Source organism: Thamnophis sirtalis, unplaced genomic scaffold, assembly GCF_051295495.1.
Source record: "Thamnophis sirtalis isolate CommonGarterSnake01/CBP01778 unplaced genomic scaffold, rThaSir2_p1.2 scaffold_4, whole genome shotgun sequence".
Classification (NCBI taxonomy): Eukaryota; Metazoa; Chordata; class Lepidosauria; order Squamata; family Natricidae; genus Thamnophis; species Thamnophis sirtalis.
Window position 1 is genome coordinate 30,750,902 of NW_028261384.1, and position 135,515 is coordinate 30,886,416.

Sequence of the window (135,515 nt, forward strand, 5' to 3'; positions counted from 1 at the left end):
GTATAGGAAAAGGTGAAGGCAAGTTAAGAGGACTATCAGCAACAAGGTTGATGGACTTGATAAAAAAAGATAGGGATCACTGTTGAAAGGTTTTATTTTTATTTTTGTACCCCTTCCCCTTCTGATTGTTGGCCACCCTGAGTCTTCCGGGAATAGGGCGGCATACAAACCAAATAAAACCTTAAACCTTAAGATCTGTAAGGCCAAAACAAATACCTTTCTTAACATATTAGCATTATGAACTTACTCTTGTTGTTCTTCATTTTGTTCAGGAACATGCTGGACAACATCATAAATTGTAACAGTATTCTGACTCTGCCCAACATCAGAGTCAGCAGCACCACGCCGTCTTGGTGGCTGAAAGAAGCAGATTACAATTTTATTTAAATAAATAAGCAAGATCACAGTAGAAGCCCATTTATCCATCCATCCATCATCCAATTTCTAGTCGCCCAACTCAATCAAGTGATTTTGGGTAGCTCACAATAAAATGATAAAACAATTTAAAACTGTAAAAACATCCACAAAATAAAGGAAGTACAGCCAATGTGGAAAGTGGTAAAAGTGATGGATCAGGACAGAGGAGACTATTTCTTGCACTACGTGAATCTCAATTAGATGTTGTAGGTCCGTCGCTTTTCCAGCCTAAAATACCTAATAAGTTTTTTTGCTATGAAGATAAATTGGGAGGCATAGAAACTACAGGTAATCCTCACTTAACAATGGCAATTGGAACTGGAATTTCCATCGCTAAAAACTGCAGTTACATATGTCATACAACTAACCCACTAGTTAGATGATAGTTTCAGCAGACCCTAGATACCAAAGTTAAGCAAGGACCTCACACTACCACAGTTTCCAACTTCTTGCTGGTTCCATATTGACTCTGTTTGTGGGAAACTGATAGGGAAGCTTGTGACCAGCTGGAACTATCACAGTCAGAAATCTGGGTAGATTGCTGAGCATTTGGATTGCAATCACATAATATGAGAATGCTCCAACAGTTGGAACTCTTGAGGACCAGTCATAAATAGTACTCTTTCAGCACCATCACAAGTTTGAGATGTATTTAACTCCTGTGATCTTGTAGGGGGAAAAACTGAATATGCAAGTGGAAAATAAGCTTTCAAAACATGAATTTATAGGAATTCTAGTTTGGGGAAATCTACATTATTTTATAATCCTATTTTACAAACACTGATTCTTCAAATATGTCTTATTTCATTATATAAAAACTTACCCATGGAGTTCCTCTAGAACTTGTATATTCAATAAATTCATATACTCCAAAATCATCTCCTGCACTTTGATGTCCTAAAATATATATGTGTTTAAATAAAAACATGAATTGTGATGAATTATACTATATTATACTCCAGGCTGAAAATTGAAATATCATCAATGAAATGTTAAGAAAAAGTTGATTGCTGCAACATTTGAGTAAGGGAATGGAAGTAACAGACCATCATGGATATTCATGATGTTTCAAGTAAAAGATTATAAGAAAACAGAAATTCAGAAAAGAAGTTTATACTTTCCCCACAGAGTATATATATATATAAGTGAATAAAATTCATCCTTATTTGTCCTTAAACACCAATTTTGTTCTAAAGTAAATGAAGTACATAGAAACTTCATAATTTCAGATTTCAAAAGAAAAAGTAATGAATGACCATCAGAAATCCCCCCCCATATCTGTAAGAAATGGTGCATGTGTGTTTGTGTCCATGTCCCTGCACTTACTTTCCTTGGTATCCTCCAAATTGCCTGACTTCTCTATTTGAATTTTTGCATATTAATGTAAAAAATGGGAATCAAGCTTGCTGCAAAATAAAACACTAGTCTCCAGCATATTCTTAATTCCAAGCGTATCTCTGGTCCAAAAAGTTTTTTTTTAAAATAAAAAAAATTATGAACAGCTATAACCCAGACCTTTGTTCCAAAGTATATTCATCTGTTCTCCTCTCAAAAGGATAAAGATAAGAAAATTGTTGTCACTAAGCTGGCATCCCTTGTGCTTATATTGTAAAGTGGGCCATAGCCCATTCTATCCATCTGCCTGTCTATCTGTCTGCCTGTTTATATATCTATCTTTCTAGTTTATGATGGATATGTCTCCATTTTATGCTTGCCTGTCACAGATTGTCCTTTTCGGTAACGTGCTTTAATCCTGGGGGCTTTTCTAAAAAAAATGGAAATATTTTAAATTTCATGTAGTATCAATACCATATAGGAGAAGACTTAAAAAAAATAAGTTTATGTAGAGTTCATATAAAAACAATAATTTAGTTTTCTACCTCCTCAATCTCCGCTGCAATGCTGCAAAAAAAGGAAGAAAATTAAAATTGTTTTTAAAAAGTACAATTTATAGAAACTTTAAAGACCATATGACTTAATTTAACATACCTTTATGTGGCTGAAATCGTTTCCATAATAAAAAAATACAGATTGCTACTGTCAAAAATACTGAAATTCCAGTTATTACTGCCAGAGGGGATAAATGTTTCCCTTTCTGAGCTGGCTGATCCAGTCCTATAACAGAAATAGATAGAAATTAATCTTTGATTGTTAATTGCATATAGTATAAAATTCATATAAAATTTCTTTAATTTTTTAAAATCAGACATTATATACAAAATTGCTTAAGTTTGATTTAGGTGACACTCCCCCGCCCCCGGAACATCTAAAGTTAGTATCTCTTGTTGATCAGACAAACCATAATTTTAATAAATCCCTTATTTAAGATTATGTATAGATTAAAGATGCTTCTAATGGCATCTCCTCCCAATCTTGTACATTCAGATATTGCTGGATCACATGTTCTATCATTCTTAATAAAAATAGCTAATGCCAACCATTGATGGCAGTTGTTCTTCAACAAGAGGAATTCAAAGCGGCTTCTGGTTTGGGCAGTGTCTGTGGGGAGTTGTTGTCACTTAACGCTGCCATGACACTATGAATTTGACACCCCTGCTCTACAGGTAAGTCCTTGCTGAGTGAATATAATTGGGACCAGCAATTCAGTTGTTAAACAAAATGGTTGCTATAGTAAGTGAAATGGAGACTGTGTTTATAATTTTAGTTCAGCTTTCTTTTGCACTGAAGACCCTGCAAAGATCATGACAGAATTGGTTGTAAAGTTACTTTTTCAATATCATAAGTTGTGGTTGATTACTATTTGAGACAGTTGCTAAACAATGACTATGTGTTCAGTATAATTTACAGATATGGTTGCAACTCTTGGACAAAATGTTTGATTGCAAACAATTATGTCATCACCAGAGCTTTCAGGAAAAATGTAATGTGCAAGAAGAACAATATTTGGCCAGTAGCTTGCCCCTTCTATCATCAACTTCTATTTATTTTTATCCCTGTTTTATGATGTTTTGCTACCATAGGTTATACTAAGACATTGTGGTATTAGCTAAGTGGCAATTGATTGGCTAGAGCAGTGTTTCTCAACCTTGGTGACTTTAAGACCTGTGGACTTCAACTCCCAGAATCCCCCAGACGCAGGACTTAAAGTCACCAAGGTTGAGAAACACTGGGCTAGAGCATTGTCAAACTTGCATTGTCATGGAGTTGTTACACAATGTATTGTGACTTTTTCCTCCTTTGTTAAACGAGGCATGGGCATGGTGAGTGCGTGACACATCTGGCCTGCAGGCCACAAGTTTGGCAGCCCTGGGTTATAGGGAACATCAAATAGCTATCAGGGTCCCCCATTTGTTCTTAACATCCTGATGTAAGTGACTGCACAGCTAGTTTCAAGCAGTTTCAGAATATTCTCTAAACCAGGGGTGTCAAACTCACGTCGTCACAGCAGCATCATTGTGACTTTCCCCACCCCTTCAATAAACGGAGTGTGGCTGTGGCCAGTGGCCGTTTGACAGGCCTGCTCTATGGGATTGGGAAGAAGAAACAGTAAGGAGTACTGTCTCACCAAAGGCTCAATATTCATAGAGATTAGTTAATAGAAATACCCTAGGTCTCTCACCAAAGATTGCCGAAATTCTTTCAAAGCACAAATACATATGGTGTCATTTGAATTGCTAAACTTTCAGTCAAGGTTGTTCAACTGATTGAACACATTTTATGGAACACATTAGTTGTACAGTGGTGGGCTTCCATTTTTTTTTACTACCGGTTTGCTCAGGCCGCACGCTTGCACATGATGCTTCTGCAGATGCGCAGAAGCATCAGGGCGGATCCTTCCGCCGCCGCTACTACCGATTTGCCCGGTGCAACCCACCTCTGCATTGGTTGCATGTAAAGCTGGTGATTTACCTAAACAAATGTTGATTTGTATTTTAGTACTCAAGTTTATGTATACTATTTTTTCTTACACCATTTTCTATTTTATTTTCTTATATTTTAAGTTTTTTCATTTTATCTTATTTTATTCTATTTTGTTGCAACCCATGCCCATTGTTGTTTGATAATGGCTAACTGACTAATCAATAAAGGTAAACTTGATATTTGAGTACTGGACAGGAACAGCAAGAGATGATAGAAATGTAGTAAGTTTCTTTCTGCAGCCATCTCTAATCCAGGGAACCTAAGAATTGCCTTACATTAATATTGCCTTAAATGACTACTTACCTCTGGGATTCAAAAAAGGATATATTCTGCTCCACCCGTTCGCTGAGGTGACAAAGAACATGTATATAAAAATTTCTAATTTCTTTTTCTTGAACAGGAAAATCACTTTATTTACCCAGTTTAGATATTTGAAATTATTACTTTCAAAAAGTTTCTTGCCCTCATTTTTGCAGATAAAAGTATTAAAGGGTGATATGTTATATCATCCCATAACAGCATTTGCTGTACTTACAGGTGGCCATTAGGGGATGCTCACACTTCATCCCTACTTCTAATAGCTTGGAGAACATTAAAAAAAAATCTCTTTAAAAATCTATAGGAATGAAAAACAAATACTGGAACATTATTAAATAATTAGATGTAGCCTAAATAGGTAGCCAGTTTGACGATGAAGAAAATAATGTAAGATGGAGAAAGCATTACACATGAAAAATGGTAAAAGACCTCCATAAGAATTAATACATAAGTTTGATCACTCAGTTTACTTCGCACATAATCTGATTGTTAGGTTTATTCCTGACAACATAACTAGGTTTGTTCCTTAAGCCATCCTGGCCAGCTCCATACAGCATCATAAAACCAAATCCGAACTAAAAGCTACATCCAGAATGCATAGTGCCTTGACACAGTTTATTGCTGACGTGTCCTCTTGCAGGATGTCTCTTTTTAGACTTGAGAGGCAAACAGAAAAATAGGAACAAAAATAGAACAGCAGGAAAAGGAGCTAGAGAAAAAACATGGTTCCTGCATCAAAAAGGAAATTGAAATTCTTGTTGCTATTTTTTCTGAATTAAACTCAAATGTCTGCAAGTCTACAAACTAGATTTTGATAAATGAGACAAATAGACAAAATCCTGAAGCATTTATGACCAAAGAATATACAAAATTAATCTTGCTATAGAAGAAACAATAGCTTTTTTATTTGTTTCAACTACCATTCTTTCATTTCCCCCAAATAACTATAGTTTTTCTTAGCAGCAAAATCGTCAGACATTTCTACCAATAGTTGTCAAGATTTTTGCAGCCCAGATACCATTCCCTTAGCAATGTTAAAGGCATGAGACATGAAATTATGTATTTCTACTGCTGCCTTTTTTGAAGGAATAAAATAAAAACAAAAATCCATAGTAGTTAATTCCCTTCTTAAGACAAACTAAATGTTTCAATTATTGTAAACTAATTGCAAATTCTTCATTGATCATTGGAGATAATTGGCAATAAACAAGAAGGATTTTAAACTTTAGAATATCCCCATAACAATTTTAATTCAAGTGTGGAGATCAAAATAGAATCCACCAGAGGTTACATCATGTACTTGAGTTCCAGCAACAATAGTTTGCTGGACCCAAAAGCATTTTTAAATGTCTAATTTATTACAGATGTATCTCCAACAACTACTGTAAAACTAATCTACATTCTATGCAAAATTCAGAGACCATATTTATTAGTAGAAAACATAATGTTATCCATTAGATACAATTACTGTATCCATACAAAACTGGATACAGTTTAACACATCACTATGGATGAGTCAATGAAATTGCATTATACTTGATTCAGTTCTGTTGCTGATTCACACAGTACATTAAGTTATAATTAACTATAATTTACTGATTACATAAAATTGCCTTTATTTATTTACTGTGGCTTATATCCTTCAAAGATACCAAGGAAATATTTATAGTTCTGCAATCTCTTCTATTTTATTCGTGCAAGAGTACTGCAGCTGGGTTTTGGCTATATTTTGTGCAAACTGCCAATTGTGGTTGTTGTTTAGTGGAATACATCAATGCATTCAGCTCATTAATAAGTCAAATTTATGTAAAGCATGGTTTTAGCATGATATATGAATTGAATATGTTCGTTAAATTAAGATGCCTTAAAATAATCCAGTGGGTTTCATGGTTGAAAGGAAATTCCAAATCAGATTTTCTAATCCAGTATTCTATTCCTACATTATGCATCCTAACCGTTGCCACACATGGTTTATTAAATAAACCATGGCTGTTTGCATGAACCTAGCAGATTTAGTTTAAGATCTGTATAACATTTTTAAAAAAAAAAAATACTAAAAAATTGCTTAAAGTGACTGCTGTAACTCCTCAGAAATCATATTCTGCTGTCTCGCTGATAGATCTGGTTTTTCCTGGAAAATATATCTAGTAAAACAACATGGTGAAAGTGCATTCATAATAGAGCAACTTATTTCTGTATATATCCAAGAGTTAATTTATGGTGCCTATTATGTATATATTTTCTTCATGTTGAACATTTTGCCTGGTCCCAGAATAAATTGTATTTGTTTCCTAAAATGCCTATCTTTAGTTAAATATATTTAATCCCCTAATTTAGTACATGTAAATATGAAACTGATAAGATGTAGCCATGATTTCAGAAATTTGTTTATTTTACTGATAAGGCATCTGTGTGCTAGAGATAAAGTCCAGGACCTCTAGTTTTGGTTCTGCTAATCAAGTTTAGAAACTTCTCACAATTCTACAGAAGCTTCCAAAGTGAATATGCAATTTGTCCGGAAATATTATTTTCATACATTGAAGAGGGTTGAGAGGAAAAATATTTAATATAGGTGCCAGATTAGCAAACACAGTTAATCTGTTTGAATAAGAAAAATAATTTATCACTACAGGTCGTCACTAGACAAGTGTTTTAATTCATGTCTCTAGACACATTTTTATATAATACTTCCTGCCATGCTTTATAGCAGGCAGGAAAAAATGTATTGATCCCTTACCCTTTATAAATAGGTGTCAGTCTGGAGGGAGAAAAGCTTTAGAAAGAGAAGTGATGTTCAGTTCACTTTTTATCTGAACTGAGATGGAGCAAGTAGTCAGAGATAGTTGTTTTCAAAGGGATAAGATACTCATCATACTGAACCCCAAACCTCACTCAGCACTCTCATGTAGATATTGAAAAGGAAGGGAGAGAGAGTGCGCTATGAAGTGACGCCCCTCCTTAAGCAACACCAACTGGAAATTCCTGACTGATGTTACTGACTTTTTCTTTTTTAATAGAGAGGAAGAATGCAATAAAGAGTCAACTAGATTTGACTGGCTTGTTACTAACTGGTAAAGAAGCTTTGGTTTGCGAAGTGGAAATAGAAAAACTAAATAGAAGACATAAGTAATCATATTAAATTGGAGCTTTTGATTAGAAGAAATACTAAACTGAATTTAGTTCAATAAATGTCAAAATTGGATGTTTTAAATTCAGAGCATTTAAAAGTAGGAATGCACATTAAAAAGAAGCTAATGGGAAAATGATCTCATATGAGTAGAAATCCCTGAAAGTGAGGGCACACATTGGAGAACAGATTCCAAATATAAACTATTTTTAAAAATTCTATCAGTGTGAAGGAATTTGACAGTGAAATTGGAGAGAGGATCAGCTTTCCTTCACTGATTTTGTTCAAGGCTAGATAATCTTGTGCTGAAGGATTATCTTTTAATAAGAGTACTTGCATCGGGCAAGGGTTTGGAGTTAACAGACCAAACAGGGTCTTTCAATTTTATGAATCTTTGAGGAGGAAAGGAAACAGAACAACAAGACATAACATTTAAACATGGCTCAAGGTCTCCCAGCTAACTTTGTGCCTAGGGCTGGACTAGAACTCAGAGTCTCCCAACTTCTAGTTCAATGCCTTAAGTACCACAGGTTACCTTTGATTTACATCCATTCCTTTAACAAACATTCAAAGTTACAACAATGCTGAAAAAAGTGACTTACGACTGGTCCTCATACTTATGATCACTGCATGTCCTTGCAGCCATCTAATCAAAATTTGGTCATTTGGCCACAAGCACATATTTACAATGGTTGCAGTGTTCTGATCACCATTTGTGACCTTTCCAGAAAACGTCAGACAAGAAAAGTCAATAGAAGCCAAATTCATATAATGACCATGGCTAAAAGATCGTTAAACTTGCGTGTGATTTAGTTAACAACTGTACTGCTGAGCAATGGAAGTTCCAATCCCAATTGTGGTCATATGTAAAGGACTATCTCAACAGGTTTTCTCTCAAGCCCAATACCAGTATTGCTTCTCCTATATCAATTCCAATTTTTCTCTTTCTCTCTTTTTGCAATACCAAATCAGACCTATAACTGATTCATATATACACTGAGAGAATTTTTGAAGATTAATATACAATAGATCCCACAGGCTTTTGAGACTGATGCACAAACAAAGTCATAGAGCTTGGCTTTTGTATATGATACAGCAAAATTATTGCATAAACAAAGATGGAAAGAACTTGTAAACACCTCCAGTGGAGCAATGGTTGATGAACATGGAGAAATTAATTGAGACTTATTTGATTAGAGAAAAAACAGTATCTACATTTATTACTGACTGGAAGCCCCTAATGGATTTGCATAAAACAGAAACGTAAACATTTGATTTTTGATTTTGGTGATTAGACAGAAAAGATTATAAAAAGAGCTGTAATGAGAAAGGGATAATCGTATACTTGTATTGAACTTTACTGCTGTGAAGAAGATTGAAAGTCATTTCTTTATATCTCTTTTCTATTTTTCTTTGACCTTTTCTTTCTTTCTTGCACTTTTAGCTTTTTCTTTGATTTCTTTTTCCTTTTTTCCTTTATGCTAGTTTGCATTAGTTTTTTAATCTTTGTGTTTAATAACTTTTAATAAATTACTTTAAAAAGACATAGATATTTTCTGCATAGATGCACAAATTTCTATTGAAGTATCTTTGATACTACAAGATGCCAGTTATTTATGACTAACATGTTTCTGGCATCTCAGGTTTCACAATGCAAAATAAATAAATATTTTTATAAGTTTGCTAATATTGACAGCAGAAAAATCAATAATGCAGTTAGTCATAATTTGTAAACATCTAAAGGTCATCAGTTAGAAGAATCACATTGTTACTATTTCAGTTTTCTAGGTAAAACTTTGAGCAAAATAGATTATCTTTACTTAAAATAAAACAGTATTTTCTAAGGTAAAAGGGGATTCCAAACTGAAATATTTAGGGTCAGTTTTTTTGTTTTTTGTTTTGCTTTTCCTAAAATCCATTTTTGTCACATTTCCCCTTTACGCTGAAAAGAAAAAGAAAGGAATAAATCACTATTGCTAGAAATTTGAACTGTCATGCAAAAGATGTTTGACATTAAATTAGTGATATGTGGCTCAATTTTCCTCAAGTTACATAATCCTTGCTTTTTAAAAATAAAGTGGATGTCAACAAAAACAAACAATGTCAGCTGTTCATAGTGATTAATAGTCAGCTTCTCTTATTACAAATAAATGACAATATTTGTAGCTCAGGGTTGAATTGAGGGGTCCTTGATGTTTTCTGAACTTGGTTGCTTTCTTGCAAGAAAGAAGGAGAGCACCAAGAACCACCCAAGGCTTGCTTTCCAGTTAAATCCATTTTTTTCCTGAATTTTTCATACCATAGAAACTGGTTCCTCTATCTCCTAATCACATAGCAAAACAATATTCCATGTGTAATAACTTACAATATGCTTTCTTTTCTGACAAGTCAGTCTGCCTAATGGTAAAGACTCTTGTTTAAAAATGCTAAATGTTCTACCAATGCCAAACTTATCTTTGGTCATTTTCTTTTTAATCTGTAATACCAATTTCTCTGTCTGTCTGTCTGTCTCTCTGAATACACTTGTTCAACCTAATATTGGTTTCACTATACAGTTCTAACCCGTTATTCTTTTAACATGTTTGAAATTTTTCCCCCATGTACTATTACACTAAATCCCTCCATACAATAGAGCCGGTGTGGCGCAGTGGTTAAATGCAGCATTGCAGGCTACTTCAGCTGACTGCAGTTCTGCAGTTCGGCTGTTCAAATCTCACCGGCTCAGGGTTGACTCAGCCTTCCATCCTTCCGAGGTGGGTAAAATGAGGACCCGGATTATTGTTGGAGGCAATATGCTGACTCTGTAAACCGCTTAGAGAGGGCTGAAAGCCCTATGAAGTGGTATATAAGTCTAACTGCTATTGCTATTGTTACAATAGGCAGTTGCTATTTACAGATGGCACAGAGCTTTGTGGTGCAGGACACAAATGAGCTTGGGAAATGTGCTGTAAGGTTTCATACTAACTAACAGAATCACTTCAGAACTGAAGTTTTACTATCAAAAGAACTAAAGATAGACTAAAGGTTGATCTTGCAATGATATGAGATCAGATGAACCTAAGAACCCTCCTCTTAAAAAATAGTTAACAAGATATGTTTATGCCACAGTAAGGGGGATAAGATGATGAACCTCTATCATAATTCTACCAAAATTTACTGATGTATTAACTGAAGAGACTGAGAGAAGGAGAAGGAAGAAAGGCTGCGTGTTCTGTCTATTTAAACATGGGGTAGGTGGGAGGAAGACAATACAATCTACAGAATTGGATGGGAACTTTAGAGATTTTTACAATTGGTCACAAAATTGCAATCATTTTAATAAATAATAATTAGAATCAATTGTATCAATTATATTTCATAAATATGATTTAAAATGAAACCAAATGTTTCTTCAGAAGGGACCTACTCTATTTCTTTCTTTTAGATGCCATTGCCTTCTTTCATTAGATGAGACTAGACAAAGGGTAGGGAAGTTCTCACCATTTAGAAATTACCATTTTTAATTATTGGCAATACTGACACGGACACTGACACTATAGGGATCAAAAAATGGAAGTTTTGAACCACTCAATATGATAATATATCATAAAGCAATATCCAACTAATTTATCATTGTTGATCCATTTTAAACTTCAGAAATACAAATGGATAAATTCTAAATCTTAATATGCTGGCACAAACAACATCAAACAACTACATTATACAGTGTGATGTTAAAAGGGAATATGCAACCCTACTACAACACATAAAAATAATATTGAGATGTGGGACATGAAAGAAATATGTTTCCTAACCTCTGCTTAGCTTCTGTTCCTAGGAGAATGTCTTAACACATCCAAGAGTAAGAAATGTCTTAAATGACAATAACTTTTACATATGCACTGAAGAAAAGAAAATTTGAACATTCCACATATGACAATATGTATTATGTGGAATCATGTAAGATCAGGATGTTTCTCTGAAAATGTATTACATCATTTCCCAAATTGGTATGCTCTACACCAGTGATGGTGAACCTTTTCAGCACCGAGTGCCCAAACTGGAACTTGCATGCATATATATGCATGCTGGAGTGCCGGAAACCCGAAGACCAGCTTGCCAGCACACACATGCTTGTTTTTTGGCTGTTTTGGGGGCGTTTTTGGCCCAAAAAACTGTCCAAAAAGAGCCAAAACCTGGCCTGAAAATGCCCCCCAAAATGGCCTGAAAACAACCCAGAAAACACCCTGTTTGGGGGGCACTTTCAGGCAGTTTTCCAGTGCTCTGGTGGCCGCGAAGACCAGCTGGCCGGCGTGCATGTGTATGCCACAAACCAGAAGAGCAGCTGGCGACAGCACGTGTGCCCAGAGAGAGGGCTCTGTGTGCCACCTCTGGCATGCGTGCCAATGGTTTGCCATTACGGCTCTATACTGTAAACCTATATCAATTGTATACCTATCATTCATTCATTCTTACCTTTTGGTATTACTATCACCAGGATGTGGGTTTCATCATAGGTTCCAGTCATGTTGTTGTAAGCAGTGCATATATATTCTGTTTTCTGTGTCACCTCCTCAGATGCAATTTCAAGAAGTCTTCCATATTGTAGTGGATACATGGAGTTGTTTGACTTCAGGATCCATGAATAAATGTTTGGTGGATTGGAATCTGCTGAGCAGTACAGCTGAACAGCATCACCTTTATCCAGCGTGAACACCTTTCCTACTTTCTGGCCTTCGGCAGTATTTATGGTAATCCCATAGGGTCCATCTTGATAAACATCAAGTGACACAGAGAGAAAGAAAACAAATTCAACAGATGGGACATGCATATATTCTGCTTAATCCATTGCACTAACTGCTTGCTAAGAATAACCTCAACCCATTCCCAGCCTCTTGCAAAGAAAACCTCTGCCTGTCTTTTGTTGTCCATTACAAAACTGGAACTCTTGGATGAAGAAATGCACATACTCAATTCAGAACACTATTGAAATACAGAAAGAAAAAAGGTGCATGCAGTATTTTGTCTTGCAATTAGCATGAATATTTTTGATACATCAAGCTTCTCAAGAGGTTTTAGCATTTATTTATTAAATAAGCCACCCATTTCACTTTCAAGGAATTTTGAGCAGCTTACCTTATAAAACAAAATATAGAAACACGAAACATTAATATTAACAAAAATTGAGTAAGGTAGGAACCACTATATCAAAGAGGTGAAGGTGGAATCTTCTTAGTCAACTAACCACTTGGCAGGTACTACTAGCATTATGGCATCTCTGCTTTGCTGGTCAAGAAATCTTTTGCTTGATTAATGACAGTTTCAACCATTAAACCTAGAATATTATGGTTGTTTTGATATGATTTTGCTTGTTGATAATATTGTGTCCACCTCTGGGTAAGGTTCCTAAAAAGCATCATTCACTGGATCACTGAGAGTCTTGAGGGAAAGTTAGAGTTGGGCACTTGGGATAGGAAAAGCCATGATTGGCCTAAACATGGTTTTTCAGTTGTTTGGATTTCACTTTGATACAAACTTTGCTCTATGTGCTTTCTCCATCTATATTGAGATCACAATTTCTAGAATTATCAGGATGTCTGTCTAACAAAGTATTTGAGGAGTACCGTAGTACAGATAGGGAAGGTGCCTGGCATGTAGGGAAGATGTCAAATGGGTAAGATATACAGATGGGTAAGTTTATAAATTAGAGTTTGGATTCACAAAACTACAAGCAAGTATAATTTAATATTTGTGAGAACCATTGCCTAAAACAAGCAAGTATATGTATGAGTTTACATACATTCAGGAAACCAGAGAAAGATTGACTAAAGTTGTATTATTTCCATTTTGTGGTAAACCAGAGTTTATTTTAACTAAGGTTTGCTTAGGAAGCTATAGACTGAATCCACACTACACACACACTACACTTTTTAAAAATCAAATGTACTAAAATACATTTAGATTTATACAATACACTAAGCCCAAATTCTACTTTACAAACTGCAAAATTTATTTTTATACACTGTGCTAATATAAAACTAAACAAACCATGTCATTGCTCAACAGAGAACAAGGGACATGCAGAACCAGCAAAATCAGGAAGCTACAAGACTTATAAATGCTGGTACAAATATGGAGGAAGTGCTATAAATACATATTGAAAATCATTAATTTGAGAATAGCATGCAGAAAATGATTTTGCCACAAGAACAGCTTGAAGGAAGAAGTGGAATAGGATTTGCTCTACCATGTTGTGTGCTGTTAAAAAAAAAATTCTTCCCCGTTTCTCCTTTTTGTCTTTTCCCAATTTTTGCTAAGGAGCATCAGGTACAGTGCAGTCATGGCTAATTTAAAAGCACTTTTGCTGTGAATTAGCTTTGATTGATAAGTTTGTAACAGAAATACAGTAACAAAACATAATTATACTCTCTCCTGATTGCTACTGCTGACCTTTCCACTTCTTTTTCTTAGGATTATCTTTGGCCAATTTGTATCTAACATCTGTCATGACAAAAGGATATTTATTCTCTTGTGAAATATTGTGACTTCATGGTTTCCGTCACTGCAGTTTCACATTGTGATAAGGGGTGTAATTATGCATCAATAAAACAAAGCATGATAAGATAGTATCTGTGGCTCACATAATGATGCCCATGTTCACAGGCAAGGATGTATTTGGAATGTGTTTATATTTCTAGATATGAGACTTGAAATAATATGTTGTGTTCCATTAAAGCATTCTATGTAGTATTTTGATATTAGTTATGTTATACTTATAATTTTGAGAAATTTATTCTTGAGTATGGGATCACTGCACTGTGAGTGGATTTAATGCACTTGAGAGAATTTATCATTTTTTTTTGTCTTAAGGAATCCAAAGGCTCTTAAAACCTCAAGTTCCATGGGCGGCTGCTCTGATTGGCACAAACTGGGATTTTGTGCTGATAGTGATCCAGTTATGCAAGCTGGGTGAGTTTAATCAAATGTAAATGCTCCCTGACAGTATTTGGTCAGGGATACTAGTTTAAAATAAAATTGTTATTAAATCCATTCACTTGCCACTACAGCAGGAGTGAAATCCAGCAGATTCTGACAGGTTCTGGAGAACTGGTAGTGGAAATTTTGAGTAGTTTGGAGAACCAGCAAGTACCACCGCTGGCTGTCCCTTGAATGGGAATGTGGGTTTTGCAGTATCCTTCCCCTGCCACGCCCACTAAGCCACGCCCACAGAATTGAATTTCACCACTGCACTACATGTATTGCCAGGTCAAAATAATTAGGTTGGACTTGTGACCAAAAATATTAGAGCCCTCTATCAGTTGTGGGTTCTGTTTAGAAACTGGATCCTTAATGTCTCCCTAAGGACGTCATTTTCTGGATCTGATCTTGGGGCAATATAGAATCATAATCATTCTGTCTATAAAATTAGCCAATAACTTGCTCAAACATGTACTTAATCTCCCCCCCCCCTTTTCTAAGTACCATGAAGAGCTTGTGGTGGTCAGTGGTGGGTTTCAATTTATTTTACTACCGGTTTGCATGTGTAGAAGTGTCCGGGTGGGTGGAGCCTCCTGCCACTGCCACTACCGGTTCACCCGATCCAGGGCGAACCGGCAAAAACCCACCTCTGGTGGTGCTGGTGATTAAATGCAACTGTATACAAAAAGTTTAGTGGAAGAAAAGATACAATTGAAAAGATAATCATTACTTGTTCTGCCCTGATGTATTTCAATATAAATTAGGTGTCTAGTAAACCTGTTTTACAATTTTTATTTTTATACAAATAAAAAATGGATTGTGGCAGGATTTTTACTAGTGACTTTCGTCTTCCGGAATCATCCATTATTTTTTATGCTGTGGCAACAGAAATACTACACGATGATAAGCCTTGTATCTCTGTGAATGTCCCTAAGAAGGTGTAAGTCACTAGAGGGTTAATGGTATGGGAATAGTCCTCCTGGGAAATTCTTTCCAAAATAATTTTTAGATGTTTCTAAATTAAAATCTATTTCTAATTAAAGGTCTCTAGTAAGCCACTACCTCTTTTTTGATATCATTCTGAGCAAAGCAGACCTTTTGCCTCAGTAAAACCTATTTACTAAATGACTTGTAAAACAATAAATCATCACTTCTTAGCAACTATTTACTTCTCAGTGGGAACATAAGCAATTGTATCTGTCACGAGGAAACTGTAATCCATCTTGTTTTTGAACAGATGGTATTTACCGTGAGTGACCTTTATTATTACCCTAATTCCCCAGGCAGCAATGGCATATGGTCTTTGTAACTTGTAGAGCCATTACTTGATTGTTATTGAGAAAATTGGCAGCCAATAGACAGAATTTTAAAATACCACTTACAAGCGTACTTTAAATTATGTAACTTGAAAGCAACATTTGAGGAAGTTGTGGATATATGGGCTTCTCTATTATTGGGGGGGGGGGGCTTACAAGTTCTTGAAGTTTCATGCAAACCCTCTTTTGTAAAAAGAAACAAAATTTTGTTAATATTTGTTTAAATATTAACAAGGAATCAATCCAGAGTATCCCATACCATAAAATTATTTGCTTAAGTTTCTCTTAGGGAATCCAGCCATATTATACCAAACAATATTATTATTACTGTTAGATATTGTTTTATCCTTTTAATGTTTACTAGTTTTAATGTTTGTCAATCAAATATTAGTCACCTCTAGACAAGAGGGGGGGGGATACAAATCAAACAAACATATATACCACTGCAATATTATATGCAAATTAGCATTGATGGCTTAATTAATCATATTTGAAAGAAAACCTAGCTTACGAGTTTACTCTTGTTCATTTTAAGGCAAATGATAATCTTAACTAACATTTAATAAGCCCGGCCAGTCCGTAAGTCTATTCAATGAATCATGGTTTAGGTAAACAATGGGTAAACATGATATAAAATCAGCTAACATGAATTAAATTATGTATTAATGTAACTTAGATTTATAATATTAGTTCTCAGCTGTAATGAGAAATACCTTCTATTTGTGTTATGATTAATGTTTATAGCAGTAGTGTAGTATTCTAGCCATCTCACTAGATGGGACAACTCAGTCAGCTTTTCAGGGAATTTCATTCATTCATTCATTCTCTGCCTTTGTTATATTTACAAACAATTCAAGGTGCTGACCACATCCAACACAACTTCCTCCTATTTTTGTATTGCTCTATAGCAACAACCTTTTGAAGTGAGTTAGTGAGACTGGCTGGCATAAGATCCCCCATCTGGCTTATATGGCTAAAGTGGGACGATCTCATGGTCTCCCACTTCTAGCCTGCTGCCTTAACCACTAGAACAAACTGGGCTCTCTTAATTTGCTATTGTTTTAAACTCTGTGTGTTGGGGTGGGGGTGGGAGTTGGAGGAGAATGAGCTGACTGAGCCTTCCCAGTCTGGTAAGAACACTAAGCATTCTGCAAGCTATTATGGTACTTTTTTTTGCTCAAAAACATCTAGGTTTTTTATTCATTATTTCCTTCATGAATTCACAGTAGAATGACAGATTTACAGTTATCTTAGAATAAGAGTGAATTCAGTGGAAAATCTATTGTTCAGACTTGAACAGTGGAGTTCACAGAGCCCTCTCGGAGCTAGTTGGTTGCCTGCAGACATTTCATTACCCAACTAGGTAACATCATCAGTTCAAGTAATTCAGGATTTCCTCCTTGGTAGTTCTGAATTATTCAAGACAATTGCTCAAAAACATCTAGTTTTGAGCCTTATGAGAAATTCCCTACAATGCTTCTAATATTACTCACTCTGAAACCACTTAGGACAATGAAATGGCAGCTTTTAGCTGGCTGCCATTGTTATTACTAGAGTCTGAAGTTCTGTCACCAGCAGAAAAAGGGGTTGGCCACATTTTTATCAATTGTAAGGGCATTACAATTGATAAGGCTGCTATTGCTTTCCTCAAGCAGATTCTCACATAGTTCTGAATAGGTTGGATCAACAGATGGAAATCCCTAGAGATTAATTCCAACACTTTTGGAAAGGACCAGTTTGTAGACATGGTTATAAGGCTGAAAGGCAGAAAATGATCACTGATGAATGACAGTTTGAAACGTATAATTTAATGCAATGACCCTGACATGAGTCCACTTTACATAACTTGTCTGATAACTAGATAAGTGGCTGAAAAAAGAAGGAAAGCAGGAAAAAAAGGTCACAAAAGTCATTTCAAGTTGCAGGCAATCTCATGGTGAATTAGTGATAAGAATTTTAATCAATGAACAATATGTAGCTTATCTGGAAATTAATGAGCAGTAGGTCCGATCAGGTTTTTTAAAAACTTTCCTAATTTCCTCTACATGTTCTCTATTTGACTACATTCAATTTACTTTTTATCATGTTGCTTTAATGGAATATGCTTCTAACATCTTTAGAGTCAACAAAAATGTTGGAATCATTTGTTTGAGTCTTTCTTTCAAAAGAGGATCATGTGAACCGGTTGGCTTACAGCTTTGTAAAGGCATTTTTCTAAGCCTTTTTCCCTACTGGTCAAATCCCATCTGCCTCCAACATACTGCATGGAGCTAATGCATTGAACCAACCTGGGTTATTTTTATTATACATTTCTTAATGCTTGCTGCCTTATTTTGTGCTACTGTTTTATGTTGCATTTTATATTGCAATTTATACAAATATTTTTCTAGAATAAACCATCTTGAAATGATCTGAATAAGATGACATAAAGTTTCAAAATAATAATAGGACAATGAACAGTTGCCATAATGGCATCATTTTCAATTGTATATTGTTTCACAGATATCAGCTTAAGCAAACATATCCAGTGTCCTACATTGATTCTGCACATACATTAAAAATGTTAGTGATATGGACTTTAGGATTTAATGTTTTTGCTTGCCTAGCCTAGACCCCACTATGGATTTGGATTTTTTTTCTCTAATATCCCACCATGAAGCAAAACAGAAACCCTTCTGAAAAATTATATGTAACAACAGTGAGTGGCCTATGAGTGGGCCTTAACACAGGAAGCCAAAATACACGTTGGAAATGCCTATTTTCCCTCTTTCTTTTCCCAGCCTTCAAGGATGGCTTTTTCCTGTCATCAGGAATAGTCAAAGAAGTGTGAAAATTTGGATAAGAGACATTTTATAACTTTTTCAGCTCATCATCAGATACTTAATTTGAAAAAAAATGCTTATAGTAATCTTCAATATAATTTATAACATTTATTGTAATTTTTTTCTGGAAAGGCTTTAGGAGTCTGACAGCTTTGTAGAATAAGATTTCCAAGAACAGATTTTGGATTTACCTGTCCATTTCAGGAGTGCTCTGCCATGGATACTGGGGACAGAGACTATGGTTTGATTCCATATACAATCATGGAATTCAAAGTAGAATTCAGAGTGTTCAAAGTGGTCCATCTTCCAAGCATTGGCCAATTTTAAACATTGGATATGTAGAGGTTTAACTAGGTTAGCTTTGGGATTCTGACCTCTCAATACCCGGTACCAACATAAATAAAAATTAAAAAGCTGTAAAGTCCCCCCCCCCACTCCTGAAAAAAAAAACTTGCATAACATAAGTAGGTAGGTAGATAGATATGACACATTTCATCTACTTACAATATATTGTTGGCATGAACACATCACTCTTCATGGCACTGATAGGGTTGGTTACTAAGCAGCTGTAGTTCCCAATAGCTTCTTTGAAAACAGGGGAAATGGAAAGTGTATCTTTGTTTATAGTCATGGAGCCATTGCTGCTATCATCAATTGGATTTTCATTTTTCATCCACTGGTAAACCACCCTGGTGCCTTTTTCCACCATACATTTCAAAGTGATGTTTCCTTTTTTTTCTACAACTCCAAGTGAGGGTTCCATGTATATGACAGGCTTGGTGAGAGGCACTGCAATGGAAACGATACTGGAAGTTATGATCAAGTCATTTCTGTTATTTACATGCAGCAATCTACAGTAGATAATTTTGGATGTCTACATTTTTGCTAGTAGAAGAGGGTGAGGACTGTCACTGGCTCATTTGGGACCTCTACAAGAGGTGGGCCTTCAACCCAAAAACTTTCTTAGAAGAACAAATTGTCTGTTTAATCCCAAATTGGGATCCTCCATAAAGAGGATCAGCATTGTTAAGTATTCAATCAATTTGGGATGCTTCATATGACTCAATTCACATATATGCTATCTAGAGCTTCCACGTTGAACATTTCCTTTACCTAATGTATATTATGTTGAGAATTCTGGAAATTTTAGTTTCAACATAGCAGGTGGTGTCAGTTTGGAGAGGATTGCTCTAGAGTAAAAAATTCTTTGCCAATTCTTCATCTTTTTGTATAAGTAAACTTTTAGAACATATTTATGAATAATTGCCATTGGATTTTAATTTGCTCATTCATTAGAATGTAAATATTTTGAAACAGGATGGTAAACAGCATGGTAAACAGTGCTTTACCATCCTGTCTAAGCAGTTTACAGAGCCAGCATATTGCCCCCAACAATCTGGTTCCTCACACTGGAAATATCCTGATGTGTGCAATGGACAACAGTATGTCATAAACTATGAATGTCACCTTATGTAATATATTTTCATTTTTAAGAATTTGCAGAATATATGCCAAGTGTGTGTCTTTCCTGCAATAACACTGGATTTTGATTATCACCCCATTAGATTTTTCTCTATTGCCAGGAAGTTCTCTAAGCAATATTACTTCACTACACTGAATGTTCAGCAGGACAGATTGTGGCTTTGGGGAAAGCCCAGAAAATGTCATAGATAAACAAGAAATGGGGAACCTATGACCTTTACATGTTGAACTCCAATTCCCAATAGTCACAGCCCATATGGTAAATATTGATAGACAGAAACATACCCCAGCATTTCAAATTACTTACCATCAACAGTAACCTGAATCTTTTCACTTGCTGATTTTGTCTCATTGCCATCGATATTGATTTTTACAATATAATTTCCTTCATCACTTCTGTGTAAAGAGTTTATCAGTAAAGATGCATTTGGAGGTAAAAGTGTAAATTTGTGCCTATATTGTATGTCTGGAACAACGGATTGATTGACTGAACTAAGCAGATATTTAGGGTCTGTTGGTGGTTTTTCAAACAGCCATATTATCTGGATGTCAGAAATGGCAACGTTGAAATTATAAACAACCTCAAGTCTGAGTGGCTGTCCTTCAATGCCATTGACTCTATATGAGGGAATTGTCATTTTTAATGCAGAAGAATTACCTGCAGCAAAAAGATTATATATATATATTACAAATCAAAATACACACAGTGCTTGCTTCAGTTCTATTGTAATATATCTTAATGGGTTTCAAAACTAACCATCACTTGTGTAAGTTCATACTATGACTATTTTACATTTTTGGTCCTCATCTATACCACTATATTTCTTTATACAATTACATTTTTATTCATATTGGGTTGGATATAAACATTACACACATCTCTCTGAACAGAATGGATGAAATAATAATAATTAACTTTTCAGGTTAACCATCAACAGCGAAGGAACAAACAGCCAAGAAATATTGCAGATGGGTATTCAAAAGAGCAGCTGTGAAGACCTTGGAAAAGGTATTCAAATGCCAAAATGTGTCTATACCTACAAAAACCAGTGTCATGCAAGCCATGAAAGACTCTCTATTTTTTGTGACATGACATAGAAGTGAAATAAGCGGCTAGGAATATTATTAACATATTTGAAATTAGTGTTTGGAAGACTCTTGAAAATACTGTGGATAGCCAAGAAACTAAATTGATGGATCATTACGTAAATCAACCCAAAGTTTTCATTTGATGTACAAAAGGCCAGGCTAAAATTGTTCTTCTTTGGACACATTATGCGAAGACCTAGGTTTTAAAAAACCTGTGCTGGTTACAACCATAGAATACATTCATTTTTCCTCTAATATTTTCTTATTAGTATTGGTTGACTAATCCAGAGTAAACAAATTTGCTTCCTGATAGATTTGAATGGCTAGGGAGAGCACATGGGGTTATAACATGGATTCAGAAGAGTGTGCAAGAGGTAACACGGTGGTTGGGGAGAGTGCACAGAGGTACACAAGGTGATGTTTGGGGATGCATGGTGTTGAGGCATGTGTGCAGAGCAATAGGTGCTATGTGGAACCAAGAAGGGTATATAGAATATGTGGGTGGGTGACATGGCTCAGTTTCAGAGGGGCTGGGGCGGTAGTGACCTTCCCTGCCAGCTTTCTAATTGCCAACACTCCCTGTAAGCTTGCCACAAGCAAAATGCCAGCAACCATGATCAAGTTTATGCTTTATGTCGACTGCCTCATTTACTTGTGGGAAACTGGCAGGGAGTATCGGAAATGACAATCATGTGACCATGGTTAACTATGGTGGTGTTGTAGTATGGTAGCAGTGAAGCAACCATAAATTTGCCAAATCCAAATCCCACATGGGTCAGGAATCACAAATTTTGGACATATTTTTTTAAGTTAGCCCATTTGAGGTACATTGAGTCAAAAAATCTTGCCCTATGACGCACCATTCTATTCAACTGAAAGCTATAATTAGTCACAAAAGTTTTAGTCATTCATTCATGTATGATGTATGTGTGTGTATAGGTGGGTATGTATATGTATATGTAAATATATAAATAAATATCAGTGGAAACTTAATAGCAATAGAATTTAGACTTATATACTGATTTACAAAGCTTTACAGCTCTCTCTAAGCTAGAGGTGGGTTCCTATTGGTTCGGTCCAGTTTGGCTGAACCGATAGTAATTTGGCTGCCTGTGTCGCTGGAACCGGCAGCGACCCATACCTACCATGGCCACGAGCCGGTTCTCCTATGGCACCACCATCTTGATTTTCGGTTCTGCACATGCGCAGAACAATTTTCATTGCAGAAATGTAATTTCCCTTTTTTAACATTTTGCACATGTGCAGACCTTTTTAAGTGCGAGTTTAGTGTGTGCAAAGCAAGTGCATGTGCACAATTTTTTTGCGCGCTGAATGGGCAGTAATGCCAGCAGCAACCCACCCTTGCTCTAAGCGGTTTACAGAATCAGCATATTGCCCCCAACAGTTTGGGTCCTCATTTTATTCAGCTCGGAAGGATGGAAGGCTGAGTCAACTTTGAGCCTGTGAGATTTGAACTGCCAAATTGCAGGCAGCCAGAAGTAAGCAGAAGTAGCCTGTAGTACTACACTCTAACTACTGCGTCACCACGGCTCACTAAAATGCATTATCCTTTTCCTGCCAACATTTAATTGTGCGAAGGGGGGGGGAGTACCTAGGCTCTTCCTTATAATGATAATCCCATATCTTTTGACCCAATCTAAGCAAAGGCAAGGAAAACCTCTTTTGTGCTGTTATAATACTCTTGAATGCATACTATAAACATTTAAACTTCTGTCATAGGATATATCACTAAAATCAAGCATTGTCCTGTACTCTGAATATTAGTCAGTAAAGGAGTGAATTAGATGTCAGATGTCTCATTTCTAAAGAAAGAAATAGGTCTTGCAATGTTTGTCAGAACATAGCGATTTCAAACAACATAATTATTTATATTTAGCAAAATCGCCTCTAAGAAAGTTATACATTGTAAGAAAGCCAGAGAAATAAAGCTTCAGCACAGAGGAAAGTTTGGCTTCAGAATGGGAATTGATAGTTCTGTTAAATATAATGCAACCCCATCCTAATCCTACAAGACTGTTGTGTGAATGCAACCATTATACATTTTTTGACTGACAACCACAACTGAGCCCAAAATTTCTATTGCTAAGTGAGACATTTGTTAAGTGAGTTTTTCCCCCTTTTACAACATTTTTTGCCAGAGACATTAAGTGTATCATTGAAGTTGTGAAGTTGGTAACTTCACAACTTCAATGTTCTTAAGTGAATCTGGCTTCCCTATTAATTTTGCTTCTCAGACGATCACAAAATGTAATCATATGACTCTGGGGCACTGAAACTGTCAGAAATATAAACAACTTGCCAAGCATCTGAATTTTGATCACTTGACTGTGGAGATACTGCAAAAGCTGTAACTGTGAAAAATGATCATAAGTCACTTTATTCAGTGCCACTGTAACTGTCACTAAATGAACTGTTGTAAGTCAAGGAGTACCTGTAGTTCAATTAACTACTAAAGTACAATAGTGCCAGAGGTGGGTTCCTACCAGTTCGCACCTATTCGGTAGACCGGTTCGTCAAATCTACCAAACCGGTTAGAAGAGGTTCCACCAGTGGACCCGGAAAGCAGGCTACACCAACAGAAGAGGTTCCAAATTTTTTTGAAACCCACCACTGAATAGTGTACACGCCTTAGGTCTACCTCTGAAAATCAAATAGAAGTTACAGCACAATTAGACCAGAATGCAGTGGCTCAGATGTTGGCAGAAGTTATCAAAAGTTCATCACATCTATGAATAGGCTTTGTTTCCTACCAGTTTCTATTTGCAATTCAACTCAGAATCAGAATAGAGCTGGAAGGGACCCTGGAGGTCTTCTAGTTCAGCCCCTTGCTCAAAGCAGGAGATCTTATACCATTTTAGACAAGTAACTGTCCAGTCTCTTTTAACTTTTAACCTTAACCGTTACATGACTTGGCTTCAAGGTATCTCTGGAAACTTCTCTATTCAAATTAAAAATTTCCAATGCAGAACTCATGGAAGAATCTAGCAGCAGTTCCCAACTTCCATGAAATAAGGAGAATGGAGGACTACATAGGTTGGTTTTCCATTACAGGACAAGTATTATGATGTGTGATAATTTGATCAGCACTTACTATGGTTCAGAAAAATTACTTATGACAAGGCGGCATTTGATTCTTAATATGTGGCCATCTTGTTACTTGATTCTGTGATTGTTTAAAGATTCCTATTTAATACTTTTGTGATTTTTATGATTTATTTTTATTGGGATAATTCAAACATATCAGTGATTTTTTGTTTATGGCAAATAAAAATGAAATAAAATATAATTAAATAAACCATGGCCTAGTATGACTTATGAACCCTGCCACTACAGATGCCCTTGACTTAGAACCATTTGTTTAGTGGCTGTTCAAATCTAGAGGCAGTAAAAAAGCGATTTACATTCAGTCCTCACACTTATGACCATCATATTTATTTAGTGATGCAATAGAATTTGCGTGTTTGTATTCACAATGATTGCAGGGCTCCTGGATGTGATCTTTGGAACCTCCTCAGCCAACTTAGGATAAGCAAAGTCAATGGGAGAAGCTGGATTCACTTAACAACTGTGTGGTTCACTTAATAACTGCACTGATTTACTTAACAACGGTGGCAAAAATGTCATTAAATTTGGGCACAATTCATGTAACAGCCCCCTTACTTAGAAATTCTGGCCCCAATTGAAGTCATAAGTTGATGACTACTTGTATTTTTCAGCTTTAGGAGCTCCATTTCACATTCAGATTTAGCTGAATTAAATAGACCCACCAAAAATGAAGCATTAAGATTTTGTCTTAAATGAAGGTGATGCTTTTTATCTGTCCCAAGTACAAGTAGTTTCTATGCACAACCACAACTGAGCCCCACATTTTTGCTGCCAAGTGAGGAAGTTGCTAAATTGGTTGCACCTCATTTTACCACTTTTGCTACAGCTGTAAAGCAAATTATTGCAGTTGTTAAGCAAATCATATGGTCATTAAGTAAATCTGGCTCCCCCCACACTATTGATTTTGCTTGTCCAAAGCTAGCTTGAAAGGTTACAAATGGTGATCACGTGACTCCAGGCAGTACAAGTGACATAAATATATGTCAGTTGCCAAGGGCCTGAATTTTGATTACCTGACCTTGGAGATACTGCAACAGTTCCAAGTGTGAAAACCAGCCATAAGTCGTCACTAAATAAATGGTTGTAAGCAGAAGACCACTTGTATTGTAACCAACTGAATTGGAAGTTCTATTTCAAGTTTATAAATCAAATACAATATTGGGGATATCTAATTTGCTAATTACCTAATACAGTATTGCCTGCTACCATATTTGCAGCAATAGTATAGTGCCAGGTGGCGAATCTATGGCACGCATGCCAGAAGCTGCATGCAGAACCATTCTGCACGGCTCTTGTGGCCTTGCTGGCGCCTCTTCTGTGTTCCTGTGCACACACGAATGGCGCACAACTGGCCTTCACACGTCCGGGGGAGCGCAAGACCTGGAAGAGTAGTGTTCTGGTGCACATTGGCACCCAAACTTCCAGGTTTCCGTTGCACACATGCATGACAATCAGCTGTTCATCGGGCAAGTGCCCACACCAGAAACCAGAAGTTTTGGTGTCTGTATGTGCATGTGTGCAAAAACGCTGCTCTTCCAGGTTTTGGTGCTCCCACACGTGCGAAGACCAGCAAGACTGCCCGGTGTAGGCAGGACCATTTCTAGCATGCAGTGACATAAAAGGTTAGCCATCACTGGTATAGTGTCACATTCAAGCCCTGTGTTTTCTAGCAGAACTATTGCTTTTCAGCATATGGTAATGCCAGGACTGAAATTAATTTATCGTAGGGATATTAATAAATGCACGGGAATTTTTATTCTAAAATCTAGCAAAATTATCTGCCTGTGTTCCATTTTTGCTTTGGTATCCAGCTTTTTAAAAAAATTAAAAACAAATTTAGGAATGGTTGATACACAGATAACAAACTTCAAATATAATTTACCAACATAAAATAAGCTTCTGAAGCAAATAATGCACTTTCTTAGCTTCTTCTGTCTGCTTGTGCTTTCTTTCTTTGTATTCAATATAAACAAATTAGATATTCCCAAAGTGACCTCCAACTTTTGCCTAGGCTGCATTTGGCTTTTACATTAGTCTTAAAGTATTAGTAAGCACAACACTACCCTTGTTGACTGGAAACACCCTTCAACGTTTTTACTGAAATAAAAAAGCTGACATAATATTTTGAGTTTCATACATAAACCGACGTTCCATGGGAAGGATTTTGATTTTATTTAAAGAACTTTTCAGTATCAAGTGATTGTGTCATTTTGAAATTAACCTAGTTTATTTTTTGTTGCTTTACTTAATTCTAGTAGCAAAATACAAACATTAATCTGTTTGGTTTATAACACTGGGATTTATGACAGCCATTTCTCCAAATCCATTTAATTGTGAAATTATTAGGCAAAGTGCACCCAGGCTTAACATAATGTATAAAACTCAGTGAATATTTCCAGAGAAGAGAATAATTATTTTGGAACCAACTCCTAATTTTAAACCCAGTTTGCATAGACATGAAAAAAAATTATCTAAAAGATATTACAAACCTGTTACTATAAGTAATGTGGAAATTTTTATATCTCCTTTATGTGTAATAAACGTGGGAATAATGCAGAAATAGGGAACCAGCAGCCTCCCAGACATTGCTGAACTACATACAGTTCCTAATATTCCTCACCTTTGAGCACATGGGCAATTGCTGCTGAGAGTAGCATTTTAGCAGTTTTGGGAGGGCCATAAATCCCCCTTTCCCCTGAAATATCAGAAAAATCTATCTTTTTCTTTCCAATGCTAAATAATATACTATTTATAGAAAATATCAATGAATTTAAGGAATATATTGAATTAGCACATGGCACCATATTTTTTTTAAAAAAATGCATTATCTTCAATGATACATGAGAACAATTGCTGTCCTTAACGTACAGTATGTACATTCAACCTTCCTAAAAGATAGAATATTACATAATATGTGAACTATAGAACAATCTTGTCTACCCTGAATAAAGTCTTAGAGTTTATTCACCAAGAACCCACACAGAGTTACATAATTGTAGTTTTCATTTACACAAACCCCATGGTGGTATTTTATTCTAAATATAGCATTAACACTACCAATTTTATATCCATAAAGCTTTTGAAGTTAAGATATTTATGAATTCTATAAAGACTTCTACTTGGATAAAGTTTTAGAAAAGGACAGAAAATAATGCAGAAATCTTACCTAAAAGTAGGCAGAGCACAAAGATTTGCAAGCCACAAACCATGGTGTTGAAAAGTAGCTTGTTTTGTGCTAAGGCCATCTTCTTTCAGTGCGTAGACTGAGCCTTGGCCAGCAGCTGTGGAGTTTATTTGTTAGGGAAATCAGGTGTGAGATACGAGTCACTGCCTTGTCTTGCTTCAGGTGATTTGACTATGTGTATAAATGACACAGGGAGTGGAACACCTGTTAGATTAGTATTCAACATCTTCATTGCCTATAGCCCTATCATAATTCCCCACTCTGATATGTTCACAGCAAATATAGAACACGATAAATTGGGCATACAGTATGAATCACTCAGCACTGATAAAAAATAAATGAGCTTAAAGACCATATGCAGGTTATATTCATCTGATGAGAGCAGACAGTCAAACAGCTCCATGAAGAAAAACCCAAACCTGTACAAGCCATGAGGATTGTAAATGATGATTTTTGGTAGTTTATGTCTTTTGGGTTAGAGGAAATTAGTCCTAGTACTTTTAAATAAATAAGTACAAAATTGCTTTAAAGAGTAGCAAAATTAATTGCAAGATTCAGCAGGATGCAAATATGATAAGGCAAATTTTAAAAAAATCTTTAAGTGTGTATTTATAACTAAGCAGAGCAGTATCAGAGAATTTTGAAATGGGCAAACCCCCTGAAAGAGAAAGGCTGATTACAAATTCCCACAGGAGTGCCTCAGTAATCCAGGCAACTGAAAATGGTGGCAAAGTAGAGATAACAATAAACTGTGGTTTCCATTCTTAGTGATTAGCTAGGCTATCTACCTAACCAGAATTTTAAAGGGGTGCCCATTGTTAACTTCAGTTTCCCAAACCCAAGTGAATCAACATAACTGAAAAAAAGATCAGGATGCAATAAACAGCAATATTATTCAGCCTGTGTGTTGCACTTAAATGCTAACCAAGATATTTATACTATTCCAAGACTTTCTGAACTATAAACTGGCTGAATAAGCACAACCTAGACTGAAATTCAGTTTCTGGTTCAGAATGTAATGAGAATAATATTAAGAGAGTTAATTTTCACTTGTGAAATTCAGATTAAATCTTGTTTTGCATTATTTAAACCATGTTTTGCTTCAGCATGGTTTGCTGAATTAGTCATAATAGTTGAGTTCACTCAACATATTAAGTCAAAACTAAATCTGTATTGTGGCTTAGTAATATAGGAAACCAATCATTTAGCTATGTCCATACTGCATGACTACCAATGTTAACTGGATTTTATTTAGCTCATTTTAATTTATCTAATTACTTAAGTGTAAAAATAACTCCATGAGCCCACTACATATAACATATCTTAACATAAGCTAAAATGAGTTTGTAGAATTGTGGTTTCAAGTGGATTACATAGCCCCTAACTAGTCCCTCCCTGGTATTAACTATACCAATATCTTAGTAACCAGTCCAGGACGTTTAGAAAAAAGTAAAGCCCTTTACATTTTCTAATACTTGCTTACAAATATTAATTGTATAGTTGTAAGATATAAGTAATACTTGCTCTGTTGTGTGTAGGTTCCCCTTTCTATTGTTCCAATAGTTGTCGTCCTTTTATAAGCTAAAGAAAATGGCTTTTCATAGATTCACACTAGAGTAAACCATGCCAATCGATAATGAAATAGCAAAAGCAAAAGTTAGGCAATGTTTTTATTAGGATGAGGTTCTACATAAGACTATGCAGTTTTGAGTTTATTCCTGAGACCATAAGGGTTTCAATGAGGAGAAAGTGTTTGATTCAATCCAGCATGATAGAATTGCTGCAAGTTTTTAAACTGACCAACTCTGGACAGTAGCAACTTTAGCTCTAGGGTCTAGAAGTAGTTTTACTCCCTTGGAAAGATCTAGAATACACCCCTGGGTGGTCTTTCTGATGGAAGAGCAAGGAACTTCTGCTTTCAGCCTATCAGCGAGCAACGCTAGCCGCTGCAGGTACAAGGCAGTGGATAGAGTCCACCATCCCTCCCCCCCCTCGTTACCTCACAATCTTCTTCCTAGCGCGGTTGCCGCGCTTATGGCAGGGTCCCTATTTATCTCACCATCAATTACTGCAATCTACCATATATGGGGTTGCCTTTGTGAAACGCCCTGAAATTGCTAATAGCAAAAAATGCGGGAGCCTCCACATTAAATTGAGTAACGTGGGATTGTCACATAACACCAACATTTATATGAGTTGTTTTTGTTACCACTTTGATTTTGGATACAATTAGATAAAGTAATTGAGCATTGATGCATCGTATTGTCTCGGCATTTACACAGCGATGTTTCGGTGTTTACAAACTCAGCTCGTCCTATCGATATTAATATCTTGGATCAGGCTAATTATTCCATTAGAAACAAAATACGTTTCTGGAAATAACCAAATTCCGCTACCCAAGCATCAGATGGTCCCTTTAAATTCATTTTATCGTTAAAAGGCATATTTCACCCTGAAATTCCGCTAGCTGAAAAGACAGGAAACACGCTGAGCGTTATGGGAGTTGTATTTTTCTCAGCTGCGTGTCGGCATCCAAAATCCGGAAGCTAAGCTTCCACTGTAAACTTCAAATCCCATGATTCAGAAGGAGGACAGGCGGATCATGTGATGCCCAAAATGGCTTCGCTGTGTTAACAGGCAGCTGCGTTCCTTGGTCGAAGGGAGTTTGCGAGACGAGTGGCTGGCCGGCCGGTAGAAATTGTGTCATCATGCAGAAAATCAAGTCTCTGATGACCCGACAGGTAGCGGGGTGGGAAGAACGGAAGGCTTACGTTTGATAAAGCGAGGTTAAGAAAGATGTAACTGAAACAATTTCTGCAAAAGAGAGCATAGTCAGTACGAGAGTCAGTGTGTGTGCTTCGCAAGGCCGGAATTCTTATAATTAAAAAATGGAATTTTGAACGAGAAGAAAAACCACGATAATATGTTATATTTTCTAAAAAAAAAAAAAGTCCAAATGCGTTTTGTAGTAGATAAGATACAGTTTCGCGTGCGTTGCTCTGAAAAAGGAGTTCAGTTAAATAGGACTTGCATATTTGTAAATACGCACAGGATTTAAGGTTATTATTTATTACTATTATTTGGGGAGGGAGGTCTGATGCCTGAATAAAGAAGTTATAAGAAGAACGTTTCCTGGGTTGTCAGTAATTTATTCATTCAGGAACGCAAGGACTCCAGATGCGTTGTAGGATTGAATTGTGGCTGTTCAGGCTGAGCTTGTTTTCCCAGTTTAAATTCTTTGTGTGGAAATGATTTCAAAATGTAATGATCAGTTAAACTTGGAACCTTTTCTCATACTATTTGATAACAAAAAGATCAGGACAATTGGTCAAAACTGGGCCAGATAATATTTCTTTGAGAGACAAATACAAGATGATGTGTTTTTTTGACAGAACAATCTAAAAAAAATGAGACTTAATATTCCAAAATTGTGACTATTGACCATAAATCTCATTTTCAGTGTTTTTTAAAGGAAATAATATTGGCCATTTCATTTCAAACTTTCTAATTCTTTTCTGTGAGTCAACAAGTATTTTCTTCTGATATAAGTCTTAAGATTGAACAAATAAAGTGTTTTCCAGAATGTTTAGATTACAACATCCATTAGTTCCAGTACATAGATTGTAGTGAAGGATTATCCTGAGAAAAAGTACATCCTTTTATTATACAGGTTCTTTTGTTGTACAGGTTCGTATGCTATTTGTAGCTGGAAAACCTTATTCGTGAGAATAGTTCGAATTTACCAAGGTTTGGTTTTCAAATATATATGCATCCTGAAGCACTAGTTGAAGCACTCATGTATTCATAAATAAGTTGCTTAATTATTGGGACTGCAGAAAGTGACATATTTGATTTTTTCCTGCTTAAGGGTCTTAAAAGTCCTCAGGATAGTATTCATGATTTGAGCCCCCTTGAGAACTTCAGAATTCCAAGCAAGGTAGGACTGAATACATATAATGTTAAAATTTATTTCAATTTCTGTTTTATATTTGTTTTCTGAGACATCTTATTTGTATTCCATAATTTGGGAAATATAACATAGTTGCAAGAATTATGTTGATCAAATAAATTCAAATGATACCTCAATGATTCATATAAGTTCTTCATTGTACTTACTTATTTATCATTTTTCTAAACTGCTCATCTCATCTAAGTGACACAAATGGGCACTGATAAATTGGAAATATTTTGCCTATTTATGTTGCTTGTCTAGTTAGGAGTAGTTTTGGATATGAAAGTTACGATTTTGTGGGTTCTAGAAAGGACATGATGGGGTTCATGCAGCCAATTTTCTATCACTACAGTTCCATGATTTAAAAAAAACAAAAAACCCTAATATATTTCTGAAAAAATATAATGGGCAGTGAGAATTACCTTGAGAGACAGAAGGAAGAATTGCAACTAAACAGTAAGGGTAATGTTAATACACATGGTTTGGTTTTTTATCTCAACTGCCTTGAACGATTGCAAAAAGTTTGAACATGATTTACACAAGGGTTATAATTATAAATTAAGAAACAATATTGCTCCAGAAGGAAAAAAAAACATTAACATTTATCACTAATTAAGGAACTAATGTGATTATCTCTTAAATTTCTTTGGGAAATCAAAGAGTATAAATAATGCACCCTGCAATAATTAACTTCTATGGAGGTTAACAATGTGTTACATTTAAAGTCTTGAGTGCTTTCTCAGTTTTTTTTTTGTGTCAGAATGTGGAGACATTTCTACTCCATCCAGATGCATCACTCTGTTACTCATTGGTTGTACTTGTGTAACATTTTTAGTTTTATCTTCCTTTGTAGATTTCCTTTGGGAAAGAAATAAGGGAAGAAATTGTAGGCAAAGATGGAGTTGCAAATAATGATACATGCATTTCTTGTAAGATGGTGTGAATAAGACATACTTCTATGCAAATTATTTCAAAAACTGGTCTTTTTGGTTTGGGTATTATGGATCCATTGAATCCATTCAGATAGTTAGACATTAAAATATGCAGGTATTTCAATATATCATGATTTCACTCCTGAAATATTCTATTCTAACCTCACTATATATACTTTGACTTAAGAGTTGGCCTTTTTGACTGTGCAGAAAGCAATCTGGCCTTGAAATAAATTCTTCTTTTTCACAGCTCCAATATTTCAGGCCAACTTTTGGTAATGAGATGATTCCGAGTCTAACTGTTTCAACTTCATTTTTTTGCCCACTTCTGCTACTATCTTAGATGTGGATGCATTGAAAATATTTGTTAATACAGTCTACTAATGATTTTGTTGTATGTTTTCCTTAATAACTAAGACTAAAAGGAATTGTCAGTGGGGAATCTATGTTGGTAAGAATTTTGGAGCCTGCTAATTAACTGTTTACAAATCTCAACAAAATTAGAAGTAATATTAAATCATAATGGTTTTGTTGAGTTGCTCCTACTATGTTGAGCAGGAACGTGCTAGTTAGAAAGCTAAATAATGAGTTATTGCCTTGTTTGTATGCTGAGATTCCCAGATAAAATTCAGTAGGCTTACAATGGTTTTTTTTTTTTAGTTCAGCATAAACAGATCAGGAGGCAACACAGCCTCATGATAAACGTACACCTTTAATTCCATGCTCATTGATTTCCACATGATTAATTCACTTTTATTCAAATCTATTCCCTCTTTTCCCTTTCTTTTAGTTTTACAAATATATTTTATTTCTATTTATTAAATTTGTATGCTGCTGGCCTCTCAGGATGCACACTTCCTGCACCCTGGTCATCAATAGAAAGCTCCCATTACTGTTGATCCTTACTGGCTAACATAGTTTGGTGTAAGGAGGTTTTCATATAAAACCTCCTTACAGCAATTCATTTGTTACACATCTGAGCTTGTTTGTTTATTCACTCAATTTCTACAGCTGCCCAACTCAACCAAGTGACTATGGGTGGTGATATAGTAGAAATACAGCCAACACCATTTTTATTCTAGTATATTCATATTACTATATGCAACCTAGAATTAACCATTTAAAACTATTCCAATAATGGATTATGAATATTATGAATATGTTGATCAAAAAAAGTATTGTTAAATAACATGATATGTCAGCTAGTTTAAAAGTGACAACTGTTAACAGGATGTAGTTTCTTTATCACTATTAAAATATTAAGCAGGTGTAATAATTCTAAAACAAGTTTAGTTTATCATTTGGACATTCGTTCTCTTAGAACTTTTCTTAATATATCAAAAGTTGTTGAAATTGAACTTTCTAAAAATATTCAACTGCAATACTATGGTTCTTTGGGTTTTAGAATCATAGCTAGTTACTAGTAAATCTGTAATTTCAAAGATATTCCTCAAGATGGCACTTTAATAAAACGTACGAGGATGGTGAAAACATGCAGAGGGCATTTGATGGAGAACTAATGTGTAATTCTAAAAGTACAATTCTGCTAAAATAAAGAATCGGTCAGTGCATGAGCTGGCTGGCATTTTTTCCCAGTGAACATGTTTTCTTTTCATCCTGTGTGTAGTGTAGTTGGATCAGAAGCAATTGCATGTGATTCCATTAAGCTGCTCTTTCAAAATTTTGGGGATTCTTTTTGCAAAATATGTTTTGAGTTGCTAAGAGAAGATATATTTATTCTTAAGGATTAGATTCCAATTCATGTTTTCAAGGTGGAATGTCCATTTAATTCTTTCCCACATAATATACACTGTACATTTCTATATGTTAGTATATAGCAAGGAAAGCTAAAGCCTATGCGAAATTGAATGCTAGCTTCCAGCTTTACAGTGATAATTCTGTCATTTTTTGTTTTTATTCCACCTACTGAGGTTTCATTATATAATTGCTGGTTTCAGTTTGTCTCTAATTAGTTTCTCTTTGGGTATGTTACAGCTTAGTTATGAAAGTTAGTTATCAAAGAACAGATACAGTAGCTTTTAGAACAATATGGGCAGAGTTTTATGCAAATGTAGTGTGATAATTATACCATACTTTTATTATAAAACATATTTAATATTCAAGTACAGTTAATTAAATACAAAAAGTAGAACTGTTACTCTATTTTCCAAAATGTTACACAGTTTTGTAAAATTTACGGGTGAAAAATGAAACATCTGTCCTGCAAATATATGCATTGTTGCAGATGTATATTGAAAATTGTGGATATACATGTAATTTGCATATAGTTGGAATTCACATAATGATTTTGGGGACTATTTAATCAAATGTGTACCATATCCTACTAGAGCTATATTGCAATTAAAATTATAAATAAAATTAAAATAAAATTATTATCAGCAAATAGCCTGAGCCTGTAAAGATGAAGTAAGGAAACCTAAGGCTCACAATGAAGAAAGTCTTGCCACAAAAGTAAAAAATAACAAAAAAAAAGCTTCTTCCAACTTGTTAAAAACAAGAAAAAGGTTAAGGAAACAATTGATCCATTGCTGGGAGAAAATGGCAAGTAGGTGACAAGCAACAGGGAGAAAGAAGAACTATTTAACTCGTTCTTTGCATCTGTCTTTACACAAAGAGATAAAACAGTCCAACCTATCAAAAACAGTACCACAAAAATCAGATTAGGAACACAAATTGAAATAGGGAAGAAAATGGTAAGTGAGCACCTGTCTACGCTAGACGAGTTCAAATCACCAGGACCGGATGGATTACACCCCAGGGTTCTGAAGGAACTGGCAGATGAGATCTCAGAACCACTGAACTATATCTTTCAGAGATCCTGGAGCACTGAGGAACTGCCGGAGGACTAGAAAAGAGCTGATATGGTTTCCATCTTCAAAAAAGGAAAAAAAATAGATCCAGGAAACTATAGACCTATGAGCCTGACCTCAATACCGAAAAAGATTCTGGAAAAGATAATCAAGCAACGAATTAGCGAACACCTAGAAGTAAACAAAGTAACAGCCAAAAGCCAACATGGGTTTGTCAAAAACAGATCATGCCAGACTAATCTTATTGCATTCTTTGACAAAGTGACAAAATTAGTGGACCAGAAGAATGCTGTCAATATAGTTTACTTGGACTTCAGTAAGGCATTTGATAAGGTAGACCATAACCTACTACTAGATAAAGTAGAAAAATGTGGGTCAGACAGCATCACCACCAGATGAATTCGTAACTGGCTGACCAACCGCACTCAACGTGTCCTCAATGGAATTGCATCTACATAAAGGGAAGTATGCAGTGGAGTACCCCAAGGCTCTGTTTTAGGCCCAGTACTCTTCAAAATCTTCATCAATGATTTGGACGAGGGAATAAATGGGGAACTCATCAAATCTGCAGATGACACCAAGCTGGCAGGAATAGCCAACACTCCAGAAGACAGGCTTAAGATATAGAAGGATCTTGACAAACTTGAACATTGGGCACTATCTAATAAAATGAAATTCAATGGTGAAAAGAGTAAGGTTCTACATTTAGGCAAGAAAAATGAAATGCACAGGTGCAGTAGAGGTGGTACCTTGCTCAATAGTAGTAACTGTGAGAGGAATCTTGGAGTTCTAGTGGACAACCATTTAAATATGAGCCAGCAGTGTGCAGCAGCTGCCAAAAAAGACAAGACAGTTCTAGGCTACATAAATAGAGAGATAGAATCAAGATCACGTGAAGTGTTAATACCACTTTATAATGCCTTGGTAAGGCCACACTTGGAATACTGCATTCAGTTTTGGTCGCCACAATGTAGAAAAGATGTGAAGACTCTAGAAAGAGTGCCAAGAAGAACAACAAAGATTGAATTGAATTGAATTGAATTTATTATATTTCTATGCCCTTTTCCCCGAGGGGACTCGGGGCGGCTCACAACTCAAGTCAGGGGGGGGGGTAAGGGATACAAATAGGGCAAAAAAGACATGGACAGACAATACCACAATTTAAAAGCAACTCAACAGACACACTATTCGAGCGGGGACAGGAACTCATCAGCCCCAGGCCTGTCAGAACAGCCAGGTCTTGAGGGCTTTGCGGAAAGCCTGGAGGGTGGTGAGGGTCCGAATTTCCATGGGGAGCTCGTTCCAGAGGGCCGGAGCAGCCACAGAGAAGGCCCTCTTCCGGGTGGTCGCCAATCGGCATTGGCCAGTAGATGGAATTCGGAGGAGGACTAATCTGTGGGATCTAATCAGTCTATTGGAGGTAATGGGCAGCAGGTGGTGATGATTAGGGGACTGGAGACTAAAACATATGAAGAACAATTGCTGGAACTGGGTATGTCTAGTTTAATGAAAAGCACTAGGGGAGACATGACAGCAGTGTTCCAATATCTCAGGGGTTGCCACAAAGAGGGAGTCAAACTCTTCTCCAAAGCACCTGAGAGTAGAACAAGAAGCAATGAGTGGGAACTAATCAAGGAGAGAAGCAACTTAAAACTGAGGAGAAATTTCCTCACAGAACAATTAATCAGTGGAACAGCTTGCCTCCAGAAGTTGTGAATGCCCCAACACTGGAAGTCTTTAAGAAGATGTTGGATAGCCATTTGTCTGAAACGGTGTAGGATTTCCTGCCTAGGCAGGGGGTTGGACTAGGAGACCTCCAAGGTCCCTTCCAACTCTGCTATCGTATTGTATTGTATTGTATTATAAAACATAAAATTTTATTGGGACTGATTTTTAACTGCAATTATTTCCAATTTTTACTGCAAAATTGAGATGAACAAGCTTGTCATTTTGATAAGATATAATGCCACCTTGATATAATTGGATATTGGATATATTTTATATTACTGTATTATTATTATTAACTATATTTTATAGATTGTATTCTACTTGGAGTCCAGCTGGATTGAACTGGTGTATAAACTTCTTAAATAAGTTTCAATGTTCAAGTCTACACATTATATTCTAATCATGATTTATTGAGTAAACTAATTTATTCAGAGACAAATCTCTCTTTGCAATATATATGTGTGTATGTATGTATGTATGTATGTATGTATGTATGTATGTATGTATGTATATGTATATGTATGTATATATATATATATATATATATATATATATATATATATATATATATATATATATATATATATATATATATATATATATATATATATATATATATATATATATATATATATATATGAAACACCTTCTCTGACTTGCCTTTTATATACTTTTTAAAAATAAATTAGTGATACATTATTTTCTGTCATATATTAAAGGAAGAACTTAGAGAACTCCGGGAGCAACCAACTGATCCTCAGGCCCAGCAGGAAATAATTAACAGCATTGAAGAAATCTATTTTTCCAATGATTCCTTTGATATTGTTAAGTATGAGTTAGAGGTAAGAACACTGAATTGGAATAAACAGTGGTTTTTTTTTAAATAATATACTTTGCTCTTCATTGCTATGTCACTGCCATTAAAAGAGAACACTTTTTTTCATTCAATTAATTTCTATAGCTGTGCAACTTAATTAAATGACTCTGAATTGCTTGCCATTCTAACATTATAAAACAATTTTAAAAAATACACAAAATAAATATAGCAACCATATTTTTTCTTAGTTTACTAAACTGAGTCAAAGTCACATTTTTCAAGAACTTTTCCCCTTAGGTTGATTTTGTGTGTATTTTTAAAATGAATTTTGATTTTGTTTATCTGTAGCAGCTGCCAACTGTTCTTAGTCTTCAGGAATTGGAAGAGTATAGAGACAAACTAAAACAGCAGCAAGCAGCTGTAAGTAGAAAGTTCTTTCTTCTTCCCTGCTCATTTTATTGATTTCCATAAATCTCATTACTTCTCAGAATAGTTATATGACTTTGAAAACAGGCTGAAGTACTTCAGTGAAGACAGTGAAGAAATTATAATTAAGATGATCACATTTCACTTTATGCTGTTTTTTATTTATTGCTTTATTGCCATGAACTATAACATTACCAACCTTTTGCTATTGGTCATGGTTAAGTTGGACTGATGGGATATTAAAGTTCAAAATACTTGAATGACAGCAGACTTCTTATTCTTCTTTATAACTCCATGGGGCAATATAGTTACAATTCAATCCCTGGCATATCCAGTTGAAAGCATTTGAGACATATCTGTTATTCAAGAAAATTGCCCACTGGTGCCTGGTCTCTAAACTCTATTTTGAGTTTTGAAAATGAGCTTTCAAACATTTCTAGTCAATAATTATTTTTGCTGCTCTGTGAAATCTAGTAGAAAATATCGTAGTTAAGTGCACACTAAGCCTGTTAACCACTGTTTAGATACACACACAGCTGTCTGAGGTAACATACCACCATAATACAAACCCAAACAAAAGAAAGAACATAATTTAACAGTGTATAAATCAGTGGTGAAATTCATTTTTTTTTACTACCGGTTCTGTGGGCGTGGCTTGGTGGGTGTGGCAGGGGAAGGATACTGCAAAATATCCATTCCTACCCTACCCTGGGGCCAGCCAGAGGTATTTGCTGAACTACTCAAAATTTCCATTACTGGTTCTCCAGAACCTGTTAGAACCTGCTGAATTTCACCCGGGGTATAAATCCAATCTGGCGATTGTGAAGAAGTTCATATAATTAGCAGAGATTCAAAGATACTTTATTTTCTTCGGAGTCTTTCACATTTTCTGCATGTCAAAGGGGGAAATGGAGAATGATCATTTAATTTGTTATCTTTTTCACCTTCTTACAAATAATAGTTTGTGGCTGCTACCCTTTGCATGTAGGAATTAGATGTTGTGAGTCTTGCTTTCTTTAGGAAATGTATTATAATCTGAATGATAATGACAAATAAAGAGAAATGAATGCTTCAAAGGAATCATGTAACATAATTATTTCCTTGTCCCTTCAAGAAAAACAGCTATAATTGAATAATAAATAAAAGATATTTTGTCTTGTTCATTTCTTGCGAAACGCAATTTTCATATACTGGAATTCAGAATGGGAAAAAGAATTTATTAAATAGGAAAGCAATTTTTTTAAAAAACTTAACCGGAGTAATACTGCATTCTGTAACCTTATATATTTTTTAAAATGCAGAGTTCTTTCATGCTTCTTTATAGATGAACCATTATAATTATGGCATACTGGAGCACCTTAATTTTTATTTAAGTATGTTCTTCAGTTTACAGTGGGGTGGAAGATTAATTTCATTAGTACTTTGGATTTTGGATGAAAATCTATAATTTTGATTTGGTTATTTTGCAAAGCATGGCAATCTCAAGGAGTGTTTATTACTTCTATCTCCATTTATTTAAACATGGAATAAAATTAAGTGGAATAAAATATTTAAGATGTATTATTCCAAATTGCTTAAGATCTTTTATGTGTATGATTCAGATACAGTTTGATACAAGTATATATTGTAACTAACTTTAAGTGTTTCATCTAAGGTATCCAAAAAAGTTGCAGACTTGATCCTTGAGAAACAGACTGCATATGTCAAGGTAAGGTAATATAAACAAAAACTTATATTTATAAAATTAAATATTTACTCTGAGCCTCGTGTGTTTACTGCAGAAAGAAAACTGAATTAGTGAAAAGTCAGGTTTGTGTATGTATAAGCTTTACAATTGATGGGGTTGATATATCAGAGGTCTGGTGTAGAATATAGTAAATATACATAGAGTTCTCTGATGCTGAAGTGCAAAAAGTGGAGTTGTTCTCCACTTTGCATGTAGTTGTTTGGGATATTCTTTACCACTCCAGCAGCATATCTTTGTCGTCTTTATGGGGAGTATCCTGCAGCTATGCTTCATGTTTATTTTCTAAGAAAATAAAGGTCATTCTGAAGGTTGGTACTTGGCTTTGTTGCATAGCATTTTCCACGTTTGGTTTTCTTTAATTAAGAAACTCTAAAATAAATTAAGATGGAATTGAGAGCCTGATTAGAACCAAGGAGATATATGAAGGCACTTTTGATTGTAGGTACCACATTATTTAACCCTTGTTTTTTTTTTTTTTACTTTAAGCCCTTTGGCTATTTCATAGCTTGCTATTTAAGCAATTCAGTAGTTTTCATTTGAAAGAAAAAACTCTAGATAAAGGATTGAAAGACTTGTTTGAGTGGACATTACTTCTTGTGAGCATCTTTATTTTCCAATGAGTTATTATTCCCATTGCTATTTTTATATCATATCTGAAGTTCTTTTGAAAGGCAAAAAAGTAGTTTGATTGCAGTTTGAAAAAAATGTTATAAGTGTTGCAAAATTGCATATTTCATGTTCAGCACTAGGGGTATATTTAATTGAATTCTTGAGCCAGACCAGAAGCAGTTAGTGATCAAAAACCTCGGTGACAAATGATGCTGATTGCTTGGGGACATGTTGTGCTTTGTATCATTTTATTCCATGTTCCTTTCTTTCTGTCCAGCTACACATAGCACAAACAGCATATTACTCTTATTTGAATATTTGCTGCATCCTTTAGATTCTTGTCATTGGGCAAGAATAGATTACCTGATTTACATGTATTTTCCCTAATGGCAAAACTGCATTTAAGAATTTTTTTCAAAGAAACAGCTATAATTCTTGCCAAAAGTACAATTTGGTGTCAGGATCTAATGCATTCCTAGTGTGAGTTATCTTTGTGCAAGTGATGAATTCATACATTGTCTTTATTAGATCATTATCATGGTTTACTTGAATGTTTAACTGTTCTTTACTTTTTATATAAAATGTTTGTATGAGAACATTGCATTTTGATCAATGGTTCTATTTCCCTGGAAAGCTAAATGGACTTTATTACATTTCTGTAGGAACTTGAACGAGTTACATCATTGCAAACAAGCCTTAAGTTAGCTGCTGTTATCTGTACAAATGGAAGACGGTATGATATACCTTTGAATTAAGTTTAATTACTTTAGAAAATAATGTAGTAAAAAAGCTTCACAATTGCTTTATTGTTTTGTTTTGTCTCATTTATATAAGTACAAAACATATAACGATATCCTGGGCTATAAGACATTGCTGCTTATATCTCTGGTAATCTGATTCATCATGCCCAATACTGCGTATGAATATGATTGTTGAATGAAAAGTAATGCCTCGTTCCTATGTGTTTAATTTTTATGGAGATAGTTTAATGAATGAAATAGGAAAATAATCCTTGAAATTATCTCTTTTATCAGTGGCATTCATTCTTATCTATAACCACCATAATTAGCAATGCATTTCTGCCATAATAGACTATTATTTTTTTCATACAAAACTTTATTCAAAAATGATTAAAATGCAAAACATTAATTAAAAAAAAACAGCATAAAAAATGCAACGAAGAGACATTTAAAAAGTGTCTTAAAGAAATGAATAGGGGTGTCAAACTCACGTCGTGGCGTTGTCATGAGATGTATGGGGACTTTTCCCCCCTTTGCTAAACTGGCCGTGGCCGTGGCCAGCACGTGACGCATCTCGTCTGCAGTGCGCGAGTTTGACAGCCCTGATACATATCTAACGTCCTCCCTAGTGAATGCTGATTAGTATAATACAGCAATTTTGGTTTCCCCCCTCCTTACGTAGCAGGCCAAAAGAATTTCAAACATCTACTCACCGCATTTTTCAGAGTATAAGACGCATCAAGGTTTTGAAGAGGCAAATTAAAAAAAAAGTTTTTGCACTCCGCAGACCTGTCAAAAACAGCCAGTTTTTCGTGAAAACAAAAAAAATGGGTATGAATAGCCTTTAGGAGGTTTATAGTGTTCCGTGTGTGTGTGTGTGTGGAGCCAGAAATGAGCAAAAAAATAGCTCATTTTTCATAAAAACGGGCCCGTTTTTTTCAAAAAAGGGCATGCATAGCCTTTAGGAGACATAGAGTGCTCCTGGGAGGTGGGGGTGGGGAATTGAGGAAAAACCAGCCATTTTTCACTCATTTCTGCTCTCCCCAGCCCCCACAAGCACTTTGCAAGGCTCCTAAAGGCTAGGCACAGCCAATTTGGTGAAGTGGGGTGGGTTTTGGGAGGCAAAAAATGCTGTATTCCTTATATAAGATGCATACAGATTTTCAGCCTCTTTGAGGGAAAAGAGTGTGTTTTATACTCCCAAAAATATGGTAGAAATTGTTAATAAACAAGATTTTTAAAAGCATCATGAAGGAACATTATATTTTGTCCCTTCATGCAAGTCCTGACAGTCCTTTCCACATTTTCATTTGAGTCAAACAGATGCCTGAGAAAGTCATTCTTCAATTTTGGGAAAAAGCAAACATTGTACCACTACATTGATATTTCTCTGTGGTAGATGGGGTAAGAAAGGGAAACCCAATTTCATAACTGCATTTTTAGTGACTTAGGAGGTGTGATGCTTAGCATTAACATTTAGCATCATTTTCTTCTGCTTAATCATTGTTTGAAAGTTCTGAGTATTGTATCATCATTCCCTGTTAATAGTGTCAGTTCAAGAAAAGGGGTCATGCATTTCTCACAAATCAGTTTTTTCCCAACTTACCATCATTGTATTTTTTGGACCGGTGATATATCCTGTTCATTTCAGCACAATTATCAACATTAAAAACTTGTGTTTAGTGTTGATTTTAATTGAAGCAACCCCTTTGGCAGTCAAAAAAGTCAACCATGGTGGGAAGTACTCACTTCTAACTTACATTTCATGAACAATAGCAACATAGCCTTTTCTCTCAGCTTTTCTATCAACTTAATGTTAAAGAATGGATGTTAAATAGATCCCTGATAATTAAACAATCACTTCTCTCACCTTCCATATACAGTAATTTTGTTCTTTGTTAGAAGTTATTTGCACAGCATGTGAAGCCATCTTGTTGATCGGCCTAGCATAACATCTGAATGCAGCTTGTAGGTACTGTGTTTCCCTGAAATTAAGACCTCCCTGGATAATAAGCCCAATCAGGCTTTTGAGCGTGTGCACTAAAATAAGCCCTCCCTGAAAATATTGCAACACAGCAGCAGCCATGAGGTGACCACACTCAACGGCTCTTGCACCTCAAAAATAATAAGACTTCCCTAAAAATAAGGCTAAGCGCTTATTTTGGAGGTAAAAAAAAAAGACCCTGTCTTATTTTCAGGGAAACAGGATAATTAAGAATTACTTGTCAAATGTAGGGAAATGTATTATTGTATTGATTCTTTCCCCCCCAAAGCTTTTGGATGGTATTTGACTGAGTTCTGCATTAACCTCAGATTGAATATTTGAAGATTAGTGCAATATGACTTTTGATAAAAGCTTTGATGTCAGTATTTTGTTGATTCTTTTTTTTGTGTTTTTGTTTAACTAAAACAATAAAAAAAATTCTCAAAAAAAATATTTTCTGTAGGCATCTGAATTCAGCCAAGGAGGGCTTTACTCAAGCCAGCTTGGGTCTTCTTGCAAATCAACGGAAACGCCAGTTGCTAGTTGGGCTGCTAAAATCTCTAAGAACAATAAAAACCCTGGTACGAACAGAACATATAATTGACAAATTAATATTTTATAATTTGTGCCACATATAATAATACCTTACTTCTTTCATTTTTAGCAACAGACCGATGTGCGTTTGAGTGAAATGTTGGAGGTAAGAAATAGATGTAATTGAGTTTGAAAAATGTTATTTGTTCTATATATTCCAAAGATATTAGAATAGCTTTCTTGGCCTTGTCCAAATTTGAGACTGTAGCTTTCAGAATTCACAGTCAGTATAAGACCATTGCTATACAACCTACTGAAAAGTTGTGTAGCTTCTTTTAGAAGGGAGATACAGTCTGAGTTATTACTCCATGTCTTGACACCACTTGGCTCTTGCTGCCAAGTTTCAGTGAGCACTGTTGGAGGACATGTTCTTACTAAAGCCAGGAGAGGCTTTTGCTCACAGACAGCAACGTACAATAGCATTTTCTTGTTATTGCAGTTAGCAGTCCATTTTTGTCAAAGCAATTTCTGATGCATAGTTGTGGGGTCCTTGATGGTCTCTGAGCTAAGTAACAGTGCTAGTAAAGGAGTAGGGTTTGCTCTCATTTTATAGTGGTTTGCTCTCATTTTATAGTGGTTTGCCTTGCCAATGTTGGTGGCAGTGGACTTAGTGGTTCCTTGATTGGGCTGTTGTTCAGTGTTAGCTTGCTTGTAGTTTCTTAATTGGGGTATTGTTTGTTTGATTGTTGGTCTAGTGTTAATCTTGGCATTAATCTCTGCTCAGCTGGATGTTGATTTCTGGTGAGGTCTTTTTGTTTCCTTTTCGGCTTTTTGATTTTTCATTTGAATGGTATGTGGATATTGTTTATAGCTATGCATCTGTTAATGATTGATTTATCTGAGTGCCAGGCTTTCAGGAATTTTCTAGCAATTTTTGGCTTGGCCTGGCTTAGGATGCTCGTAGTTTCCCAGTTGAAAGTATGGTTAAGTCTATCCATGTGTGGTGAAATTAAGAAGTTTTTAATATGTCTTCAGATTTTTCGTTGTTGTTCATGCTCTGCTAGTGTTCTGTTTGACCTACATAATGACTATTATAGTCTTTACACAGTATGTTGTGGATAATTCCTATTTCTTCTTCTTTCGGTTTACTTAGGATGTTCTGGAGGCCCTTATTCCATTGTTGTTTTGATGGGGAAATCACATTGCCCCTACAGAGACCTTCTTTTCATCTAAGTGAATTTATATCAATGCTTCTAAACCTCAGCAACTTTAAAGATGGCTAGATCTTAAGTCCTAGTATTGCTGGCTGAGGAATTCTGGTAGCTGAAGTCCACACCTTAAAATTGCTGACGTTGAGAAACATTGGTCTATATCAGGGTGTCAAACTGGCGACCCGCAGGGCGGATGCATCATGTGCAGGCCACGCTTACTCCAGCTCTGCAAATGGGAAAACGTCATGTGATGGTAATGTGACGTGGCAAGTTTGACACCCATGGTCTATATTATCTTACATTGGCCTGAAGACTGCAGCTTCATGATGACGGTGATGTTTCATGATTTGTACTGCTAAAAGTCTGAAAATATAACTGCCATGCCTTCTTTCATAGCCTCTGCCCAATTGCTTTTCAAAAATATATACTTGATTTCTTACAGGAGGAAGATTATCCAGGGGCTATACAATTGTGCCTGGAATGCCAGAAGGCAGCTAGCACTTTCAAACACTACAGTTGCATAAGGTAACACCAGAGACATTTTGTGTAGCTGATTCTTTTTTGGAATCAAATAGGGTGAACAAAGAGGCAAAGTGGCATTTTAGACAGTTGTTAGTTACTTTGAATTTAGTTGGATTTAATTCTAGAGATTAATTTTCTAATTAGAATAAAAAGAATGGTATATGTATATGTTTAATGCTTTTAAATTGTACTTTAATAAAGTTTCCAATATGCAAGTCGTGGCTGCTAACTATGACAGTGCACTTGAGTCTTAAGGGGCTTAGTTGTTATGCAACATAGTATTTCTGTTCCAACATTAACTGATTGTCTTGTACTGAAGGCTGTAAAGTCTCTGATGCATAAAGACTATATTTGCAATGCTAAACATACATCTGGAGACTGGGGCATACTTTAAGATTAATATGCATAGAGTTGGACTGCGTGGTAGAAATGCTTAGACTTACTTTGTATATGATGCTAGACCAAAATGTGATTTGTTTGTTTTTGGCATGACATATTATGTAAATTCAGTCTCTGAGTTGTTTGCTTGCTTATTTATAAAGTTTATAAAGTTTGTTTTTATAAACTTTATAAATATTTTTATTTGTAATTTTAATCATATTACGATAAAAATTAGTAAATAACAATTGCTAAGCAATCACATTTTGTATTCAATTTCAGTAGGAACTTGTCCTTTCACCAGTCCCAAGGAAAACATGATTTTTTTTTTAGTGTCACAAAATTCTAACAGGTTTAAGGTTGGTCATCTTTCAAGGAAGGGATGGTTCCATACAGCAGGTTCTGCTAATAAGGGACATGCTTCCTATGTCCATTAAGTGGTATTATTTCAAGGAAAGGTGATATCTTGTAATCTGGATGTTTTAAAAGATTTTAGAGTTTTAATATTTCAAATAGATGAAAAGTCATGTACTAACATTGGTCCACGATTTTTATAATTGTACATGTAAAGGATTACATAGAATTCTACAGATTGTACAATTTCATTCGACTGTATTTTATATATATTTTATTTTTTAAGGATACTTGAGAATCTTATATATCTATATTGTTAAGCCAATCTTATTTTTACTTTTTCTACTAAATCTTTCCACTTGCGATTCCTTGAATATTGAATATTGTGATAAAGATTGCTATTTCTAAATATTTATAAACTATGTAAAAAGGTATGTAGAATACAAGAAATATGTATTTTAGAAGGAATATTATATTTTACAGAAAAAATATTAAAAATAACATTCTGAATTTTTAAGAATATACTGATGTAGAATTGGATTTAAGAATGATTGCGTATAAAACTGACATTGATCTGTTCATTTATCACCTTTTTCTTTATATTGAAAAAAGAAAGTCAATTTATATGAATATATAGGCATTTTAATTAATCATGTCAAATACTTTAATACATTGTATTCCCAAAGAAATACTTATATACAAGTATTCCCCAAGTTACAAACGTTCACATAGCGAATGTTCAAAGTTACGGCATCCCCACCAAAAGTATTTACAACCAAGGCCCAAAGCACCACAGCAGTTGTTCGCCCTTGCGAACAACCACAGACACACTGCAATCTTTGGTGCCATGCCTGATAGGTTAATGCTGCGCATGTCCCTCTCCTACACAGCCTTGGGTCTGGAGCTTTTGTCCAGCCAGATTGAGACGTGCCGGGCAATGTTCCCTCTAAGCTGCATGGCTGCGCACGTAACAAGAAAAGACCACACAGAAGTTACAAACTGCCGGGCAGTGTTTTTTAATGTCTTAAAATATGACTGGAAATATCTCCCCACCCTCCCTTCTCTCTCTGCACCGAACTCTCTCCTCCATCTGATGATTGGTGAAATCAAGAAAGACTGCCCGGAGACAGATGACGCTGCAGAAGGGAGAATTTCCATTGGTCCTCTGAAGCTTTGTCGATTCCTGGGAAACGCAATTTGCTGGTTGTAGCTTGAGTTTCTTTACACATCCGGGGTTTCTCAGGCATTGCATCATCTGAAGCCCCATTCTGGGCTCGGCAATGTTTCTGCGATCCCTCCGCTTTGCGGAGAGAGGGAAGCAGCATGGAATTGGACTGCCTGAGCCAAAGGGGTCCACGCAAACTTGAGACTTGATTTTTGAGCAGTACCAATCCATTCCACTCTTTCCTTTCCCTTACTGTCCTCCTCCTATCTTCCTTTCCTTTTCCTTTTTTCCTTTCCTTTCTCTTTTCCTTTCTCCTTTCCTTTCCTTTTTCCTTTCCTTCTTTCCCATTTCCTTTCCTTTTTCCTTTCCTTTCTCCTTTCCTTTCCTTTCTCCTTTCCTTTCCTTTCTCCTTTCCTTTCCTTTCTCCTTTCCTTTTTCATTTCCTTTCCTTTCTCCTTTCCTTTCTCTTTTCCTTTCCTTTCTCTTTTCCTTTCCTTATTTCATTTTCCCTTTTTTTCTTTTCCCTTCCCTTTCCCTCCCTTTTTCATCCTTTCCTTCTTTCCCATTTTCTTTCCTTTTTCCTTTCCTTCTTTTCCATTTCCTTACCTTACCTTTCCTTTCCTTTCTTCTTTCCCATTTCCTTTCCTTTTTCCTTTCTTTCTTTTCCTTTTTCCTTTTTCCTTTCCTTTCTCTTTTCCTTTCTCTTTTCCTTTCTATTTTCCTTTCCTTTTCTTCTTCCCAATTTCCTTTCCTTTTCCTCCCCCTTCCTTCCTTCCTTCCTTCCTTCCTTCCTTCCTTCCTTCCTTCCTTCCTTCCTTCCTTCCTGGATGTCTGAGGGAGAGGGAGGGGACCCTTTTCCTCCCTGCCACCCTCCCCAACATCTGCTCTGATGGCAATTATGGCTAAAAAAATTCAGGTGCTCAGGCATGAAAATGTGCCACTCAAACACTAAACTTTTCTGCATACATTGAAAAAAAATTAGAGAGAACATTGATGCCGGGCCAACCTCTTCCTTTCCCTGCAGAGCCCCAGCCTCTCTCACAACTGGGTGCAGCCCTGCTCCACCTCTTGCTGGAGCGCCGAACCCACATGGATTTTACAAATTGTGCTGCTGCAGAACTGGAGAGTTTGACATGTCACCAGCTTGCTCCCCTTGCTTGCCAGAAGCAAATTGCAAGAGGGCTCCTAAACAAACCAGCTTTCCAGTTTCACCATGTTTCTCTGCCACTGTGGAGCTGGAGGGCTTGGCGCACCATCACCCTGCTCCCTTCGCTTGCCAGAAGCATTCCTTTTCCGAATTGCAACAAATTTGTGATGCTAAAACAAAAAAAAAGAAAGGTCAGCCTTTCCAGCTTCTCGCAAAAAAAAAAAAAAAAAAAAGGTAAGGTCCCATGAAGTTGGAAAGGCTGGTTTTACTTTTTCTTTAGCCCCATGAACTTGCCTCATGGAGTTGCTTGGTCTCTTCTGCTCTGCATTGGGAAAAGTGACAACTTCAGAGGATTCTTCTTTGGTTTCCTATGCTTTTCTTCCTTTTCCATTTCTCCAGAAAAAGAAGGGTGTCTTGAGCTGGGAGGAGACATTCAGTGGAGCTGGAAAGCACGTCTGTTTAGCAGCCCCTCTTGCAATTTGAAAAACGAGTGCTTTTAGCAAATGAGGGATGCCAAGCTCTGCAACTCCATGGTGGTGCAATTTGTGAAATCAGGATGGTTTCGGCGCTCCAGCAAGTGGCAGAGCAGGGCCACACCCACTTCTGAGAGAGGCTGGGGATGGCAGAGAATGGGAGAGGCTGGCCTGGCATTTCTCTGCCTGGCTGGACAAGGCCTCTGATACCGAAGTCTGCGCAGGAGGAGAGTGTGGGCAGTGCAGTGCGCTCAAGCATGGTGCCAAAGATAAGTTAGCAGTTGGTGATGGGGTGGAGCGGAAAAGTCCAAGCAGCTTGGGACCCCAATGGATGGGAAGAGGAGCATTGGATCTCTCAGTGGGTGAAGGGAGGCCTTTGGTGGCTGGATGCTTTGGTCCCTGCATTAGTCTTTCCATGGTTTCCCCACTCCTGAGATACCCCATGCACTCTTAATGACCTGTGTATTTGAGTAACTGGAGGCTTGTTCTTTTAATTGGCAATCTCCATTACATTCGTAACTCGAGGATTACCTGTATACAGCATATTTTCTTTAGCATACGAAATTTCTATCTGAACTCTCTTTTCCTCAATGGAATGGTGCTATTTTCTTTTGACTATTTTCCAGCAAATAGAGACTAAAATAAACTGGAGTCTTAACATGCCTTAGTTGTTTCAATAAATGAATGACACAAGTGAATAGTTTTGGCATAATTAATTACATCATTGCAAGAACAAATAATTATTCCGAGAACAATTGTAACATTTGTTCTGTGTTTGGTATTTGAGGTATGAACCACAGATTTCCATCAGTTAACTTTGATATGAATGAAGTGGCTTTCTGGCAGAGCTTATATAGATATTTCTTTTTTAAAGAAGCCCAAAAACAGTTAGCTCTAGAACGGAATATAAGCTCAATTTATAAAAAATAGACCGCTTGTCATCTGCTTTTTTCTTTGGTTGCTCCTATTTGTCTCCCCTTCATAAGAAATGGAGTTGAGAAAGTGTCCTCACTGATGTCAGACTCCGGAGGCTTCAGAGGCAGCACATAACAACCAGAAGGCCCTGCCCCCTCTCTGCCTCCGATGCAGAGCCCTTGTCTGAGCCTTCCCCAGACTCCAGGACTGACCCATGTTCCTCCCCAACCTCCTACATGGGCTCTACATGAGGTTGCCCTTGAAGTGCATCCAGCGACTGCAGTTAGTCCAGAATGCAGCCGCGCGAGTGATAGTGGGCGCACCGCGGTTCGCCCACATTACACCTATCCTCCGCGAGCTGCACTGGCTACCTGTCGATCTCCGGGTGCACTTCAGGGTACTGATGACCACCTTTAAAGCACTCCATGGTAGTGGATCTGGGTACTTGAGAGACCGCCTTCTGCCGATTACCTCCCTTCGACCGTTTAGATCGCACAGACTGGGCCTCCTCCGAATCCCATCTGCCAGTCAATGTCGACTGGCGACTACACGGAGGAGAGCCTTTTCTGTTGCAGCTCCGACCTTGTGGAACGATCTCCCCGTCGAGATTCGTACCCTCACCACCATCCAGACCTTCCGCACAGCCCTTAAGATCTGGCTCTCCCAGCAGGCCTGGGGATAGGTTCCCAATTTACCCGCCCGAGTGTTGACTGTGGAATGCAAGTTGTGTTTTATTATTTTATTTTGTCCACTTATTGTTTGTTTTCTGGTATTGCACCCCCTTCCCTGTGATTGTAAGCCGCCCTGAGTCCCCTCAGGGAGAAGGGCGGCCTATAAATCTTAATAAAATGTCAAAAAAAAAATGTCAAAATGTCCTCACTGTCTGACTCTGCTGCCAGCTCTACAGGCCACCAGTGGACCACAACATTTCTATGCTCCTCTACATCAAAAAGTTATTTAACTTTTGATGGATCTCAGTTCAGAAGGAGAAAGAATTCTTTGAATTCATTTTAACATCTATGTCTCTAGACAAATCCATGTAGTCTTTTTACCCGCAGGTATATGGGGGTCATTGTCTTTTCCAATTTATTTTTTCAACTTTCCAGTCTAGTCTGCAACCCTGGTTTCTGATGGTCTCTCATTTAAATAAGTGTAACTCTCCTTAGCCTTTCTGGAATGAGCTAATTTAGATTAGATGCTGTCACCTGCTATAGTAGATCCTTATCAATGCTACGAGATTCCTGAATTTTGAAAATTATTGAGTGGACTTCCCATTTTATTGTTTGGTTTATGCAAATTACATTGTTTCTACACCAAAGTATAAAATAATTATCTGGTTATCGGATGTTTTGGTGTAAAATGTATTGTGCATAATATTTTAGAAGAATGACCTTAAAAGGTTTCTGAAACGACACTAATATTCATCTTAATTTGAAAAAAAAATATAACTTCTGAAATTTGAAAACATTATAACTTCTAATGGTTGTCTTTTGTTTTGCAGTGAATTGAATTCAAAACTACAGGACACCTTGGAGCAAATTGAGGTGAGTTTAGATGAGTGTAAGTAGTTTTGCCCATTAAATGATAAAAGTATTTTCATCATGATAGATCAGACTGAAATCCTATCTATTCGAACATTCTGTTCCCACGGAATTTAATCAGATGCAGGATGCAAGTTCAATAGCTCTTTTCCTACTATTGTTCCTTATGCTGACTTTGAACTAAAGATAACCTGTAGTATAGGCATTTGAATTAATAGCTTTAAGATTCAGAAATTTGCTAAATTACAATTAAAAGCCTGCTAGCTTGGTAGTTGTCACCATATTTTAGCAAAGACTTTCATCATTTCATTATTGGTATGTACTGTCCGCCAGGATTTTACACACAGTTTAGATTCATTGTGTACAGTAATCCTACTTCTATTATAATTAGAGTTTTGAGAAAATGGAAGACGCCTCCATATCCAATTTCTCCACAACCTACATAATTAACATGCCTTTATCATAACCCATACTTGCATTTTAATTAAACACTAAAGCTGTAAATCTTACGAGGAAGTAATAATTTCCATAGATCATTTAGTTGATTTCTGTCTACTCAATATTCCAAAAATAAGATTCTCAAAACTTTTTTTTGAAGGCATTTTGTTTTATTGTGAACAAATGCATCAAATGTATTTGAATTGTAGGGTTTTTTTCCCCCATGCTATCTTTTACTAAATGCTAAATGATTGTTACTTTACAGGAGCAGTTAGATGTTGCACTTTCTAAAATATGCAAGAACTTTGACATAAACCATTATACTAAGGTGCAACAGGCATACAGGCTACTTGGAAAAACACAGGTTAGTATTCTCTTGTTCAAATTGCATCCTGATATGCAGTGGGTTAGCCTTTCTTAGGACGGTTTCACACTTGTGACCATGCAGCATACCCATGGTCATGTGATCAAAATTCAGGCACTTGGCAACCTGCATGTATGTCTGTTACAACATCCTACTATTGAATGATCACCATTTGTAAAATTCACAGCTGACTTCTGACAAGCAAAGTCAATGGGGAAGCCAGATTCTCTTAACAACTGCATGATTCATTTAATTGGAAGATAGCTCACTTAATAACTGTCTTGTTAAACCATAGAAATTTTGGACTCAATTGTTGCCATAAGTCAAGGACTATGAGAGGGGAGAGAGAAGAGAGAGAGAAAGAGAGAGAGAGAGAACATGACAGAGCACAGCTGAAGGAAAATTGAGTCTTGGAAATGAGAAGCCTTATTAGAATGTTCATTCATGGCACTCAAAATCAATTTTAAATCATGTGCATATTTCTTTTTAAAAGAACTAATTTTGCATTTACTGCTCCCTGGAGAAATAGTTTAGAATCATAAATAATTAAAGCATAGTCTCAGAATGTCAATGTGAGAAGAGCAAAATATATTTGTTCCCCTTATTTCAATAGGGTGTTCTTTCATGATTCATCTCTATTTTAGCTTTCAATTATACATTTCTCTGGAGGGGGAAAATACACTTTTGACTGGGAAACACTCAGTTCTTAATTTCTGATATTATTCATGAATGAAAAAAAGTATTTTGAGATCTAATTATATTGAGGTGGGAGCAAAATACGACTCTTATTCTGATTTTGGGAATATCATTATTAGTCACTTCTGGGAAGGAAAACCTAGGAAAAGAAACAAGGAAACCCTTGACCTTCAATTTTCATTTAAGTATAAAGAGATACAGATGATCAAATTTGCTATAATGGATTGGAAAGTGTGCTTTGAAGTCCATGTTGGAAGAGCCTCGGTGGTGCAGTGGTTAGAGTGCATACTGCAAGCTACTTCAGCCTGCTGGCTGCCTGTAATTTAGCAGTTCAGATCTCACCAGGCTCAAGGTTGACTCAGCCTTCCATCCTTCTGAGGTGGGTAAAATGAGGACCCAAATTGTTCGGGGCAATATGTTGACTCTGTAAACCCGCTTAGAGGGGGCTGTAAAGTTCTGTAAAGCAGTATATACCATATTTTTCAGAGTATAAGACACACCAAAATTTTGAAGAGGCAAATTAAAAAAAAAGTTTTTGCACTCTGCAGACCTCCCAAAAATGGCCTGTTTTTCTTGAAAACGGGCCCCCTTTTTAAAAAGGGCATAAATAGCCTATTTAGGAGGCTTGTAGAGTGCTCCTGGGGGTAGGGTGGGCCAAAAATGAGCAAAAAACAGCCAGTTTTTTGCAAAAAAAAGAGGCCCGTTTTTTGTCAAAAAAAGAGGGCATGCATAGCCTTTAGGAGGCTTATAGAGTGCTCCTGGGGGCTAGGGTAGGGGGCAAAATTGAGCAAAAAACGGCCCGTTTTTACGCACCCAGATTTTCAGCCTCTTTTTTGAGGGAAAAAGATGCATTTTATACTCTGAAAAATACGGTAAGTCCTATTGCTATTGCTATGGTGCTGTCTGAGCTTGTTTCTTTGTTTGCAGATGTTTCATTGTGCAATTTGGTAATATTGGTCTGAATGAGTTCTCAAGATTTGCTCCCTATTTATATACAGTATTTTACCCTACCAGTTTTGGTGGCAATATGGTTTCCTGCTTAGTGATTCCTTGATTAATGTATTGTTTCCTACCTGATTGTTTGACTACTTATGCTATTGTTACTTAGGTGGGTAATAAAACACCTGCAAACAAACCAAATTCAGAAAGTGCCAAGGATTTCATAGTTTAATTCTGAGCTATAGATATATAGATAAGTTCACTTTGTTGGAGTTGCAGAGTGTCCAAATAGAATTAGGCAACTGAATGATTATATGATGTCTTTAAATCCTCTTCATCTCTATCCAGACAGCCATGGACCAACTACATATGCACTTTACTCAAGCCATTCACAATACAGTATTCCAGGTTGTTCTAGGGTATGTTGAATTGTGTGCAGGAAACACCGACACCAAATTTCAGAAGCTTCAATACAAGGATCTTTGCACAGTATGTAGTTCTACAGTGGTTTTGAACATTTAATGTTTGTATATGCTGATATGCCTACCTATTTACAAAAACAACCTTTTAAAATTAAGTCCATATTTAATTTAGGATGAAATCATATGTTATAAATGTAAAGCAATCTTTTAAAATTAAGTCCATAATTAATTTGGGATAAAAGAGTGTCATAAAGATAAAGTAGGATAAGATGGATATGGAAAATTAAAAAGCATATTTATTTATAAATTTATAAACTCTGAACTAACGACTGAGCAGCTAGCAATATAGAAAACACAAAGTAGAGCAAAATGGAGTAAAATAGTGCAAAACAATGCAATGCCAATGCAATATAAAGTGATAAGGGCCATAGCAAAACATAAGAAACCATGTATTTATTTTACACTCTCAACTAATATCCTGGCCTCGCTGCCTGACAGAAAAATAAGAATGCTGGTAAAGTCAAGGCCATCAGAATTTCTTGGAGGAGGCAGTTTTACAGGGTAGAACTACTTAATGAAGTACTTGGATGGAGTTTTCCAAGAATTCCCTAGACAATAGGCTAGCCTGGGAAGCTGAAAAAAATAAATTCCCCAAAAAAGCATTGGGACGTTTAATACCCGAAAGTCTTTAAATTTTATAGAAGTGTTTGCATATGGATCTTAGGATTCTTCACTTAATTAAGCACAATCATCAGATTTAATGGGAAGTGACTATTTTAGGAATTGAATTAATTCAATTAATTAATTCTTAACAGCATTTATTTTTAAAACCTGGGGAAAATTGTATATATTGTACCTAGCTTGTTTGGAGATTTAAAACATATATTTTTCTTTAAAAGAAAACACTTATGTTCTTAATTTAAATGAACTAATTGACAAGGTAGGAAAAATTCAGATTTTAAGTGCTAGCGCCTGTTGACTTTTCAGACTAATAGTGCATTTAAAGCCTGCTAATTATTGCACTATCAACAATTCTTGAATGTTTTGGGGAAAATTTATATCACTTTGTAAGTACAAGAGTTACAAATATTTTATATTAAATGGAAAATGGTCTGTTTTTATTGAAAAAGAATAGGTTTTTTTTAAAAAAAAATGCAATCCATTTTAGAAGATTTTCAGGCATGTCCCAAAGCTACTTTTTCAAGAGGCAATGGAATTTTCAGATTTTTCTTTGAAGATGTTTCACTTCTCATCCAAGAAGCTTCTTCAGCTCTTCAAAAACGTCTTCAAAGAAAAACCAGAAAGTTTGCCTCTTGAAAAAGTACTTTTGGGACAATCCATTATAACTTGAAACTGATGAACAAGAGATAAATGTTCATGTTTTTTTTTTTTTAAAGTGAGGAGGTTGGGTATCCTCTTAAGAAGAAATTATTAACTTTCCATCTGTAGGAAACAGACATATGTATTATTAAATTACAGAAGTATATATGTAGCTTATCAGTTTTAATGTTTATTTATTTGTGTTGTCAGCATTACAGTTAAAATTAAGACATACTAAGTGACATAAAATTTAAAATACAAAATGCAAGATTAAAATGTACAAGTTAAACAGTCATTTTTAATTGTTTTGTGCTAATAGTTAACTTTTATGCCTATTTGGCATTATTTTTGAATTAAGAAAGCAAGATACTTTCATAGACCTGTTTTGTGTATTGCACAGCACATTACATCAGACAGTTACATTCCATGCCTTGCTGATTTGTGCAAAGCTCTATGGGAGGTCATGCTGAGTTATTATCGGACAATGGATTGGCATGAAAAATATGACCATGGGGAGTCTCCATCTTCTGGTAGGAAATGCCTCTTCTATTTTCAGTTTCCAAGCATAAAAATTGGAATGGAGCCCATCTGATCTGTTTGAATAACATAGTCAATGTGTGTCCATTGTTTCAGTGGGAAGCTGCGTGTCTTAGTTTAAGGAACATGTACCAAATGGTTGTTGTATTTTATATTCAGCATCTTTTGTGTTTAATTAGCATTTTCTTTTTCACATCTAAACATTTGTTTGCTAGAAGCCATTAACTTTTATTTGGTCATAGATTTAAGGGCTTAATTATATTTAGCATGCTTGCCTAGTGCAAAATATACACAACTTTGGTCCCAGAATCTCCTTCTACTCTGAAAGTAATGGTTTCACGAACTCAAAAATGTAATATAAATATTAGAACCTTCAGATCTACCCTCTTCTATAAAACTCATTGGAAGACTTTGAGCCAGTTCATTTTCTCTCAGAGCAGTTTACTTAAGTCTTTGCAGCGGTGAAGTTAAAGGGGGAGGTGCTATGTACATATAAATTCCTGGAAGAGAGACGAGATTAGCTATACTTAGTTTAATTAATTGTCCTGGTTGCACCCACTCCTTTTTTGTTTCTATTAAGCTATTCATTGGCTAAATGTGATCCTTAGCTTGAAAATGTGTTGTATCTCAGGTCTCACATATACTGTAAGGCTGAAGTCTAGAACACATTTATTATGGACTTATTTTTGTTGAACAGAGTAAAGTATTTTACTCTATGAGTGAGACGAGGACAAATGATTAAATGAGCATCATGCTCTTGTTATGCAGGCTCTGCTGCTTTGGTACATTTTGTCAGTTTGACAGAATCTTTGGTTTTGGGGACATCTCTATTACATACCTTATCAGATTAGATCTGTGTGATTGACTGATAATTTTTTTAGTGATGCAGTGAGGCATCAATGTGGCAGTGAGCATTGGGCTACATTCAGTAGCATATTAGAACAAATCTCTAGGCTCTTTAAAACAGAGCTATTTTATTGTTACATGTAATTGGACTCTTTATCATCAGGACTCATCAATCCCAGCCAGCAGATTAGTCAAAGACAATGTGAGATATTTTCTACTTGTATCTACTCATAGATTCTCTGTCCTATGTTATAAAACACAAGACTTTGTTTATAGCGTTTAATTTCTATTTGAAGATGTTGAAGATTCAAAAGAAATAAAATGAATCAACAATGCCTGAAATCTTTCCTTTTTTTGTAAAACTCAATTTTCTCCTCATTTCTGATGCCTGAAATTACTGTTAAATTATATTTTAGATGGAAATAACATCCTGGATACTGAGGAGACCAATTTTGACCGCAGCTACGTGAAAAAAAAATTGGAGCATGGCCTTTCACGAATATGGCAGGTTTGTTTGAAATTTGATCCATCAAAATAAGATCAATTTCTGTGCATGATTTTAAATGACATGCTTAAAAAGTGGAAAAAAAGATTATTTATTTATCTTAAAATTACAGATGTTCCCTGGGGAATGAGTATCAGTTGAAGGGCTTTGTTTTACGCTGTATCTTATTCAAGTTTTTGTATTAAGTGCAAGGTGATTAATTTTATTGATTTATCTTGTTTCATACTGGATTCTTTGTGAAAGAAGGAAGAGTGAGTCTTAGCACTGTCATACTGCAGCAACATTTTTATCTTATGCATCCACATTCTGCTTAATGCTGTTTTGAAATTTTAATTGTTGCAGTGCAGTGCTCCTGAGTTATGTGCCAGATTCAAGGAAATTGATGTGAATAACATCTCCAAAGACTATAATCATGAGTTTTCTTTCCAAATCTTGGGTTTTGAATCTTTAGTTTTTGCAGTCTTGAAATTCTAAGACTGAGGCCTTCTTTCTAGATCATGCTGATGACCCTAAATTTTGTTGACCATCATGCTGCTGTGAAAAAAAATCCCCAACTTCATTTTTTTAGTCTGATAACAGTTGCTAGCAAATTACAGCTCTTGAAACTTTCATCCTGCTATCATCAATTTAAAGGACATATCTTATAGCTTCTTCCATTGTTGAAGTACAAAAACCCATTCCTGTGAAATGCCAATCTTGACAGCAATTTCCCTTCAATGATTCATTTATTGTCTTTAAACAGTTCGTCAATCTTTCTCACATGAAACTAGTTGTTTGGTGTCATAGGTCATCTGCTTAATTCTTGATCCACAAATAGCTCTTCCTAGTTTACCATTTTTTTCTGTTGTTTGATTCAGCAATGCACACTACTTGTGTCAACACAGCCATCACCATGAACAATCAGTATCTGGTGGTGAATTCCATTTAGAGAAACTCCTTTGGTAGTAAAAAAATATAGTCACTGCATTGCTTAGAGTACACTTATAAGTATTCACTGCAGAATACTTAGCAACACAGCCTTTTCTCTTAGCAACTTTCCCCAACTAAAGTGGAGGAACAGATGCTAAAAAAACACACAAGATCTTCTACTGCATCTGTTCTATGATTTTTAGATGATTTATAACATTAAAGGCATTACTTTTTATTCAACCATCTGTTTTTTTTTTAATCTATCTGTGCTTGTACTAACAGTTGGTTGTAAATATGTATTTAGTATCTGAGGAATAGTCCTAAACTGCTATAATCAAGTTGAATTTCCACAGTGTTATCGATCCTACTTTTAAATTAAAAAAAAAAGAATTTCTGAATAAAATATAACAGTAATGTGAGATGTGAACAAGATCCGCACATGCAGAGTTCAAGCTAACTGTAGTATTAATAGCCACCCAGAGTAGGCTTAGCAGGAAGAGGGATAGCATATAAATTTAATAAATAAAACAAAAATATGTTCTGTCTATACACTTTTGAGATTGTACAGTGATTCCATGTTTGATCCCTCCCTGCCAGATTGGGTGCTTCTCAACAAACCAGCAAGGGACAGACAATAAACTGTGTTAACATTAATTTTAATTTTAAAACTGAGTTTAAATAAACAACTATCCTGCAACTCTTTGGGGGATCTTTGATGAATTTCAGCTGATGAGCAAACAATGAGCAAATAAGATTTTCCCTTTTTTATGCTTTGTGATTGTTTAATTATAAATAGTTAAAATAGCAAATTATTGTTTCTATAGTATTTCAGACTTTTTGTTTTAAATAGGATGTCCAATTGAAAGTGAAGATCTATTTGCTGGGCACCGATATGTCTAACTTCAAATATGATGACTTCATATTTGTACTGGATATTATTAGCAGGTAATTTGGATAGCATCTATTTTAAGGAAATGTTATCAAACAATTATGCAGAATAGGTTGACAAGGTTCTGTATATAATACTGTATAGGTATATAATTACTGTTAATTACTTAGCCCATTTGGCTATTAATAGGCCAATCTCCCGAAGCTCTTAGTTATATTGTAGTTTAACTTTCTCCATATTGGTGCTCTCCTACAATCCCTTAGCCTGCAAGGAGGATAAATTTATTCAGATAAATTTGATACACTACCTTAGGTAAGTTTCCTATATTTTCATGCAGTAAAAATGTAGAAAATGAGACCAAAGCACCTTTTATAAATTATGAACATTTCTGAAAAAAGTTAACTAATGAATAGGAACCAGCTTCCGTTCCCAGTTGCTCCATAGAAAAGTCTCTACATGCACTGTAGGTCTGCAAAAAATTTCCCTTTGGATATCTTATGTTGAAGACATACACAGGCATAGATGATTCTGCTAGTAATTTGGATCCAAGAGATATAAAGCTTTATATGTTGTAATGAATTGGCTTGGAAAACAATTGGTGATAGATTCAACTGTTTCCACTTTGAAGTGATGTGATATCTCCCAAAAACACAATTTACCATCTCTGCAGCCATCAATTCAATTAGTTATAATTTTTGTACTGCACTAATCAAGCATTGAAACTATTAGCAACTTTGTCATTTTTGTCCACTATTGATGAATGATCCAAGAAGATCATTGTGAGCCCAAATGTTCTGATTTTTAGGATTTATAAATGAGGTTCTTCCATATTTAGAGATAAATGTCTTATTCAAATCAGATTCAGGTTCTCACTAAATTAAGTTTTATCTATGCTGCTGTTGTAGGCAAGTTAATATTGCAATATTTTGCAATATGCCTTTAATTAGAAAACCTTTTGGCAAAGCCATTTCAAAACTTCTAGATTTGCAGAGATTAGAGACTCATAAAAGACAAGAGTTTTAAAAATATTTACAATTACATACTATAGTGAATGTTTAATGGGGGTATTATTTTTACTAGGCTGGTGCAGGTTGGAGAAGAATTTTGTGGCAGCAAGTCAGAAGTGTTGCAAGATTCCATTAGAAAACAAAGTGTTAATTATTTCAAGAATTATCACAGGTAAGTTTTACAATTTTTTCAGTTGTGGAAATTTAATACTTAATATAGTGGACAAATTATAAAGCACATACTCATGCATCCCACATTATGTGGTGTCCATATAATAATAAGAAGCAAAGTGAATGCTTAATTTTAAATGTGTAAATTAACATAAAATTTTCTCTAAAAAAGAAAGTCTTTTTTTCCATAATGAAGAGATATGAGAACTGACGTCTATTAATATAGGTCTTTATTTGTCTGGACCAGTATTGCCAAATCTGGCTAGTAGTAGCCAGGAATTATCTTGGGAATTCTGTCAGGAATTCTTGCCAAGCTTTTTCCCATCCTTATAGATGGCAGAAATTAAATCTCAGACTTTGAGTAGCAACTTCTGATTATTTGACTGCTAATTTAAATATATTCCTACATAATTTCAATATTGTACAGAATATAGCCTAATCCCTAATTCCATTTGTACATTAGGCTAAGTCAAAAATAAAAGAACCACAATGTAGACTGCTCTTGTTATTAAAAAAAAGTATCTTTCTAGCAATGAAGAGTGCTAAACTACTGGATAATTAATCCCACGTTTCACTCTAAAATTTGTGCACAGGCCTTCAGGTCAAGCTTAATAATGACTGTTGGACAAATCTCTGCAGTTTTCATGGCAAAATTTTTGGAAGTAGTTTGTCATGAAGAGACAGTGACTGTTCCAAAGTTACACAGTTGGCTTTGTGCCTAAGACAGCTTGAAATCATGATTTCCTTGTTTCTAATCTGATGCTTTTAACCAGAAAACCAAACTGACTTTCACTTTAAACTTTAAAAAATTCATTCACATTACTATTTCTGGTTGTTAGGCTGCTGGTTGATCTGAGTCTCTTGGCATATATCTATTCAGATTTTGTTCAGCAAAACTATTCAGTTTTTATAGTTTCTAAAGGGAAATGGTAAAAGAAAATTACATTATTTGCTGGATATTTTGAAAACTGTTTTAACTCTATGTTTTAGCTTGGTGAGCAATCTCAAGAAGAAATAACTCAGCAAATGTTTTTGTAAGCTACCTGGAGTCACTGAGAGTCACTTGGGTCACTATATAAATTTTCATAAATAAAAAAAGTCATTTAAGTTAATAAACAATCATATAATTATTCTTCATTATAGTGCTTTTCCAAACTTTTTACTGTTGCTAATTGTTTTTATGCTAAGAGTGATAACATACATTAGTTATATATCTGTAATTGTGCTTTAGCTGTCTTCTAGTCAGTGGAAAAATGTTGTATTTCTTTTTGGGAGTAAGGATCATAGTTTTTAGAAAATCTTAAATTTACTTGTTGGGAAAATACCATAAGGAAAGCCAACCAGAAGAGGTGAAAAGGCTAATCAAGTATTGCTCCCATTTTGTTTCCTGATAACTGTTATTCAAAGACTCTACTTCTAGTTGGGAAGTTAGAATAATAATGTTATGTGCATTATGAAGCTATTTATTTTTTAATCTAAATTACTATAGCTTAGTTTCATCGAATGATCCTAGTGAAAACAGAACCAACCAACCTCCATCCATCTTTCCCCTATCATGTATAACCAGCCGTCTCTGGTGAAGACTTTGCTTCTTCTTTGCTATTTTTTCTAAAATAAGCTATATGGCTTTCTCTGACACTAATTATTTATTTCAGAACTCGTCTTGAAGAACTGCGAATGTTCTTAGAGAATGAAACTTGGGAACTTTGTCCTGTTAAATCAAGTTTCAGCATATTGCAACTTCATGTAAGTCCAGACCATTTCAAACACAGGAAAGATGATAGCTGCTTTGATCAAGGCTGCTACATAGTGTTACTGAAATATTATATAACATACCGTATTTTTCGGAGTATAAGACACCTTTTTACTCCAAAAAAGAGGGTGAAAATCTGGGTGCATCTTATACTCCGAATGTAGCCACCGGGGCTGTATGATGAAGCGGACGCTGCAGAGATTGTGATGGCTGGAAAGGAGAGACATTTCGCTTTTGGGACTCCCACTCAGCTAGGCTCCTGGGAGGACTCAGGCAGCGGCAGCATTGGCAGCGGCTCCTCACATTGCTGGGGAGTGAAGTCATTGATATACTCTGCCCTCGCCCTCCTCCTCCTGCAAGTGAAAGGTGCCTCAGAGATTGTCTCCCCTGAGCTACCCGCCGAATCTCTGAGGTACCTTTCACTTGCAGGAAGAGGAGGAGGGTGAGGGCAGAGTATACCAAAGACTTTGAGTAACTGGGAAAGAAAGCCGAGCTTGGAACCTGCTAACTGCCACCCGAAAAGCACGCCTTTCTTTAATAGTTACTCAAAGGCTTTGGTTTAAGGAGATGCTGCTTTAAGCCGCCCTCCTCCTTCTACAAACGAAAGGTGCCTCAGAGATGGTAGATTTCTCAGAACGCTAGATTGGGAAGTTAAAAACTTGAAATGGGGTACAATTAAGTTTGATTTGGTCCGGAGAGATTGGGTGGGAGGGTGGGGGAAGGAAGGGAAGGGAAGAGGAACAATCTCTCTAGAAAGACTTATCAGAATGCTAGATGGGAAGTTAAAAACCTGGAATGAGGTACAATCAAGCTTGATTCAAAGGCTTTGGTTCCTGAGGTCGCTGAGTTGCCACCCAAAATGCTGGTACCACGATCTCTGCAGTGCCCGTTTTACCTGCCCTGTCTCAGGCTGTTGCAGGTGGCAGAGATTGCGGTAATAGCATTTTCGGGTGGCAGCACAGTGATCTCTGGAGCCAAAGCCTTTGAATCAAGCTTGATTGTATTCCATTTCAAGTTTTTAACTTTCCAATCTAGCGTTCTGATAAAAGCCTTTGTAGAGAGATTGTTCCTCTTCCCTTCCCTTCCTCCACTCCCCATCTCCCCAGTCTCTCAGGATCTGCTTATTGCTATTGCACCCAGCTACCGTATCTCTTTGCTGCCCGACAGATCGTGTGTGTGTGTGTGTGTCGGATCTGTCATGCAGCAAAGAGATACGGTAGCTGGGCACAATAGCAGCAGTAGCAATAAGCACTGCATAACAGATCCAGAGAGACTTGGGCGGGGGGGGGGAGGTGGAGCAAGGGAAGAGAACCAATCTTCTCTGCACGAACTTTTCTCTGGACCCTTGATCTCCATTTTCTCTCCGGAAAATTGCTATTTGCATCGTCAGGATTTTGGCTAATAGAAGAAGCGCGGGATGAAAAGGGAACTTCGGAATACAGGAGCGCCGTATTCCTGGAGCCTGGCAGCTGCCGCATTCCAAAGTTTCCTTTCCATCTTGCGCTGCCACGAGGAACCTTTAATCCAAATGGAATCTATCCCCACCCCTTCTCATCCAATGGGCCGTTCCCAGCCAAGCACAATAGCAGCCATTCAGCAGCCCCCACATGTCTTTCGCTCCTAGCTGAAGAGAAGAAGTGAGCCAACTGCCGCTCCTTGGGCCAAGAGGCTCACCATCACCGCCAGTCCGAGGCAAGGGGAAAAACAATAAAATGTGGAGAAAAGCTGTTTATTCCTGCCCTGCCATGGGAGGGGTAGAGAAAAGTGGATTTGAGATAGATAAAAGCCTTACTCTTTAAGAAGATCAAGCCCCACATGTCGCATTTTTGCCCTCCCTAGGAGCACTTTGCAGGCCTCCCAAACTCTCTGCATGGTCCATTTTCCACAAAAATGGAGGGTGCAGATGGTTTGGAATGCCTGTAGAGAGCTCCTGGGAGCTGGGGAGGGCAAAAACCTTTTAAAAATTTACCTCTTCAAAATCTTGGTGCGTCTTATACTCCGGTGCATCTTATACTCCAAAAAATACGGTATATCACCACTCATTAACTTTTCAGGCATCACTATAATGGTTTCTATGGATCTCTAAATTCTCACCAAAATAGTTAAGAGAAAGTTTGTGGAACTCACCAAGCCCAAATCATGTTTAGCATTAACAAACTAGTTGCATCTTCTGCTTAAGGGAAATATGGAATTGCCAGCTGTTCCTAGCTATTGATAGCTCTAACTTTCAACAGCTCTGAAAATACTGTCGGACTCCATGAATGAAGGAGAGCCCATGAGGCATCCCTTCTGGGAATACAGATCTTTTTCACTGTCAGCTTAGGGTTTACAGGCTGCATATTGATACATCCAAAAGCAGTTTTGGCAACTTTTCTGAGCTCTGTTTTGACAATCTTTTATATATTTAATTATTTTTATTATTTCAATAGCTAAGTGCATTTCAATTCTCATAGTTGTACACATGTTAAATTTCTATTTGCATAATTCAGCGCAATGCATTAATTAAACTCTGTTTAAAAAGCTTTTTAGTTCTAAGATGTATTATATATCCTGTGAAGGAATTTGACAGAGCTGTTAAAATTATACAGGCATTCAAATAACCATTAAATATGGAGTTTTTAAAAATGCAGGAATTGAAAGCATTACTATCTAAAAAGTTAATATTGCAGGATTTGTCCAGAAAGTGTTGTATCAACATGTAATAATGTTGATAAATATTTAGACTTCACAACCAGTGTATAAATAATCTTCTGTTGATGGTTATAGGAATTTAAATTCATGGGACAATCACGTTCCCCTACTGTGTCACCAAGCAAGCAGCCTGCATTAGAAACAGAAGGAGATTTAACTCTTTTTGAGCAATATCGTAATGGAGGAAACCCCTTTGAAATCCAAGCCAACAACAAGGATGATGAGACAGAAGATGTGTTGGCTTCTAATGGGGTAAGTAAAAAGAAATAATCCTGCAAATTGTAATGCATAGAATATCAAACATTGATATTCAAAAGAAGTATGACAAAATAATTAGGAATCAAAGGGTGATTTGAAGTTTGTTTGGACATTCTCATTGCATTGTATAGCTTATATATTAAACTAAAAATACAAAGACTTTGGATGTGATTTATCTTGATCTAATATTTTTACATCTCAAAAACTTGGCATTTTAATTGGGGTTTTGGAGACTTTCTATGTCTATTGTAATTGGTTAGGCATATGGGCAATTGATGCTGTCATAAGATCAAATAGTGGTATCCTTACTATTAAGAACTGAATTCATTTGCCAGACAGAATGTTAAATTGCTCAGACATCTGACAAACACTTCTCCCATATATATCATCGAAAGAGATGGCTCACTTCATACAGAATGAAAGGGAAATAATTGGACATTTACAGCTGGTAACAATAATGAGAGAACATTTACTATTTCTTTAGATTTTAAAAGTTATATTGTTTAAAAAATAACTATTAAGATGCAAAGCTGCCCATTTGGAATTAGTCAGAAATCTTGGGCATAATAAATTAAAAGAATTGATGTTTTACTCCGAGAACTAAATTACTCTTGTTTTAGGAATATTTTGATACTTTTTATTTTATGTTACCTGTCCATCTAATGAGTGCTGATTTGGAGTGGGCTGTAGCTTCAGTGAATAGTACTTTCTCCTAAGTTGATGGAGACAGTGGTCATGCATGGGTTAACTCAGTCAGTAGAACTGAGTCTACCAAAGTGATGTCATCAGCTCTCCGGGGCATGCTCCCTCTTTTTCAGACTCAGTTCGATTGAACTGGCTGTGTTAAATCGCTCTCTCCTAGATTAATTGGTTAAAATTGATTGATTGATTGGCTTTTTAATTGACTTTCTCTAAATTCGCTTGCAAATTGTTTCTTTAAACTGATATTCCAGTCTGGGCTCCTGTTAAACTCTCTAAAGCCTCTGGGCTAGAGAACTTTTGCCGTGCCTCATGGAGGTTAGCCTCTAAAAGCCTTCGGGCTTTCTGCCGAATCGGATTTCAGCAGAGCTTGCTGAAATAGCCGAGGGAAGCCCTAATCCTCTCAGCAGGGGACTCTCAGGTTGATGCCTTGCCGCTTTCGCTGTTAATCGCCGCCGCTGCCTACAGGAGCTTCCAGATACAGCGGGAGCCTAATTAGAGCCGAAGAATTCGCCGGCAGCTGGGGAACGCCTCTCCAGCTCCTGAGCTGCACAGTTTGTCGCTCCAAGGACAGCAGTGAGCCTCCACAACCTTACTGCACGCTCACCACAAGGCCTCAGCTACCTTGTGGCTTCGGCCCATAGACTCTGCAGCCTCAGTGGCCGTTGAAATTGGTGCGAAAAGTTCTGGCACGCATTTTGAAGCAACAAACTAACTGTGAGTAACGGCTATGGCTCCTCTTCCCCTCCGGAGCCTCAATTACCTCCTCTGCCCTTGGCCTCTGCCCCTGATACCGAGCCCCCTGTCCCTAGGGGTCGCAGGCGCAGGCTTGCTCCTGCTGAAAACACCGAGCCTCCTCACATGGATCTAAGGCATGTTCAGGGGGAAGTGCAGGAATCAGCCCCTAGGAAGGAAGACAGGGTCCCTCAGGCTCCAGCTAAGAAGGCCGGGTCCAAGACTAAGCATGCTGAACCTCCGATACGCCAGGCCCAGAGACCTGTTCATTCTAGTCCTTCCCCTGAATTTTCTTCTGATTCAGAGGATGACCTCTCTCCTGCTGCATCCATCTTGCAGCCCAAGGACGCTAGAGGCACAGTTATATTGGCCAACAGTGGGGATGATTCGGATTGTGACAGGAGTATCACTCCTGATGAGGATCCCTTTACCAGGGAAATATTTCTTAGTCTTCACGCCGACGCCGTTCTTATTCACCAGGCATGGCGGACATGATTTCCGAGGCCATTGAGCGTGGTATTGCTTAAACACAGGTCTTCTAACCGTTCTGCTTCTCGCAGGTCTATCTCTTCTTCTAGTTCCAGGCGCAGGGATGGTGATCTCTCGGCTTCCTTGTCACATGAACTACCTGGCACTTCTAACCAACAGTCGGTCTTCGGGGAAGAGGAGTGCCCGGCAAGAGACTCAGACCTCTCAGAGGATGAGGGTCTTCCACCCGACCCTCCTCCCTTCGTTGGTTTGTTTAAACCAGCTGTCTTTCATTCTCTCCTGTTTAAGGCAAAGAAAATTGCAGGCATCCCAGCCCCAAAAGCATCCCAGAATGCAGAAGCAGACAAGACTGACACCACTGATCCGCTCTTCATCTAGCCTACGGTGGAAAAAGAGGTGATCCCTTCACCACGGTTCTTCATGGACATTGTCAATCAGTGGACATCTCCAGGTACAGTAACCCATCCCAATGCTTCGGACAAGCGTCTGTACAACGTCGCTCCTGACCTTGCCAAGGCCTTAAAGGTACCTTCTATTGATTTGCCGGTAATTGCCCTCTCCTCTCCCAATGCGGCCTCAGCAGCTCCGGAGGAAGCCCTACGTCTGGAGGACAAGAGAATAGAGCAAACTCTGGTCAAGGGTCACCAGGCCTCAGCTTGGGCTGTTAGGGCGGGCACCTCAGCTTCCTTCTTTAGTCAATCCGCTCTTCTGTGGCTGAGACAGCTTCAGGCTCGCCTTCCAGCCAGGGATTCTAGGGCTCGCAGGGACATCAATAAGATTAAGGCCGCCCTAGAATACACTGCAGATGCCTCACAGGACGCGGCATGTTTTGCCTCCAAAGCCATTGCCTCCTCCATCTCTACCTGCTGGCTTATCTGGTTGAGGCAGTGGCAAGCGGAAGCGCGGGCCAAGTGGAGGCTTGCACCCTCTGCCTACTCTGCATCCCTTCTCTTTGGTCCTCCATTACAATTCCTTCTGGTGGAGTCCAAAGATAAGAGGAAGATTCTGCAACCAGCCACTAAAAAGCAGGAAGGTCAGAACCAATCCTTTTACTGTAGGCAGTCCTTTCATGGCCAGGAGGGTAGCACTTCCAACTCCCGTCCCCAGCGACAGGCCCCTCCTAGACAGGCCCCATCCTTCTCCTATAGATCAGGCAGGAACAATCAGAGATTCCAGCCCAGAAAGCCCTTCAAGGACAATTCCAATTGTTCCTTTAAGAGGCAGAAGTGACTGCCTGGAGGATCTCCCAATAGGGGGCGTCTAACGGCCTTCGTGGATCGTTGGGACGACATCACCAATGACGTGTGGGTCAGGTCCACATTCAGATTCGGCCTTCTCCTGGGCTTACGCTCCAGCCCTCCGAACCACTTTGTCCCATGTCCTATCTCCAGGGACCCTCAAAAAAGGCTCCTGGTAGAACAGGCCATTCACCATCTTCTCCAGATTTGGGCCATTCAGTCTGTGCCTCCAGGCCAGGAGAGACGGGGGTTTTACTCTCATCTTTTTATCGTGCCAAAGTCTTCCGGGGGCTGGAGGGCAATTTTTGATCTAAAATTTTTAATTCAATTCGTCAAATACAGGAGATTCAAGATGCACTCTCTCCTATCAATTCTAGAGAGTATTCGCAGACACGATCTCCTCACATCAGTAGACTTGACAGAGGCTTACCTCCACGTGCCCATCCACAAATGGCGCAGGAGGTTTCTCCTCTTTGTCCATGTGGGCCTCCATTTCCAATATCGGGCCCTTCCCTTCGGGCTGTCCTCAGCCCCAAGCCCCAAGGGTTTTCACAAAACTTCTGTCAGTCGTAGCCGCACATCTGCGGGCCAGGCCCATCCGGATCTTATGCTATATCCTCTTGTTGTCCAGGTCACGTACCCCAGGCCCTCAGAGATCTCCAGGACACCCTTCAATCAGGAGAAGAGTCACCATCCCCACTCCTTGCCTGGTGCACCTGGGAACCCTCGTAGATTCATCCCAGGGGAAAATCTTCCTGTCCCAGGACTGCCAGAGCAGTCTCAGGGAGTTAGCCAGAGAGGTACGGAGGAGGCAGCGGGTTCCTCTTCTCCAGCTGTCTCAACTGCTGGAGAAGATGGTCTCCTGTTTCTTTATCGTCCCTTGGGCACGGCTTCACAGCTGCTGCCTCCAGTAGTTTCTTCTGCCGTTCCAGAAGACCAACAGCAGCTATTCCTCAGTGAAGGTCCTCCTGACCCCGGAAGTCTTGTCATCCCTGGAATTGTGGATCTCTCCAGCCATAGCTCAGGGCTCTCTTTTCAGGGACCATCCACGTCTTGTGGTAACAACAGACGCAAGCCTCACGGGCTGGGGAGCTCACTTGGAGGAACAAGTAGCGCAGGGTCTTTGGTCCAATTCAGACCTATCACACAGTATGAATTGGCTAGACTTGAGGGCCATCCATCTATCTCTCCTTCACTTCCAGCCTTTTCTCCAACACTCACATGTGTTGATCTGGATGGACAACACCACGGCCAAGGCGCATGTCAACCGCCAGGGGGGAACGAGAGCTGTCTCTCTCATGGAATCTGCCTTTCAACTAGGCACCTGGGCAGAAGCCAACCTTCTCTCCCTACGTGCCGAACCCATCTCGGGGTCAGACAACACCGCACCAGACTGGCTGAGCCACACAACAATCGACCCAGCAGAGTGGAGCTTGAATCGCCACATATTTCATCAGCTGTCAGCCAGGTATGGGACTCCAGCCTTGGACCGCTTCGCAACATCTGCCAACAAACAGATGCCCAGGTACCTGTCTCGATACACAACACCAGGCACGGAAGGGACAGACGCTCTCAGGTGCAGGTGGCCTCACGGTCTCCTTCCCGCCCTTCCCCCTGATACAGAGAGTGATTTGGAAAATGCTGGAGGAAGAGGCCAAGCTCATCCCGGTCCCCCCAATTGGCCGCGCCGACCATGGTATGCGGAGCTGATCAATCTTTCAGTGGAACCTCAATGGCCCCTGCCAATGATTCCGTCCCTCCTTCATCATGGCTCCATTTACCACCCAGATCTCACTGGCTACGCCTAACTGCTTGGAGGCTGAGCAGGCGGTCCTGAAGGCAGATAACCTTTCCGAGACTGTGATCCATACCATTCAAGCCTCACACTGCCCAGCTACGAATAGGATATACGAATCTACATGGCAGACTTTCGTAACGTGGTGCCTGGGGCAAGGGGAAGACCCATTAAAAGCTGCAGTACCCCAGCTTTTTGAATCCTTGCAGCAGGGTCTTGATAAGGGACTTTCTCCGAATACCTTGCGGCGGCAGGTGGCAGCCCTCTCCTCAGTTCTCTCCCTCCACCTAGATGAGCCCCTCGCATCCTCACGTCCGCAGGTTCCTTAAAGGGGCATCCAATATCTGTCCTCCTGTCATGCACCGATTCTGCTCTTGGGATCTGACCAAGGTCCTCGACTTCTTTACAGAACCGCCCTTTGAGCCCCTCAGGGCAGCAACTCTGCACCACCTCACTCTCAAGACTGCCTTCCTGTTGGCCATAACATCAGCACGGAGGGTGTCAGAGTTGGCGGCCCTCTCCATCTAGGCCGACCTGTGTGTCTTCCACCCAGACCGTGTTGTTCTCCACATTGACCTCACCTTTGTTCCGAAGGTGAATTCAGCATTCCATCGTTTTCTGGATCTCATCCTTCCAAATTTCTGCCCGGCTCCATCTCACAGTGTGGAGCGCAAATGGCACAAACTAGACATCAGGCATGCCCTTAAAACTTACATCACCAAGATGGCTGCCTTCAGACGCAGCAAAGCCCTCTTTGTGTCCTTTCATCCGACCAACAAGGGCCTAAAAACTTCTCCTTCCATGATTCCACGTTGAATCAAATCAGCCATTGCGCAAACTTACATCGTGCATCATCTCCCTCCTCCACAACTCATTCTATGTGCAGTGCAGCCACATCAGCGGCATGGGCGTGACAGGCCTTGGTGGAGGAGATCTGTAAGGCAGCGACCTGGGCTACCCCTAATTCCCTTATCAGACATTACAAGATAGATAGGTATGCATCAGCTGATGCAGCCTTTGGATGGCGAGTGCTCCAACAGGTCCTTCCGTCCTCCAGCTCCTAGGCCAGTCTCATGCCCTCCCAGGGACACGCCAGTTTTGGTAGGTCCCATGCATGACCGCTGTCTCCACCAACGTAGGAGAATGGGGCATTGATTCTTACCTGATACACCCCTTCTTTGGGCAGGTGAGACAGCGGTCATCCCCACCCTAGCATTCTGGCCTACCATACAGTGAGCATTTTTGGTTGAGTCCGGAGAGAAAGCGATTGGTCACACACAGCAGTCTACTAATCTCCTGCGTCAGGAAAAGCGGGAGCATGCCCCGCAGAGCCGATGACATCACTTTGGTAGACTCAGTTCATTAACCCATGCATGACCGCTATCTCCACCTGCCCAGAGAAGGGGCGTATCAGGTAAGAACCAACGCCCCAATTTATTTATGTAACTAAATATTTAAAATTATCTGCCCTCACTTGATACAATTCTTTAATTGCTGGATCTGAATTTGCTTTTTTTGTTTTGTTTTACGTGTATGTACACATACATTTTATCACACAAGTATATGCACCCATTACTACAGTGGACTTGTGGTTAGCTTATGCCAGTCTTCTCTGTACGCTCCAGATATGTTTGAACTATAAGTTCAAAATTTCCAGCCTTCATAGTTGAGGAAAATTGTAGTTCTAACTCTTGAAATTTAAGCTACCTTATGTCACAGCAAATTGTTCACTTAATATGATTTGTAAAAAACTCTTAAGTTTGCTGAAGTCACATCATACTTGTATCAGAAGCATCAAGGCTCTTATGAGTTCAAAGAATTAGATGGTGACATCACTGTTGCCCGGGGACACCCAATAGGGGGGGTCCTTTCATGTCCCAACTGGCATAAAAAACAGGAACTCATCCCTTCCCATGGCAGCATTCTGGTCTTGCACACTGTTTGCTAACCTCCAACCCAGTGTCTGAACCATTTGATCAACTATACTTCCTGTTTGTTTGTTGAAATAAAACAGCAGAACTACCAAGAGTGAAATCATGCCTACTTTATATATGATCCTTCCAAACTGTTGAGAACTTTAACAAATTAATAATTGTATAAACTTGTTTTTGTGCTCCTATAATTTTTGGATAATAAAATTCAAATTCATATTTGTAGTTAACCTTTCTTTTGTTTAATATGAGATCAAAACAACAAATCACTAGAAGGTCCATTAATTGCATCTGTTTCATACAGTAATGTGTTTTTGTATAACCAGGCTTTAGATTGTTTATAGTTGAATGGTGCTATTTTACATACCTTTTGCATTTATTATAGCTTACATGGCTACTTCCCAATTTAAAATAATTAAAATGAGTTCATCCTCAGAGTGATAGAAGAAGTTTGCAACGGGCAATCTTTTGACTTCTAGTTTTTGCAATAAACAATGTTCTGCAAAGAATTATAAAAATGGAAAAATGAATGTGCATATTTTTCTTAAACTTAATTGGATAGTTATTAGCTTTACAATATATGTTTCATCAATCTTACATTTGGATTTCATTTATTTGGAAACATGCATTTTTGTTAAATCATAATTTTTGACAAATTATTACCTCATTTTCTTTAGATCCAAGTTTCAAATGCATATTGGATGTGAGAACTTCCCTTGGCTCTTTTTCCTTTTTGCTCATCATCCATTGTTTTTCTCACTACTGAAAGCTCACATTCAGCATTCAAAAGATGTTAAAATAAAATGCTGATTACAATGTTTGCAAGTCCAATTCTGTTTTCTCTTGCACTTTGGATGGCAATAGAAAGTTTCTCCTAAGATAATATTTAATGCTGATTAAAACAAGTTGTAGAAGCCAGATTTGTGGGAGTGAAAATAAGAAAATGATTTTTTAATCAATCTTTATTTCTTTCTGAAATTTCTAAAAAAAATTGACAGGATATTCTGGCTGAATTAGAATACATTTTCTTAAAAATCAAATAAATTCAATGCTGTGAAATAATGGAAAACAGTAAAATAAGATGCTATAATTTGTATTGCTCTGTATATACATTTATATTCTAAGGGCCACTGAAAGTTTAATGAGATTCTGGATTGTCACAAAGAAACTAAAAACACTTCTGGAAGAAGGCGGGGCTTAGCCGTGAGAAGACAGATTTTCAGGCTATTCCTGAAATTCCTCTATTCCGAAGGAATTGGACAGTTCATTTTTGAACCCAAGCTGTCCCGGAGAGACAGTGAAAGGTTGGAGGAGATCCAGTGACCCCAGAGACGTTCGCAAAGTCCCTTGGGGCTTGGAATTTAACCTCCTTTGCCAATGACTTCTGGATTAGCCATAAGCTAACCGAACTGCAGGTTGCCCCTAAGAATGGCGTGAGTGTTTCCAGCTGGTAAGGTGATTTTATTACTCAGAGAGACACGGTCCGCATAAAAATTTAAGCTAATTGAAACCAAAGAACAGAAGAATCTAGTGGCGAATTGGATCTCTTTATGGGTTTATGGACGGTGGTTACCCTACTTTTTAAATGTTTTAAATGCTACTTACATGGACAAAGGAAAGATTACTTCAACATCATCTCTGACTCTCTGTAAGTGGGCTGTAAACCAATTTACTATAATTTGGCTCCCTACAACTTGACACTTTTATTGCTTGGCTGGGTTGGTCTAAGATCAGATAAGATTGTACAGCTCCCAGCTTGTTTTTACTTGCAAATACCTTAAAACCTCTAAAGGGAAAATACTAACTGCATACAAATATGGCGTCTGTTCAAGTTTCAAATGATTCATTTCAAATGATTTTTTCTGCACTACAAAAGCTATCTGACACGTACGACAGATTTGAAAGAAAGCTGGATTATTTGCTGTTTTAACATCAAAATATGAAGAAAAAAGTGAAAATGTTGAATGTTTAAATGTCCCTGAAATACAAATGAAGGATGTCAGAGATGAAGATTTTCAATTTGCTGACATTCCGGGCATCTGGTTTACCTCTGAGGGAGAAAAAGATGGAACGTTTGAAGGGGGGGGGGCAGCTGCGCAGAAGTTTTACTTTGAAAGACAGAGCGTAGGAGGAATGAGAAGCATTAAAGAATTTATACTTTATGAAATATCATTTGCAAAGCTTTTGATACCACCACTGAGAATTAAAGACAAGCTGAAAAGTGCAATAAATGTAGGACAACGACATTATATGAGAGGCACCTTAAGCAAAAAGGTGCAAAGATCTTCTTGTTTGGACTTGCTCATAAAGACGTTTGGAGAACTTGAGCCACGAATGGCAACAGGATTAAGGAGGTTTTGTTATTGGAGAGACACAGGCTGATAGATGGAAGAATACAATTCAAAATTAGCTAAACCTAATTAATTTTATTTGTAATAGACATAGTTGAATAATAATTGATAATAATAGTAATGTATATAATGTGAAGTTGATATGATAAATAATAATTGGATATGAGAAGGTTAGAAATATTTTTGGACCATATACAAAGGTTATTAATCACAATAATCATCACTATTAAAAAATAAAATAAAACTATATACAGTTAAATGTTAACTAATATGGGGAAAATGTTATGATATACGATATAATTACATAAAGAAAGGAGAATGATAATAAACTATATACATGGAGGATGGAATTTTTGGTATTAAATATTATGGATGTTCAGCTAAAACAGGATATGAGGATTTGATGTTAATGGAGGATTTTATAAACAAGTAAATGAAATGCTAGCATGTGGTTATGGATTAAATCTTTGGCATAGTTAAGGATGAAAGATGTTTAAACAACTGTAGTCAACTAAAAGTGGAGGTATGATGATGTCAATATGGTAAACATTTGAGTTAAGATATTTGAATTAATATGAATTAATGGAAGAGATGCACAAAAACATGTTGTAACCAGCTGATATACTTTTTTATAATATATACCTGTGTTCTTTTTTTTTTTTTGTCCCTGCCTTGTTTTCTGTTTTTTGTCTTTTTTGTGTTTTGATTTTTTTCTCCCACTAGTGTGGGCATGTGTTGTTTATGTAACAAAAATAATTTTTTTAAATAATAATTTAAAAAAAAGAAACTAAAAACACTTCTGATTTGTTCTTGATAGTATGAATCGGATGAACAAGAAAAGAGCGCTTATCAAGAATATGATAGTGACAGTGATGTTCCTGAAGAACTGAAACGGGACTATGTTGATGAACAGACTGGAGATGCTCCAGTAAAAAGGTACTTTGAGCATACATATTTTACAATTTGTTCTATTCTTGAGAATTTGTTAATCCCTTCAACATTACTAACATTCCAAAAGGAAGGACATTTTTTTTCTCCTAATGCATGAGGCTTGAACCTGGGCTGTTACCTTTCCAACTGAGAAGCCCAGCGTGCTGAGCCTGTTTAAGATATTTTGGGTCATTTGCCAGAGTAATTGAAAATCCCTGCTAAATGGTCAAATATTTCACTTGCCTAGAATTTTATGACACGTAATGATCAAGTAAATATTTCCTACAGTTCACAAGCATGGACAGGAGTATGATACCTGTATACCACAGGTGTCAAACTCGATCATATCACAACATATTTTGTTTTTGCAAAGCCAGTGTGGGCATGGCCTGCGCATGAAGCATCCGGCCATCAGGCTGCCAGTTTGACACCCCTGTCTCATACCATTATTCCTCAAATAGTATTTCAAGGTAGTCCTTGCTTCTGCCTTGTCTAGGGACTGTTCTAAATTACAGTGTGTTAAAAAAGATTAAGCTGTACAATCAAACTTCATATTTCTGACTGTTTCAGAGTCCTTCAATCACATGATCACCATTTCTCTGCTTCACAACTGACTTGTGACAAGCAATTTAGAGAAAACAGAAGTAAACTTCTAAGGTGTGGTCATGTGATGTTTCTCTTAACGACTGCAGTGAGAGAGTAAGCTCATTGGGCTAACATGATTTTCCACTTAGTGACCATGGTGCTGAGTTGTCGGTTTCAATTGTTATCACTAGGTGAAGACTATTCTATTTAAGAAATGCTGCCTTCGATTCAGGAGATAATATATCAAGGTTATTAATTATGATCACCTATTCTCCATGACCTTAAAGCCTCTTTTTGAATTGCGCTCAGTTCCCCTGTTGAGATTATGGACACATCCGTGTGGTTTTCTTGGCAACAATAAGCTATTGCCATTTTCTGGGATGTATTTTGAGTTGCAAGCCTGTGATTTTCTGTGATCTCACAAATCAAATCCAAGCCAGTCTGATTAACGTTTTGAAATCAGTGCTGGTTAGGTAGAAAGAAGTTAGGCAGACTTCTGGTTTAGGATTGTTAAAACTAATGGCCATCACAACACTATTGTAAATCACAACACTATTGTAAAAAAATTTGGGCCCTGAGGTCCTTGACTTCTAATGACGGTGAGCACATGCTGTGTTGTCTTAGGCAGCTAAAATGTCTTGACTTTGACATTAGGTATATCTTCAGTGGAGAGAGAAAGAAATCCTCTAATTGGAAAGAAGCTACCTAACTTTTTAAGCATCTGTAACACTAAATGCCCCCCGTGTAAAGATTTGTTTTCTTGTAACACTCCTTGTTTTCAAAATTAGTGAAATTTAATTGTAAGGCATTATTGATTTGTACTCAGGGTCAATACACAACCTTTATTGTGAAAACCAATAAGCCTGTTCTTTCTAGTCCTAACAATACTTATTATACAGAATAATAAAACACTATAAATTCCCTATAAAATTAAATTGTTACCTGCTGCATTTTATAATCCAAAGAGTAAAGTGAAAGAGGATGACAATGAATAGATCCTAAAAGCAGTTTTAAGGAATTGCTATGTTACTCCAGCAATTGTTTTCATTTGAATATGAAATAAAATGCAAGTAGGCAAGGTATTATAATTTTCTCATGTTTAATAAAATTAAATGATTGAAATTAAATTTCCAAGATGTCAGAACAAAAGCAATGAAAATATATTAAAATACAAACACATTATTTTCAACTTCATTTTATATTGTAAGAATTGTATTAAATTTTTAACCCAGTACAATTAATTATACAGGTAGTTCAAGTAATAATATAAATGATAATACTGAAAGCAAAACTAATATATTACATTTCATTTAACTACTCTTAAGAAAGTTACATACCTAAAAGAATAAAGACTAAACTTAAAATAATAACTAAAATTTTAAACTCGAACAAACTTTAATATCTACTGTTTGGTTAAACTGAAGTAGAAATACATTAAAAAAGGAAAGGGAAAAAAAACCCCAACCAAACAAGGAAGAAAAAAATAAATGAATTTCTGAAATGTGTTAGAGAAAAAAAATATTTCTTTGGTTTTTCTTTTACCTTCCTCCCTTCCCCCCCCCCCCCCGCCCACACACAAACCCACACTTTTTCAACACAGTATTTATTAGATGTCTCTGATTTAAGGTTTTTTTAATACGCAAGATGCATAAGCTGTTTCCAATATAGTCACAGGTTGCTAGTTTGATATAACTAGAATCTTTATTGTTATTGTACTTAAATACAACGAAATATAGAACAGGAATGTCAAATTTGTGTCATTACAGCAGCGTCATGTGATGTATCATGACTTTTTCCCCCTTCACTAAACCGTGTGTGGCTGTGGCATGACGCATCTGGCCTGTGGGCCGCAGGTTTGGCAGCTCTGATATAGAATATAGATACGGAAAATATATAATACTGTTTGCTGACATAAAATGAAAGAATATTTATTTTTCTGATACTTTTGAGCATTTTCCTGGATATCTGTGTATTTAACAATTAATATCCTTAATCTAGTGTTTCTCGAGAAACTCTGAGGACCAGGAAGAGATCAGATTATTGCCTCAACAAGGTGAATGCCCCAATTTTAACCAACACTACACTTAATGTAATTAGGCTTGTTGGTAAGTGAATTTTGGATTTTTATTTTTAAATATACACTGTGTTTGATTTATCTTACATATATTTTTAAGACTGGAACTTAAGCTTTATTAGGAAAAAAGTTTTTATCAAAAGTCTCTCTGATAGTCTGGAACGGTATTTGTCTGGAACGGTATAGGGTTTCCTGCCTAGGCAGGGGGTTGGAGTAGAAGACCTTCAAGGTCCCTTCCAACTCTGCTATTGTATTGTATTGTCTCCACACACTCATGAAAATATATCAAGTGTTTCTTGGGCAACAGAACAAACAATGCAAAAATACAAGGATGGTTCATTTCAACTGTATAATAATTATCACAAAAGATATGTACGAACATATAATATTTCATTGTGTGGGGGGTGTATTTTCTTAATCTTTATTATTATATTATAACATACCAGATATATATATGGAATATTAGATATGTAGAGAAACACATACATTGAAATCTATAAACATAAATAAAAACTTAGCATATAATAATGTAATAGAGGCACAGAATAAAGCAACCTGGGAGGATTCATTTTATTATTGTGGCATTTAAAAAAATATCCACCAGCACATATCCCATGTGGGAATGCTCTGTGAGATCTTCCGTCTGCAAAATTCTGGGAGCTGAAGTCCACATATCTTGAGATTGCCAAGGTTGAAAGACAGTGATCCATTCCTGTGCCAAGCTTATTTGTTGCTTCTTCCATCCAATCAGGATACTAATGTATTATCCTAGTCTGTCTGCATTTTTTTTTCTATTTGTCTCATTTATGAGTGATCAATCTTGGTAATTAGTATTGTTCTTTTGTATTTTTTGTGTTTCTTTTTACTGAGAGGTTTTGGAGGTATGTGTTTGGCATACATAACAAAGATTACATTTGTGTGTATGTTTAAAAAAACCATGGTTCTTGAACCTCAGGTTTGAACTACTCCCATTTTTCTGTTTTAGAAACCACAGTGTGCCCAGCCTCTTGGTGGTTGTTGGCTCTTATGAGTCTCTATTATCTGCAGCTTTGATCTGGGGATTAGGAAACAAAAACTCTGTCTTCTGTCATTCACCCTCAACTCCAGGTTAAAAAAGAGGAGTGCTGAGACTGGGGGGGCGGGAATTACCTCCTCCTCCGAAGGCATTGAATTTTGCCTCAGTCTCACCTTCCAGGTGATGGCACTATTGCTTTGGAAGTACAGGCCATAATTTTCTTTTCTTTTTGTTTTATGAACAAATCTTTTATTTTAATCAGAGCTGAATTGGAAGTAAGCTCACAACAGATAGTTTCTGTCTGGAAGTAATATTCTTATGTGTAGGAAAAGTATCTATAAACTTTTTAGAACTGCATTATATGTTACATGGAGTTCCGGTCAGGAGAGGTTAATATGGCAATATCTTATTGCAATATTTTAACAGAATCAATGATGTGTTAAACAGATATGTGTTACAAGGAAACTTTAAATAGTTTGGTTGCTCTGCTTGCTACTTAATCTTTGTTAAGATGTAAGAGGTGATCCTTGGAGAATTTGCTACTTCTGGATGTGCGTCAATATAATCCCTGATGAAACAAAATTTGCTTCAGTATTTAAGGAGATTTTTCATAACAATCCTCAATCAAGTGATCCTACTGACTCATTAGTTTATAATTTAAATGAATTTTTATCATATGGACATAAGGGAACGTAATTAAATTGTTTTCCACAGAACCTTATTTTTATGCATTTTCTGCCTGTAGCACTGTTTTCCCTGAGCTCTTTTTGATATTGCATTATGCGTGGAGAAAATCTATATTGGTTAGCCTTACCTAAAAGCATGCGTTGTAATTCTTCATAATCTTCTGGGATTTTGCCATAATAAATTAATAAATTTTTCCAATACTCATGGCCAAACTCTTAGTATCTAATAATCTGTTGTTATATTTGCTTGTTTAAACACTATGCAGAATTGTCTTTGTAAAACTTGATAAGAGATTTTAGTCAACTTTAGTGGATCTTGTCATATATAAAATAATTCAGGAGTTTGAAATAAGAAAAATAAGGAAAAAAATCCTAAATCCAGCCCACAAATTGTTCATTTTTAATTATTTGCAATTATTTACTTCTATAAAAAGTATCCCTAGATAGCCTGGCAGGTATGTTGCTGAAGTTTTCAGCCTGGCTTTTAAATATTATGGTAGTTTGGGTGTAAGAACCTGGACCTAGCACAGAATAGAGATGCACATCATTTTTGAAAAGCTATGTATGAATGTGAATAACTTCTCCAGAATAAAATAGGATATGAAATATGGAAATAATAAAAACAAGTACCCCTGAGTTATATGAATAGAAATATAAGATTTGGATTCATCTCGTACTTTTGTATGTTCATCTTGAGCCTAAAAGTACATAACCCTATATTGGGAATTCTGTACTGCACCTACTTTATATGATATTAATATTCAAAAGCTATATGGATTGATCTGTTTTAACAGCTTTTCAGCATGATGCCAAATTAGTGCTGACCTAATTTTGGGTGGGACAAAGAGGGAGAGATTATTTTGTTAAGTGGAACTGCAGTTGAAAATCAGTATCTCTGGGTGATTTGTCGTCCTAGCAATAGGGAAAAATTGATATCCTCAGTTAGAATCAATGTACCAGATGGGACAGTTCTTCCCGACTAAGGTACTTAAGGCATAAGCAATCTCGGACTTCCAAGTTTAAACTCACATTATGAAACAATATAGTGGATGGCTGTTAGTTTTCACTTGCCAACTGCAGTTGCAGTTCCCAGGTAATTTTCAGGGGTTAGCACCGTAGAGAGCGAATTGCTATATACCTTAATAGTGATCAGGGCAAGAATCACTGTGAGGTCCTTGCTGCTCTCTAAGCTTGGTTATTTTCATATAGACATTTCATTACTCAAACTAGGTAACATCATCAGTCCTGGTAGAGAGTAGGGTTTCCTCTCATTTTGTATTCTAGTGGCTTATCCTGTCTGTTGGTGAGGGTGGTCTTGGTAGTTCTTTGCTTGGCCTGTTTACTGTTAGCCCAGAGCACCAAGTTCCCCCTAATTCAACCCTGCACTACAAATACTCTAAGGCAAGAGTCCTCAAACTATGGCCCGCGGACCGGATATGGCCTGCCAGTCATTAATCCGGCTTACGCAGGAGCATGAGGCTGCCCCGCCCACATCGCTCCACCTACCTGCTGGCCCCCACCTGCCTTCTAGAGACCCTGGAGGCCAAAAACGCACCTGTTTTGGGTAGGCCGGGAGGCCAGAAACAGGATGTGTGGAGGCCTCAAGAGGTCAAACATGGGCCCATTTATGGTCTCCCCAGCCACAGAGGGAGGGAGGGAGGGAGGGAGAAGGAAAAAGACACACACACACACACACACACACACACACACACAAAACAGAAGTCCCTCATACACACCCCAAGGCAGCCACATCTCTTCACTAACCTGCTTTCCATCCCCAGGAGCAAAACAAATTGAAGTTTAATTTGTGAGTATTGTTTGGACTGCTAAATTGGCCATGCCCAGTCACATGACCACCTAGCCATGCCCACACAGCTGAGGACCCCTGCTCTAATGGCATTAATCACCTTTAGTAAATCCCTACTCCCTGTGAGGCTGCAACTAATACCTTGAGTCAGAGCTAGGGGAAAGCCCTTAAGACACAGATTCCATATGTGTATCCAGCTATCGCTGGGAGTCTAGGGGCACAAATGAGACACAACCTGTTCCTTTGTGGAAAATACCCCAATCTGAGATATATTTGGAGTCAGCAAAGAGTTAGATCATCTTTGAACCAATAACAGTCCTTTTTAATTAGGATTCAGCTTCATTATATTCTATCTCATCCAGGCTCTCACAGCTTCTGGGTCATATTTTCCATGATATTTCCAGCCCAGCCTAGCCCAGAATAATGGTGTTTAGCTTGGTAAGCTAATGATGCCTCATCCCAATATGGTTGATAACTTCCCACATCAGGCTTACATAGATATTAGAGGGGAGAGAATCGGTCTCAGCAAAACTTTACAAGGGAATGACTTTTGAACCATTATTGTAGTTCTGTCCATTTAGGAAGGATTGGAATCATTGGAGATAAATGGGTAGGTTGAACTTGTAATTCCCCAAACTTTGAGTGAAGCTTCCAGAATCTCTAAAAAAACTATAACTTTTAACCTGACAGAATGGGGAAAGTAATTAAATTCATAGAGAGGAAAGACATTGCGTTCAGTTAACTGAATTTAACTTTTTTCTTCCACTCAATCGTATCTGATTCTCAGAAACTTCCTGGACAAGTCGCTGCAGTTTTCTTGACACGGTTTTCCAGAAATGTCTTTCCATTGCCATCTTCTTAGGGCTTAGAGAAAATGACTGGTTCAAGATCACCAAGCTGGCTTTGTCTAAGATTGGACTAGAATGTAGGGTCTCCTGGTTTGTAGCCTGATTCCTTCACTACTACTACAAACTGGCTCTCAATATAAATTTAATTATATTAAAAAAATAACATATTTCACATTTAGCTTGACAATACCCACTATTTTCCCTTTGCTCTATCAGTATTTCAGAGTGCAGTTTTTAGCATGTTACCAAAGGCTGCTGCAGGTAGGATTCAGCTAAGAAAAAGTTGTTTATCCCTGTTTTAATGAAGTAATTTTTAAAAAGGTTTCCCAAAGTAGAATATATGAGTTAATGGAATGTTTACTACAATTAATCCTGTGGTGTCAATTAATTTGTTTGGTTAGATTTCTGTGGTGGCATTCTGTTTAACTTCTACTGTTTTGTATTGAGAAATTGCTAATTGGCATGCCCGCAGAGCTTTTAACTGTGTGAAATACCGTATTTGAACTTGTGAAACTTTGTTTTCATTCTCATAGTAATAGTCTAAAGCAAATAAAGATGAAAAATGGCAAAACTGTGCTTTCATGTATTAACCAACTTTAGTTTGAAAATGAAGGGTATATCTTGATGAAGGCCTTGGAGTAAAAAGCAGGGATATCCCAAAGGAATCTTGGAAAGTGTGCAAACAGAGGCTTCCAAGATGAGGATTTTGTTTGTTTGTTTAGAATTTCAATTTTCACTGACACATTTTTGAAGCCATGATTAATTTACAAGATCTCTGTCTGTCTGCCTCTCTCTCTCTCTCTCTCTCTCTCTCTCTCTCTCTCTCTCTCACTCACACACACACACACACACACACACTCACACACACACACACACACACACACACACACACACACACACGATTTGGCTCATGGTATATCCTGCTTCTCCATAAGCCATTTTGGATAACCTTATCTTGAATTGTTCTCAATGATGGGGAGCGGGAGGTGCTATCGTCAATCCTGATTGGTTCATAGACTGAGAGAAAGTGTTGCAGCCACCCCTCTACTCCTTCTGCCCAGTTCCTCTTAGTGTATGGTCTGAATAGGCTGTTAGTTTCTTAGCTAGTGCAGGAATTGCGATTTTCATCTTTTAAGAACCAAAAAAATTCAATTAAATTGGCTTATTTCTAGATTGAGTTTCCAAATTAATATAACTGTAGCTGTGATCAAAGGGGTGCCGGGCATTGCTCCTGCCTTGCAGAGGCGCCAGATCCCCATTCGGCTTTAATCTGGCAGCCTGGAACTCCATGTGGAGAGACTAGAGGTAAGAGGATGGCTGGCTTCCCAATTAGCACTTGCATGGCTGTAGCCCCGTATATCGGGAAAAGCCGCTTTTTAAAAAGTATCTTTCTGATGCGATTTCTTTCTCCTTCCCTTTCAACGAGCCAGTCAGCCACTACTCCACCTCAACAAAGTTCGCTGGCCACCTAGCATCGTGCTCGTTGCTGGCTTAGTTGACTCCTTGGCAGGGATTGCTCCAGAGTGCAACTCATTTGAACACGCAGTCTCTCACCATTTCTAGCAAAGCGGGAGGCCTTAATTGAACCAGGTGGCCATTTTGAGTGCCAAATAGTGGGTGATGGCCATTTTGTTTTCAGCCATGAGGGTTAACAATAGAGGCCCAATCCTCACCAGGCACCTGGAAATTGACAAACAGATTAGTGTCACCTGCCCTTAATCAGCGAGAGTGGGAAGGAGAGACACATTGCACAGATTAACTCCGCAGGGTGTGCAGTAGCATGCAGCATATCTGAACAGTTTGGTTAATGGCGGCCAGATCTGAGAACCTCTCTGACCATAAGGGAATGGAGGAAGCTTCCCCCAGGCCTAGCACCAGGCCTAAGGCCACTAGACCATCATCAGCACAATGACATTCCAGGGCCACGCAACCTGACAAGCAGCACAGACAGCAGGCCCCTGAAAAACATGTGGTCCGGGCTGAATGTCTGCTGCAGGCTCAATAGGAGTGTGATTCCAGGTCTCCTTCCAGGGCTTCCAGTCCTGAGTCTTCCCAAGCTCCATTTCCTGTCGTGTGTGTGTGTGTGTGTGTGTGTGTGTGTGTGTGTGTGTGTGTGTGATTTTAGAATGGATGTTTCCCCTTCCCCCTCTGTTTTGCCCAGAACTATCAGGGGATGATGGGGAATCCTCTTGAGGAGTCCTCGCATGACTTTTTGGTTCCACACCGGTCTTAGCACCCCAATCTGATCTCCCTGTGGTAGAGGACCTGGATGAGGATTATGAGGCCTTGAAGATTTTATCACCCAATATTCAGAAATTGATTGCCTCAGCAATATCACATGGCATAGCTTCAGGCATGAAGCATCAAAACAAGCAGGATCAGGCCCCCCAAAAGACCCAGATCCAGTAGCATTACTACTACAGTGGACAAACCAAGAGAAGCAGTTCCCCAACCAGTTGAGGATGATAGGCTTGGGTCACCCTCCTTAGCCAGTGAGGGTTCAGTAACGGGAGGACCCCTTATGGAGGTTGGTGATGTCAGATGATAAGGATCCTGGGAAGCCAGACACCCCAGCCTTTGCTGGCCTCTTCCAGCCTTCCCTATTTAAACAACTTTTAGGCAAGGCCAAATCTATAACCAAACTGGGCAACAGCGCTGAAGCATCTGCTTCGACCACCCGAAAAGATTTAATGCAACATATGTTTGCTAAGACTACCTTGGACAAGGAGGAGGTTCCAGCCCCATCTCTCTTTCTTGAGGTAATTAAAAAACAGTGATGCCACTCTTGACTCGGTTAAATTTGCATCTCGAGCTTTGTCTGCCTCTGTAGCATCCAGATGTTTTCTGTGGCTGAAAAACTGACAGGCAGATAACAAATTGAAATTCCATCTGGCATCTGCACCATACGGGGGAGTGGTAATAGACTCTAGGGAGGGGTGGTTTTCCTGTCACAGGACTGCAAGTCTAAGCTACAACAATTAGTATGGAGGATATGTTTCTGGTGGATGATCCCTAGAGTAGACCTTTCACTTCTTTTAGGCACAATGATATCGTGCAAGGAATAGTTCCCTGGGTGCTTCTTCATGCCAGGACATTGCAGTGGGCCTTAATCCCATATCAAAGAGAGATGATGAGCAACTCATCTTTGGCTATTCCAGTGTCTCCACAGGTCTGCCTGTTGCTCTGGTGGTGGCTCTCGGGCAGCACTCAACTGGGGGGGTCACAGTTCAGAGAGCCGACGAGGGTAACCATGACTACAGATGCAGGTCTTACAGCTGGGGTGCGTTGATAGGCTCAAAGATGATGCAGGGACGCAGGTCTGCCACAGATCTACATCACAACATAAACTATCTAGAGCTCAAGGTGGCCCGTCTGGCCTTACATCACTTCCAGCGGGACTTGCAACACAAGCACATGTTACTTCTCACTGACAACATCACCACAGAGGCTCATGTGAACTGGCAAGGTGGGGCTCACTCCAAAGCTCTGTGGACAGAGGCACACAGACTCATTTCATGGGTGGAGACATGTGGTCTTGATCATAGCATACCACATTTCCAGGACTGCCAATCACCAGACAGATTGGCTCAGTCAAGCCACGGTGGACTACGGGGAGTGGCAGCTCTATCGGAATCTTTTTCACTGCATCTGCCGCAGATTCAAGACGCCGGTGATCGACCTCTTTGCGACCCCGGCAAATACACAGCCTCCATGATTTGTCAGCAGATGCCAAGTGCGAGAGACCAAGGACATGGGTGCTCTGAGATGCAGGTGGCCATCAGGGCCTCTTATATGCCTTTCCCCCCCTTGCTCTTCTTCCAGGGACTATCAGGAAGATAATGTCAGAGGGGCCAAGTTAATTCTACTAGCGCCAGACTGGCCCAGGAGACCGTAGTATGCGGACCTAATCCAGCTGTCTGCATCTCCTCCTTGGAGGATTCCCAGGGAGGAGATCTGTCTGTGCCAGGGGTCTTGATTCACCCTGAGTCCCAGTGGCTTCAAGCTGGCACTTGAAAGGAGCATTCTAAGCAAGGCGAATGTTTCATCTCCACCTTGGAGGCATCCAGACAACCATCGACCACCAGGATATACAATGCCACATGGTCGGTGTTTGTCAGGCGGTGCAAATTGGCGTCCATTGTTCCATCGAACGCCTCCGTACCTCAGGTTTTAGATTTTTTGCAAGACGGTTTAGACAGGGGCCTTGCCCACAATACTTTGCGCTGCCAAATTGCTGTGGTTTCTACCATTCTACTGGGGGAGGGTCAGGTCCCTTTGTCACACTTCCCTATAATCAAGAGGTTCTTAAAAGGGGCAGCCAATCTTTCCCCTCCTGTTGTATATAGGTTCCCTACATGGGACTTGGCTTTGGTACTACAGGCAATGTCAGAATCACCCTTTGAACCCATACGCACAATCTCTTTTCAGCTCTTGACTCTGAAAGTAGCATTCTTAATCGCCATTATGTCGGCTAGACACATTTTAGACCTTGGGGCTCTCTCATCGTGATGACTTGTGCGTTTTCCATCAGGACAGGGTAACATTACGGCTAGACTCTTCCTTCCTCCCCAAAGTTAATACCCTCTTTTACAGGGCACAGGAGGTGGTATTACCAAACTTTTGTCCAACTCTCTCCCACATTAGAGAAAGTTTCTGGCACAGGCCAGATGTCCGTAGGGCACTGAGACTTTATCTCAGACGAACGGCCTCGTTTCGTAAGTCGGAAGCATTGCTGGGGTCTTTCCAGCCAGTCACTCAAGATGCTGGAGTAACCCCAAACAGCAGATAGTTGAGGAAAGCTGCACTATGAAGCCAAGGGCAAGGTTCCACCTCAGAGTATTACCACGTATTCTACCCACATTTTACACTGGCATGGGCGACTACAGCACCACTTGAAGATATCTGTAGGGCAGCATCTTGGACAGCCCTTACTTTTATTTGACACTACAGACTGGATGCTTATGTGTTGGCTTATGCATCCTTTGGATGTAGAGTGTTGCAGCAGGTAGTGGCTCCCGCAACCGCTAGGGAATCATAATTTATTTTCCTCCCTAGAGACGGTAGCTTGGGTATGTCCCGATGGTAGTATCTCTGCTCCCCATCATTGAGAAAGATCATTGGTACTTACCTGAAATTCGCTTCTAATGATGGGGATGGGAGGCACTACCTCCCATACTATTTAGGCATGGGGGGAGGAGGTACTCTTGTTGTAACTTTTATTGCAAGACTTTACTCCCTACGACCTCGAGGAACTGGGCAGAAAGAGTAGAGGCGTGGCTGCAACACTTTCTTTCAGTCTATGGACCAGGATTGAAGATAGACTGATGGTAGCACCTCCCCTCCCCATCATTAGAAGTGATGTTCAGGTAAGTACCAACAATCGTTTTCTCTTTGATCCTTCCTTCCTTCCTTTATATTTGCATAACAGAATAGCCTAAGCCATAGCAAGTATAGGAATATTTGAAGAAGTTGATAAACAATCAAAATAACGTGAAAAGGATAAAAAAATAACAATACACATAGAGGTAGTTCATCATTTATGACCATAATTGAGCTTGCAATAAGGGTTGTAAGTCATGACAGTACTTGAGTGTATCATCAAATGACTACCCAATTTTGTGGCCTTTTTTGCAGTGGTTGTTAAGGGCAGTCTATGCAAATCTGTTTGCTAGGAAGTGTTATTGCCAGAAACAGGAAGTAAATACCAGTTTCCTTCAAAATCATAAGCACATGAATATGGGATGTGGCGAACAGTTGTATATATGGGCTTGTTGTCTAGCACCTAAAACGTGTTTACATGACTGTTGGAGAGAGGGTCAGGCATCAGAACTTTGAATCTGGGTTATAAGTAGCTCTTTCAGGGTCTGTCATAACTTTGAATGGTTGTTACCCACAGTCATAAGTTGAGGATCACCTATATATTTTCATATATACTGTATTTGTTTTTCAAGTTTGTGTAAATACATATAAGATGACAAACACTTTAAACATCTATTTTCAGTTCATCTATCCAAATTGACATTGGTACAGATGAAGCTAGTTTGTTAAGAAAGAAATACCTAGCCATGGAAAAGATATCTTAGATTGTACCAATACAAAATGGAATTGCAATATATAACTTCATAAGAAAATCACCATTATATAAGTATTGTATTTTATTATAATTTTTAGTATTAAAATGTATTATAAATACATTTTAATATTAAAAATATATATTTCTTACTCATATCACCGAGCAATTTACAAGCTAGGTAAGCTTGTGAAAATGAAATAAAATATAGACTTTAAATAAAAATGTGACCATGCTGTTTTCTTTAAAATACGATGGGGATGAAAAAGGGTTTTGTGACCAGTCCTCAGCTTTATGACCTTTGCAGGTCTGCAAAACAAAGACAAACTAAAGCAAGATTCTAAGCAGAGTTCATTTAGTGATTATTTTGCTTATGACTGAGTTGCTGTTTCCAGTAGATATAGTTAAATGAGGACTGGTTGTAGTTGTCAAGAAACATGAATTGCTTTGTTCACATTTGCTTTCATTGCCTTTGATTTTTGTAGAGTACAATAAAAAAAGAACTTTCTGGTGATGACAATTTACTGGCTGGTTGCTAGTTTTGTAGAAGCAAGTTGAAAATTTGGTTTTATTTTATAGCCGGAAGGAAGAAATGTTCTTGGAAGATAAATAGTATTGAGCTGTACAATGATGCAATGATAAACAAATGTTCTTGGCATCTAGTGGGGAAAATATCTAAGAGGGACAAGATTTAGGTGAGGAGCACTTAGTTTTTCCCATGGCTTCTTAAATATTGTCCTTCAAACTCTTTGCTAACTAAACATGCATATTAAAAGAAAAATGAAACATTGGTGTCTTAATGGCAAGAGTAAATTATATTGGATGTAGATGTTCTTAAGTACTTGAATTATTGTGTTATAGTCCTAAAGAGAAATGAGTGTCAGCTAGAGACAGAAGTTCAGAAAAGGTACAGAAGCACTATTTAATTTTTTTAATGCCATTAAAAGAAGAAATGTCATTTAAAAGGATATGTGGGCATTTTGTACATATTTTGCAGGGCAATTTGTCTTACTACTACTTATAGGTTTAGGATAAGATAGTAAGTGAATACCACTGAAAATATAGAAGAGTCAGATGTTTAACATTAACATTAACTTATGTATTGGAAAAGAAAAGCTATAGTTCCTATTTTTGATTCAGCACCAAATCAGGGCATAGAAAAAATTAAATCATAAATTAAACTCAGTAAATTAAATTCATTCTCCAGGTCTGTGTCAGCATCTTTTAATTCTTTGCAAAATTTGAATATTTAAACACAAAATGCTGTTATTTTAAAGAAAATTGATATGATTAAATCTGTATTATAGCCATTGAAAACCAAGATTAAGAAAAAAAGTTGATTCTCATATATATATTTGGACTAATAGAAACATTTATAAACAAAATTAAACTACTGTTACCAATGTCTAAATATTTTTTGTTTAATCCACAAATGATTTCCTCTTTAAAACTAATGTTCTTGCACAATGCCACTCTGGTGTGAAAAACAACAAAGAAAGCACCAAAACAACAGAAATAAAAACATGTGGGATGCCAATCCCATACAAACTAACAATTAATAAAAATTAGTTCACCTTATAGCCTGGTCAAATGCCTATAGGCATAACCCACATTTTCAATGCTTTACAGAAGGACAGAAGGATTATTGGGGTGGCTGGATGCTAGTTATTCTACGCAGTAGGCACAATGACTTAGAAGGCATGACTCCTTATATAGCATTGCTTACTAGATGGACACATCATATGCCATTCTTGTCAGATTTTGGAAAGGGCAGAAAGAATTGGAGATAACCAAGCCTGCAAATAGCTTGGCTGTGTGCCATGAAGAATTTTGTAAGTAATAACCAACTCCTTGCATTGCACCCAGAAGCATTAGAGACTCGATGTTCATTCATACGACTGAAGAGTTTTATTCTTTGTTTCATTTGACTTAAAAAATACACTGTGCATCTCTTACACTGAGGCATACAATATTTTATGATTATGGTATGTTTCTATAAGGATAATAATTTTCATTGGAAAATTTAGCATAAATAATTTATAATTTCCTGATTATTTCCATGATTTATGATGTCCATATTGTATAATTGCTTTTAACTAAGATGGTACTTTTTGCATGAAATATTAGCTGACATTTGGGGTAGAAGATATGGCATTGAATAAAGAATAGTATATATATTTGAGAATCTTAGAAAGGAAAGTGTCTTCTGTGCAGCATTTTAAAGAGTTCCCATTGGAGATATCAGTGCCAAATTCTACCATTACAACCTAATTTGTTCCACAATTGGGAACTTAATGGTATTAAAGGAATAAGCTTCTGTCTCACAGGAAAAATGTGGATAGATAGTCTATGCCAGGGGTGTCAGTCTTAAGGCCCGGTGGACTAATTCAGCCCATGGGGTACTTAGATCTGGCCCCCTGGGGCTATCCTGAAAACAGCAAAGGACTGGCCCATGGTGCCTCTGCCAATGAAAATGGAGCTCAGGAGGGAGCTCCATTTTTGCTGGCAGAAGGTTGCAGGAGGATATGACAGCCAAAAACGGAGCTCGGGAGCCCATTTTCACTGGCAGATCACTCAGGCTGCCACAGGTGCCTTCGACACAAGTGACATCATGCTGAGGTCCAACACAACCCTGATGCGGCCCTCAATGAAATCAAGGTTGACACCCTTGGTCTATGCCATACATGGACCTCCTTATCTCTTTCCATAGTTCCCTTTCTCTGTAAAGCAGAAGTAAAATTAACATATTTGAAAGAATATTGACAATGACCTGAGCATTTCAGTTATTGCAGCAAGAACAAAATATACATTCAGTATTATTAGCAGAGATAGTAGAATGTGTTGGATTTTAGTTATGTGGTACAGTATTCAGAATCAGATCTATTTTGTGACAAAAAGAGGGGGGGCATTATTTTTATACCATTCCTGGGGGTGATTTACAGTCTCTGAATCTTCAAAAAAAGCCTAATCTGGAAGTTTGAGAAACTGTTGGATGTGCACGCTTTAATAGGAAATGAGAACTTTAGAGGGAAAACACAACTAATACTCACTAATATCTCACTTACTTTAGCAGCTTAGCTACATCTTAGTTCACCCAGTGTATATCCTTTGAATATGTGATAGATATTTCATTGATGTCTAGTACTCAAGATTTTTAATAATTATTTAGTTTGATTTGTTTGATTTATAATGCTGTTATTCAATATCTTAATCTTGGTGCCAACTGGCTGCCTTAGATCTACTGGATCTATTTGTCATTCTCATTTGGGGAAAACTATAATAATTTTTAAGATCTGGTTTAATTTTGTAAATAGGCACTATGTAGGGATATTCTTGAAGTTGAATTGTTTTTGTTTTTCTCTCTAAGGTAAATATATGCAAATGATGAACATTTTGAAGCCCATTGCATTTGATGTGATTCACTTTATGTCGCAGCTTTTTGACTACTATATGTATGCAATATATACATTTTTTGGCCGAAATAACACAGTAAGTAAATATAAATATACAGTAATTTTGAGCACTTTATAAATGGAAAATAATGGAATTAGTTGTGGCTGGCACCGTACATTACCTGTGAAATATTACAAAGACCGTGTAAGTGTTTTTCTTACTTTGATTTTTAAGAGTACTTCCCCCCCAATGTTTCTATACAGTCTATGTAATCAAAGAATAAAGCTTTTGTAAATTGAGCATTGATGAAGAAAAGACATAAGATATTCTGAAATAGTTTTTTCTGAAATATTTTTTTTAAATTATTGTTCAAATCTTAGGGCTTTAAATGTGATGCCTCTTAATTTGCCTATATAAAGATGATGGAAAGTACCGACAGTGATAAATACAATATAATTATCCGTTCTGAAAGGGAATGGTTTTAAACCAATGGAAAGATTTTATTTGGGACTGATATTGTATTGTTATGTTTTGAAAAAAAAATGTCCTGGAAGAATAAAAACTAGGTCAATGGTATCACATGTGCATTGATTCTAAATATAATGAAAAATTCAGTGAAAAGATGGAAACAAACTTCAGGTTAAGTGTACTTCCTTCCCATATCTCAGTGACTTTGTTGCAAAGATCCTGCTTTGTATTATGCTAATGTTGATAATTACATCTGAATAAAAGTCTGATGTAATGATTAGCATTTGGAAATAGATTAAAGTAGCTACTATTAAAGTAGTTATTTGTACAGTAATCTCAATATAATACCATGAAGATCATGGTACTAGCTATATAACCTCAACAATATGGTTCTAATTTATAGATAAATGAATATTATTTTAGTTCCATTGTCTTCAGAGAGCATAGAATTGGCTGTGGTCATTAGGTCTCTTGGCTCAAATTAGGAGAAAGTGAATTTTTGTGCTCTACATTTGGATAAAATACTGCCAAAGATTGATAAGCTGGCCCTTATAATGTCAGTTCTGCTGTAGTTGTTAAGTGATTCACCCACAGTCATTTAAGTGCAACAACATATAACCATGTTTTGTGACTTACTGCCAACCTAGCAATCCATTCTGCTTTTCAAAAGCTAACTAAGGTCATAAATAACCATGGGACACTGCAATATCATAACTGCAAACTGGTTGTCAAAAGCCTGAATTGCAGTCATGTGACCAGGGGATACTGCAACAGTGCTAAGTTTGAGTCTTTATGACTGGTTATAAAGCTACATTTTTGGCACCAGTGTAAATTTGATTGGTTGCTAAACAAGGCAGTAGCTAAGTATGGTCCATACCAATGAATCAAAATCAGCTTAATTCTTCCATGATCCTGTTGTTAACTGACACTTTTCTTGGAAACTTAAAAATCTGCATTATAAAAGTTGGTGATCGGAGAGTATGACAAGAGATGTTGCTGAGTAGTAATTCTTCGATCTGATTTGCATTCACTTGGGTTTTTTTATGCCTCAAAGTATAATCATATTGAAGAAATATAAACAATATTGATTACTATCTTCCAAATCAGTAGATAATTCTTATGACAATTAATTGTATGTAGTATTTTATAGTACAGAGATTAATTCATCTTTAATATTTATGGATAGGATTGATGAATTAATTAATTTCATGTTTCAGCAATTTCATTGGGGTTAGGGTATTGGTTATGAAGAACATGTCAGTGGCAGTAGGTACGAACAAATTGGAAATTGTCTTGCATTTATTTATCTTTAACCCAAGACTTATTACTGAAAATTCCCTCTCATTTCTAGTTTGAATCAACAGGACTTGGACTTAGCAGCAGTAGGCTTCGCACCACATTGAATAGAATCCAGGAAAGCTTGATTGATCTGGTAAGTCACAGGATTTTGCTAGAATTTTTGCAAGAGGATTAAAATGGGAAGATTCATGTATTCTCAAATTTATCTTAAGAAAATATGGGGATTTAAGATATATTTTGTTCTTAACAGAACAATTTTGAGGATTAATCCTTTCTCTGTATTTTTATGTCATGAACAAAATAAACTTGTAATGAAGATGCTGTGCTGTAGTGCATGTTCTTAGGTGAAAAAACACTACAATGTACCTGCCATCTCCCCACCCACCCACACGCACCCAAACACACATGAAAAACAATTCATAACAAATGGTAATAAAATATATTAAATCATTTAAATATATTAATCAATAAATAAATACTTTATATTTACAATGTAAAATTGTAAATATTTTTGAAAATGCTTATCTAAGCAGCTCTGGCCTGGAATCTTTCGAGAATGTCCTTGCAGTATCCAAAAAGAGTGGGAAAACATGCCCCATTCTTACATGCTTTTTGGAGGCTCTAGAGTTCACTGACGCATGACCCAGAGGGTCTAGAAGCCTTGGGGTATCACCAAAAATGGCATGAAAACATATACCATGTTTTCCCCAAAATAAGACAGGGGTCTTATTGTCTTTTGCCCCACGAAATATGGCCTTGGGCTTATTATAGGAAGAGGGCTTATTGTTTTGAGGTTGCCGGTCAGCTGCTCCCTTGCCAACTGACTCCCGAAGAATCGGGCACAGCCTCAGGGGCGAAGCAGCCAAGAGGTGACCATGCTCACGAGCAACTGCCTGGTGCCATTCACTGACCTAGGGGGTATCCCTAAGGCGCCAAAGTACTTGGCACTTTGCCCGCTCCCCAGCTCCCGTGGCTTGGCACATTCAGAATACCCCCTAGATCAGCTCTGCCCAGCTGGAGAGGGGAGTTGCCCAAGCGCCTGTTCTGCCCCTGCTGCGCTCTGAGCATAACTTATTCTGTGGCTTCCAAACTCCAAAACCAGCTGCCAAATCTTCCAGCAGCAGCCACTCTAGGAATGCGCTCTGTGATTGTGGGATGGCTGCTGGACAGAGAATCTTCTGGAGGAAGACCCCCTCTCCAGTCGGGCAAAGCTCCATGCACTGACCTAGAGGGTATCCCAATGTGCTAAGCCATGGGAACTGGAGAGCAGGCAGAGTGCCACCTGCCTTGGCGCCTTAGGGATACCCCCTAGGTCAGTGAATGGCACTCTGCCCGGCTGGAGAGGGAGTTTGCCGGGCGGTTGCGTGTGGTCTCCTCGTGGCTGCTTCACCCCTGAGGCTGTGCCCGACTCTTTGGGAGCCAGTTCGCAAGGGAGCAGCTGTCCAGCAACACCCCCCCTCTGGCCAGGCAGAATGCCATTCCCCAACCTAGCAGTATCCTGAAGACGCCAAGCAACATGAGCACCTTTCCCCTGGCTCCCGTGGCTTGGCGCCTTCGGGATACTGCTAAGTCAGTGAGCGGTGTTCTGCCTGGCTGGAGGGGGGGTTGTCCAGGACGCTTATTTTTGAGGGTGGGCTTATATTTTAACCCATGCAAAAAAAGGTGGCAAAGCGTTAGTTTCAGGACAGGTCGAATTTTCAGGGAAATACGGTATGTTCACCATCACAATCTTTTCCTCAGGTTAGCTGCACAAATACTTTCAGGGAAGATGAAGTAGAATTCTTTCTAAATCTGTATTTGCTTTCCTTAGGCAATTTTTTTTCTTTCCTAAAAGAAAGTTTAAGGTTTTAAACTGGTAAGTGTTTCATTCAGAAGCTGCTTAAGTTTGTATTCTTTATATTCTCTTCTTTTTTTTAAAACCATCTAAATGATAATCTTCATAAGATATTTCCAGAGTGTGTTTGTGCTAAATACACATAAAGTCATTCTGCTCATGCACAGTTTATTTCTAAGCCTTTACAAAAATGAAAGGAGTTAATTGGACTAGCTAAGAGAGAAAAGTAGTCTTCCCAAGAGGAAAAAATATTGGCTTTGGCTTTGAAACATGTGATGTAAAATCTTGTTGTTGTCATTTAATTTGTGCTTACTAATATGGACTTACATCATTTATATTTACGGGAGAAAATTATTCATACTAAGTAGGAATTTGAATATTTTAAAAAAATCTAGTAGAAATGTTTTATTTTAACGTTAATATACTAACCTTTATAAATGAATCTTATATTGTTTTGAGTCTACATGTGTTCAGTATGGACTCAGGTCCTAGAGAACTTCCAGAATTTACAGCCAAACTTAATTTTGCCAGTGTGGCTAGGATTTCTTTAATTTATATTTCAAAACCTCTGAAGGGTAAAAAGTAGAGAAAGCTTTAAATAAACTTGCATTAGTGAGAAACTATTCCGTAAATCACCTTTAATTTGCAGCTATATATCTGCACAGTTATACCTCTACTGGGAAGGAAAGTCTATGCTATTATAGCCATAGATTCTTAACTTCCCTTAAGGATCTGCTGAATTAGCAGACATTGAATGAAAGCAGGTGATCTCACCCATGCTCCTTTTTCTGAGTGGGAAACACACAGTATTTACAGATAAGTAAAATGAATGATGATTACTAGGACTGATGTCATTGGAGAACAGTTTTCTTTAGGAGTTCAGAAACAGTTCTTTGTAATCACGTACTGGACCAGTTGAGCATAAAGGACTTTTGTGTCATAGTTTATAAGGGAACATACAAGTAGTGTCATGGTAGGCAGGTTATCTCCCTCATCCTTGCAGAACAAGTTACTTACCCCTATAGATGGATTGATGAACACAAATCATGGTTGCCCAGAGACCGATTTAAGCTTTCACCTACTAAAACTGAATCAAGTAGTTGTGGTATGTTTAACATAATCATGCTTAAAATCTATAACTTTTTATTATTTGAAAAATATTGTGTTATATTCTACAAGAAGATTGTGTAGAGGTAATTTTTGTATTCAGCCATACTTTAGCCTGAGCAACCCTATACAAGAGGTACATATCTTTTATGTAACTAATATCTAAAAAAAAAAAAAATCAAAGCCAATCAAAAAATGTCACCCAAAGTTGTTAAAAGGTTTAATAAATGATCAGCTAGGATTTATATGAGTTCTTAGTTTCTAATCTGTGTTTAATAAGCAGAAAATAGCCCCAACTACTTTTCAGGCTTTTAAAGATTATTTGTTTATATGAAAGGTCTAAGACTTCAAGCTTCTTTATCCATTCTATTCCTTAACTTCTGAGAAATCTTTCTTTGGTAATGACGTCTAGCTGTTACCTTTTTGACCAACTGTATTTTAGATGACTTCCTGCACCGTGCTGACTTTGAATGGTTCTATTAAGTTTAATGTGGGTAATTTTGCTTTAAATAGAGCAAGTTCTTAAGTGGTTGTGTAAGAAGCAAAAAAAAAAAAAAAAAAAGTAATCACTTGCATCGAACAGCAAATTTCTCCCCTTTTCAGTTATGATTTAAGAGTTTGATATTACTTTAAAATTAGTGCTTTAGAATTAATTAAAACAAACATGAAAATCATATGTGTGCAGCGGAAAGGTTCAGCATTTACTTCTCAACAATAATAGGATAACAAGCACATAAATAGGTGGCTAAGGTAGAAAATTAAATCAACTCTTGGGTTTTTAACTGTTTTTCTGGATCTGAAAAGGTATCGTTATGGTCCAGTGTATTTGATCAGCCCTATCATGTCTTGTTCAGTATGTATGGAAAAGAGAAGGTATTTTTTACAAAATGTTGAAATTGAAAATATATCTTGACTGAATATAATTAGGATTTTGTAGGTAATGGGTTGCCTTCTTTTCATATTTGACAGAAAGATTTAGAGAAGGAAAAATACTTTTACTTCTTTCTGCAAAAACCAAGGCAACGACCTGTTATATAATTTAAATTGTTACAGAAATGGATGGCCAAATTATATATTAATTCCTTTGTGTTGCTTGCCTTTGAAGACAATTTTTTTCTCTCCAGAAATGGAAATATTGTGAAATGGCTTAATTTTTCCATATGGGAAACTAGGACAATTATCTCTGTCTTGGTGAGCCCAGTAAGTTGTTGGGGCAGGTTTTTCTAGATTAAGGAATAGGAGTAGAATGGGAGTAATTTATTTACTTATTTATTTTATTAAATTTTATCCTGCTTTATTATTTAAGAAATCCAACATACATAATACTTCTTCCTCCTATTTTCTCTACAACAACAATCCTTTTAGGTAGATAGGGCTAACAGAAGTGGCCCAAGGAATTTAACCAGTTTTCATACATAAGAATAAGCTGTTCAACAAGTCCATTTGTGTGTCCAGTAGTAAAGATTGCATGTTTTAATAGAATTGTCCATGATGTCTTCCTCCTACATAGGAATCTAAATATAGGAAACACTAATGTGCAAAATCTGTTGAGAACTGATACATGTCTTTGTGAATGTGTACTGTCTGGCAATTGCTCAAAAATACACACCCCCCCCCCCCCAAGCAGAAAGAAGAAAATGCAAGAAAGAAGTTTCGCTCTTTCTTGTATGGGAATTGAGACCAGGAAACAATTGGTTCCTTTTAAGACTTTTTGTGTGTGTCTACCTGCTTTTTGATGTCTTAAACAAGACTTTTTCTTCAATAGATTAAAATGAGGACCCAGAGTGTTTGGAGCAATATGCTGATGGGAATCCAAGAACTTTTTATTTACTTCTTTTTTCATTTGTATCTTGCCCTACTTGTAACATCATAGCTAGGATTGCAGGACATATCCTTCTGCTCAGATATTTGGATCAAAATTTCTGAGGCCTACCATATTGGATCAAAAAACCCTACATTGTTTGAGATGTGATTCTTTTCTTGGCAGATACTCCCTTTCTCTTCTTTTGTGCCCCGATAGCAAATTTCTTAATTTTCTTCTTCCGAATTTTGTGGCTTCACCCTCTTTGATTGGTCACATGAGGATTCTTGACTGATTATGACTCACACAGTATGGAGTGGTTTTGTTGTAGTACAATCTAGTGATATTTATGCCTGTGATGGTTTGCCTGAAGACAATTGGTGCTGGTTCAAATATTATTGTCCTCTGCAAATAACTGAACATGTTTGCCTCTTTCAGTGAGATTATAAAACAAACAGTAACAAAACAAGCACATAGGAGAGTATTTCAATATTGATGAAAGGATGAACTACCGTGTTACCTCTGAGTTGCTACGTGCTTTGAATTAAAGTTTATAATGGCTTATTTACTGCATGTCTATGTGTTCAAATAATGCTAAATGCCATTAATGAGGAATTACCCAACCAATAATTTGGCCTTCCAGGGTGCCTTGTTTAAAACAGCCCTTGTTTTAAACTTAAATATCTCCTGTAGATGTCTGTCTAGCCTCCACTTAAACATGTTTAGTGAAAGGGAGTGCATCATAACTCTCAAGTTTCCTGTTGCAGCCTTACTCAGATCTGAATATGAACTGTATTTCCATTTAATTATCTATATTGTCAATATAGATAATGATTCTCAGAATCTTCCTACATTGCATATAGTGTAGGTTATATTTTCAGTTATCTAGAATATTTTTTGAGAAATTATTATTGATTTTTCCTTAAGTTTTTCTTTCTGCAATCCTAATTTGAGCATAGGAATTGATTCATTCCTAAAAGTGCATTTATTTTTAGGGCAATAAAGGAGTCCCCAAGGATTGTGGTGTATAAATTCTAATCCGGTTCTTGTGACCCTCATTGAAAAACTATAAAATTATGGCCTCAGAGGAAATAATAATGTTTTACTCAGTGAAACAAACTTTATATACACTATGCTCATAAAATGCATCAGAATCATGGGTTAGAAGATATCATTGTTATTCATAAAAGAGTGTTCAGAGCTAAAGATGCTGTATGTAATGTAAAGTTTCTGTCAGAAGAAGTAAATATGCTAACATGCCCTTGAAATGCAGAGTTTATTATTAATTATGCTAGCTCAGGACTACTGAAGAGTATTGATGATTATCTTCATATTATCTGACTTAATTAAGTTCATTTGATTATTTTTCCAATCAGTGTAATTTCTTTCCCATCCTTTTCTACCCTACTTCTTTTGTAGGATGTGTCCTCTGATGCGGCTGGAACTCTGACTGCTGTTGAAGAAAGAAAGGAAAAAGTTCCAATGCCACATTTAAGTCATCTTGTAGTCTTGACATCCAGCAACAGTCTTTATGGTTTGGCAGAGAGAGTGGTAGCCACAGAATCCTTGTACGTTAAGAATCCTCAAAAGTTATTTTCTACTTCTTAAAATCAATTGCAAGATATATTATAAATTAACTTAGGCATCTATTAATAAATAAAACTGCAGCAGGACAAAGTAAAGTTTGCCAACATTTTCCTGGCCCACTTCAGAAAAATGTCCTATATCTGAAAGGTACCAGAGATGGAGAATGTTAGCATACAGCCACTTGTTTTTTTAATTTGATTAATTCCTCCTTATATCTAACAAAGGCAAAGCATTGCCCTTCAAGACTATTTAAAAGTTACAAATGGTCCAGAGCACAATGGCAAATATAGTATTGGGCATCCATAAATTTGTCCATATTAAATCTTTGTTGTGCAAGGTTCACTAGCTCCTGGTTGTCTACTGGGTGCATTTCAAGGTGCTGGTTATTGCCTTTCTCTAAGAATATCCATTTGTTCTACTACAGGGGTATCAAACTCAAATCTTAAATTTGGGCCACTAGTGCTTAAATCTGGGCTGTGGGGCCGGCCTAGAAATAGTAAACACCAGCCCACAGTACCTCTGGCAGCCAAAACAAGGTGCCGCATTTTCGGCATGGATGGTCTCTTGTAGCACTCTGGTGGCCAAAATGGGGCATGGGGGGGCAGTGCCCCACCCCATTTTGGCTGGCAAAGTGCTGCAGGAGGCCGTCAAAGCCAAAGATGAGGTACAGGGACAGTGCCTAGAGCCCACCCATGTCCCATTTTGGCTGGCAGGGTGCTGCAGGAGGCATGCCCCTTCCCCAGGCTGCAGAAGAGAAGTACAATGCTGATCCAGCCCTTGAAGAAATCCAATTTGACACCCTTGTTCCACTAGATCAGATAGGATGAGCATGCTTCTGGCCCCCTCTCTGAAGTTTTGCCATCTAGTGGACCTAAAAAAAAACCTGCTTTTTTCATGGAAACTCCTACTTGGTAAATCGCCCTTCTGCCAGCGATCCCAGCTTTTTATCCTTCAAAGAGTGTTAAGATGTAGCTTTTTTTTTACTGAGGTGCTGGGATTGGAAGGCATGGAAGGCGAGTAGCAGAATCTGCTGTGGGGTCATCCCAAGTGGAATGACTAGAGCACAGGGTTTTTGTTTTTAGCTTTATTGATTGTATGATTGTTTTCCCTATTGATGTTATGGTTTTTGTAAACCACCCAGAGTAACTTTAGGTGGGCAGCCATATAAATGCTTTGAATAAGTATTTAACTGCAGATACATTATTGATAGGCATCCGTTCTAAATAGGCCTATTAAGTGTCAGGTGCAAAACAGATTTTGATCTTAGTAACTTTTCTGTAGTAATTAATTAAACATATTTATATAGCTACCAACTCACACATAGGTGACTTGATGTGACTTGCAAATGTTTTTAAAAAGGCTATCAAATAATAAATCCCAATAACAAAAACCTCACCCCATCCCTGTTTTGTTTTTTTTTAGAGTATTTTTGGCTGAACAATTTGAGTTTCTCCAGTCTCATCTTGATACTGTAATGCCTCCAGCCAAGAAGCCTTTTCTTCAACAGTTCTACTCACAGGTCAGGATTCTGAATACATTTTATTTTATTTTATTTTTGTAATTTTGAGTGTGTTAATGATTTTGTGAAGAAACACCTTTAAATGCCTAACAATTAGTGCCATTTGCTTAATGCATTCTTGTTTTTAATGTAATTACTGCAATAGAATTTGAAAAAACTTTGTGTTTCAGACAGTTTCAACAGCCAGCGAACTACGTAAACCTATATACTGGATTGTAGCTGCTAAAGCAATTGATTATGAACAGATGTTACTTCAGATGGCAAATATGAAGTGGGATGTGAAAGAAATCATGTCACAACACAATATTTATGTCGATTCACTCTTAAAAGTAAGTTATTTTTAATTGCTTCATACTTAAATATTCCTAACTAAGAGGTAAATTGTTAATATTAAATCTTTGTTCCATGTTGAAAGTAATACATTTTTCCTTAAGTAATTTGATTCCTTCAGTTTCCTTCATTTTTGTCTATCCATGTTTAAATAATATGGCAGCATATGGAAACATTCTCACCAAAATCCGGTCTATGAATCTTAACAGAGGTATTGTAATATTCTTTTAATTAGAAGTACTAAAATGTGGTCCCACATAATAATATAAAGAAAAAAAATACCATATTACTTATAATTTAATCAGTGCTGAGAAGATCAAATCCAATTACTACTGAAGACAATAGCAATAGCACTTAGACTTATATACCCCTTCACAATGCTTTACAGCCCTCTCTAAATGTTTTACAGAATTGGCATATTGCCCCCAACAATCTGGATCCTCATTTTACCTGCCTTGAAAGGATGGAAGGCTAAGTCGACCTTGAGCTGTTGAGAATTGAAACTGCAGGCATCTAGTATTCAGCAGAAGTAGTCTGCAGTATTGCATTGTAACTACTGCACCATTGCCGTTCAATCTTCTGCAATTTCCTTTTTGTCTGTCCATTTCAGGATGGGTTTCTTTAAGTCTGCTAAAGAATTATTTGCAGGCTTACTTAAAGGTCCTAATACTTTAAGAGTGAAATCAGAAGCATATGTATTCTGTAGTTCCTCTATTCATAATTTATAGTCCCAAATAAGCTTTTATTCGCGGGGAATGTTTTCCATTTTAATGGTTAAGGAACACCCTTTTTCTGTTCTTTGCATGAATGTTCTGAGCATTTCACACTAGAGTGGATAATGCTGTGGGCTCAGCTCACTTCTGTATTCAGCTGGAGCTTTAAAGGAAAGGAAAGGAAATGTTGTAGCTACGTTAACATGTTTTCTACATAACCTGGGATATGAGTAAAGGAGGATTCCAAGGTTCGTATTTGTATGACTCACAGGTTTAGCTGCCTTTTAAATCTTTCAGTTGAAAGATTGAAGAGAATCAAGAAGAAGGCTGCATGCATGTCTGGTTTTCCATCAGGTCTGAAGTCTTCTATACACTTAGACAAATCCCTGAGGAGGATCGCACACCAAGCTAAAATAATAATAATAATAAAAACATTAGGTGGGAGTAACCACAATATTACTTGGATTCCTATTACAACCACATGGCACCATAGCGCACAAACCAACTAAATCCCTTCAAATCATTAAGTAAACCAAAAGACCTACAGGGGAAAAACAGGAATCATCTAACAATGTACAGTGTAAATTTGTAATATTTACGATGTAGGACCCAGGATTCTAACCCTCACCACCCTCCAGGCCTTCCGCAAAGCCCTTAAAACCTGGCTGTTCCGACAGGCCTGGGGCTAAAGAGTTTTTGCCCCCCTTCTCGAATGGTATGGTTGTTGTGTGTTTTTAAATTTTGTATTGTTATGTCTTGTCTTTTTATCCCCCTGTCTGTACCTCCTTCCCTGATTGAATTGTGAGCCGCCCTGAGTCCCCTTCGGGGAAAAGGGCGGCATATAAATGTAATCAATCAATCAATCAACAGGCAGAACTCTAGTAGAACATATCTGTTAATACCAACTAGCAGTAGATTTGATGAAAACTCCTTAATTTTATAGAAATGAACAGACTCAATCATAGTTTCAACTGGGAAATTGTGAGCATCTTAGATCAAGCCAAATCCAAAAACACTAGAGTATTCCTGGAAACCTGGCACTCTTGACAAATTGGCCATTAACAGGCACATAGACACAAAAAACATCTAAGTACCATTCAAAAGAGACAATCAAAAGAGCCAGAGAATAAACAAAAAAAACTGAAACAGCTCCTCATCAGTAATCAACATTCAGAGGAGCAGAGATTAACATCAAGATTAAATTTAAATCAATAATCAAGAAACAAAAATACTTCAATCAAGGAACTGACAAACCGTAAACAACAACCCAGTCAAGGAATAACCAAGACCACTCCCACCAACACTGACAGAGCAAACCATTAGAATATAAAATGAGAACAAACCCATTCCCTGCTAGCCCTGATGATGTTACCTAGTTTGGTAATGAAACCTCTGCATGAAAACAACTAAATGAAGAGTTCACCAAGGACCCCACAATTTAATGTTGAACTACAAATATTCTATTCTATTGGATTCCTATTTATAATATAAAAATAGTTAGCAAATATAAAGGAACATTTTGAAAATGTAATATGGAACAGTAGCCTTGTGATCAGATTGGATTTTACTCTATTAGTCTCCTCAAAAGCTATTCGATCCTGGCATATTCAGGATCTGCCCTATGATAATCAAGGCCTTCTGCAATGGGTTTGGATGTTCTAGCTATTTTTCAGGCTGTAATTGTTATGTAATTGTTTATATTTTAATACTATATTTTCAGCAAGAAGCTTTGAGCCTTGCTGGATTAAGCACCTATACTTTGTAGTAAATAAATAGGTAAACTATAATTAACTCTAGGTCAGCAGAATGTGCATTTAATAGCTTGGATGCAGTTGGTGCAGCCTCATTAGATGTAATCAATTTCATTAGTTATATGATCAGAATGTTTCCATACATAGATAGTCAGTAGTTAATACGTCATAAAATAGTTTTTCTTCATGACCCTTACTAACCTTCTTATGCAGAAACAGATTCATTCAATGAGAACTGAGATACACAAAGAGATGATAGGAGTAAGCCTTTTCAAATTTAGTCTTGAGATGTGTTGTAACTTCAACTCTTGAGTCTAAAGTATGGCTGTCAGGAATACAGGGAATTTTAGTTCTTATAAGTAAGAAGAGCCAGTTGGGAAAAGCTGCTTTAGAATGCCCATCAATAGCGAACACCTAGAAGTAAACAAAGTAATAGCCAAAAGCCAACAAGGGTTTGTCAAAAACAGATCATGCCAGACTAAACTTATTGCATTCTTTGACAAAGTGACAAAGTTAGTGGACCAGAGGAATGCCGTCAATATAGTTTACTTGGACTTCAGTAAGGCATTTGATAAGGTAGACCATAACCTAAAGTAGAAGAATGTGGGTTAGACAGCATCACCACCAGATGGATTCGTAACTGGCTGACCAACCGCACTCAACCTGTAGTCCTCAATGGAACTGCATCTACATGGAGGGAAGTATGCAATGGAGTACCCCAAAGCTCTGTTTTAGGCCCAGTACTCTTCAAAATCTTCATCAATGATTTGGATGAGGGAATAAATGGGGAACTCATCAAATTTGCAGATGACACCAAGCTGGCAGGAATAGCCAACACTCCAGAAAACAGGCTTAAGATTCAGAAGGATCTTGACAAACTTGAACATTGGGCACTATCTAATAAAATGAAATTCAATGGTGAAAAGGGTAAGGTTCTACATTTAGGCAAGAAAAACAAAATGCATAGGTACAGTATAGGTGGTACCTTGCTCAATAGTAGTAACTGTGAGAGGGATCTTGGAGTCCTAGTGGACAACCATTTAAATATGAGCCAGCAGTGTACTCAGCTGCCAAAAAAGCCAACACAGTTCTAGGCTGCATAAACGGGGATAGAATCAAGATCACGTGAAGTTTTAATACCACTTTATAATGCCTTGGTAAGGCCACACTTGGAATACTGCATTCAGTTTTGGTCACCACGATGTAGAAAAGATGTGGAGGCTCTAGAAAGAGCGCAGAGAAGAGCAACAAAGGTGATTAGGGACTGGAAACTAAAACATATGAAGATCGGTTGTAGGAATTGGGTATGTCTAGTTTAATGAAAAGAATGACTAGGGGAGACATGATAGCAGTCTTCCAATATCTCAGGGGTTGCCACAAAGAAGAGGAAGATAAGCTATTCTCCAAGGCACCTGAGGGTAGAACAAGAAGCAATGGGGGAAAACTAATCAAGGAGAGAAGCAACTGAGAACTGAAGAGAAATTTCCTGACAGTTTGAACAATTAATCAGTGGAACAACTTGCCTCCAGAAATTGTGAATACCCCAACACAGGAAGTCTTTAAGAAGATGTTGGATAGCCATTTGTCTGGAACGGTATAGGATTTCCTGCCTAGGCAGGGAGTTGGACTAGAAGACCTCCAAGGTACCTTCCAACTCTGCTATTGTCTGACAGTTTCTGTGATTTTAATTTTGTATGTTTGCATGTTTTCTGCTTAGATGTATATTTATTGGTATTTACTGTATATTTCACCATATTTTAATACATTTATACATTATATAAATTTTATATAATTTAGGAATTTGAACAGTTTAACAAGAGGATGAATGAAGTGTCAAAGAGAGTTCGTATTCCACTGCCAGTTTCAAATATTCTTTGGGAACACTGCATACGACTAGCCAATAGAACAATTGTAGAAGGGTAAGTGCTATTTGGATAGTCTTTTTTAAATAAATATTTAACTCACAGTTGGACTCGTAGAGTTTTTTATTCATATAATGCATTCCTCCCTCAAGTCCTATCTCTCTTTCTCTTCTAGTCTTATAACCATAACCGCCAGCTACCTAATGTTGCCCACCCTTGATAAAAAATGTGCCATTGCAGACTTAATTAGTAGTTGTGAGATAAGTGAGCTTAGAATTTTGTTCGTTTTATAAGTATAATATGCTTGCAAACTGTGTGCCATATGTCTTATGTGAAGTTAAATTGCTGAATTCCGCTGAGCATATAACTTGGATATATGTGTAAGGATTTTATTTATTAGTGAATAACACTTCTATTCAAAAAAGACCAGCTGCTCCAGCACTCCATGGAGTAATTCTTGGAGTGTATTTTAGAATGTGTGTTGATTAAAATGTTTAGATTTTTAAAAAAGAGCCGAGGTGGCGCAGTGGTTAAATGCAGCACTGCAGGCTACTTCAGCTGACTGCAGTTCTGCAGTTCGGCTGTTCAAATCTCACCGGCTCAGGGTTGACTCAGCCTTCCATCCTTCCGAGATGGGTAAAATGAGGACCCGGATTGTTGTTGGGGGGCAATATGCTGACTCTGTAAACCGCTTAGAGAGGGCTGAAAGCCCTATGAAGCGGTATATAAGTCTAACTGCTATTGCTATTGCTAGATGCATTCCAAAATAATTTCCTTTCTTGTATGTGCAGAAGCAACAGCTCCTATTCTAATGCGGTTCCAAGTAAAAGTAGTGCTTGATTTACCATTGTAATAGAGCCTGGAAATATAGTCCTAAGTCATGATGCTCATTAAGGGGATCACTGTTGTTAAACAGACCATGTACCTATTTTCTCCAATGGGTACTTTTTTGCTGGAAATCAGAAGCAAACCCTGGAAATGGGGGGAATGCCAAAAATTGTGGTCATGTGCAAATGGTCCTAAATGCAAATCAGTTAACAACTATCCAAAATGCGATTTTCTGGCTTCAGAATGGGTCAGAAGTAGCTCGGGGGAGGTTTGTTATAACTTCGAACAGTTGCTAAACACTGGCCATTAAATGAGAACTATCTCTAGAAATCTTAGTTCTTGGATGACCTTTTGCTATTTCCCTTGTAATTTAACCACAATCTTCAGAAAATTAAAGCACCGAGCCAGATTCTTATCTCTTTGCTTACTTGTCTATCTAGTTATGCCAACGTCAAGAAGTGTAGCAATGAAGGTCGTGCTCTGATGCAGTTGGATTTTCAACAGTTTTTAATGAAGCTGGAGAAACTCACAGATATTAGGCCTATTCCAGACAAGGAATTTGTGGAGACCTACATTAAAGCTTATTATTTGACTGAAAATGACATGGAACGTTGGATCAAGGAACACAGAGTAAGAACCGATTTTTAGGTTTTCTCATTGTATTGGATCTGTTGGGCTGGAAATTTACAGTAGAAACTCTGGTCATGACCATAATTCATTCCATAACTTTGGTTGCAAGCCGATTTGGTTGTGATCCGAACTTTGAGAGCTTTCCAAATTTTGGAAATTTTGGGCTTACAAAAAAAAAATGGTGCAGAAGGGGAAATTGTCCGCAAAAAATAAGAAAAGATAATTTTTTTGGGTTGGAACCTGATTTGGTTGTGGCCAGAAGCGTTCGTGATGTATATTGATATGCTGGTGAGTCCAAATTGGTTCTTTGCTAATGTTTAAATATGAAAGAGAATCTCATGACTGTTCATTTTACTTTGTTAACGAAACCAAGCCTACTGTGCACGGATATGGTGCATCCGTTGCCTGTTTGGCAGCCTTTTCAATTCGGGTTTTCTGTGTTGAACTTAGTGGACACGAAGCTGAGTTCTAGAGCTGCTAAGTTATGCTTAAAGAGAAACATAGAAAACTGCAGAAAAAAGACCAAGCGGTCCATCAAGGCTGCTTTTTGATTTTTTTCCCCCTTATGTAATTTTTTTGTTTTATTTTATTTTATTAATTTTTGTCAAATGATGGGATGACTTTATCCCAAGCATATTTAAATTCATTTACTGAGGATTGATCCACTACCTCTGCTGGGAGTTGGTTTCATGGTCCAACTACTCTTTCTGAGAAGCAAATGCTTTCTAACATTACTTTTGAACTTCTGTCAGTTTGAGATTACATCCCCCTGTTCTTGATTTTTGCTTAATATTGAAAATACTGCCTTCTAGAACCTTATTCAAATTCTTAATATATTTAGAGCTTTCCCTATCTTCCAAGCTGCACATATTCAGTTTCTTCAATCTTTCCTGATAGGTTTTGTTCCCTTCCCACTTTGCACCATTTTTGTTGCCCATTTCTAGACTCAGTATTATCAATATTTAGTTATCAATATTTTTAAGTGAAGTCTCCAGAATTGGACACAATATTACAAATGGGATCTGACTAAAGCTCTACATAGCAAGATTAGGACCTCCCTTTTTCCTGTTGGTGACCTCTCGTGATGCATCCCAGAATTTTGTTTGCCTTCATAGCTGCCTAGCTATGCATTAATTGTATAGTCATTTGCTAGCAGCACATATATACAGTAAACACTTTTCTTATATTGTTCTGGCTAACATGGTACCCTTAATACTGCACTTTTCCAGATAATTATTTTTCTCCAAGTGCAGGAACTTACATTTAGAAACATTAATATGCAGTATCCACATTTTGTTAGGTAATCAATAGAATATTAACACCCACCCCAAAAAATAGGAAGAGAAAATGTCCCAGTGCAGTAGCTCCAGTACAAAGATACATCAGATTGAATAACAATAAGAAATACAATGTTTTTCTATCTGGTAATGTGCTAAAACTGGAGCACTACTGTTGTCAGTTCATGAACATTTCTGGGTTATTAGATGATAACTAAGACATTCTAGAAACAAAATACATTCTTTGAGCCAGAAATGTATTCAGCTTTTCTAATTTAGAAAGACATCCAAAGGAAACTTTGGGCAAACACATCAATTAATATCTAAACAAAAATAGTAAGTTTTAAATTTTGGTGATAACGTTGGCAGTTAAAAAAAAAAAAACTTTGGGTAATAAAGCCATAAAACCTTTAGAAGCTTTGTTTTATTCCCCTGTGGGTCATCCACAAATCTTTCAGCCTGTTTCCAAACAAGAAATCAATACCATAACTTGAATAGTTCTTTTAAAAATGGTTCTTCTTTTTCATTTGGATTGGGGTTTTTTGGCTAATTTTGACATACTTGAATTTGTAAATAAAGTATTTAATCAGCAGAGTTACAACTGCTTATGTTTGCAGTTGAGAGACCTAAGTGGTAATTCTGGATTGCTTTCAGTCATGTAGACATTTACTTTTCTTGGTGATAAATAGATGAACTGCTTTCCTTTGCTGTTTTATCTAAAAAATTCTGATTCAAATAATCAATCAAATGCTCTGGCAATATTTAAGCGGCAAAACTGTGCTTTTAAATTAGTTGTGTCCTGACACATCTTTAAGGATTATAGGATTGAAATAATTCATTGCATGCATCATAGTCTATTTCTTTTGATCAGATTCAGCATTGATAATTTGTTCTCTAGTCCCATTGGCAGAACTAAATTCCAAATGTGAGCAGATTTCCTGAAACTTTGTTTTTATAGTATCTCTGAGTCTTAAGTCAATCTGACATGTTTTTCCTGAGGAGTAGAAAATAAATTTTAAGAGCCATGGGATGTTAAACTATTCATAGAATTTCATGCTGTTCAACATTTTACTAAAATTCTAACTAGCTCCTATTAAACTGCTATCCTTGTACTGGTATTTTCTTCAGCAGTTTGTACCATAAACAATATCCATCTCAGTTCCAGTTCAGCATTTTTTCTAGAATGGCCGTTTGGGGTGAAAAATACTTTTTTTGCTATGACAATTTTTTCTTGGCACTTATATTCTGTTTGCTGGAAACTAAACTATTTCTTTCCTTTGTATAGGAATATTCCACCAAGCAACTGACCAATTTGGTGAATGTTTGTCTGGGATCTCACATCAACAAAAAAGCTAAGCAGAAACTACTAGCGGCTATTGATGACTTAGATAGGCCTAAAAGATAATTCATAAAACTATCCGGTATCATGATTCTTTTCTTTTGGCCTGTGTTATTATTTGACCATGTGAAACATGAAGAAATAGCTCATGGAACGACAGATGAAGTTTGGCTAAATGGAGAAAGTGGGCATCCTTTTCTGACTGGCTCCAAAGACATTTGAAATCAGTGTGTGGACTTCTCAATCCTCTATCCTCACTGCCACTTTGGCAGTGTGCTTTCTTTCATGATGAGTTAAATTTGTGTTTGTATGTGTAGATGTGCATGTTCGTGTATGCATATATTTACACACACACTAACATACAGTTGCAAGAAAAAGTATGTAAACCCCTTGGGATTACATGGAGTTTTGCATGAATTGGTAATAAAATGTGCTCTGAATTTTATCTGAGTCACAACAATAGAAAAACAGTCTGCTGAAAATAATACTACACAAACATTAGATGTTGCCATGGTTTAATTGCACATAACATGTAAACATTCACAGTGCAGGGAGGGGAAAGTATGTGAACATTGGACTTAATAACTGGTTGACCCTCCTTTGGCAGCAATAACCTCAACCAAACGTTTCCTGTAGTTGCAGATCAGACCTGCACAACGATCTGGAGTAATTTTGGACCACTCCTCTTCACAAAACTGTTTCAGTGTAGCAATATTCTTGGGATGTATGGTGTGAATCACTCTCTTAAGGTCAGGCCACAGCATTTCAATCGAGTTGAGGTCAGGACTTTGACTGGACCACTCCAGAAAGCATATTCTGTGCTGTTGAAGCCATTTTTGTGTTGACTTACTTGTATGCTTTGGGTCATTGTCCTGTTGTATCACCCATCCTCTGCGGAGCTTCAATTGGCGGACAGATGGTCGTACGTTTTCCTGCAAAATGTCTTGATAAACTCTGGAATTCATTTTCCCATCAATGACAACAATCCGTCCAGGCCCTGAGGCAGCAAAGCAGCCCCAAACCATGATGCTCCCTCCGCCATCTTTTACAGTGGGGATGAGGTTTTGATGTTGGTGTGCTGTGCCTTTTTTTCTCCACACATAGTGTTGTGTGTTTTTCCCAAACAACTCAATTTTGGTTTCATCCATCTACAGTATATTTTGCCAGTAGTGGATTTGGATTTGGATTTTATTCAATTTGTAGGCCGCCCTATTCCCCGAAGAGACTCAGGGCGGCTGAACAAAGCCAAGGGAGGGGAAATTACAAAAGTAAGACAAAGACAAACAGACAATACAAACAATTTAAAAGCACAACAGACACAGCAAATTCGAGTCGGGGGGGAACTCAACCCCAGGCTTGCTGGGACAGCCAGGTCTTCACGGCTGTCTGGAAGGCCTGAAGGGTGGAGAGGGTCCGAATCTCCACAGGGAGCTCGTTCCAAAGGGCCGGGGCAGCCACAGAGAAGGCCCTCCTCCGAGTAGTCGCCAGCCGACATTGGCCGGCAGATGGAATACAGAGCCACTCGGTCATGTCAGGATTGAGAGGCAGTCTGTTCACCCCCATCCAGACCCTCACATCCTCCAGGCACTGGCACATCACGTCAACTGCTTCACTGAGTTGGCACGTGGCGGACAGATACAATTGAGTATCGTCCGCGTATTGGTGGTATCCTATCCCGTGCTGTCAGATGATCTCTCCCAGCGGCTTCATGTAAATGTTGAACAGGAGGGGGGACAGGACTGACCCCTGCGGCACCCCATAATTAAGGGGCCTAGGGGTCGACCTCTGTCCTCCAACCAATACCGACTGCGACCTGCCCGAGAGGAAGGAGGAGAACCACCGAAAAATGGTGCCTCCCACCTCCACCTCTCGCAACCGCCGCAGCAGGATACCATGGTCGATGGTATCGAAGGCCGCTGAGAGGTCCAGGGGAACCAGAACGGAGGCACGGCCCCCGTCTCTGGCTCTCCAGAGATCATCGGTCAGTGCGACCAAAGCAGTTTCCGTGCTGTAGCCAGGCCTGAAATCAGATTGGAAGGCGTCTAGATAATCGGTTTCCTCCAAGGACCGACGGAGCTGAGAGGCCACCACTTTCTCAACAACCTTCCCAACAAAGGGGAGGTTAGAGACTGGACGATAGTTATTTAAAACGGCTGGATCCAGGGACGGTCTCTTCAGTAGGGGCCTCACCACCGCCTCCTTTAAAGAGGGGGAGAAAGACCCTTCCCGGAGAGACGCGATCACAATCGCCTGGATCCAGCCCCGTGTCATCTCCCTGCTGTTCGCGACCAGCCAGGAGGGACACGGGTCCAGTACACAAGTGGAGGTGCTCACTGCTCCGATGGCGTCCACTTCCTCAGGGGTAACAGACTGAAAATCAATCCAACAATGGTGCTCAAGACCCTCCCTCGGTACCTTGGCTGGCTCTGCGCAATTGGAGTCCAGGTTTGCCCGAAGCCGAGCCACTTTATCCGCGAGGAATTGACCGAACTCCTCAGCCTTACCTTGCAAGGGAGTGCCCGTATCCCTCCCTTTAAGTGCTGTGGAACATGCAGGTGCTCTTTTGCAAACTTCAAACATGCTGCAATATTCTTTTTGGACAGCAATGGCTTCCTCAATGGTGTCCTCCCATGTACTCCATTTTTGTTTAATGTTTTTCTTATAGTAGATGTGTCAACAAAAATGTTAGCATGTGCCAGAGATTTCTGTAGGTCTTTAGTTGACATTCTAGGATTCTTATTTTACCTCATGAAGCATTTTGCGCTGTGCTCTTGCAGTCATTTTTACAGGACGACCACACCTAGAGAGAGTAGCAACAGTGCTAAACTTTCTCCATTTGTGGACAGTCTGTCTTACTGTGGACATATGAATGTCAAGGCTTTTGTAACCCTTTCCAGCTTCATGCAAGTCAACAATTCTTGATCGTAGGTCTTCTGAGAGCTCTTTTCTGTGAGGCATGGTTCACATCAGACAATGCTTCTTGAAACCAGTAAACCCAAAACAGGTATCTGTTTTTAAAGGGCAGAACAGCTGTCAGCAACACATCCAATATATCACACTGATTGGAGTCAAGGTTGGCTCACTCCTTGCTCCAATTAGCTCTTGGAGAAGTCATTAGGCTAGGGGCTCACATACTTTTTCCTCCCTGCACTGTGAATGTTTACATGTTATGTGCAATTAAACCATGGCAACATCTAATGTTTGTGTAGTATTATTTTCAGCAGACTGTTTTTCTATTGTTGTGACTTAGATGAAGTTCAGAACACATTTTATGACCAATTCATGCAAAACTCCATGTAATCCCAAGGGGTTCACATACTTTTTCTTGCAACTGTAAAATCAGAATAAGAAAATAATATGAAAGCTAAAATAATATATTTCATTGGTGGGGGGGGGTTGTTGGGGTTCTGTGGTTTTTGAGGTGTTTGTGGGACTTTTTTGTCTTTTTTTGCCAAAGGGTTCCTAGGTAGTTCTGTCTTCTATGCTGAGAAAATAGTATGAGTGAAAATAAAAGGAACATCTTGTATCGAGATTATGAATTGTGCATGTCTTTTAAATGTGCAAGGCTTAATCCTATTAGCTTTTTTTTCATACCTTTGAATGTAAATTTGTTTTAGAATAAATCTTATCTTGTCAAAGGAATTCACTAGGAATTATGGCAAAATAATAAACACTGAATGCTAGGAAATGGTGCTTTGGAATCTTTTCTTGGCAGCTTAGGCAGTAGAACTGCCCCCATGGCATTCTGCTATGTGGCCTACATGAGATGAAAAGAATTAAGAACTGTTGACTCAATTTTGTCACAATTATATTCACAAAATACCTCTGCAGCAGAATTTTGTCTGGATCTATATTCAGCAATATATTCAGATATTGCTAAGTCTTCGTTTCAAAGGTAACAAAGGTAGCTAATTTAATGCCTCTTTTGGCTCTTCTGAAACTATTTCAGCTTCAACAATGAGTATAAGGGCCAGAATCAAAATAGGATAATGTTCCTGAAAAAAATTTAATGATTCTGTGATGAAGGATTATCTCCTGAACATCCCTTGTTTGCATGTTCTTAAAGATTAAGGAGCTTCATCCTGTTTCCATATAGCTTTCCTAATTTGCAACTTAATTATAATCCTTATAACCACCACTGTTGCTATTTTGTTTACTTTGGGGAATGTGTGAAATTCTTTCTTTTAGTCACAATAGAGACTGCTAAGAGAGCTTATGTATTTGGCTTCATTGCTAGTTGTGTTTGAAAAAACAAATCACTAATTGTGTTGCCCTGAAGTCAACAGGGGTTGGAGTAGCTCCCAAGGCTCCCAGGACTTTTATGCCGCTCCCTCTTGGTGAATTGTTAGGTGTACAATGACTAGACTACAAAAATCCAATCATTATTTCTTGGAATCTGAATTTTAGTTTTCTGTAACTTTATGCTGTCAACTAATAGTTTTCCAGATGTTTGTGGTCTATCTAAGGCAGTGATGGCTAACTTTTTTGTCATCATGTGCCGAAAGCAAGTGCGTGCATGCGATAGCACATGCCCACACCCATAATGTAATGTGTGCGTGACATCCCCCATGCCCCTACTCCCTGCGTATGCATTCATGACACACAGACAACCCGCGTGGCCCATTTTGGGCCTAGCAGATCTCCCTTCAGCCTCCTGGGACCAAAAACGGGCTGCAGGGGCCTGCGCTCCCCCCTCTGCATTTTTTTAAATACAAAACTGGCAGAGATAAACCAGTTTGTAAAGTGAGGCTTCCTCTGGCCATTCATCAACTGATTCATGCTCATTCAAAAGTTGTTAAGAATGCTAAGAAAACTATTCAGTCCCTATCAAAACTTAATTCATACTTGTGGACAAGCACGCCTCATGCATACAATGACAACGTTCTACAAACTACATCAAAATGAAGGTTACATTGGGACTGCATAAGGCTCAAGAGGAAAAGACTAGCCAACTGAGAACTCCAAAGACAAAGTTCAACTCCCATCCTTCATTCAGAGAATACTTCAAAGAAAAATATATGTTAAAAAAAATCTGAAGAGGGACTGTATTCATTAGCCTGACAATAGTTATTTGCAGCAGTAAGACACAAAAATCCATCCAAATTTTGAAGTTCAGTCATTCCGAGATTAACAGCCGCCTTGTAGCTACCACATTCCAGTAACAATATGCTACAATATACTTCCATATTGCATATGTTGCCCCTTTCCAGTAACAGTTTAAGAATTCATTTCCATCATTTTTATGTGACACAATTCCTGTTTTTTCAACTGAGGTTCTAGAAAGGCCCCACTTCCTGAATTAGCTTTCAATCAGTTTTAGAAAGTCATAAAACCTGAAACAGCCTCAAATGGGAGATTTCCCCCTCCCCCCAACATATAGTATACCTGATGTAACTAGAGCAGTGATGCCCATCCTTTTCAGCTTTATGAACTGGTGGGAGGGGGGAGGGAGAAGAAATGGTTATGAGTGAGTGGCGGACAAGTTCACACAACTTTATTTGCGTGAGCGACCACTCACACAAATGGAGCTGCTCACATGCATTCACCCACTGCTTTTGCAAGTTTATTCTTAAATGAGCATTGATACCAATGAAGGTAGGACATAGTACAGCAACAAAAGGAGTGAAACAGATGTATTCTTCTTTTAAAATATATTTTTATTCTTTTTTAAACAAAATAACACATACAAAACAAAGCAAGAGCAGAATAGAAAACAACTTTCCTCCATTTCATCAAGCATGTCGTTTGGTTACAGGTTTTTGTGCACCAATTCTTAAGCTCAGGGTTAACATTACTGGTTTACATTAAACATAACTGAGTATTTCGCTGTCATTGGGCATTATGTATTCAAATTACATTAATATTCTTTCATTTGTAACAGTCCTTATTTCCTTAAATTCATGATTATCAAATAACAATGAGTCTTTAAAGTATTATAGTGTCACCTATCTCTAAGAACAAAGGATTCCTATTAATTTATAATATACATTCATATTTTCAATTGACCAATGTCAATTGAAATGTCACCAATCATCCCATTATTAATTATTAATCCATATAGTGGTTAAGTATTTCAATTCATGTATATATCAATTGTTCCTTACATTATCATTCATCCGTTTAATATACAAACATCTTTCTGATATAAATGGTCACTACATAGAATTATACCAAGGTATTCAAATCATCCCATTCTTATACATTAAAATCATTATTGTACTTTATATATATATATATAAATATATATATTTATATCATAGCAAGAAAAGAAAAAAGAAAAAACTATTACAACATAAGTAAACAATTTCATTCCCAGGTTTTTTTATCTAGCCATTGGTAAAACAAGTCCCATACTTTATAATATTGCTCATCCTCTTGTTTTCTAATTTCAAATGTAAGCTTACTCATTTCAGCACATTCCATTATTTTCCGAATAGTTTCCTCCTGTGATGGTACTTTCTCGTTTTTCCAGTTTTTGGCAAATACAATTCTAGCAGCTGTTAAAACATTCACAATCAGATATTTCAAGTCCTTGTTGTATGTTTCTGGTATTATTCCCAATAGAGAGAGTTCCGGTTTTAAATCTATATGTTTATGTATCATTTTCTCCAACCACATGTGGATTTTAGTCCAATATTTTTTTGCTTCAGTACAGGTCCACCACATGTGGTAGAATGTGCCTGGCGTCTGATGACATTTCCAACATTTTTCAGTGAAACAAATGTATTCTTGTTCCACTTTTATTTCATTATTATATCAATATAATAATGAAATACCTTAATAAAGATGAACATCACCCACCAAAATTAGCCAACAGACCAGTAGCTTTTTTGCCTATGCAAGTGATACAATAATTTTGTCTTTGTTACCATTGGGCTTAAAAGTAGTGCTGAACAAATGGTGTTATGAAGTGGTCCTTGAAGTTCTGTCTGTCCCTGCACTCCTACAGTTATGTGACTTATCTGAGCCCTTAGCAAATGGTTCATATATATGATGGTTGTGGCATCTTGCAGTCAACTGATATCAATTTTACAACCTTCCCTTCACAAACAAAGTCAATGGGGAAGCTAGCAGAGAAGGTGCAAGTTGTTTGAGTAAGTTTCCTTCACTTGCACATCCTGTCCCTTTCTGCTTGTGCTGTGCTTGCATACTTCGCTGTCACTTGCATGCCCTTGTACATTCTTTCTAAACTTTGTGGTGCTTACACTATACCTCCCTGGCCACTCATGCATTCTGCCCCATCCAGTAGCAGCCATCCCAAGTATTGCTGTACTTGTGCTATGCCTCTCCTGCCACCTTTCCCCACCCTGCGGTAGCCACTTCAAGCCCCACCATGTTTATGCCATGCTTTCCTGGTCAGCTATATATATTGGAAGTCACAGCCATCTTGCAAGCAGGCCAATAGTCAAGTAAGTTGGACTGTATGTGTATGTGTGTGTGTGTATATCTTTAAAGTCACATTTAAAGTTATTTATCAGCACAAATATAACATACATACATACATACACACACACACATATATACATATATACATATATACATATATACATATATACATATATACATATATACATATATACATATATACATATATACATATATACATATATACATATATACATATATACATATATACATATATACATATATACATATATACATATATACATATATACATATATACATATATACATATATACATATATACATATATACATATATACATATATACATATATACATATATACATATATACATATATACATATATACATATATACATATATACATATATACATATATACAGTCCAACTTACTTGACTCGGTCTGCTTGCAAGATGGCTGTGACTTCCAATTTCCTGGAACTTTTCTCGCTGACTTTGGTTCTTGGAAGCTGGCAGGAATTTGCAAAGAGGTGCGTGCCTCACAATCCATATTCCATGTTTAATGGCAGCAGGGACTTCAGAGATTGTCATTGCTAAGTGATATATTTGCAGGGCATTGTGCTTTATGACCACATCACTTAGCAACAGAATTCTGATCCCAATTGCAGTCATAACTCAAAGACTACATTTAGATTGGGATTTCTACCTCATTCTTCTGTCAAATGAAATACTTCTATTATTTTATCTATTTTGAGTTCTGAGAGATCATATCTTTTTTCCCCACAATAGAAAGCAGATTACAGTTTAGTAGTACCATTAAAACTACTTGCAACCAAACCATTGGTACTTCTTTGTAGATCTCAGTTAAACCCTGGTGTTCATCTTGAGAAATTACAGAAAGTTGAAGCTGCTTTTCTAAGGAAATTTTTTCAGGTGCCCATGATATTTCTAACATAACAGTCTAGAAAGAATTGGATTAATAAAAATTGAGACCAGGAAATGGGGAAAAAAGTTTTAGCTACTGGCTAAATTTAACATTTTTAATGCAGGGGTTGGCTCCACTTACATTTAAAGGTAATTTTGACTTGAGGTGGAACATTAAAGATAAAATAAAGTTCAATGTTTCCCCTCAATAGTTTTATTAGTCCTGGGACAAGATCAGACTCTGCTAACACAAAGAATTTCAGTGTAAAAGTAAAAAGATATAAGAGCAGTATTAGAAAATTAGACAAACATCTTCAAATCAGCTCAGACAATACCTGTTTTGATAACTGATGTGCCATTTTAACCAGGCCAGTCCCATTGGGATGAAATGATTCTTCAAGTAGCCTGGGCCTATGCTGCGGAGGCGGTAACCAACAGTTTGAATTGCACCTGAAACAAAATTGGCAGCCATTGCAGCTCGCGGAACAGCATTGTAACGGACTACTCTAGATGTCCCAAAGCTGCCTGCACAACCACACTCTGCAACAGTTGGCTATGTTTCAATTAAGCTTTTATTCATGTTTTATAAAGTTTTATTGTGTTGTTTGTAAACCACTCAGAACCACTTACATGGGATGGGTGATATATAAATTTGACAGGTAGGTAGGTAGATAGATAGAGAATATATAGATAGAGACATGAAAAGATCCAGTTAGATGATTTAGAAGATCTGGATGAAAAAAAGATATAGACAGAAGAACAGGTAGAGATAGAGAAATTAAAAGAAAATATGTTAATTGTAGAATGCAGTTCTGAAGGATTTGAGAAATAGTTTTTTCTGTTCCTGAACTGTACATACCATTGATTAAAATATATTAACAGGTTGCAAAAAAAAGCCCCAAATCAGAACTATTTTAATGAAATAATTGATAAGTCACATTTATATATCTACTTGCTTTTAATTTAATTTCTTTAATTTCTGCAGAAATTATAATTAAATATTTTAGATAGATAGATAGATAGATAGATAGATAGATAGATAGATAGATATAGATATAATTCCCCCCCCCCCGAAGAATACTGAATATTCATGAATATATTATATATTTTCAGGTTAAATCCAAACTAAAAATTCATATACTGTATAGTAAAAGTTATGCCAGAATCCTGATTAGTGAATGCATTGTAATGTAAATAATTATATTAAAACTTAATAACTAGTAATTTAAATCATTATTTCAAGTTGCAGTCATTTATATTCCATTTCATCCAAATTAAATCTACCTAGGTTTAGAAAAACAGCTTAAAATAGAAAATTCTATAAAGTGGGGAAATGACTCCATTATGTCACAATGTTCCATGTCAATGGAAGAGTAAAGGAAGAGCTTGAAGTCCACCTTCCTTTTCTAAAGTCCTTTGTTCCTTCATGGAAAAGGACATAAGCAGGCTTTAGTGCAGATCAAATTGCTGGATCAAATAAATGTTTTGGATAAACTTTAATAAAAGATTACATTTTAGATTTAGATTATTGTTGGTTTGGGTCTTTTTACCTCAAGTTTTAAATCAAGGTATTTGCTTGATTATTTCTGTAAAATAGCACTGGAAGCTATTTCTCTTGTTTCCCTTTGTTGTTTTTTCTTGCCTGCAGAAATAGATCTTCTCTGTATAAAGCAGAACCTTGATCTGCTTTATGATCTCAAGCTCTCAAGACCAGCTTTATGTCCCAGTAAGCCAGAAATTCTAGTTGCTGCCAGATCTTGGGGTTCTTTCTTCAACTTGGAAATTAGCTGTCAGCAGAAAGCTCTTCATTTGAATTGTAGGTCTCATTTGGAAGTAGACACTCATGGTTTATATTCCTTTTAGAACCCAAACAATTATTAATGATACAGCAATCCAGGTATTTTGCAATAAATGTGTCAAAAGATACTATCTTTGTTTTCTAGCATACAAAAAAACAACACATTTATCAGGGTTGCCACTAGTGATGATTTGGGCATTGAGCTAAGCAGGCTTACAGGAGTTAATGAGGCTATAATTTCATTTTACTCCCAATAATCAGTGTGTAGTTAGCCAATTTTCCCAACACCTGGAGACACAGTATGTCTCAGAGAATTCTAAAAGCTTGCCCTAAAAACAGTTCAGAGCCGAGGTGGTGCAGTGGTTAGAGTGCTGTACTGCAGCCACTTCAGCTGACTGTTATCTGCAGTTCGGCGGTTCAAATCTCACCGGCTCAGGGTTGACTCAGCCTTCCATCCTTCCGAGGTGGGTAAAATGAGGACCCAGATTGTGGGGGTAATATGCTGACTCTGTAAACCGCTTAGAGAGGGCTGAAAGCCCTATGAAGCGGTATATAAGTCTAACTGCTATTGCTATTCATCAGAATCTATAGGATAGGTAGGTTATCCTCTGACCCAGCGGGTAATACTTTTGGGCTATAATTATCCCTCCGAATAAAAAGGCGAAGTGGCATAAGAAAGGAAAAGAGGATTACTTTTTTATAATGGAGGGGAATAGCTAAATATTTTGGAGTACGGCTTTCATCAACCCTGTTGAAAATGAGTATATCTTAAATTAATTTTTAATCTATTCCAAATGATTTATTTTATGAGTCTCCTTCCAAGCTTTCATATGAGCTTCCAGTCTTGCTGTTTAGTGCAGCTGCAGGAAAGTCCCCCTACTGTCCAGTGGTGGGATTCAAACTTTTTAATTACAGGTTCTGTGGGCGTGGCTTTATGGGCAAGGCAGGGAAAGGATACTATAAAATCTCCATTTCCTCCCTACTCCAGGGGAAGGATAGTGCAAAATCCCTATTTCCTCCTGATCAGCTGGGACTCGGGAGGCAGAGAATAGACGGGGTGGGGCCAATCAGAGGTAGTGTTAACCGGTTCTCTGAACCATTCAAAATTTCCGCTACTAGTTCTCCAGAACTGGTCAGAACCTGCTGAATACCACCTCTGCTGCTGTCCTATTCCACCTTCCAGTGGAGCTAACCATTCATTTCTTCCAGCTGGCAGGAAAAAAAAAGCATAAAGAGGGGCAGTCAGCCAGCCATCCAGCCAATTCTCAGCTTTGCTTTCATTTTTTGCTGAGTTTGCTTTTTGTACAGAGGAAAGAAAAATATATATATAAATATATATATATTTAATATATATAAAAATATATATGAAATATAAAGGAAGAAAAAGCTCATTCATACATCTTGTGGAAAAATGCAAAGCTACCCTGTAGAACATTTGGGATGGCAACAGAGTATAGAGGGGGAAAGCCAACATTCTACTTCTAAGCAACTTTTCCTTATTTTCCCTTGTCCCTTAATAGAACATAGAAGATAAAATAATAGGGTTAGAAGGGTCTTAAAGTTCAACCCATTACTCAAACGAGACCATATACTATTTCAGATAAATGGCTATCCAGTATCTTCTTGAAGACCTCAGTGATGAAGCGTCTACAAACTTCCAAAGGCAAGCCATTTTACTGATTGATTGTTCTTTGTCAGAAAATTCCTCCTTAATTCCAAGTTGAATCGCTCTTAATGGTCCCAATAAAGGAGAATATTTGTAGCTCAGGGTTGAAATGAGGTATCCTAGAGATTCATATGGACCCCGTTTAATCCTCTACTTGCTGAAGAGTATGTCTCCCAGTTAATGTCAGATGATTAAAATTCTCCATTACTACTTGGTGTGTTTCTTGCACTCTTAGCTAACCGATTAGCAAAAAGTTCTTTTATTTCCCCTGCCTGATTGGATAGTCTGTTATACACCTATGAAAATGCACTCATTTTCCTTTATATTAACTTATCTGCATTCATGAAGATTTTCATCCTTGGTTTTATACATTTCTGTAGAGATGTAGTGATTTCTCATATATAATGCAACTCACCTCTTGTATTAGGTCTGTTTCTTTCTTATATCCTTTAAAAGGAGAATATTTGTAGCTCAGGGCTGAAATGAGGGATCCTTAGTTTTATAATTTATAGCCTTCCAGCAATACATTCCAGTCATGAGTTTCATCCCACCAAGTTTCTATAATAACCTGGCTACCCTCATGTAGTAGGACTTCAAGTTCATCCTGCTTGTTCCTTGTACTTTGAGCACAAGTGTATAGGCATCTGAACCTATATGGCCAATTCTGTGTTTGCTTTCTAAATCTCCTGTTTTATATATGAATTCCCCTTCCTTCTCACAATTCTCTAACTTATGTTTTGATTGGTTGTTTTGGGGTTCATATGTGGGATTATGTTCCCCTTCAGTTTTAGTTTAATGCACAGTTTTGTAACTGAGTATACTTTTGCACCTCTTCTAATAGGAATAGATCATAGGCCACTTTAGAATAGCATATTTGCATTTGCTTTTGCATTTTTGGAAACGTTACTCTTGTTATATTTTAATTTAATGTCATGAACATTAGTCTTTTCTTAAACTCATTGTGTGATTTAATTGTCTCTTTGCTTTCAGAACTTCCTAAGGACAAGCCCATTCATGTTTCCAATTAAGAAGGTTTACTTTCCTGATCAGATTTGTGTTGCAGTGTCTGATTTAAGCAACCAGAATTATGACTTACTTCCAAAGTTTGGAAGTTTTTGGAACAATGAATACTTGGCATTGGAAATATTTCTGTCCATATTTGTTCATTGTTTGTTGCAGATTAAAAGGAATCCATAGCATTTGCATCTTTGTCTGCTTAAATATCAGGGGAAAGTTCCTACTTCTTAGATAAATCATTTTAGATAGCAAATAATGTGTTATTTTACATAATTCTAGGGACTGTCCACCCAGGTTTGGCTTACAAATAAGAATATCCAAAGAAGCAGGAAACTTGAAGTTATCCATCACTATGTCACACTGAAAAGTACACTGAATAGAGTCACAATTTCCATCACTCCCACAAATGGTGGGATCTATTACAAATGACTGTTTTGTGACTGCTTCATTTAGAGGCCATTCGTATCAGTGATGAAAACTTTATGACTAGTTCTCACTTTTACAATATTTGCCTATCTCTAAAGCAAAGAAAAGCTGAAATAAAATCATACACCCAATCACGATTTCATTCAATGACCATTTTGCTTAATGGCCAAGTTGCCACTCCCAAGTATGGTCAGTATATTTCTATTTAAAATATAACTTTTGTTTGTTGATTATACATATACTTAATTTCATACCAACGTTCCATTGCTTTACTTTGCTTGGTGATACATTTTCTCTTTTTTGGCATTGCAAAAGTGTCAAAGGTTTCCTGACATATAATGAGCAGAGTTGCGTACAGATCATAATCTTGGGTATACAGTAGCAGTGGGGTTAATTCCTACCACCAACCTACATTTAGAGTAATTGTCCCAAGGTAGCATAGTTCGAAGCTGAAATTCCTCCCAATCCTGGCACTCTGACTTTTGAATTTTTGCTTAGTTAATGAACCACTCTAATTCAATGAGATGCACAGTTACTTAGATTTAAGTAGATGGCTCCATTTTTTTTAAAAAAAAAATCAAATGTCTGATTTGCATGTCCTCTTTTCATTGGGACTAATTTTTATATTAGTTGAATCTTAAAAGAAGCAAATTATATGCATTATTAGAATCTTCTTCCTGAGTCCTAATGAATCACTGTCATGATTTGAATTGACATTTTAATAACAGGATGCTGTGCCAGCATGAAATTAATTGAATTTGCCTGAAGTTTTCAAGGAGAGGGAACTGAGAATTTTTGACAACAGTATCCAATCCACCACCCAACTCTTGTTTCTTGCTTGTGACCTATTGATACCTTTTCAAATATTAAAGCTACTATGGAGGTATAGGCCTCAGAGAATTATATTTTAACTTGATAATGGTGAAGCAAAACATGTAAATATTTCTGTGCCATAGATTACATGTGGATGAAAAATTGAAAATACTGACCCTAGAATAGGCCTGAATTGATAGAAGACAAATAATAAAAAGCTTTTCTAGAGGAAAATAGAAATAGCAATAGCACTTACTGTATTTTTCGGAGTATAAGATGCACCAAGGTTTTGAAGAGGCATTTTTTAAAAAGTAGGTAGGTAGATAGAGGGAGAGAGAGAGAGAAATACAATAGGTATTGTAGGGTAGGTAGGTAGGTAGGTAGAGAGAGAGAGAGTAGGTAGGTAGGTAGGTAGAGGGATAGGGAGAAAGAAATACAATAAGTAGGTAGGGAGAGAGAGTAGGTAGGTAGGTAGAGAGGGAGAGAAAGAGAAATACAGTAGGTTGGTAGGGAGGGAGAGAGGAGGTAGGTATGTAGATAGAGGGAGAAATACAGTAGGCAGGTAGGGGGAGAGCGAGAGTAGGTAGGTAGGTAGGGAGAGAGAGAGAGAGAAAGAGAAATACAGTAGGTAGCTAGGGAGAGAGAGAGAGTAGATAGGTAGGTAGATGTTTTCAGATGTATTTATCCATGTGCTGGAGCAGGAAATCGCTGACAACCTGCAGCACCTAAGACTTGTTTCTGCTGGCACAGCACTTGATCAATGTAATTTTCATCAATCACTCTAACAAAAGAGCTTTCCAAAAGGGGGGGGGAGTTTTTGCACTCTGCAAACCTCCCCAAAACAGCCCGTTTTTCGTGAAAATGGGCCCATTTGTTTTTCAAATAAAAGGCATGAATAGCCTTGGGAGGACTTACAGAGTGCTCCTGGAGTGTAAGGGGCCCAAAAACGAGCAAAAGCCCATTTTTTCCCGCAAAAACAGACTGTTTTTTGTTATAGAGGCTTATAGAGTGCTCCTGGGGGCTGGTGGGGGGCAAAAATGACCCATTTCTGCTCATTTCTGCCCTCTCCAGCCCCCAGGAGCTCTCTGAAAGCCTCCATAAGGGTATGCATGGCCATTTTTGTGAAGGGGCGGGGCTTCGGGAGGCAAAAAAATGTTGTATTCGATCTATAAGATGCACCCAGATTTTCAGCCTCTTTTTGGAGGAAAAAGGTGCATCTTATACTCTGAAAAGTACAATAGATTTATATATAAGCAGTTTACAGAGTCAGCATATTGCCCCTAACAATCTGGGTCCTCATTTTACCGACCTTGGAAGGATGGAAGGCTGAGTCAACTTTGAGCCATTGAAATTGAACTGCTGAATGCTGATAGCAGTCCGTCAGCAGAAATAGCCTGCAGCATTGCATTCTAACCACTGTGCCACCACATCTGTTAATCATCATCTGATGAGCATAAAAGAGCAGAATTGTGAATACCATCTTATCAAAGAAGTTGAAGAAAAGGAGATCTATGAAACAGAGAAATCACTGAGACATCAGGAGACATAGATGAGTAAAACTGTTGCTTATTCTTTATCTGTTATGTTATGCATAGTTTGGAATTATATTTTAGTTCAGCAGATATTGAAATATTTTCTTTTATCCTCATCTTTTGGATAATACAACCATCAGTTTTTGAAGATCTGTATTAACCAAGGACAAACAAACAAACCAAGGACAAGCTTGAAGTTGATGTCTCACTGGCTCCCTATCTGGATGTGCTATGCTATGTGCCAAAACACAAACATGCACAATATATCCTGTGGGAGTACCCAATGCCCACCATAATCCATCCTGATCTTTTTACCAACTCTTAAATCCATTCTCTTTTTTCTATGGTAGATTCAGTTTGTAAGTCCTGCACTTCACCCATTTATTTATTTAGTATATGGTAATTTCATGCTTGGTGTGGACAAAGATAAAACATTTGCAAGCACCTCTACACAAATCAGTGCTATCTGTTTTGCTACTGGTTCCACTCTCTCTTTTCCCACCTAGTTGGATTAAGGCCATAGCATGTCTTTGCATGATGAAAGTCCATGTCTCCACCCAGGGGTTAGCATGCAGTTCTCTGACCAGTTGAGTGTGTGTGGCCATGGTGGGCATGGCCTAGTCAGACTCCTACGCCACAACATTGGGATGTTTTTGCCCTCTCCAGGCTCTAGAGGCTTTCCTCAAGCCCCTGGGATGGTGAAAATGGCCTCCCCAGGCTCTGGAGGCACTCTGGAAACCGGAGACATCCCGTGGGCGACTCTTGGGACTTCCCAAACTTCTGGTAGGCCCGTTTTTCACCCTCTCTGAGCCTCTGCATGCTGCATCCAAAACGGGCCACTTGGTGACTCCTGGGAGGAGCAGGGTGGGATGGGGTGAATGAGACCAGCAGGAATGGGATCAAACTGCACAAAATCTTAGCTAGAGGTTCTCCTGAACCTCTGTGTACCCTTGTCAGCCCAACCCTGTCTCCCCCACCACAAAACTAAATACTGCGCTAGAAAGATTAGTTAGCTACCTTGATAAAAGTAATGTATTCCTACGTGAGACTAGAAATAAGAGTACAGCACAGAATTAGAATGTTAGGGAGCCATATTAGGATCAAGGAATTCTAAATTTAAATATTTATTCACAAAGCGATCTGATTCTGGAAATCCTTTTGCCTACCTCACAGTGTCATTATGGGAATAAATTAGGAAAGAGTGAACTTGAGCTCTTTTGAGGCAAAGCTGAGGAGTAAGTAATGAAAACTTGTAGAATGAGTACTGCAAAAAAAATATGTCAAAGGATAGATTTCATCAAAACTTCTCTTTAATATTATCAGGCGACTTGTTCTAACTTTTTTTAGGTCTGAAGATGAAGAAAATCTGTAGCTCACCAGATGCTTCTAAAGGACAACCTACAAATATTAAGGATCTTTTACTGTGATCCTTTACCATTGGCCTGAGGCTAATGGCAGTTGGAGTTCAGTTCAGTAGCATCTGAGGGTCATTATTTCCCCACTTCATATAACCTTCTTTAGAGACTCCTGCTACTCTTGTCTTTCCTCAAGCCATTTTAGAGGTTTAATTTGCAAATGTTTAGCATGGTTAGGTGAGTCACAGTTTCTGGAATCAATCATGATGTGCAATTTTAAATTATTTATATATATTTTGGCAAAAGAATACAAAAGTGACATTAGCTTTGGTGGGTACCAACTTGTCCAGCCATTTTGTATTACACAGGACTAAACAGATACATTTTGAAACCTCATGTACATTTTTTTTGTCTTAATAAAGGTTCCAAATGGAAGCATTCAAATGAGATCATAAAGCAATAGAGCTCAAAATATTGTCTTTTTCTCTTGAATGATATACATTTTAAATTACTTTTTAGGTGACACACTTTCAGAGTTTTTAAGATGAAGGGATCTGCTTATATTTGATGATTGAGATAGGTTTATTTTTGCATGTCTACTTAAGATTAATCAATAGTTGTTGTCCAGAACAACAGACATTTTAAAAGATTTTTAAAAATGACTATGATGTTCAGCAGAAATGTACACCAGGGTTTTTTAAAAGCCTGCTATGTCAATGAAACAGAAGGGGGGTGTTTTCTTTTGAAGGCGATGAAGGTGGTCACATGGCAAATCAGACTACATGGAGTTTAAAAATTGAGTTTTTTATTCTTTGAGGTGCTGGGTTCAATTTTCATTTTCCCTCCACTGAGGCCCACAGATCTCCTCTGTGAACAGAATGTATAATGCCAAAGAATTGCTCATAATGGGGTGTAGGAAATGGGAAAATAATGCAAAGCTATTGAATGGAAATTGCAGTTCTCCTCAAGTGGAGGTGCTTGCTGAGAATAGTTGCTTACTTCCCAGAATAATGGTTGCTCAGGTGTTCATTCAGCATGTTGTTGCTACATCTTCCCTTCCAATATTCCATAATGAGCAAAACAAGCTCAAACATAGTCACTCCTTTACTTTTCAATCCAAAGCTACCCTGTAATTATTTTTGTCCATACCTGCAATCGCTCCATATCATTTTGATTTTCTGCATCCTTATTTCTCTGTACTCAGGACCATTCAGTTTTTAAAATGCACAAGCACACACACATTAATTGCTTGTCTTTCATTTAGAGCACACTATTCCCTGTTCCTGGAGTCTTGCTTTCGTAGAAAATAAATGTTTATGCTTTTTAAAAAGTTTCTTCCAAGAATGGCTAGGCCATTTTAAAAAGCTATTTCATCATCTCAGATTTTGCTATTAAGTAAAGAAGATTTTTAAAAACCCATAGATGTGGTTGCCAGTGTATGGAGAAATTTATAAAATATGGGTTTTTTAACTGGACATATAACTGGAGCTTTGCTTGATTATTTTAAGGACTGTTATGCCAGTAGATGCCCTCATTAATATCCAAAGAGCCGCGGTGGCACAGTGGTTAGAATGTAGTACTACAGGTTAGTTCTCCTGATCATCAGTTGCCAGCAGTTTGCAGATCGAATCTCATCAGGCTCAGGGTTGACTCAGCCTTCCAAGATGCTTACCCTGTAAATCGCTTAGAGAGGGCTGTTAAGCACTGTGAAGTGGTATATAAATCTAAGTTTGGTTTGGTTTTCTCTGTCCCCCCCCCCTTTTTAATTTTCAAATTCTAATTCCTAAGGTGAAATGGAGGAAGGTGGCCTGTTGCAGAGAATGTACTGGGGACTTGGATAATTTTTATTTACAAGAATGACCTGGGCAATATATACTCTATACATTTTCAGAAATAACTCACACTGTTTCCTAATGTTCTGCTTTGCAAGTGCATCAAGTCCTTGGCACATTATTTCTGCCTTACAAACAATTCAGCCACCTATATTTTATTTCATTAACCTATTTTGCTGGCTTCCAAGCGCTTCTGTTATTGTGTTTTGCTTAGCCATCTAAGACTAGTTTTTTCTGCAGACTGAAGGAATTAATATCAAGTGGTCAAAATAAAGTGGGGGAGTGAATTTCATTTACAAAAAACTGCCCTTGATGTCTACTTTTTTTACAGCTTTTTGAATCCTTTACTTATAGGAGAGCTATTCAGATGGCAATGTGTTAATTTGTTTAATTTGCACTGCTTAATACTTAGAGAACTTATAAATATTTAGAACTAATTGTAGGATAAATAAATATTAGTTGATGTAGTCAGCAAACACAGTGTGTTTGTGTGTGTGTGTGTGTGTGTGTGTGTGTGGGTTTGTGTGTGTGTGTGTATGAATGTATGTGTGTGTTAGGGTTCCAAATAGCATTCAAAATAAATCAGAGTCCAAGGCAAAGTATTGCTCAAAGTTCCAATTTATTAAGAGAGCCATGTTGGTGTATTTGGGAAAACCTGAATCTGAAAGTTTCCCGGTTTTCCCTACCCAGTTGAAATAGCATAAATGGAAAAATTAAGATTGTAAAATAATGCAGTGCTGCTATTCTTTTCTCCTAAAAGAAACACAAAAGCCACAGGAAAAATCAAATTAGTAGCTTATTGAAAAGTATTCCTTTTATCTCATGATTCCTTTTGCAGAGATGGTGTTATTTGTGGCTTGAATCAGTTTGGGCTTCCTGGGGGCGTGGCCTGTTGCCGAGGAGGGCTCCACCGAGCTCCTCAGAGATATCTAAATAAGATCATAGATAGCACCCCTTTTTGGCTAAGAAAGGGGCAGGGAGGATAGCTCCGTAGACTAGGGTCTATTCGTAAGCCACAGCCTTTTTCTTTTTTTGGCTGTGGAAGAGATTAGATCCAGCCGAAGCGGAGCTTTTATCTCCGGCCAGTTCTTCTCAGCTGCCTTTTTTTTTTTTTGGCAGCCCCAGACAGGCTAGCCCCCCCCAGGACAAAACAAAGTTTTTTCAAGCTAGATTTGATACGGGAGGGTACCACCCCTGTGAGATTTATGCTTTTATTACTATCTTAAATACCAGCACCATTCGTCTTAAAGACTTCTTTGTTTAAATAGACTTCAAAATGGCGATTTCTCTCCGTGGATGATTACTGGATGTACTTAACCGGGTTTATCTTCCTGCAGACCGCTCCTTAACAAAATAAACTTTTTTTTTTCTTTGGAAATAGAGGGGAGCGAAGCGCTGCTTACTTGTTTATTTATTATGGCACCCAGATCAAAGAAGCGTCTTGCTACAAATGTGTCTAAAGAATTTAAAGAATCTTTTTTGGAAACACAGCCTTTGTCTCCTACGCCCTCTACTGGAGAAGTTTTAACACAGGAATATCTCTTTAAAATATTTAATGCATTTAAGCAAGAAATTGAGGAATTTGTATTGCAACTTTATGATGACCTAAAATCTAAAGTTAATCAAATGAAGGTGAATACGTTTGCAGCCGTGTCTGCCCTGTCAGATTACTCTGCTGAAATAGAGAACAAATTGGAAAGTCTGGAGAAGGCTAATTTTAATTTGACTACCAATATTCAAATTTTACAAGAAAAAATTAGAAATAACGAAGAACAGCTTATGATGCTAAATTTTGATAGGAAGGCATTTTCAATAAGAGTCAGAGGATTCCGTGAAAAGGAGCAAGAGAATTTGAAACAGACCTTTGCTGAAGCCTTCAGCCATGCGCTGGGAAGCCCGGGACTTAACTTTGATTGGCAGATTCGGAAAATCTATCGCCAGAACTCATTGATAGCGGAACAGCGACAGCTCCCGAGGGACATAATTATACATTTCTCTACAAAAGAATCTAGAAACGCGATTGTGCAAAAGTTTCATAATAACAGTCTCCGAGTTGATGACCAGGACGTGATTGTCTTCAAAGATATACCTTTCCAGATGTTGAGAGAAAGAAGGGACTACACTTTTTTAACCAAAGAGCTTAGGAGTCAACAGATTCGATACAGATGGGAGGCCCCTGCCGGCATCACGGTTACATTTGAGAATCAAAGATTTCGTCTTAACTCTGTTTCGGAGGCTCAAGATTTCTATTGTAGGATTCTGAAGGCGGGACCTCCTGACGCGCTTGGAAGAGAGGAGAGACAAGCGGAAGGAGAAAGCAAACGGCTGGCCATGCGGCTGCAAGATGGAGGGGGCAGCCCCTCCTCCCTCGGAGAAGCAGAAGAACGCAGATCGAGAATTTAGATACTTCAAAAGACTTCCTAAAGTTGAGGACTGAATGGGGGTTTGAGACCTCTCTCCGGTAGAAAAAGTGGACTAATTTTTATCAGAAGGGAAAGCTGGGTGAAACTACTTTGAGCTAGATTCTAAAGTAACGTTAGCATAAATTTGATAGTGGTTAAAAGAATGCGGAATGATTTATGTTGTTTAAACTTTGTTAGATGGGACTATTTTAAAATAGAAGGTTAACTGACTCTTGCTGAAAGTATTATTTGAATATGATCCATGCTATTTAACTTTTATTTGAAGGGAAAGTTGGTTGTAATAGTTCTGAGTTACTTTTTAAATAAACGCTAGTATAAATTTGATAGTGGTAAATATTAGACAAGCAAGAGATGAGGGTAAAATGCATGTGGAATGAACTACGTTATTTGTGGTAAATATCAGACAAGCAAGGGAAGAGGGCAAAATTTACGTTGTTTAAAGCTTATTAGAACAGGAAGCCGCTTGGGATTATCTTAAGATAACTGTAAAAAGAATGCGGAATGATTTATGTTGTTTAAACTTTGTTAGAAGGGACTACCTTAAAATAGAAGGTTAACTGACTCTTGCTGAAAGTATTATTGGAATATGTGGAATGATTCATGCTACAAATCGCTCTGAGTTATATTTTAAACAAATGTTAGTATAAATTTGATAGTGGTAAATATCAGACAAGTGGGGGATGAGGGTAAAATGCATGTGGAATGAACTAAGTTATTTAAATCCTATTAGAAGGGGAAGTCGGTTGGAATTATCTTAAGATAGAAATTGATTCCTGTGTAAAGTAATATCTGATCTACGCTGCTTAACTTTACTAAGAAGGGGAAATCTGGTTAGATTATTTTGAATTACTGTTTGAAAAAGGGGTAAAGAAAGATCATTTACGTTGTTTAAATTTTACTAGAAGGGAAAGTTTGATTACTTGTCTGTAAAGTTATATTTGAATATATGGCATGAACCATGCTGCTTAAATCTTATTGGAAGGGATCATGAGGTTTAGGAAGGGAACGGGAGAGTCTACAGAAGATCGGGGTAAATAGCAAAGAAGTAAGAGACGAGAATAAAATATAGATAGAATGATTTATACTATTTAAGCATAGATAAAGATGGGGGGCTGAGATCAACACAAAGAGTGGTTTCTTTTTTTCTTTTTTCTCTTTTCTCTTTTCTTTTTTTTCCTTTTTTTTTCTTTCTCTGCTTTTCTTTTTCTTTTGATATATTACTTTTATTTTTTAATCCATATGTATACAAGATATTTTAGATAGAAGGTAGTGCCAGGTGTGGGCCCTGGGAAGCCGGGAGGATTAGGGATGGGGATTGTGGGGGGTGGGATGGGGGGGTGTTAACATAGTCTTAATAAGAACAAGAATGTATTTATATACGGTGGTTCTTTTTTTTTTTTTATTATTATTATTATTATTATTATTATTATTATTATTATTATTATTATTTTTTCCTTGGTTCACTTTACTTTTATTAGATCAAACAACACTCGAATAAAGGCATACACCAAGGAGGGAGGTAGAGGGAAGGAAGAGGGAGGAGTAAGGAAGGAGTAAGGGGAATGTAAGGAGTATGTAAGGAGGGTGTCTGGGGAGTAAGGGGAGAAGGAAGGTTTGAGGGGAAAGGGAAGTAGGAGCGGAGTGTTAGAGGGAGAAAGGAAAGTTGGAGGGGGTAGATGGGGTGTATGGAGGATGCAAGGGTTAGGTGGGGTTGTGAATGATGAGTTGTGTTTCCTTTTTATTTGTTCGTTTTATTCCTTTTTTCTTTTTTTTTTCTTCTTTTCTTATAGTAAATACCCTGTGTATAAATGATTGCAAATGGAATGTGAAAATTGAAAAATTGAATAAAATATTTTATAAAAAAAAAAAAAAAAGAATGTAGTACTACAGGTTAGTTCTCCTGATCATCAGTTGCCAGCAGTTTGCAGATCGAATCTCATCAGGCTCAGGGTTGACTCAGCCTTCCAAGATGCTTACCCTGTAAATCGCTTAGAGAGGGCTGTTAAGCACTGTGAAGTGGTATATAAATCTAAGTTTGGTTTGGTTTTCTCTGTCCCCCCCCCCTTTTTAATTTTCAAATTCTAATTCCTAAGGTGAAATGGAGGAAGGTGGCCTGTTGCAGAGAATGTACTGGGGACTTGGATAATTTTTATTTACAAGAATGACCTGGGCAATATATACTCTATACATTTTCAGAAATAACTCACACTGTTTCCTAATGTTCTGCTTTGCAAGTGCATCAAGTCCTTGGCACATTATTTCTGCCTTACAAACAATTCAGCCACCTATATTTTATTTCATTAACCTATTTTGCTGGCTTCCAAGCGCTTCTGTTATTGTGTTTTGCTTAGCCATCTAAGACTAGTTTTTTCTGCAGACTGAAGGAATTAATATCAAGTGGTCAAAATAAAGTGGGGGAGTGAATTTCATTTACAAAAAACTGCCCTTGATGTCTACTTTTTTTACAGCTTTTTGAATCCTTTACTTATAGGAGAGCTATTCAGATGGCAATGTGTTAATTTGTTTAATTTGCACTGCTTAATACTTAGAGAACTTATAAATATTTAGAACTAATTGTAGGATAAATAAATATTAGTTGATGTAGTCAGCAAACACAGTGTGTTTGTGTGTGTGTGTGTGTGTGTGTGTGTGTGTGTGTGTGTGTGTGTGTGTATGAATGTATGTGTGTGTTAGGGTTCCAAATAGCATTCAAAATAAATCAGAGTCCAAGGCAAAGTATTGCTCAAAGTTCCAATTTATTAAGAGAGCCATGTTGGTGTATTTGGGAAAACCTGAATCTGAAAGTTTCCCGGTTTTCCCTACCCAGTTGAAATAGCATAAATGGAAAAATTAAGATTGTAAAATAATGCAGTGCTGCTATTCTTTTCTCCTAAAAGAAACACAAAAGCCACAGGAAAAATCAAATTAGTAGCTTATTGAAAAGTATTCCTTTTATCTCATGATTCCTTTTGCAGAGATGGTGTTATTTGTGGCTTGAATCAAAGAGTATTTTTAGCAATATCAATTTCTTTGCCTTTTATCGTGTCTTGATTTTTTTCCATTTTCCCTTTAAAAATGCTCTACAAAGGCAGAGAAAGAACCTGAAAATAGTTCTGAAAAATACATTCTTGACAAGGATACAGTAAGGTAAAGTAAAGGTTCCCCTTGCACATATGCACTAGTTGTTCCTGACTCTAGGGGGTAGTGCTCATCTCCGTTTCAAAGCTGAAGAGCCAGCACTGTCCGTAAATGTCTCCGTGGTCATGTAGTCATCATGACTAAACGCCAAAGGTGTACGGAATGCTGTTACCTTCCCACCAAAGGGGCCCCTATTTTTCTACTTGCAACTGCTAGGTTGGCAGAAGCTGGGGCAAGTAATGGGAACTCACTTCGTTACGCGACACTAGGAATTTGAACCGCTGAATTGCCAATCTTTCTGATCAATAAGTTCAGCAACTTAGCCACTGAGCCACCACATCCCTATAAGGATACAATATATGCAGGCAAATTAACCTATGTAGGATTGTGGGATTATTGGATTTGAATAAGGCTACCCAACCATAGTTATCATCTGAAAATTTCCCACACTATATCAAGGATGTTAATGTCAGAATGTATTTACAACAGTTGTAGCATTTCAGAACTATGTGACTGCCATTTGCAACCTTTCCAGTGGGCAACTGATAGGCAGAGCCAATGAGAGAAACCAGATTTGTTTAATGACCACAGCAAAAAAAAAAAGTCTGCAAATCAGGTTTGACTGATTTAATGTGGTGTGAATGGGGAAATAACAGACTTCAGCTAAACCCTAGTAAGATGGAGTGGCTGTGGGTATTTGGAGAGTCAGGGCCTGGATCGGAGTCTTATCATCTTTAGTTCCAGA

General features: G+C 37.5%; 2 protein-coding genes across 3 annotated transcripts; one reads left to right on the top strand and one right to left on the bottom strand.

Annotated features, from left to right (window-relative positions):
- Positions 1–243: 243 nt before the first annotated feature.
- Positions 244–27,846, bottom strand: HEPACAM2 (HEPACAM family member 2). Its single transcript, XM_087712708.1, has 9 exons — positions 27,703–27,846; positions 20,629–20,979; positions 19,344–19,628; positions 12,200–12,493; positions 2,407–2,532; positions 2,298–2,319; positions 2,133–2,170; positions 1,241–1,314; positions 244–357 (listed from the first exon to the last, which is right to left on the bottom strand). The coding sequence occupies exons 1-9, from the start codon at positions 27,779–27,781 to the stop codon at positions 244–246; spliced, it is 1,383 nt and encodes a 460-aa protein (XP_087568834.1). The 5' UTR covers positions 27,782–27,846.
- A 2,488-nt stretch (positions 27,847–30,334) lies between these two features.
- Positions 30,335–110,866, top strand: VPS50 (VPS50 subunit of EARP/GARPII complex). 2 transcript variants are annotated; one of them, XM_014070137.2, is made up of 28 exons: positions 30,335–30,461; positions 31,589–31,657; positions 37,883–38,005; positions 38,329–38,400; positions 40,061–40,114; positions 41,425–41,495; positions 43,950–44,067; positions 44,151–44,186; positions 45,674–45,756; positions 51,687–51,729; positions 52,430–52,528; positions 54,512–54,652; positions 56,306–56,435; positions 57,705–57,796; positions 59,553–59,647; positions 60,672–60,770; positions 62,425–62,515; positions 65,289–65,465; positions 75,527–75,645; positions 78,223–78,329; positions 92,092–92,213; positions 93,937–94,017; positions 100,046–100,194; positions 101,636–101,732; positions 101,903–102,061; positions 106,324–106,445; positions 107,657–107,846; positions 110,409–110,866. In XM_014070137.2, the coding sequence occupies exons 1-28, from the start codon at positions 30,429–30,431 to the stop codon at positions 110,526–110,528; spliced, it is 2,892 nt and encodes a 963-aa protein (XP_013925612.2). In that variant the 5' UTR covers positions 30,335–30,428; the 3' UTR covers positions 110,529–110,866. The 2 variants fall into 2 exon arrangements, with proteins under 2 accessions (XP_013925612.2, XP_087568835.1); XM_087712709.1 differs by lacking the exons at positions 107,657–107,846; positions 110,409–110,866 and adding an exon at positions 106,564–106,696.
- The last annotated feature ends 24,649 nt before the right edge of the window (positions 110,867–135,515 follow it).

Coding starts and splice junctions, on each gene's coding strand:
- HEPACAM2 (XM_087712708.1), bottom strand. CDS start 27,781: ATGGCCTTAGCACAAAACAAGCTACTTTTCAACACCATGGTTTGTGGC. Junction 19,629..20,628: donor GATTCAGGTTACTGTTGATG/GTAAGTAATTTG, acceptor TTTCCATTGCAG/TGCCTCTCACCAAGCCTGTC. Junction 2,320..2,406: donor ACGATTTCAGCCACATAAAG/GTATGTTAAATT, acceptor CTTTTTTTGCAG/CATTGCAGCGGAGATTGAGG.
- VPS50 (XM_014070137.2), top strand. CDS start 30,429: ATGCAGAAAATCAAGTCTCTGATGACCCGACAG. Junction 44,068..44,150: donor TAAGAACAATAAAAACCCTG/GTACGAACAGAA, acceptor TTTCATTTTTAG/CAACAGACCGATGTGCGTTT. Junction 45,757..51,686: donor AAACACTACAGTTGCATAAG/GTAACACCAGAG, acceptor TTTGTTTTGCAG/TGAATTGAATTCAAAACTAC.